A 136,807-nucleotide genomic window follows, 5' to 3' on the forward strand; every position below is an offset into this window, starting at 1 on the left:
TAAATGAGGTGGACGTTTTCCTGGACTCCAACTTTGTCCCAAGTTTTTTTTTTTTTAAATTTTATTTATTTATTTAATGTATATGAGTACACTGTCGCTGTCTTCAGACACACCAGAAGAGGGCATTGGATCCCATTACAGATGGTTGTGAGCCACCACGTGGTTGCTGGGAATTGAACTCTGGACCTCTGGAAGAGCAGTCAGTGCTCTTAACCACTGAGCCATCTCTCCAGCCCCTGTCCCAAGTTCTTAAAGTTATTAAATAACATTGTTCTATAGTAGCATCATCTAATAGAATCTGTTCTTGTCTGTCAGAGTACCACCCTTCACCTAGCAATTGATTTCTTATTAATTTCCCTCACTTTATTTCACTGTTCAATACCATGTTAACTACTGCAACTGCAGACCAGCCTTTAGCACAGCTGTCACCAATTCCTTCCAGTTTGGGTGAATAATTCTATTTTAGTAGCCCAGTTATTTAGAATTTGTTTCACATAAAGCGAGTGCATTCCATATGAAATCATGACCTCTTTAAAATGTGTTACATCTACCATTCACCATTGTTCTAACCTTGTTTCACACTATTAGGCATATGCTGCATCACTACTGAGAAAGCTCATGGTGGTGATCTCATAACCCCAGGCCACTGCTCCTCCCACTCTGGTTATGTGGTTGGATTGGTTCAAGATCAACCCTTTTTCTCAAAGGCTGTTTCACCAGATTGTCCTCACCCTTTTCTGCTTTTCTCTGACCCAACCACCCTCCAGTGCAGTTTCTTTCCCCATTTCCTCCCGCATGTAACTCCCACTCTGGCTCAGTCACCAGAATGAGCCTTTTTCTTCTCTCTTCTCTGGTGCTCCTTGCTTCCTCCTCCACCCACAATGTTTTCAGTTGCACAGCCAACGCTGCAACCCTTACAGAAATGAGAAAGCAGAGTGACCCCTTTTCCTATTTCAGCCTTTTGTGTTTCTCAAGCCCTTCTATTTTCACCTGCAATATTCCCAATTGCTCAGCCAGTCTTTCATCCATTTTTAAAGCAGAATATAAGAAGAAAAAGGAAAAAAAATCCCCTCTGGAAACAAAGCAGAAGATATCCAAGTGGTAGCAGTCAAAATAAAAATTTTGCTTGAGTCAAAAAAAAAATCCATCTCCTTGTCTCTTGATATTTTCTCTACGGCGTTTGAAATAAAATTTCCCATTCTGCCTAGCCCCATGTTGGGTACCACTTGTCATTTGTCTTTTGCTACTTTGTGGGTTCTTTTTTCTTCCACCCTTCTCTACCCATTTTCTTCTACCCTTTCAATACCTTAATACTAGATAGAAAAAAAGGATAGAGAGGAAAGAAAAGAGAACCTTAAATAAAGTCAGGGGTAGGAAAGGGGTGACATTGTTGTTAGACTACTTCGTGCTGATTAAGAGGCAGTGAGTTCCTTGGGGCAAGTTTGATCGTTGGTCAGGTCTCCTCCTCCTCCTCCTCCTCTTCCTCCTCCTCTTCTTCCTCCTCCTCCTCTTCCTCCTCTTCCTCCTCCTCCTCCTCCTCTGCTCCTCCTTCTTCATGTATGACTACTTAACTGACCAACAACAATCACCAAAAACCCTCCACCCACTCCAGCCCTAGCATTTATATACCCTCTAGAAAAATCCCCCGAATTCCAAATGTCACACAATTGCAGAAACTTATCTGCAGCTGGCAAAACCACACCTCTGCTAAGGCAGGAGGCAAATCAGAGTTAGTTGCTGTGCACAATCTGCCACAATCTGAAGCAGCCCCATACCCCACACCTGGGACTAGAACAAAAACTTATTCTTATATTTCTGTGTTTTTAAAAGAAACCAAAATTCTAGAATTATTACTATAGGTCTCAATTCCCCTTGCTACTTAGACTTGATCAACCAACCATCATGGCAAACACCTCCAGAGAATCCACAAGAGGAATGAATGCAGAGAGGAGCCATTGCAAGTCCTGGGAGGATGCAGATAGCTGGGCCCACAGAACATATGCAGCCTTTGGGTGGGTAACAGTTTTCATGCTACTATAGCTCTGTAGGCCCAGGCTTAGGTAGCTTCAGAGCTTAATAGCAGTGACCTGTACTGGTAAGCATAAATCCCAGGCCCCAAGCTTCCTGGGAGTGCCCCAGATCAACAGGTTGAGGAACAAATATTTCTCTGGTTCTAGCCATATTCTAACTCCACAGCATGCAAGTCAATGTAAGCAGAATGGGTCCAGACTCTCTAGGCAGGTCTTTGCCTATAACTGGAAGTTGTCTGGTGTGATGACCCAAAGAATCCTGCCACAGTGTTATGCTACCCAAATGCCCCCAGATCACTGCTAAAGTAGCCATTGCTTCCAGCCCTGTGTTTTCCTGGGCCCAGTCAAAGATGATTCCCCATATGCTAAATGCCTCTTCCTTTCTGAATCAAAGCATACTCAAACCAAAAACCACAGTTTACTGCCCATCAGCTGGAGCCTCCTCCCTTAAACCTCAACTCCAGCTGGGCCAATTCTAGGACAGCCAAGTCTACACAGAGAAACCCTGTCTCAAAAAACCAAACCAACCAACCAAAACCAACCAACCAACCAAAACAACCAAAACAACAACAAACCCCTGACCTCCAGCCCTGAACTCAACTGTGGAGAGCCTCAACATTTCACAGCTCCAGGGCATGATGGTCCATACTTCTAATCCTAGAACTTGGGAGGCAGAGGAAATCAGATCTCTGTAAGTTTGAGGCAGCCTAGTCTATATGGTGGGTTCCAGGCCATCCCATGCTACAAAGTGAGACTCCTCCCATCCCCACCCTCCCCCCAAAAATACCCTAAACCAAACCCTCAGTGTCCAGAATTATCTCTGACTGCCTCTACTCATCTGGTGTGCAAAACTATGCTGTTCTGCAGATGTCCTACCTACAATGCTCTTGTTGCAGGACTTCTGGAGCACCCAACGTATGAAACACCTCATGGCCTAGACTCAGGTTCAGCCACTTTTGTCTACTGCTTTGTGACTCCAGGTGACAGAGCATAGACACTTTGCATCTGTGTCAGGGTCCTCTAACCCAAGACCTGGACTGTTCCAAGCTCTAGGCTTCCTGTCTATCTAGGCAAGGACATGCCACCCTGAAACTTAGATCAGGAAAGGGTGGCACCTCACAGGCTGACAAACCTGAGACTGACTTTGATTGGACAGTCATAGAAACATTAAAGGAAGCTGGGCTTTTTAGCCCATCTGAGTATCACAGTGACTTCTGGGTGAGTGTGAGGGGGGGCACTTCAGGTCCCTAAGCAGCATCCACACTCACTGCCAGCTGGGCTCTGAGTCCATCTGCCTACCTCTATGTTCACTGTCCGTAGCTTACCTGGTCCAAGGCACACATCACCCTAGCCTGCAACTGGTCCAAGATGGACCCAGACATTTAGAGGTACAAAGGCTTACTATCTCTGAGCATCAAGTCATAACCCTGGGTGTACTCCCTGGGCATTTACACCCAGGCTGAGCTTTGGTCTTGCCTTGCTCAGGACTGAAGCCCCAGGCATATGCAGTTGTGCCGAGGTTTGTTCCCACGAGGACTTAGTGCTTGTGTACTTTGGCCTCAGGGGCAGTTTTCTCCTAGCTGTTTAGAAAAGTACCCACTTCTTAAACCCATAGTATCCTAGTTAGAAAATAAGCCTAAGAACTCTTCTTAACCTGTAACCTTGTCTTAACAGGTCCTTCTATCTCCAAAATGGACACCCAAGTCTGAGACTTCCCAATAGCACATCTCAGGTAGATGAAGACATCTAGTTGGGGCCTTGAAATTTATTTCTCCTGCTCTAGGCTATTCTCTGGGCCCCACTGACCTTCAGGAAGACAGAAGAAACTACCTTTTCCTAGGAGCTTGTTACCTATTGTGGTGGAGCAACATGGCCCATCCCATCCTAGAGCTTTATCACCACACTTAATATATACGTCTCTAGTATGTACTTCTGTTGTGAGGATGCACGTGCTACATGTGTAGGGAGTGTTGGTATGTACATGTGTGTGGGGGGAAGGGGGTTGATTTGTTTTCAGAGAACCAATCATCCTGGTTAGATTTGGGTGGAACCTTCCTGGGAAGGACCTGGTTCCTACCCAGCTTTTCACAGCTTTTCCTAAATTCCTCATCTGGGTAAACCTGGCTGGGAGGAAAAGTCTTTCTTCAGTTTCCAGCATAAAGTGCAAGGATGAGTGAGTCACTGGACAGAGACTGGAGACGTGGGAGAGGGTCCGCTTAGTAGGTCAGAGAGAAGGCCCTCCTGACCTCTGCTTTGGTCTCCCTCTAGTGCACGGCTGCTCCTTGGACAAACAACTCAACTTCCACCATTGTGGGCTGACTTCCACCCAACAACTCCTTGGCCCCATCTCCTGACAAGTTGTTCTATGCCAAGCAGGAAAAAGGCCCACGGTAGGCTTGAATGGGGCTTAGGGCAACCTGTTTTAGGTTCCGGGGCTGCCTGATGCACGGCCCAGAGACCCATAGCTCATATCCAGTGGCTGTCCGTGCGCACGTCTGTCATCTCCTTGGGACAGAATCATCATGGCTGGGAGCAGCTGCCTGGCAGAAGCAGCAAGGCAGGGATGGACATGAAACTTTGGTTCTGAAAACCTGGGGCTCTGGCCATCTTGGAGCTGGTCTTCCCCCACTACTCAGTCCTTGCCATAGGTGTCTGTACACCAGCTTCTGTCCCTTGGTAGTACAAATGTGGTTGGGAGGAAGTGGTCCCAGAGGCCGCCTCCTGGCACACTCAGAGCCCTACGTGTCCTTGCCTCTGGGTCCAGGCTGGGTGAGCTGTGTGGTTCTTGGGCTGCGTGTTTCATCTGGAGGCCCCACTTCTTCCCTTATCTCCATCAAGCAATAAGTGAATCAGCTTTGACTGTAAGGAAAGTAGAGGGCAAGGCTGAGAATGCCTGGTCCTGCTGGACCTTTTACCTCTTTCTCAATACGTTGGGGAGCCTGCCTCAGCAGAGCCCACCCAGGGTTTATTCTGCCACACATCATTTTCTGAAGCTTTATTTATTTTATAAAATGTGTAAACTGAATATTATTGGTAACATTTTAAAATTCAAATAAGTTAATGTGTTGTGTCTGTGACTCCAGACAGAAGGCTGGGTAGAAGTAAGAGTAGCTGGGACAGGGAACTAACCCACAGAGGTAACCTCATCATCATCACTGCCGTCAGGGACTGCATCTGTCCCAAAGTATCGATCACCAAAGTTCCCTGCAAAAAGAAATGTCATTGTGCGACTGGGCTCCTCTGGGTCATCAGCCATGCTCCCTGAGCTACAACAGACTCACCAATGCCTGGGATGATACGGAAAAGGTCATTGACACGCTTGTCCACGGCTGTGGTGATGATTCTCACACGTGGGAATGCATAGGCCACAGAATGTACGCCCATCTCTGCCATGAGCAGGGATAGCAAAAAGATCTTGTCCTCAGGCACATCATGGTCCTGTACAACATGGGGCAAGGGTAAGTCCAACACCAAGGGAAGCTGCCGGCATCCCATCCAGGTCTACTTACCAGGAGTACACGTACAGCCATCATGGCTGCAGCACCCGTAGATACTGTGCAGTCCATCAGGATCACATGGTCATCACTAATATCCTTGGGAAGTCTCAGGTAATGGAGCTATAGTTGATAGTAAGGTCAGAGCGGGGCCCCCCATCAGTTTTCTGGTCTCCCCCACCTCCCTATGTGGGTCATTGCTGTGAACCCCCAGCCCTCCCTGGCTGGATACCTCAGGCTCCCCTGTGAGCTGGTTGGTCTGGATGAGGATGGTGCCGATACGCACGTCCTTGCACACAGCACGCAGCGCAGGCTCCATGGTCTCTCCCGCACGCAGAATGGACACGCCGGTGATCTAGTGAGGAAGGCAGGCTGAGTAGGCTGCAAGCTGGATGCCTCTAACCCCATAGCCTCTTAGCTATCTCACCCCTAGCCGTGTGCACCTGCTTTCCAGCGTAGCACTTTCCCACGTAGTCCTGCCCCTGTGGGGTCTGTACAGTGCAGTCCTGTATAGTGAGTTGGGGCATCTGTGAACGGCCTGAGCCTAGCCTCCCTCCGCCATCATTAGCCCACACCCGGAAGAGTGGGACACCCTCTCCCCCTTTCCCCACAAACCCACACCTGAAAGGGCAGGAAAGACAGCGCGTGTTCAATAAGCAGCCGCATCAGTCTTTTGGAGTAGAAAATGAATTCGTCCCGGCTGGTCTCCTTGTCCCTGACAGTAAAGCAAGCAGGCTTAGAAAAGGATGGGACAGAACCTGGGGATGGAGTGGAGCAGGGCTGGGAGTAGCACTCCACGGGTGGGCCCTTACCTGATGATGGTGTGCATGCCTCGTACCTGTGGTGTGCTCTTGAGGACACTCAGTGTCTGGGGAAGGGGGTGGCACTGGTGAGCAGAGGCCAACGCGGCCCTAGGGACACAAAGGTATTGGCATATCTTACCCAAAAGTCCCTTTATGCCCCAGAGAACATCTGATTATCACTGTGGGGGCTGGGGCATGTGCAGGGTGGGAGCTGTCTGCTGGCTACGGCTGACCCATGGAAGATGCCTTGCCACCTGAAATATGACTAAAAAGTGAGAATGTCCCATTCTTAACACTGAACACAGATGTTAGGGGTGGGGAGTCAGGCAGGAGGTGTCTCCTCTTAGGCTCAGATAAAAAGAGGCCAGACACAGGGAAGGGAGCTTACTGTGGGAACAAGTCTCAGCCTCCAAACGGACATCTTGTCCCCAACTCCTGGGAGCAACAAGTAAGCTGCAGGGTCAAGCTCCACTCGGGCCCATCCCCCAGCTGGTGTGCAGTCCCTCTCAGGAGGGAGGGGAAAGCAGGGAGGGCTCAGTGCCAAAGGCTGCCCCACCAAAGACCTAAGCCAGGAGGGGGAAGGGGCAAGGCGGGAGGAGGGAGGGCTGATTAGGGGGTTAAGGTAGGAACAGTGATGGTGGCAGGGAGGGGTCATGGAAGCACCAGGTGCAGGAGCAGTGCAGGGTGCAGGGCAGCACACAGTGCAGCACAACCAGAGCTTGCTCTGCTCACATATCCCAACGCAGCTTCCTCTGCTCGCCAGGTGAAGAGCGTGTTCAGGGAGGGAACAAGGCAGGAAACAGGTTTACAAAGTGGAAAAGAACAGAGAGAAAAACACTTAGTGGGAAGAGCAGCCAAGTCCCTACAGAAGGTGCCCTGTGGCTACCAACTGGCTGAAGACTCCAGGCGGGAGGCTGGCAGCAGTCTTGGCACTGACGGCCTTGGCACCTGAGGGTGGAACACCACCCACACCCAGCCGCTTTTCCCTCCTGCTCACCAGTAGCTTCCTAGAGTTGAAGGAGACCAAGTGGGCCACTAGCCACCACTTCCTTGGCTGGCCAGAAGATGCAAAGTGGAGCTGGCACTTTTCTCAGAATCGAGGCTTTAAAAGAGCCCTGGCACAGGTCTGTGGTACCCTGATCTTGGTGAGGCCGAGTGGAGACTCATGCAGGGGCAGGAAGCAGGGCTATGAAGATGGCCCTGGAGGCATTTTCAACACTGGCTCAGAACTCCTGGGGTACCCAGTAGGATCATGAGGGCTCCCACAGTGGCTCAACTAGATCTTCCCAACTCCGAGGAAAGGTCCCTGGTGCTGCCTATGGCTCCCGCCTAGGCTTTGATCGGGAGGATGATAATGGTGCAGCTCAGTCTATCCCTTCCTCCTGCTGCGGTGCCAACATTACCTCTGCCTGAGGTACGCTGCAGGTTGAACACTAAGCTAGGAGAGGGCTGGGCCTGTGTAGGCAGGGTGGAGAAGGCAGAGCCAAGCCCTCACTCCCCACCTCTCAGAGAGTCAGCTGAGCCTATGGCCCATGGGATGGTCCAGCTTACAAGATCCAGCAGCCTAGATGCAGACTTGGGCCTTATGATTGCAGGAACATATCAATGTGGTCCCTGCCTCGGGTCATGCCTGGCAGTGCCGGCCCAGGACAACTGCTGTGCTCTCTGTGGCTGGAGCCCAAGATAGGCTGTATGGGGAAGGAGCCTCCATGATCATCTGGCCAGCACAGGTAATACATAACCCTGGGAAAACTCTTTAATTTCTTTGTACCTTAGTGTTCTTATCTGCCACCAAGGGGAGCAGCAGCAGGCCTGTGCCGCTCTACCCCTGGTGTTGGTAAGGACTGCCTGCCTGCTTGGCTAGGTGACAGCTGACCCGGAGCTCTATGTAGATGTTGGAAATGCCTCCATCTGTGCAGGCTGTTATGGAGTCTTACCTGACGCTGAGTTCACGCTGTGGCAGCAACACAGGGAGACACAAGGGAATGGGTGATGCATCAGTGACCAGGCCAAGCAGTCAGACTACCCCCACCCCCAGTGACGGACACTCCACAGCCCCGTGTGGAGATGGCTCAGGGTCTGCAGACTGCAAGACGAGGCAAGCTTCTAGGGATCTCTAACGTGGGGATCAGCTGGCCTGGGACCTGTGCGTCTGGGCCTGTGGTAGTGATGACCCCAGAACCCAGCCAAAAACCACGTAATGTGGGGCCTAGAGTGTGAAGACATCACTTGTACAGTGACCCAGTCCGAGAGAGAAGACATAGGACTCAGTGCTGAAATCCACAATCCCAGACTAGTGGATAGTGGGTCACCCTTGTTACTCCCACAGGGTTGGGAGGGATAGGAGTGCAGCCTTCCAAGCATGGCCAAGTCCCATGACCTATCATGAGGGCTGGGCCAGATAATAAGCTTAAGGAGCAGGCTCAGGACACTTGAATGCCAATTCCTGCAGCGGACAGAGAACGTGTGGGGGTGGGGTAAGCAAGCTTCTGTTGGGAGCACAGAGTGCTCTCTGGCTAACTAACCTCTTCCAGCTGGCTGTGAACATGCTGCACAATCAGGTCAATGGCTACTGTGTTCCCACTCCCTGGAGGGGAAAAAAGAACTCAGAAGAAGCTTGAAGGCCCTTCTGCCCCACCGGCAGGAAAACAAGAGCTGGCCGACTCACCTCTGGGCACCACGATATCTGCCAGGCGCATGGTGGGCTGGATGTACTGATCGAAAGCAGGTTTGACAAACTTGTTGTACTGCTTGATGACACCCTCAATGTCCCGGCCTCGCTCACTGATGTCCCTGCGCAGCCGCCGTACCAGTCGGATGTCAGAGTCTGTGTCCACAAAGATCTTCATGTCCAGAAGCTGGGTGGGGGACAAGAAGTCAGTGCACAGGGCTGAGGCAGGCACCAGTGGCACTGTCAGAGACGAGGATCTATAGAGCCGGAGCCTGATGGGATCAGCTGGTGGTCTATGGGCTGTAATCATTGGGGCCAGATCCCCCCAGGACACCCAATGGCTTAACTGTCAGTGCGTGTAGGATGCATTCATTGGAAGTGTGCGTGAGGATGCATGTGTAAGCATGGAATAATACTAGTTAGGGGCACAGAACGGAGACAACTAACAAGTCAGGCAGGAATAGCACTTGGCAGTGTGATGAACACTGGGGCCGTGGGGCTTTGTGAGCTCTGAGTTTGTGAGCTCCTCCAGTCAGCATGTGATAGGTGGTCCCTGAGAATCCATCTGGAGTCTGGAGATGCCACATGGAGATGGTAAGAGTCCCCTCCGCCTGGATCAGAGTCACATTCAGGTATATCCTGGACAACTTGCAGAAAAGTCCCTTGAACTCACTGGCTTTAAGTCCTTGTTTGTTCTTTAGCAAGGAAAAAATATCGAGAGCAGGGGAAATAGAAGTACAGCTCTCGGCAGGTAGGAGAGGAAACCACTTTCCCTGGAAGCCACATCCCACAGTAGTAGTCAGCTCGCTACTGGAACAGTTGTAAATGCCCAGGATGCACCAGATGGGGCTCATCTAGAAGTGCCCGATAGGGAGAAATCTGCTCAAATCATGGAAGCTGTGGGGATGGGGCAGCTCATTACTAAAGGAATTATGTTTAAGGGAATGTCTGTCGAGTGGGTGCTCCCAGCGAGCTCTCACCTCTAGCAGTGTCTTGTCAGCAAAGGCCATGATACCCTCAAAGATGATGACATTTGCACCGTACAGTGTTTTCTGGAAAGGAACCCAGGGAATTTTAATGTCCAGCTCAGGCCCCTGCAGCCTCTTCCACAGGTAGGCCCCAACGCCATGGGCCTACCCAGTCCTTTTTCCGGCTATGGGTGGTGAAATCATAGATGGGTATTTGGACACTCCTGCCCTGCTTTAGTTTCTTGAGGGTGGAAATGATGAGATCGAAGTCGAAGGCATCAGGGTGGTCAAAGTTGAAATTGTTGCAGGCGGCCTGTTCCTGCTGCTGCTGTGTCAGAACCTGGGGGGTGCAGGGACATGATGAAGCCCGCTCACCACGGGCCTACAATCGTAGAGGCAAAGCAGTCACAGGGAGGAGGTGCTCTGGGGTAGATGAGCAGGGCCTCACCTTATAGAAGGAGTCCATGGACAGCAGGACCACCCAGGGTACATCTAGGGCCTCAATGATCATCCTGGCCACAGTGGTCTTCCCAGACGCACTGCCGCCTCCTAAGCCTGTGGAGTGGAAGGGTTACCTTGTAATTTGAGGCAGCTGGGCTGGCCAGGCAGACCAATCCCCAAGATGCCTTCCCACACAGCTCTCACCAATGGCAAAGGCCTCCTTGGACTGGGTACCATGTTCGTTGTACCATGGTGGCCGCCCAGCTGTGTAGATGGTTCGTTTGCTTGTACGAAGCAGGGGTGGCTCTGACTTGCACTGGCTGGTGGTGCGCTTCCGGGGTGAGCGCCCAGTACCCACTGGTGGGAGAAGTCTGTCCAAGGACCCTGCATTGCTGCTGTGGAGAGGAATGTGCTCAGCTTCAGTCAGCAGTTTTCAACCTCTCTGGCCATGCCAAAGTGGGACAGGCACAGTATGGGCTCAACTGGGGAGGGTCTGCCCAAGAAACCTGCCTTTTGCTGCTTCATAGGGTTAATTGGGGCACAAGATCTCAGACTGTTCACACAGCAAGAACAAGGGACAGCAATTAATGGTAAGACGGCAGGAGGATGCAGGCGGATATGCGCAATCTCGGAGCTACAATCCTACCCACCCGTGTGGACTGTAGTAGGTAGGGCCTCGTTACTCAAAGAGGAGGATCAATTAAGGAGTGTGCTCCTCTCCCCAACACAGCACACTCTCTAGGTAGGCCAGCCACCATAGGACAGTTGCCGCAGGAGGTGAAAGTGCAGTACACTGGCCTTATGCCAAGGAAAGATGTTTTGGGGGACTCCCTGGCCTGACACCCTGTCAAGAAATGTAAGATAAAAAGCAAGAAGGGAGGCTGGAAGGCCTATGAGCTCACTTCTCCTCATATGACCCCTCCAGCAGACTGTCAATGCCAACTGTCTCGGCAGTGTGTGTATGTACACACGTGCATGTGCACGTGGTGGTGGTCTGACGTCATGGCCAACCGAGGGTGCAAGAGGGGAATGCAACCTAAGAAGGTCAAGTCAGATCTGTACCTGTGCACACTCAGAACCCGCTGACATTTCAGTGGGTCCGCCATTTCCGCCCAAAGGGTGCCATTTCCGGCCATGGCCTTGAGCAACTTCTATGGAAGTTCAATGTTCTGCATCACCTTCCTCTTACCTGCTGTTTGTGTGAGGTACAGCCTGATGCAAAAGTGCTTAAGAGAATGAGACATGCTTAAGAGAATGAGACACGCTTAACAGAGGCCATTCCTGGCTACTGCCTGAAAAGAAGCCCAGACAGGCCACAATCCTTGTCTTAGCTTTCAAACTACTAAAGAGGCTCTCAGGTCAGTGCCCTGGCGAGCTCTGGCTCACCTGTGTAGGGCTAAACTGAACTGTAGCCACTGACTCTGCAGGGCAATGTTTAGTGGGTAGGAGGGGTGCCTGTAAAAATGGCAGATGGACATGTCAATCTAGCTTTGTGTGGGATGTCCTCCTACAGTGGCTGCTATAGTCTACAGTACTACAAGAAAAAGAATACTCAAGGCAAGCCTGAGGTGAATGAGGTAGACGGGTAGGCCCAGATGGCAACACGTACCCCCAGGGCACTCTGGGGTGAGAAAAGTACAGCATAATGAAATATGGTTCAGTTTACATCAAAGCCAGTAGATGACGGATGCTCAGTAAGGGACTGAGGACATAGCTTAGAGAACAAATCTAGGGCCTGATCCTGAGTTAACACCAAAAGATGCTCGCCCAAACGCACATGCATGCCAGTATCTGTGAGAAAGAAGTGTGTATTCAGAAAACCTGAAAGCATATATGCAGGTATAATAATCAGGATTTCCCTGGAGACCACAATTTGGGGCAGGAACTTCTGTCGCATTTGGATACTTTACAAGTACAGGCTCTCTTATCAAAACAGAAGCTGGGCTTATCTGGGAAGCTCTATTTCTTGCCATATTCTTGCTGCTGCCTCATAGCTCTCAGTGTGGTAGTTTCCAGGGCTGATGTATCAGGCGCAAGACAAACTTTCGGGCCCAGTTTGGGAACAATGACGGTCTCAGCTGAACAATCCTTCCTCGAAGCAGAAAGACTGTGGATGTGTGCACGTGAGTCGGACAGGCAGTGGAAAGAACGCTTATCATGTAACTGGCAACTCCGAAGAACAACACAGACACAAGTGGGTATCAAGGAAAGAACCCATCTGCATCCAACCAAGAAAACACACTGAATTCATCCTTGGGGACAAAGACAATAAGCCTGCTTGTTTCTACACCATCCATCTTAACCAGAGTTCAGAGTGTGAGCATAGGGAATAATTAACCAGTCTATTAAGTTCAGCCTTGCTGCCACTGCTCTGGAGACAAGTGCAGGAGCTGAGACTGGAGCTAAGCATAAATAAGCTGAGTACTGAGACCGAGTCTGCCAGTCAAGGGGTCTTAGGGATAGATAGCATGTGAGGGATGCAGGTCACGAAATGATAGGCTACCTGAGGGATGTTACTTGCAGCTCAACTCAAGACTGCCTGAATGGCTCAGTTAAAAAGGGAGACATCAACTGGAAACACAAACAGTGAGGTCCCCAGATCCCTAGCCAGAGGGTAGGTGGCTGCTCACCTGGGTATACTAATCCATCTGCAGTAAACAAATGGATCTGTGAAGCTTATCCACTGGGTTGCCCTTTCTGTCAGGCAAAAGCTAGACCGCACCCCCAACCCCCACATCCCCTGTTAGAGAGAGAACCAGAGACTCCCCTAGGGTACGGAACAGGATCTTGCCTTGATTCCTAGAGGCAGCATAAGCACAATACACAGGGTAGCTCTAGGAGGTCTCAGTAAACAAACAACAACAACAACAAACAAATTCAGGACTTAGCCTCTCCCCACTTAGCCTCTTCTTCCTTCCCTAGGGAGTGCTTTTGGGACGAAACTACTCCAGTGCAGAACATCTGACTTGGAAGGGGGCAGAACAACCTGACAAAGCTCCCAGCCACCAGTGGTAAAAACAAATACACACAAAGCCAAGACACACTCAGACAGAAACTGGACAAAGGACCCAACAGGCTGGGGTTGTTTTCCTGATCCCCCTGATTCTCACAGTAGCAGCTTCCCTGGGAGAATTTTAGTTCCCCATCAGTGACTCTTCCACCTCGGTGAAGATTCCTTCCAAAGCTTGTGCTGCTGATGGGAAGAGTGCCCAGTTGCTAGCAGATCAGGGAGGACTTTGCCAGAAATCTGCCTCACTCCCCCAACTGGGATATCAGGCTGTGTCTGTACCAAGCCTGGCTCCCCTGCCCTCCCCAAAGTTAACAGCTGTCTCCCACAGCCAGAGATAAGGCAGCACCCATTTCTCACAAAAGGTGCCCCTTGATGGGAAAGCTGCACAAAATATCTCATTTTTTATCCACAGACAAAGAGGCTTCTGGCCACGGTGACAAAAGTTCATCTGTACAAACAGTATTACAACTGAGCCACAGTGAATGCAAGATGCTATCATAGCTCACAGCCCCAAGCCAGCCACATATGCAGCCCAAGCACTATTCAGCTCCCAGGAGCACCTGCCAGCTTGTTTGTTTTCAGATATCCATGGACACACATCACACATAAGTCAGACGTGGTCAGTATCATTGGGGAAGTGGGGTTCTCATCAGCAGGGACTCTGCGGCAACTCACCTGCTTTCTGCTCCAAGAGCCCAGCACCCTGAGATCCTGATGCCAGGGTAAGCTGGGGGGCTGCTCATAGCCAAGGACGCAGGTAAGCACAGAGGGCTCAGAGGTGGATGTCCCTGGACAGTGGGATGACCCAGGTATGTGTAGTATAGGTTCTAGCAGTTAGAGTATCACTACCTCTTAGAATTATAGTTGTCCCCAAGGACAGCTTGAGAGTTCTAGCCACCTGAACTGGTCTTCCATGGGTGGAATCACTCCTATAGGCAGCACAGCTGAAGAGCTAGGTGGGGTTGGACCCCTACTTGCAGAAGTAGGTTGCTATATACAGGAGTGGGGCACAGCGGCTAGGAGGCCCCAGGAACCCTACTGCACTAAGGGAACACACTCAATGCTAGTCCCAGAGGCTAAGGCCACACACACACATAAGAGGATCACCCAGTTAGGGCTCATGCCCAGATATTAATAGTACTGACTCTGGCCTGCACAATCCCCAGGCCAGTTGCTGTGAAGTATACTTCAGTGTTAGCTGCTATGCACATTGGCTTGGACTTGCTGGGAACCGCTAGTACCTCTCCCCAAATTTTCTGGAAGAAACATAGTTCTGCCTCCCAATGCATACACAGCAAAGAGAAGGAAATTTGAGGCCCCTCCGGGCCAGGTGACCTGAATGTTAGTGCTGAGCTGGGTGCCCCTCCCCTGGCCCCAAGGTGCCTCCTACAAGGATAAACAAATCTGAAATTCTACCCTAGCACATCCAAGAATAACTGTTCCACCCCACCTCACACAGGCTCCAGCAAGTCCGATGGCCACCAGGCCTCATCAGTCAGCAGGGAACACAGCCACCTCCCTGCCCACAGTATAGAAAGGGAAGATTTGGTCCCAGCCTCAGCTGAAATCCCTTTACTGACTTAAGATCTAGTCAGAGGGGTTTTCCTGGTTTTGGGGTTCTCTTCAAGGGGTGGGTTGGCCTTATTGCAACCTCATCCTACCTGGCTGGCTTACAGCACTAAGTCTGGCAGGGCTCAGAGAAGGAAGCTTCCAAGTGGACTTCATGCATCTGAAAAGGAGCCACTCTGGGAGCTGCCCTGGAGGCAGCTCTTCGCACTACCTAGGTAACTTGTGGGTATGTCTACATCCCCAGACACCAGGAGCAGGAAGAACCTATCTGTTTGCATGTGCGTGTGTTTATAGAGTTTGTCTGTCCCTCTGACTCTACTCTTAGGTGGTTGGCTGGATATGGCCTAGAATTGCTCTGGGAGGCTAATATTATTCTGGACAGGGGTGCAGAGTAAAGGAGTCCGAGGGAATCAGTTCACTAAGTTTGGCTGGCTGAAACAACAGAAGATCCTGACATGTTCCTTGGGAACCCCGGTGGGTCAGGATCAGTGGGTAGCAAAAAGGGCCACAGGTCTGTAGGAAGCTAACACCGTGCTGGTCTCAGAAAGGGAAGGCTTAATTCCAGATTTGTTACTAACAGAATAGACCCGTCCCACCTATTGATTCACTAATCTTGGGCCCAAAATACCACATAACCCTGACCCCTGGATTTCATCTTTACCTAGGATACACCAGACTACCTGGCTGCCACACTCCTTAACTTCTATCTTTGAAGTTTTCTTTTTCCAGGGCTCCATTTTAGGCCTCAGGGCTGTCTGAGGTAGGTGGTGTTGCTCAGTTTTCATTCCCTCCTGGCTATCGACTAGGTAATAGCTGCGGCTGTCATCTGCAGCTCAAACACCAATCATTAGGGAGTTGAAGCGGACCTGCATGTATCCTTATCAGAGAAGCAGAGGTGACTGAGGACCTAAGCAGGTGCCTTATTGGTAAGGAAACTAAGACAGTATCTTGGAAGTTAGAGCTGCCCTGAAATTTGCACCCCCTATATCAGAGAAACCAAAATCGAATGTCTACAAAAGAGACTGAAGAGAGGAAGGCTCATCCCTTGGACCACCAAAGGACTAAGAAAGTTCTCAAGGTCCCCTTGCTGTGGTTAAATCTATAGTCAAGCAACCCATCCTGGTGCTTCGGTGGAATTCCTGCAAGAGGCGGGAAGTGGTTCAGAGATAGTCAGCAAGGCCACTTTCACAAGGTAGACATAGGACTGGGGGATTAGAGGCTTTAACTTGCCAGTCTGCACCCCAAGGCTCTCGGTGAGCATCATTAGTTTCTCTCCACTCTCTATAATCCCAAACCAACCTCCATTTTGCATATTGACATGAAAGCCAATGGCTGTGCCAGCTAAGGCTAGCAGATTCCAAGGAAAAAGCCTCAAGGGCAGGCAGATATGGAGACAGGTGCTGGGAAAAGCAATAGGGGAAACCTCACACTGGACATTAAGTCTACCAGTGACTCCCTCCCCTATTGCTGCCAGTGCCTGAGGCACCAGGGCAGTTTGTATTTCTCAAGGTGTTTCCTCAGGAACCCTGGGAAGTATTTCATCATGGCCTCTTTGCTTCTGGTTAAATCGAGACATTCTGAACTAGAAAGCATCACAGTCAGGTTCCTAGTCAGAATGCTTGGAGTGCGTGAACTAGCTGGGATTCACCTCATCCACTGCCAGCACCTGCGGTCCTAAAGGCATCCGGGTATACAGTTTCTCAGGCGGTGAACTCAGGCCGGCAAAGCAAAGCCGGAAGACATTTGGCTTCAACTGGCACAATCAGACCGGAAGAGGTGCCACATAGTTTCCAAGCATGGCCATCGCCCCCTGGCGGCCGTGACCTAGAGTTGCTACTAGTGATGTTCAAGCCGAGTGAAGACAAGTACCCTTATCTCCTACAGTACTAACCCTTCCATTCTCCTGAAAGCCTCGAAAGTCTCAAAGGCCCCCAAACTCTCGGACAGGTGGAGATCACCACCCCATCTTACATTCGCCAAGTACCATTGGCCGCCATATGCAACTTTGAGCTCAATTTCGACGAACTCGGAAGGTCGAACACGCCTACCGCCCAGCTGTGAGCCCAGAGCCAAGTGCGCACCCACTAGAGACAGAAACCCAGGCTAAAGAGGTCAAACAGGTTTCCACTCTCGGCGCCTCTAAGAGCTGGGGCTTGGGTCAGTTCCGCCTTCCGTTTGCTGGGGCCCTCCAGGTCGCCTGCCACCTCCCTCTCCCTGGCAGGGGGTTGCCGACACATGGCTCAGGAAGCCCCTAGACGCTGGAGAGCTGCTGAAACCTGTCCAGGATCCACGAGGCTGTGGAGATCAATCTGCCCATCTACGAAGATGCCCGGAGCCGCCCGGGCTTTAGGAAGGGATGCAAGCCGTGCACCGACCCCTCCCAAGAGACAAGCGCGGCCCCTGCCTTATTCAGGCCCGCGCCTACCGGTCCTCGCACGATGTTTCATTCTGCTCGGCCGGGCGGCCAGGCACGTCTGGGGTCACAGTGGATTGCAGGGGCGAAGGGGCAGCACCCGCGGAGCCCGGCGGCGCAGCCATGGCGTCCCGAACCTGGCGGAGGCCGGGGAGGCGCGCCCGGAGGCAGGCGCGCTGCGGACTACAATCCCCACAAGGCCATGCGGCAAGCCCCGAGAATGTCCCTTGCCTCAACACAAACTCAGCCGCACAAAATCCCTGGAAAAAAAGAAATCAATAAACATTTATTTGATACAGTGACTTTAATACATAGTTGATGGCCCACCACCGCACCACTCCGGGCCAGGGGATGAGGATGGGGACAGATGATCACAAGGCGGGCAGGACCAAAGCTCACCTCAAAACATCTTGCAAATAAAACACTTTGTAGATAGAATATATATGCATGTATATCTATGGTTACAAGTGATAGCCAGAAATGCACTTGTGTAATGAGAACTGCATTAAAACCAAACCAAGGAACCCAAAGTTTAGGAGGCGCTGCAGTCAGGTATGAGGAGTGACCTGGGAAACCAGGCCTCCAGGGCAAGGGACCTGGGTTTCACCCAACAGGGGAACAGCTCTCCCTTCAGAAACACCATAGGGACAGGAAGGTCCCAAAGCCTCCAGGAGGCACCATTATCTGCCTGTGCAGGAACATAAAGTGCACCCTGGTTCTGCATGAAATGTCTGCCCTTGGCACTTCTGTTTTTTAGGGCAGGGCAAGCGCTGAGCCAGAGGTAGATCTGTAGAGACCCTGACTTTTGCATTTTGCCAAGGACCCAGGGTTGGTTTGGCCCTCTAAGTCTATGCCCACCACCTTCTGGAGCTCTGCCATGATGGTCCCTCCTACTGAGGATCTGTGTAGGCTGGTGGTTACCTTTAGGCCAGGGTAGGGAGGTGGGCAGACTGATGAGCCCTGCCACCTTGGAAGAGCTTTGCAGTCTAGCTTGCCACTAACCAGTCATTCATTATTGGCTGGTACCTATCCAACTGCAGCTTTTGACAGCTGCCCCAAAACTGACCTCAAAGACTGATTTAAAGTGCTAACATCAAGTTACCAGAACCACCAAGTCCCATACCAAGGCCTGTATATGGGCATAATGGTATGTCCTGGAAACTCAACCCCCAGCAAACCCAGGTCCTACTTCTCCCTACAAGTGCCAAGTACCTGAGAGGCTGGGGTGGATGGTCACACCCCACAGAGGTGTTGTGAAAGTGCACTTTGGCCCCCTTCCCTTCCACAGTTGCACACCACACCCCAAAGCCCCAGCCTACCCTTTGACACTGGATCATACGCACTCTGTAGCCACCCTCTGACCACATCAAAGTGTGTAGGAATTGGAGAGTCCGTTTCAACACCTACAGCACACCAGGCCATGGCTGCCTTGCCCAGAGTCAGAGCCTTTCTAAATATGAGTGTACAAGGACTTCAGCTCAAATCTCTCTGGAGCTGGCCTTCTTGGAAACCCTCCCTGCTGAGGCTTGGGGGCAGGTACCAGTCAGTACCACAGCAATACCTTCGGCACCAGGAAACCCTTAGCACCATGACATTAAGATTGTTGAGTTTTGTATAAAAAAAAAAAAAAGAATCTTTTAAAAAAAGGTTGCTACTTGTCACAGCAACAAGACTGGCATCAACATCCAGGAGACACACAGAGGCAAATATCAAAATTCACATCATCCAGGATCAGAAGCAGAGGCCTCAGTCCACCCCTATCCACACTATAAAAAGCCCATTCCAACCCCTTCCAGCCTTCTCCTCCTGGTGTGGCTCAGAGCAGGGTTGGGAGATGGAGCAGGTAGGGTTAGAAGGCAGAATCAGGAAGGTCAGATCTCTCTTCCTGGCCTTGTCTAACCTGCGGACCCTGTTATCCTCAGGGCCCCTAAGGAAAGGGGTGAGGCCCAGCCTAGAGTTGCTACACTGGCTGAGACCCTACCTCCTACTGTCCTTCAGTTTCTTTATCAAATGACTGCCACTAGATCCCAAGAGCAGACAAAATAAAGGGGAAAAGAGGCCTTCCACAGAACTTGGCTTATGGGCCCACCTAGCATAGCAGACATATACAATCTCTCACAGTTGCTACTCCTAAGCTAGGCTCCTTCTGGCCAGCCTCTGTTTCACACAGCTGTGGCTCCAGGGAGGCACCTTTAAGGGTGCTAACCACAAGACTAGAAACTAAAGGCTGGAGGTGAAGCATCCTAGTTCTTTTCTCTCAGGTCAGTAGCTATGGGTCTGGACCTCCCTGAAGGTAGAACACAGAGTTCTTTCCTTGCCTGGAAGGCTAGCTACTCCACCATGACCACACCAGTCAAGTGGGGTGAGGCCTGAAGCACAGCAGGGATGACAGAGAAGGGTAGAAGGCCCAGAGAGGTAGAAAACAGAAGCAAGGGGGTCAGAGGTGGATGCAAAAGGACAGATGAGTGGGTGGCTGTCAGGGCAGCATGGCAGTAGACAGGGTCTGTCCTGGGAGGTAGCTGGGAGTACTGGAGTTCCAGTGTTGGGTGGAGGCGAGGCCAAGTTATGGCAGCCAGACTGCTCAGGTGCCTCATCAGCCCACAACTATGGGTCACCAGGAATGTCTGAGCCTTGAAACAGTCAGATTGGGGACCCTAGTGGGCCAGAGGGAGGTGGAAACTGGGGCCATTTGACAGTTCAAGCACACTTCATGCCCCATGATGCCAAGGCTCTAGATCCTGCCAGGTCCATGAATGTCCTTGTAGAACGGCTGGGTCCTCCAGCCTATTGCACTTTTGCTGCTGCCCTGGCACTCCTGGGGAGCCCCATCTAGCCATGTTGAGGCAGCCTAAACAGGGGAAGGACCACTTTCAGGGAGAGCAGAGTGGTTTTCCAACCCTCTGAACAGATGGGGGTGTGTGTGGAGGTGGAGGACCGGTCTAGAACTGGCTCCCCTAATCTGGACAATGCAGGGCATGATGGGTAGGCCCTGCCCACTAGGCTCACTTTTCAGGTGCCTTCCCAGCTCCAGCCTTCTTCCCAGTGGAGCTCCGAGCCCCCCTGTCTCTGCCTCCTGGGGGCCAGTCATCCCTGTTAGGGGGGAGCTTAGATGCTGGCTCCTCGGAGGACCGTTCCTTGGGTTTGCGGCCCCGCTTCTTTCCTCCTGACAGACTTTTCTTCTTCTCTTTCCTAGGCATCAAGGAGTCCTGGCTCTTGTGTTTGGAAGGCGGGTCAGCTGAAGTCCGGAACCAATTCTAGGGCGAGAAAACTTGCAGTAAAAACTGAGAATCTTGGTCTAAAGCTACAGACCTAACTTTTTCTTCAAAAACAAACAAACAAACAAAAACAAAAACAAAAGGAATCTTTATTGTTTTCTTGGCATGTGTGACTGTATGTAGATATGTGTATGTGTATGCAGGTAGCTGTGGAAGTTAGGGAGCCTCCTGACATTGGTGCTGGGAACCAAACTGTGGAAGAGTTAGAGGTACTCTTAACCATTGAACCATTTTTCCAATCCATCTAAACCTTTTTTTTGGGGGGAGGGGCATACAGCTGCTAGGAAGTGGCTGAAAACAGGGTTTTCCCTGCCAAGGGAGGCTGCACTCAGTGGTTGGGTATCAAACTGGGGCACCCCAGACTAGCCTTTTTTTTTTTTTTTAAAGATTTATCACCCCCACACTCTTGACACTTCAGGGGAAGCGGACCCTATTTAGAGAAGAAAACACCAGATATTTCAGTGTACACCATCTCAGCCACTTGTTCTCTACTAACTACCCCTAAGGCCAGTCTCCAGGCCTACAGGTCCAGAAGGTAACTCTCATACCTCTCCGTGGGTCTTAAGGATGTGGTACTTGACACCACTCTCAGAGCTGAACTCTTTGGGACATAGCAGGCAGCGGTACTTCCCCACCAGGTGGTCCCCCTGCAAAGCACAGTGGTCCAGTACCCACCTTCAGAGGTCAAATACCCACATCTGGTCCAAGCCCTTATCCTACTGCTAAAAGCTTAGGATTGGGGTCAGCCAGAGAGAAGACAGCCGCACTGTCTTCTCGGATGTATGTCAATGGTGGGTTTAGGGACTGAAACTACCCTTCAGTAGGATTATTAAGCCACCCCAGCTATAGGAGTAGGAAACGAGAGGAGGAAATGAGGGATGAACCAGGTGCTCAATGCTTGGTCACAGTCCTTTGGTGAATGCCCTCATCCCAAGCCAGATGTGCCCTCTGCTCAGGTCAGGATGAACACTTACATCACATTAGTCAAGGAGACTCCAGGGCAAAACTTAGAACCAAACAACTAGGGTAGGGCACAGTGAGGGGTTCTGGGCCACCTGTTGGCTACCTACTAGTCTCTGGGATACGCACTGGTCAGGGTAGGTGATCTTATACTGACGCAGGTTAACCCTTGGCAAGAGAAGACTGGGAGTGCCCAGTGCCCTCCACCCCAGGAAGCAATGGGAACAGTTCTAGAACTGACCTTGCTGCAGCTGGCAAAATGGGCCTTGAGGCCGGACACACTGGAGTAGATGGCTTCACAGCACTGCAGGCAGGAGACAGCTGTGGAGAAAGCCCTCCCACAACTCTACACAAGGGGCATCCCACCTCAACCCCAGAGCACTCTGGGGCTTCTCTGAGGGCAGGTCCCTAAAGTCCTGGATTTTGGGCAGGGTAGGTAATATGGGTCCCCAGGTTGAAGTCCTCTTTGTTGAAGTGCTATATATGTGAAGACCCTATAGAACCCCAGGGTCAAAGATAGGCTAATCATACTGAAGACAGTTACTTCCTAACAGGACATTCACTGTTTTAACCTCTACTGTTGCCTGAAGGCCCAAACCTAAGCCCTCTGTCCTGGAGCCCCAATGTCCCACTCCCACTACCTGCTAGTCCCAGCTTACATCATTGGGACAGTTCACATGGCCCTTCTCCTTGACTTCATTCTTCCATGCCTCCAGCAGCTGAGGGTTAAGTGTGGGGAGGCCTGGCCGAGTGTAGTTGAGCTGCAAAGCCAGGCACAGCACCAGGTAAGCTTCAGGCTGAGGCACATGCTGCTCTGATACAATGCATGTGCTTCTGCAGCAGGCTCATTGCCCCTTCACAGATGGGGTTAATATTAGTAGATGGCCAAGGTCACAAAAACAGGGCTGCCACAGGGGAATCAAATCAAGCCTGTCCTGGTCAGAGACCGAGAGGTTGGGGGAGCAATTAGGGAATACCCAAAGGTCAAGATCCTGCCCATCTCTTAGGTGGGCCACTCACCCGTGCAGTCTCAGGCACAAGGTCATCCTTCATGCGACGTTTGGTCCAGTCCCGGGCCAGCTCATCCTCTGCAATCTCCTGTAGATGGAACACGGCAACCTGGGCCGATGTACGACGGATGCGACCACTTGGGGTCCGTTCTACCCCAAGCAGGTCCTCAGCCTCGGGGATCTTGTCTGTGGGCTCCTCAGGGGGCTAGGTGGCAAGGATACACAGAAGCCAGTATAAGCCAGTATAAGAGAAGGAAGATATCCAGTGACCAGGAGTTAGAGTTGGCATGAATAGTAGGTCTTATGTGGTCTTTGCAGGTGTGGGAACTCAGAATGCAGTTGTAGACAACACAACCAAAACAGAACACAGGGCACCAGGCTCGCAGCCTTCCTTCCAAGACTTAGGATCACTAAAGGCACAGATTGTACATATCAGGGAACACATGGACGTGAGAACACATGTGGGACACAATGTAGTCTCTTAAAACAAGGACAAGGTAGATTGTAGGCCACTCACCGGGGCTGTGTGCTCTGAACGCACATGATAGTCGTGGCCAGCCTTGGATCGGTAAGTCTTGCCACAGTGGGTACAGGGGAAGGAGGGACTGTCTACCTCACAGGGTGGCTTCCCACAGCGCCGCTGGTGGTACTGATAACCCATGAGGCTGGAGAAGGCAGCCCCGCAACCCTGGGGATCCAGGTCAGAAACCAGGTAAGAAATCAGCCAGGTTCCCAAGTTCTGAACAGCCCCACAAGGCCCAACACTGACCTCGTGGGGGCAGCGCAGCCGTCCCATCTGCTTCAGCACCTTTCGTAGCCTCTCCCGCTCCTCCTGTTCTCCCCCTTCAGAGGCCTCAGCATCCGTGGGCTGGAGACAGAGCAAGCCTCAGACCTGATGCCAGCCAGGAGTTAGGGCCATAGATCCAAAATCAGGCATAGAGGAGCAGCAGTAGAGGCCAGCAGTCAGAGCTGGACAGGGACCTGGTGGTCAGGCAGCATACCTTGGCACTGTGTTCAGCCATGGTGTGGTAGTTGAGGCCAGCCTTGGACTTGAACTGTTTTCGGCAGTGCTGGCATTTGAGTGCTTCCTGCAACTGCAGACATAGCCTAACTATGAGAAACCCATCTAGGCTAGGGATCCTCCCTCCCCAGTGCCCTAGGGAATTAGGGGGACAGGAGGCTTACCTTGTGACATACTTCCATGTGCTTTTTGAGCCCCACGAGGGTCTTCCGGGTAACCACGCTGCAGGTGGGGCAGACGGCCTCCCCCCGTTCATGGATGGCTCGTAGCCACTGCTCCTCAGGGCCACCTGTGAGGCAGGGCCAGGCCTCAGGCTTGTGGGGCTCCTGAATGCCCTGGACTCCAGGGGCATCCCCCATGCCTTTGCTACAGGATCCAGCCCACCATGGAGACCTGTCCTGGGTCCTGCCAGGCAGCCCCCACCTGGGGCTGGGTGGGCCACAGGAGTTGGTGCCTCCTTGCTGACAGTAACAGGGGTGGCCAGCACCTTCTTCCGCACTTCCTCAGAGCCTGATCCCTCTTGCTTCTTGGAGCGATGAACTCGAGCCTTGTCTTCAGCTTTGGCCAGGCCTGTGTGCACATAGAGGATGGATAAGATACATGGGCCAACTACTGACATCCTCAGTTCCAGGAGTGTTCAGTTAGCTGGGGTCTTACCTTTGAGCCCAAAGGTCCCTGAGATAGATGGCTGCTCCCCTGTGAATTTCTTCGGTGTTTTCTGCTTCCTTCCTGACTCAGGGGAGAGAAAATGAGTGCCAAGACCCTGGTCACATAGTCATTGAAAGGCCAGAGCCCATCATGGCCAGTCTCCCCAGGGCTCTTGTCTTACTGTGCTTTGTGCGCTCAGGGTCCTCCTCTGGCTGGGACACTGGACCTATAGGCCGCAATGCCTCTTTGCCCATCAGGGGCCTGCTGCCTGGCAGCAGGGAGCTGTTGCTAGGATCTGTACTCAGTTGGAAGGTCACACTCTGGTCCACAGTGGATGGGCCATACTCTCCATTCTCCTGCCTGGCCTGCTTGGGCAGGATGGGGCAGGTGTCCAAACTGTCTGCAGCCCTGCAAGTGGCAGGCAAGATGAGGTCCAGGCAAACCCAGTAGCCCTCTCACCCCCTCAAGGCACACATGACAACTCACCACCTCAAATGACTTCCTGTACCTTTTCTTATTGCTGTTCTTGCCTGTAGCACGAAGTGTTTTGTTCTCAGATTTGGACAGCAACACCATTTTGCAGGGTGGTGTGTGTCTGCTGATGGCGATGGGCCTGCTGACCGGCACAGGCTTGCTGACCACAATGGGCCTGCTGACTGGTACTGGCTTGGTGAGTGGCACAGGTTTTGAAACTGTTACAAGCTTGGTAACTGGCATATGTTTGGTGAGTGGCACAGGTTTGGTGATTGGGATGGGCTTGGTGACTGGCACAGGCCTAGAGACTTGCATGGGCCTACTGACTGTGACAGGCTTGGTGACTGGTATAGGCCTACTAACTGTGACTGGCTTACTGATGCCAATGGGCTTGCTGACTCCCACTGGTTTGCCAACAGTAACAGGTTTGCTCACTCCGATGGGCTTGCTGACCCCAACAGGCCGATTGATGGTGACTGGCCGGCTGACTGGGCCAGGCTTGGGGGCAGGTAGGGGATGGTCCATGTGATTCCAAATCCGGTGCTTCTCCAGCTGGGTCTTGGAGGTGAATGCGGCCTCGCAGAAGGGGCAAGGGAAGGCCAGCCTATCTGAGATAGCGCCCTGGGCAGGGAGGGCAGGTGTGGGATGGGGCCCCGGGGGCCTCTGCCCAGATGCACCCCCAGGCCTCCTCTTCCCTGACCCACAGCCCCTTACCCCTTGGCACCGCTGATAGTGGTACTTGAGCCCATAGATGCTGGGGAACTCTAGCCAGCACCCTGAGTTTGGACACTTCACCCTTGAGTGTGCCTTGAATTCATCTTTCCACTGGTTCATCAGAGAGAGCTGGGCAGAGGAAAAGGCCAAGCTGCTGACCTGTAGCTACCCAGACTCACAGCTCCCCCAAGCCAAATAAGCCCTTCAACCTCAAGAGCAGACCAAGAATTCAAGCCATGCTGCAGACCTATGCTGGTGACTACTAACAGCCCACTGGGACTTGGTAACAGACGCAAGGGCCCTAGGGTACATGCTGAGACAAACTGGCACAGGATGTATGGAGGGCTGGTAAGGACATGGAAGTGGCCTTCACAGACTCAATAGAATGATCCCCACTCTAACCCTCAGGGAGCTCACAGGAATATCTCGGAGAGCTTGGTTCTCGGCTTTCGGCCTCCCTTTTTTCTTCCCTTCTGTCTTGTCACTGGCTGAGTTTCCGGGGTCAAAGCAGAGTGGGGCCTGGCTAGGCACTGTATGTCCACTGTGGACCACTGGCATCCCTATAGTACAGGAGACAGCAAGGCTCAGTGGCTGCACAATATCTCCAACCCCCAAGGGGCAGGAAGCCCAGACTGAGTCTTGGCTCACCCATATCAAGGCCCAGGGACTAGGTCAAGAGCCTGGCTACAACAGGCTAACAATCTCCAGCCCACACAGGTCCTCAGGCTGCCCAAGGAGGTAACTCTACCACTGACTGCCTATACCCTCTACAACTGATTTCTGCCTTAGCTCCTCACCCAGCTTTGGTGGGTCCTGCAACAAGGGAAGCTGGACCTCCTTCCGGCTGCCTCCCTTTCCAGGTCCACTTTTGCTGGATCCTTGAAGCCGACGGCCTCCTCCAACACAGAAAGATTCCGTCATCTCTGCAGAGTAAGTACACAGACCTATGAGATGAATAGGCTCAACCCAGGCCTCCACTGGGGTTATCCTAGAGGCCCCCAATATGACTGTTTAGGCCTGACCTCCTGTATCTTTCGCATCAAAACACAAGTGACTTAAGCTTCTAACTTAGAGAGGGGTTGCAGAGACAAGGTCTTTCTAAATAACCCAGAAGGCTTGAGCAGCATACAAGAGCAGAGACCCTACTCCATTTGACACACTCACCTACACCCTCATCTAGACACATGAGACCAAAGGGTGCTGAGGATCAGGTGGGGCCTGTGTTCACAAGGGGCCCATGCAATTGAGCGAGACTGATAATATTCCTCATAGGGGACAATTAACACTAGTAATGGTTGCTGGCTCACAGGCAGCCACATCATCCACCTCAGGGATGGCTGAGCACCCAGATAAGCACCCTTGAAGACCTCTCCACAGGCACAGGAGCCACTTCCCCACCACATGTTCCTGCCTCTCTGGTTGGTAAAGTGAAATATATTCACTAGAAATATATTTTGGTCCCCATGCTTGCTGAGCCATCCTACCTGCCTGCCTTCTCAACCTTCTGTGCAGCCAGGGCCCCTCCCCCACAGATGAAGGCACCAGGTCAGCCCCTGAGCCACCACAGCCTAGCAGCCACCATTTCTTGCTATTTTCAATAGCTTCTAGGTTCCTGGCCTAGGAAGCAACTTCGGCTAAACAAGTTATAGCCAGTACTGGCAAGCAGAGGCTATAGAATATGCATGCTGCTGCCCTGGGGTTGGGCCTCCAGGGACTGTTCTGCTCGAAGCATCACATACCCTGAAAACTAAGGAAGGCTCTGAGCACAGCATATTGAGGCCTCTCAGAGGCACCCAAAGCCACAGAAGGGGGCGGTACCAAAGAGCAAGGTTCAAGCAGGTGAGCCCTCTCCTAACAGTTTTTGATCAACTCAAATCAGTGCGGTTGGGTAGGGGCTGCTATATCCAGAAGTGCTAAGGTCAGAGGTCAGGACAATCACTGTCCATTGCCAAGGGCAACATCCTGGGCCTAGGGGAGGGGAGGAGGGTCTTAGGTCAACCAAAGTTCTCGGGATATCCTCGTTTTGCAGCTTCAGAAGGAAATGAGTTATCCAGAACCCCGACTACATTTGAGGCCCGGGGTATACGGCCTGCTGCAACATTCCAGTCTTTCAGAGATCAGAATTAGGGGTAAGGCCTGGTCGCCAGAGTAGGAGGAAACCCCTCCTCCACCTGGGGTCCCTGAGATCTCCCTTGTATCCTCCAGGGAAGAAGACGCTACCACCGACTCAGGCCACTCCGCCTGGCTTGGCGAGCGCAGCCAAGAGGCGCACCTGGAGGCCCGTGGCCACCCACCTGTCACCTGAGGCCGGACACGGGCTGCAGCCTGGCCCGGAAGCGCCGACCGCGGGGGGGCGAAGGCAGTGAACCAAAATGGCGACTTTTTCTGGAGGAGGAGGCGGGAGGACGGCGCCGACGCGGGGAGTGGGGCGCGGCGCGGGTCCGGGCGCGGCGGGGAGGCGGGCGGGGCACAGGGCTGGTGCGGGGCGCGGGTGGCGCCGGGACCGCGGTAGAGCAGCAGGCAGTGCCGGCGCTTACCTGCAGCGCCCAAGGGGTGCGGCCGGGCAAGGCCGGAGCCAGAGCCGGGCCGGGGCGCGGGGCGCGGGGCGCGGGGTCCGGGCGGCGCACACTGCGCGCCGTGCTGCGCACATGCGCGCTCCCGCCCCTCCTACCTTTGACAGTTTTACTGCGCGGGGGGGTGGGGGGAGGGGGCGAACTCTCGCGGTATTCACGCGGCCGGCGCTGCGGGGAAGGGGCCAGTGGGGCCCGTCGGCCGCTCCACGGAGAGATCCGTAGACTAGGTGGTACTCGCCTCCAGGGCCAAGAGATCTGTCACTCGCGCCTAGGGCAGGAGTCGCTTTGTAGACAGTCCAGTAAACTGAGGCACGTCAGGAACTCTGGACACTACCCCAGATCATGTCTCACAGACTAAGCAAGCTGTGTAGTTGCGCTAGCTGAAGTAGATCCTATGAAGAGTTACAGGACATCCATAGGCTGTCAGGGCGTACCTCAGCCTCTATCTGTCCCTGAGGCCACCTTAGTCAATCTAGACACTGTTAAGACCAATAGGCTTTATTGGCGTTACTAGCTTTTGAATCAACTTCTCCCTTTGTGAACAATGGTCCTAGACCAACAGCCAGTACCGAGTTTCTCTGGCCCAGAGCTAGGGTAGGATCTGGACTGGACGGTGGTGGTGAATGGCATCCCAGCCCACAGGACTTGGGAATAAATGAAGCAGAGAAATAAACACACCTTTGACAGACTAGGGGGGGAGCAGGCTGGCTGATAAGGGAGTAGAGTGCCAAGTCTGGGGCTCCACAGGAGCACTCGATAGGGAAGAGAAAAATTCAGCTTTCATTTGGAAGTCATAACATTGTCATCTGCCCCTCCAGCCCCGCCCCCACTGTTTTTTCAAACGGGTTTCACTGTGTAGCCTTTTGTAGACCAGGCCAGCATCAAACTCAGAGATCTGCCTGTCTCTGCCTCCCATATGCAGGGATTAAAGGCATGTGTCACCTTCTGTGATTCTCCCAGGATGTGGAACATCAGAATGTTGGTGGAGATCAGTGTGCATACCTTGAGGTGCTGCGTTCAAGGTTGTCAGCATTCCCTGTGTAAATCTGAGTTTTCACAAATGTGATCTACCAACGCCCATATATTGTTATGTGTCTAAGTGGCCATGTGTTATCAGGTGGTGGTCATGCGTGGGCATCATAATGTAGACGAGGGCATTAGATCCCCTGAAGCTGGAGTTACCGGCAGTTGTGAACTGCCTGAGGAGGGTGCTGGAAACTCAATTCTGCAAGAGCAGCAACTGTATTCTCTCTCCAGCCCCACCTCCCTGTAATTGTGTGTGTGTGTGTGTGTGTGTGTGTGTGTGTGTGTGTGTGTGTAGCTGTGCATATTTAAGTGTCAAGAAGTCTTACAATGTAGTGCACTCATAAGCACCATGTGGTATGGCACTTCTAGTGTTAGTGGGTGATTATGCACTAGCGTTTGTGCACTTGGGTAATTATATCTGTGCAGATGGGGATGTTATAAAACTTTATACATACCCTTGTCTGGCCAAACCTGCAAGTGTGTTTGTACATATTCAAGCATGTCTGGGTGTTGTTTCACTGTTTCTGGCTTATACCTCTAGGTTCCTATTTGTATGTCTGTGTTCAGGGTGTGTGCTTCATGTGCTGTGTATGTCAGGCTGAAGAGTGAGCCCCAACGAATAACCATGTTAAGCTGCAGTGATAGTGACTGAAGTTTCTGAGATCTATCTGGATTGCCTAAGTGAACCCTAAATTTAAAGGGAGACATTTGAGAGGCAGACAAGAATGATCACAGAAATAGATTTGTGATAGAGCCTTGAGCCTAGGTATACCAGACGGCCACTATAAAGTTGAATAGATAAGGAAGGATTCTTCTCTACTTTTAGAAGACCTCTGTTTCTGTTTCTGTGCTTGGGAATCAAACCTGGGCCTGGGCCACCAAACCACGTCCAATATCACTGAGCTACACCACCAGACCATGAACCAGCAGGAACCCAATCCAGAGAGCCTCATTCCATGTGTACAAGCTGTTATTCTGAGTGTGTCAGGGCTGCTGTGTCCCAAACTGGGGTGATATATCCACAGGGCCACTACTTGAGACATCTTGCTTGTTCTGGTGTCCTGGAGTTACCAGGTAGCTTTCCCAGGATGCAACACCACTGCCCTCTAGTGGTTCTATCTGCAGGCACTGTCCTAGACACCCCGTTGCTCCCCAGAGATCCAACACTGATGGGCATTTGAGAACCAGATTTATTTCTGATTTTTTTTTCTCTTTTCTTTTTTTGGTCAGAGTATAAAAAAGTGACCAAAACCAAGGAAGACAGGACAGGAGCATTGGGAAGAAAAGACAGGAGAGAGAAAGAGATCAGAGAAGGCCCTCTGATTGCACGCACCAGGACTGGGGGATTCTAGAGGCAGGCAAACACAATAAGGGAGCCCCTGCATGGATGCAGGGTATACAGGATGGAAGATGGCAGGCCAGTGGCCCAAATTAACCGTAATGAGCAACCTTGAATCGAGGCCAGCTCTTGGCACACAGAGGGGACTGGAGGCCGAGCCTCAACTGTCCCTGAGATTTTAGAGTCCCTGGTAAAGTTGGTAGAGGGCAGAGTCAGAGTGAGCTGCCAGGGTCATCCTTTGCCCTCCTTTCTGGCAGCAACAAGCCCCCAAATACCCAAGGAGGGGTTGTCCAGGTGTCTGGTGACACATGAAAGAACTGCCCTACATCATTTTCTCGGTTGAAAACAGGTTGGTTTTCTTGGGAAAGCCACAGAGGTGCACATGAACACACACAGAGACAGACAGACAGACAGACAGACAGACAGACAGACAGACACACACACACACACACTTCTTCAACATAGTCTCTAAGAGCCAGGGAATAGGGAAGCTGTTTAAAAGCATGACTTCTTCAAAAGTAAGATTGAGAACACTGCTGAACTGGTGAGCTGTGCACAAAGTCACCTGCACAGCACTGGGATCTGAACTGGTGAGCTGTGCACAGAGTCACCTACACAGCACTGGGATCTGAACTGGTGAGCTGTGCACAGTCACCTGCACACCACTGGGATCTGTGCCGCACACTGGCTTTGCAGCGTGAGCATCTTGGACCCCTCTCAAATTCACGTCTACAGTGTGGATAGGGTCTGCTGACGTTTCACAATCACTGAGTGAAGCATGGCGTGATGTCATGAATTGATGACTATTAGTATGGACAGCAGGTTGGGCCTGCTGTACTCTGGGACAGATACACTTCAAAGAGCCAAGACAGCTTGTCCCACTGTGTGGCTGATCTGGAGGTGCCTGGGAAAGACACAGAACTAAGACTTAAGGGTAAGACTCATGACTCAGATGGGGGATGGTCACATGTTGGAGGGAACATAAATAAACAGACTCCCTGGGAGTCTGGGGACATTCAAACCCCACTCTAGTTCCAGGCAGCTACCCTGTTTGCTGCCAGCAGCACCAGGGGATGGACCTGGGCTTGGATCTCAGAAGAAGGGTCTATAAGCAGGCAGCAACCACCCACCCAGCCACAGGGCAGAACCTGTAGTGCCTCTCCAGAGGCACCCGGAGATGGAGGTCTTGCTCCTCCCTGATCACTGGGCTAGGTTTAGCCGCTAGGGTATCCTGCAGGATCCAAAGGGGCTGTAGGGCCAGTTCTGACTCATTCTTGGCTGTGGGCTCTGGTCACAGTGTTGGGGTCTGGGGTCCAAGTATAGGCAGCAGCTAGGACATGTTTCCGAAGGAAGCTGTAGGATGGATAAGGTGGAAAAGTTGATTTTAGGTGCACCCAAGGATGGTACTTACTGGATGTCCCAGCCACCTTCTGGGGCGGAGAACAGTTATCCTACACCCTCAGCCCAGTCCCTCCCCCTAACCCTGGTACCCTAGGTCCCTGATACAAACCTTGGCTGAGCAGCTGCAGGCTCCGCCCCTCCTCACGCACCTGCAGGTGGAGCACCTGCTGCAGCACCTCCTGCCTCTGAGCCTCTTGGGTCAACCCCATTCTCTGCAGCTTGTCTGCGTTCAGTCGAAGCAGAGCTCGGCCTAGGGGGAGAGAAAGAAGGCGGTGAGGCAGACAGAGGCAGAGCGTAAGACTTTCTCCATCAGGATAAAACGAACAGAAAACAAACCCACCAAAGACCAAGAAAGTGGAGCAGAGATTCAGAGATTCTTAAAGGAAGAGAGGTAGGAAGAAAGACAAGATTGATTAAAAGATAGAGGCCAGGGTTGGGGATTTAGCTCAGTGGTAGAGTGCTTGCCTAGCAAGCGCAAGGCCCTGGGTTCGGTCCCCAGCTCCGAAAAAAAAAAATAAATAAATAAAAGATAGAAGCCAATCAGAGAAGCATCAAAAAACAGAGCAGAGAGACTAAGAGGCAGACACACACACACACACACACACACACACACACACACACACACACACACAGAGAGAGAGAGAGAGAGAGAGAGAGAGAGAGAGAGAGAGAGAGAGAGAACTAGAACTCAGGAGGATACAGATAAAGACAAGGCTAAGGCTTGAACATTCTGGTCCTCCCTAACCCGTGACCCACTATACCCGTGATGGCATGCTGGGAGAAGGCCTCGACATAGACGAGGTAGTTGTGAGGACAATGTTTCTTGAGCCACTTGCAAACGTCCTGCTGGCTCCACAAGACCACTGGCCTTGTCAGGCCACCCAGCGAAGGGCTCGTGTGGTATAAACCATAGTGATCAGAGTACAGCCGGGCCTGCAGGTGGAGAGGTAAGGTCAGTAGAATGAAGGTAATTAAAACTGAGGGCAAGGGCTAAGATTTAGGTGTAAGAGGTAGGCACCTGGGGGGTCTCTGAGCCCGGCTGTTGAAGGAGCTTGATTGGCCTGCTGCTGGATGCCCTCTGGCTGCGGGAGTCATGCCATGTGAGGCTGGTGCCTGGTGTCCGAGGCAGGTGGCAGGGTATGTTCTCAGCTGACACTGTATGCTCTAGGAGGGTCTGGCAGAAGCTGAAATGGGCAGAGGCTGTATGCAGGGATGTGCATACAGAATGGTCAGGGGCAAGCTCCTCCCCTGTGACTCAGCTCCCTGACAATTAAATCTTCTTTCTACCAATGAGGGGAGTAATAATTTCTCCTGTAGGGGGAATCTTGAGCCCCCAAGACCAAAACTTTTTTTTTTTTTTTTTTTTTTTTTTTTTTGTTGCAAGAGTTGTCTTGAGAACTTCTTTCAGAAGATAAACTGGACATGCCTTTCCCTTTATCAGCTGAGAGTCCACACTCTGGCCCCAAGGGTGATTAGATTGGAGGATGACACTCACCCTAGCAGGGCCAGGAGAGCAGCTATCTCCAGGGCTGCCCTGACTTGCTTTGCCCTTGCTGACAGGCAAGCCTCCTACATGCCATACAGGACCAGGGTGTGCACAGATCTTTGTCTTTAACAGTTTCTAACTGTGACTCACTGACAAAAAGTTTGAACTCTGGGAAGGCTGACAAGAAGAACTTGCCTGACACATGCTGGATTTCCTTTCTGTGTGGCTTCTGCAGGACCTACCCCAGGACGACTAGTGTGAATAGGGTGCCAGCTAGGCACGGGGAAAGTTAGCACTGTCCTTCTCCCACTGATTCATTGCACTTGTGAAGTTAGTTTTAGGGTCATTTATTGGAATGGCTACTGACATGAAGTCTGGAGATGACCAATGTCTTGATGTATCCATCCATAAGTACTGTATATGAACAAATGTCTATGTGGTACCTCCGAGACAACAGAAGAAAGAAGGTGGGCTTAAGACGTGTGTGGCCGCTATTCTGAGGTAGCCTGTAGTGCAATAAGATTTATTCTAAGCGAGCGAGGTCCAGGGATTAAGCACTGTAGTGCTTTGCAGGGCCTTCCCTGAGCCAGGGCTAGAAAGCTCCTCAGAAGGGGAAACCAGTCCAACGTCCTAGCTCTAACCGCACCTGTCAAGGCCGCCCAGGCCCCGCCTATTTACTCCCTGCGCTGGGCCAGAGTCTGTTGTTCCCAACCTCAATCTCAGAATTATACCCCTTTGCCTCCTCTCGACCCCAACGTTAGGGCTTCGGGAGGGTTTTCTCTATGCAAAGTAAGGGTGATCAGAGTGCGGTGTCAGCTCAGTGAAGAAGCCCCTGCCAGTCATCCCCACTCCAAGTCAAGGCCTGAGACTAACCGCCCTCCCGCCCCATAATGCTGGACAAAGGCCCTTGGACTCTAGTAAAAAGACTTCCTCCCCGCAGTGGCCGCCCCCGGAAACCCTTTGAGTCTAGCCCGGGTGCTCTCCTTGGGCCCCGGTACCATTCCCGCCCTCAGCCCGCTGCTCACGATATTCCTGCGCCTGGGTTCATCCCAGCTCACCGTCCACATCCGGGCGCTCCCCGAAGCCTGTACGCACAGCCCCGGCGCGAGCTCGCGGGGGGCTCAGCTTTGACCGCAGCTCGGTGAACATGGAGCCTGCGGATGCGCGGCTCGGGCACACGCCCCTCGCGGAGCACCAGGCAGCCAGAGTGGCCCGTGGGCAACGCGCACCGCGTCCCCACCCGCCGGAGCCGGCCGAGCCCAAGCCGGTCCCCGCGGCCGGGGAGTCTGCGCGGCAAAGCACCTGCCGCCCAGCCCTGGGCGCAAGGCGCGCTCCGGGAGCTCGGAGGTGTATCGGCGGCGCGCCGGGCTGCGTATGCTGAGGATGTCCGCCAGAGCAAAAGGCGTCCTTGCGCACCTGGGTAGAACTCCGTGGACCAGCCTCTCTTGCAACCCGCTGGAGGGCCTTTGCAGTTGGCAAGCGAGGTCCCCTCGGTCTGGTGGTGGTGGGGATAATCACACCTGTGGGCTTTTACCTGCTCAGTCTGACCAAGATCTGGATCATTCTCTCCCAAGTACCTGTGTATCCTAATTTGCTCATTCCTTTTTTAAATTTTATTAATGTTTTGCCCTAGTGTTTATCTGCGCACTACACACACGCACCTGGTGTTCAGAAGGGGACATTGGATCTCCTGGCACTGAGGTTATGGACAGCTGTGAGCTGCCAGATGGGTGAACCCGTGTCCTTTTGCAAGAACGAGAAATTCTCTTAACCATCGAGCTATATTTCCAGCCCCACTAGCTCGTTCTTTATATACATATATATGAGATTATTTTTTTTCTTTTTTTCGGAGCTGGGGACCGAACCCGGGGCCTTGCACTTGCTAGGCAAGCGCTCTACCACTGAGCTAAATCCCCAACCCCATGAGATTATTTTTTAATTAATTAATTTTTTTACTTACTTTACATCCTGCTCACTGCCCCCTCCTGGTCACCCCTCATCCTTTCCCCTCCCTTCTCTGGGACACCCCCCCCCACCCCCCCCACACAGACACTTCAAGTCTCTGCGAGGCTAGGAGCTTCCTCTCCCACTACAGCCAGACAAGGCAGCCCAGCTAGTAGAACAACATATCCCACGTACAGAAAATAGCCCCCGCTCCAGTTGTTCAGAACCCACATGAAGGTCAAACGGCACATCTGCTACATATGAGTTGGGAGGCCTAAGTCCAGCCGGTGTGTGTTCCTTGGTGATTTAGACTCTTGGGAGCCCCAAGGGTCCAGGTTAGCTGACTCTGTTCGTTGTCCTGTGGAGTTCTTATTCCCTTCAGGACCCACAATCCGTCCTCCTATTCTTCCGTAAGAATCTCCAAGCTCCATCTACTGTTTGGCTGTGGGTGTCTGTATCTGAGTCAGCTACTAGCTCATTCTTTATTGGAGCATTTGCTGACCCTCACTTACAGGCCACTTTGCTTTGAACTTCAGGCAGTACTACTCATCTCTGTCAAGACCCTTGATTAGGCTCAGTTCCCTGCGGTTCAGTCTTCACAGACTCAATCCTGTTCCTCCCTAAAAACCTTGTGGGGAGCCAGGTCTGTTTTAGCACCTCACTGAAAGGCACTGGAGGCAGAAACCTGGTTGTCTGGTCCAGCACAGAGTCCAGGCTTCACAATTGTAGTTTTTCCTGCCTGCCTTAGAACTTGGTGTTCTCCCCAGGAGCAGGAGGTTTAAGAAAAGTGAGACTTAGAGGCAGACTCTGTCTCAACGGGCTAAGGCTGCTTTATTGAAACACTGAGGGCCCCAACCTAGAAGGGCAGGGACACACACACACACAAAGTAGCTACCAGGAAGTTACAGATATTTTTGAGGTTTAACTGGAAGCAGAGTTGTTTTCCATTCCCCTAGCATACTGTTTCCACAGGCAGAATAAACCATCCCTGAGGCCAAGCAGCTTTTTATAGCTTGGGGTTAATGCCCTGTACAGCCTAATTCATGACCTGAGGATGTTATTACACAACGGGTGGGACTGGCATTATGTTTCAGGAAGAGCTGCACACAGGCAGAAAGTATCTGTGCAAAGTAGAGTGGTGTGAGTCTACCCAAGCCACTGGGCACACAGTCACTCCCAAGCCTGTGACGCTGACCCACACACCGTTGAGTGCACTATACACTTGTTCTCCAAAGGCGCGAGGGAGATAGGGTGTGTGTGTCCTGGATCTGATCGCTGAGCGCCCAGTCTGTACCATCGGTGGCCGCACTCGGCTCAGTATAGTACGGCAAGTCGGAAGTGGTTATGATGGCTGAACTAAGCAGCTTCGCAGCCTTGCCTGCACCGAAACGCTCCTGAACAGGACTACTGGGCTTAGGCGGCGCGTCACGGCTGGCATGACAATCTTACCCACAACCCAGTGGCGCTATACCTAATAGCTTCACGCGCACGCGCGTTTTCCCGCAGCAAACACGTCACGCTGCCTTGGCCGGAAACACTTTGCAAAGCCACAGCTTTGATTTCCGCCCGAGGCTCTAAGTGGGCGGGGCTTTCCGCGACCCCGATCTCTACTTCCGGTGCGCCAGTGACGTACTGGCTGCATCTCTTCCAGCTGCGACACCGGGAAGACTTTGAGCTTTCTGCCGCGTACTTGCTCCCCTGCTTTTCTTTTTCTCTGTTTCGGCCAACAGCACCGCCATGAACAAGAAGAAGAAGCCGTTCCTGGGCATGCCCGCGCCGCTGGGCTACGTACCGGGGCTGGGCCGAGGGTAAGGCAGTGGGCGGAGCTTGCTCCGGGTAGGGTGGCTAGTGCCCTGGAACACAGCTCGCGCTGGGCCTATTTGAGAACGGTCTGGACTAGGATTACATAGAGAGACCGCGTCTCAAAACAAAACAAAAAAACCAAGGGGCTGGGGTTAGTGGCGCACGTCTCTAATCCCAGCATTTTTGCGGGGCGTGGGATGAGTTGGGGCGGGGACAGAGGCCTTCGTTTTTAATTTAGAGCCCATATTCGCCTACATAGCGAATTCCAAGACAGCCAGAGCTACATAGCGAGTTCCAGAACAGCTAGAATTACTTAAATCTGTCTAAAAAAAAAAAAAAGATTAACGTTCACCGCCACAACTAGGTAATTTGGCATGATGCCTTCCCGACAAAGTGGATATGTATGTATGTATGTATGTGTCAAAATAAGTAGGTTCATGAGGTCTGACTGCCACCCTAAGATATGACTGAGGGATTAACTACACAGTGGTCTGAACCTCAGTGTTTTGGTGTCTGAAGTAATATCCGTAAGCAAGTCGGTTGTAAGCAGTTGAGTCTCTGTATACAGTAAGAGTATGCTATATCTTTCTTTCCTTAAGCATCCTTTTCCTCTAGGATGTGTGGCTATAGGCCACCTGCTCAGATTCTCAGCCCTCTGGACAGAGATGGCTATGCCGCTAATCATAAGGATGTGTCCTACTTCTTTATGGGTTTGATTAGGGAAACATAAATCTTCCTTGGTAATGATAGTAGAAGGAAGGCATTCACAGCCATTTTCAGAAGACCTGTAGTTCACCAGACAAGGTTGGTGTTTGTATAAACAAACAGAAAAAGGAGAACAGAAGTCAAGAGATATTCAGCAGTGTGGCATTTTAGTCAGGTTTACAAAGAGGATTTTGAAATGTCAGTAGGGGTAGCTGAGTAGTACCATGTCACAAAACCCTGGGTTTGATTCCAGCGTTTTGCCCAGCCTCTTAAAAAAAAAAAAAAAAAAAAATACAGGGCTGGAGAGATGGCTCAGCGGTTAAGAGCACTGACTGCTCTTCCAGAGGTCCTGAGTTCAATTCCCAGCAACCACATGGTGGCTCACAACCATCTATAACAGATTCTGGTGTATCTGTAGACAGCTACAATGTACTCAAATATACTAAATAAATAAAATATTAAAAAATAAAATATTAAAAAAAAATACGGGCTGGAGAGATTTCTCAGTGGTTAAGAGCACTGTCTGCTCTTCCAGAGGTCCTGAGTTCAATTCCCAGCAACCACATGGTGGCTCACAACCATCTATAATCAGGTCTGGTGCCCTCTTTGGCCTGCAAGTGCATACATGCAGACAGAAAGCTGTATGATGTGTACATAATAAATAAATGTTAAAAAAAAATACAAAAGGGGTTAGAGAGATGCCTTAGCAGTTAAGAGCACTTACTACTTTTGTAAAGGACATATCAGGAGACTCACAACTTGCTTGTAACTCCAGTTTCAGGGGCTCCGATACCCTCCACAGGCAACTGCATGTATGTGGTGTTTATAAATACACACCTTCACACACATACACATAAATAAAAATAAATACAAAAGAACAAGGTCAGCCCAGTGAGGGTAGGAAAAAAGTCTTCTTGCAATAGTGGGAATTGCAAGAATGGAACTGAAGAAGGTCACAGGGACTTTAACATTAGGCTAGAGTTCCCTGTTTTTTTTTTTTTTTAAAATAATATCTCAATTGTTTGATTTTTATCAATGAAGAATCAGGAGCCAGATGCTGGGGTGAAAGCCTGCTAGCTCAGAGAGCCAGAAAAAGCACTCAGCTGACCTTCCTCCTCAGCCAGTATCTGAGAAGGAATCCCTCCTCTTTTGCCTTCTCAAAAAAACCTTTCAAACTGAATGTCCCTCCCTTATACTTCCTCTATCTGTCCTCTTGGCTCCCTCTTTCTCCCTATGGGTTTTTTCTTTTTTTTTTTTTTTTCTTTTTTTTTTTCGGAGCTGGGGACGGAACCCAGGGCCTTGTGCTTGCTAGGCAAGAGCTCTACCACTGAGCTAAATCCCCAACCCCCTGGGTTTTTCTTAATAACCCTATATTCACTTCCTGTCAGTTGGTTGTTTGCTCTGCTTCTTGACCAGTGGTTGACTTTATTTAATCCTCTTTACACTATTAAAGGAGAAAGCTCTTGGATTAAATGTGTGTCTAGGCTGTGCCACACCACAACGAGAAACCAGTTTTTCCAGTAAATAACACAATTGAGTTCACGGTGTGACAAATATCCTGCATCATTTTCCCCTTTTTGTCTAGGTAAAAAGAAGGCTTTAACTGTAATACAGCCAAACTATTTACAATAATGAAGCCATTTCTGCTAAGCTTTCCACAATGTCCAGCTTGATTGTATTTGGCAGTTTTACTTAGGATTAAGTATTTTGAATTCAAAGTTCTGTAAAATGTTTGTTTCAGTCTCATATGAACTCAGCAATTTGAATGTCCTGAGCAGTTTGTAGTCCAAAGCTGATATTTGGGGGGACAGGGTTGAGGGGGTGCTGTTTGTCAGCCTAGTGGCAATCCTGGCTAGGTAGAGCACTGCAGGGAACCCAAAGTGTCTACTGTTTGTACAGACCCTGGTGGTAGAAGAGGCATAGGCACTTTTTCTCAGTGGTTAGCATCACCACAATCCAGGTGGATTCATTGTCGCAGGGCCCCATCTTCTTGGAGACCTCAAACGTTATTGTTAGGAATGGTCACAGTTTATTGTAGCAAACTTAAACATTTAAAATGCCATAGTCAGCAGATCTTTGAAAGGTTTGAGGTCCACAACTATCAGGTACACAAACTTTGTTCCTGATTATCTGCTTCAGACTCAAACCTGAAAACACATACAGAAAGCTAGATGAAGCTTATTTCTAGAATTAGTACTTTGTGTGACTACTAGTATCTCACCATTTCCCAGAATTCTTTCTCTCCCTACTGAATGTCCCACCTCTTATTTTCCGTCTCAGCTCATTGGCCATAAGCTTTTTTATTGACAGATTATGCTTTTTTTTTTTTTTTTTTTTTTTTTAAAGATTTGTTTATATGAGTACACTGTCACTGTCTTCACACACACCAGAAGAGAGCCCCAGATCCCATTACAGATGGTTGTGAGCCACCATGTGGTTGCTGGGAATTGAACTCAGGACCTCTGGAAGAGCAGTCAGTGCTCTTAACCACTGAGCCATTTCTCTAGCCCAGATTTATTTATTTTATGCATGTGAGTACACTGTCACTGTCTTCACACACACCAGAAGAGGGCATCAGATCCCATTACAGATGGTTGTGAGCCACCGTGTGGTTACTGGGAGTTGAACTCAGGACCTCTGGAAGAGCAGTAGTCTCTCCAACCGCCAGGTCTTTTAATTATTAAAACATCTTTAAGTGCCATATTTGTAGATCTCAGGTTTTTGAAGACTATATATAGATTGTTTGTTTCTAGCTATTTACTATACTTTCAATTTTGAAAACATTTTTGTAGTAAACTAGACTGCTGTCTAGCATGACCATGAGTTTGATTGTGTGACTACTAACTCGCATTTAATTATCCTTAGCAGTTTATAATAGTATGTTTCAAAAGTACTAGAACTTAATATTGAGGTTTTAAGAATCCCATAGGTACAATACCTTAAACAGAGTTGAAACATTTTATGTTGTAACCAAATATATTTTCCTATATGTAAAAAATAAATCTGTTCTCCCTCTTTTCTGCCCCTGCTCCCAGAACGATGACTCTGAGACTGTTTATTATTAAATGCCTAGGCCATGGCTTTGGCTCATTCCCCGACTAACTCATAACTCTTTAACCGGTTCAACCTATTCTGTGTCTTCCACATGGTTAGTTACCTGTCCTCAGCTTCTCGTGTCCTAGTCCAGGGTGGATCTCCTCTTTATTCTCTCTTGAGTTCAGCTACCTGCTGGTTTACATCTGATCTCCTGTCAGCTCAGATCTCCCCTTGATTCTAACCTGATGAATTCATCAACCTGCTGTTTAGTTACTTCTCCTTCAGTCCTGGACTGCTTCTTCCTCAGCCTCTCTCTATTTCCCAGAATCCTCTTTCTTCCTGCTGGTGTCCCGCCCTGTGTCCTGCCTCCGCTCATTAGCTATAGGTTTTTTTATTGATGCCTATATGAGAGTCTCTCTAGAATTATATCCCCCTTTTTTCTTTTCATCCCTTTTCTCTCTCCCCTCCAACACTAGAGAGGAGAGAAAGGATAGAGGAAAGAAAGAAAAAGAAATCCCTGAATGTAACCTCCCTTGCTTTGTTTCCTCCCTGACCAAAACCATTAACAATTTTTAACCACCTGCCCTGCCTTTTGATGACAAACACCTATCACCCATCAAATGACTAAAACCACCCACTCCACTTTTTGGGAATGAGATATCATTCTCTCAAAATTGCTTCCTGCTCTTCAGGGGTGTCATTTTCTTATGAGGCCCAAAGAAAATTGGTAAAATGGTCAAGTTTTACTTTAAGAAAGCTGGTGTAACATTTGTCCAGTGTCTTCATGCTGAGAAAGGTCAGGACTCAGGAAATCCTGATTGGAACAGTCTGATGCTGGATGATCTAGCTAGCCATTTTGTTCTGGAAGCAAGTTTTTTAACCTATAATAATAATAGATTAATAACAATAGATTAAATAGTACATAATAATATATACTTCACTAAATAATCATCTCTAGTAATAAATTAAATAATAGATTATTATCTCTGGGAGGTTTTCTTGGCCACTTTATCAAACATCTCTGTTACATCTTTGGTCTCTCTTGAGCTCTTTGTTTTATCTATCGAAGCTGCTCTGGTTTTGATATCTGGGTTTTTGATGTTTATATCCAGAGCAGTGCTGTTCAACTGTGTGGATGAGTTTCTCCACTGCCGACCTGAGATGGCCAACTTGGATTTGATACTGGGCTCTCTTGGGGCATTTCTTGGCAAAGGATTACCTTGTCTCTTGTTGATCTATATTGATGAGTCCAGTGCTGACCTTTGCCACACCTTCTGCATATTCCAGAAGGCTGGGCCTTCTTTTTGAATTATCTGTAGAAAAAACACTTTCTAGGAACACCTTGCCTACAATCCCTTTTTAAATGACCTTGCTTGCCACAATTAAAATCTTCGACAGTTTGGCTTTTCTTTGGAGATTATTTTTCATATTATAGCTGCATCCTTATAATTTTTTTTTTTTTTTTTTTTTCCGGAGCTGGGGACCGAACCCAGGGCCCCTTAGCTTGCTAGGCAAGCGCTCTACCACTGAGCTAAATCCCAACCCCGCATCCTTATAATTTTTTAAAATCTTTCTTTTCTATGGGATGCCATCTACATTCTTCCTGAGGTGGCCATTGTCTGTTGGTATTTGTTGTACACTAACAGGATAAGCCGAGATTGGTTTTCTAACAACCTTTGTCTGACTTTTCTGATTTTTGTTATATGGTGGTGCTTTACCATTATTTCTTCTTTTTCTATCTTAGTGTATTTCTCAATTTCATTTATAATTTTTTTTAGTTTTTCTTCTAAGACCTATTTTTTCGTACTTCTCCTTTTCTTGTTCTAATTTTTCTAACCCTTATCTACTCTTCATCTTTTCTTATATTTCTAAAGCCGACTTTAAGAATGTATAAAAGACTTAATAGATTAGTAACAAAAACTTAATTTTATTAATTTTAATTTCATTTTACCTGTCTACAGTTTTTCTTTTTTTTTTTTTTTTTTTGTTTCTTTTTTTCGGAGCTGGGGACCGAACCCAGGGCCTTGCGTTTCCTAGGTAAGCGCTCTACCACTGTGCTAAATCCCCAGCCCCCTGTCTACAGTTTTTCACATCTAGTTTTCTTTTTTTATCCTTAACTTTAGCCATTTTTTTAACCTTGTCAGAAGTTATATTGTTTTGGATTTCCTCTTGTCTCCCAGTCTGTGTTTTGCTTCTGCTCACCCCACTGTCATTCGCCCGCCTCTGTCTCTTTGTTCACCAGGAGGGTATGGGCGAGCTCTTGGAAGCTGTTTTGCACTCAGCACCTGTCTGGCCAGCAGCAGCTCCTTCAGCTTGGGCCTCTCCCCATCTCTCTTAACCTCCTCCAGTCTGATTTGGAAATTGCTCTGAGAGGTGTTTGTGGGAAAAATCTTTTCTTTTTCTTTTTTTATTTATGTGAGTACACTGTCACCATCTTCAGACACACCAGGAGAGGGCATCAGATCGCATTACAGATGGTTGTGAGCCACCATGTGGTTGCTGGGATTTGAACTCAGGACCATCTCTCCAGCCCAGATCTTGTTTTTCTACTCAGTAGGAGCTTCTTCAGAGAGTCACCGCTTTTAACCACTGACCCATCTCTCCAGCCCCCACCCCCTGCCCCACTCCCCATCCCCAAACCTTTGCAGAGGCTGCATCTGGCCTCCTGAGAAACTGCCGTTGCTAAGCAACCTTTTAAAAGACCAAAACTAGGAACTGCTCTGAAACCTGGAAGCAGGCCTTTGCTCTTTTTTTTTTTAAGTTTGAATTCCTGTAAGTTCTTGCCTGATGTTCAGTGCCCTTTGGTGGACACAGTCTGAAACCTTAGGTTTTCTACTGTTCTCATAAGTTCCCTGTAACAACGACTCTGTCTAAGAGCTGAATATGAAGTTAAAAGGTCTGGATTACATGTCTTCCATGTTGAGCACCATCTGTAAAGCGGTTTTTATGCGTGACCGCTTAATTCCCAAAAATAAGAATTCCGAGACTAATTATTTATTAATGAATATGCTTCGGCTTGTTCTCCAATTAGCTCTTAATTTATTACGTTTATTCTTACTTGAGTTCAGCTATGTGCTGGTTTATTTCTGACTCCTCAGCCTTCGGGGTGAACCTCCGCACTTCTCATTATTTCCCAGAATTCTCTTTCTCTTTCTCTGCGCTGGTTGTCCCACCTCCTGTTTTCTGCCTCATCTCATTGTCCATAGCTTTTTTATTGACAGGTGACAACGTTTATAAGAGATTCTCTCTATGCCCTGTAGAGGGCAGCAGAGACTAGCATTGGTAACCACCATGGGTTGGCCAACTGCATGGCAGGAAGAAATGAAGGGAGAGCCTGCCTGGGCTGTCCAGTTCCTGACCCGCATTGGGTGATTGTTATCTGGCAGGAAGGGGCAGTGGCTGGGTCAAGATAGTGGCATGGATGCCAGCGTTAGACTGGGGGCTCCAAGCCAGGATTTTAGGCCAGTCAACTGAAGGTAGGCAATATCACTTGGCTAATTTATTACACTCTCCTTGGAACATTTTCTCTTGATGATCCATCCTTTTTCTTCAGGTATTTCACTTGCCTGGTCGTCCCCGGTTTCCTTAGTTGGATGCTTTTATTCTCCTGAAAAGATATAAGCAAAATCCTGCCCCAGCCCTAGCTCTGGTGGTTCCTTTTTTGGCCGGTTATGTCCTTCTTAGGGCAAAGCGTATTTTGGCAACAGAAAAAATATGATTTTTCAATTGAAGTTAAATAAATTATTTGGAAAATTCGAAATTAAAGATACCTTAGTATGCGTGGATAAATATACATAGTGCCCTTTCCCTTTATATAAGTGCAGTGTTTAAGCTTATTTAACACTTTTTTTTTTTTTTTTTTTTGGTTTTTTTTTTTCGGAGCTGGGGACCGAACCCAGGGCCTTGCGCTTCCTAGGCAAGCGCTTTACCACTGAGCTAAATCCCCAACCCCTTAACACTTTTTATTAAAGGGAAAAAACCACAATGAGTTCATACCCAGGTGCACAAAGTGCTGCCGGGCGATCAGCTCTGAATCAAGATATTTTAGACATAGCAATTCACATTGACCTTTGATTTGATGGGTCCTATGTAAAGCTTTGGAAATTTCTTAGGATTAGCAAACCTCATACAGAACATGGTCATCATGTCCTTGTTCTGAGCCAAGTCACTTCTCTGTGTCAATGATTGGTAACAATATGAAATAGCTGGCAGGCATGGAACAAAATGGCTACAGCTATTCTGGGGGCGGGGGTGGGGTTAGACCATAACAATGCCCAATATGTTGTAATAATGTAGGTGGACTCCTTTTTGTTTTATGAAGAGTTCCAATTCACCAGTAAATACGGTCTTCATAATTAGGGTATCGTCTAGTTCAATATTGGTCGGTCGATGAGCTCATTGGCAGTCGCAAAAGCTGTTCTTTGTTCCTGTCCCCATTGGGAGCAGCTGCCTTCCTAGTAACTGTATGGAGGGTTTTTATAATAATAATCTGTAAATGTGGTGTGTGGCTTCTCTAGTGTGCAAACATACCAGTTAGGAGCTGCGTCTGTAGTTTTGTCCCTGAGTGGTGGGATTAAAGCCATGTGCTACCACCACCTTGTTCACCCTAACTCTTGAATTTAGGAAACAATTAGTTTATAGAGATCTGCTGGGATTAAAGGCATGGGCTGTACTGCTCTGCTCAAATATTTTATCTTAGCTCCAAATCACTCCAAGTCTTAGAAATTTAGAAAACAAGTTTGAACTGTAGTCACCCTCCGAATTTACTTAAAATGCTTTAAATGTCTTAACTGTGTTTTTAATACCAAACAACAAAAATATTATTCTTATTTAAGGAAAAAACTCAAACGCTAATGTCCAGGATGGCGTGGGCCATGTGGCAATCTATAGTCTAACGTTCTAACACGAAATTAAGAACATGATTTAAGAAAACCCACTTTTCATTTCATGCCAGTAAGGCAGGTGTGCCTTTGTTAAATTATCATTTGAAAATATCCATGAGTTAGCTTGGACTGATTGACCAAGCTATCAGATGAACTATTATTGCCTCTCCTTATTCAGGAAGCCTCGCTTATTCAAGTCTAATCTTTGTCTTTCTTTTTTTTTTTTGGTTCTTTTTTTCGGAGCTGGGGACCGAACCCAGGGCCTTGCGCTTCCTAGGCAAGGGCTCTACCACTGAGCTAAATCCCCAACCCCAATCTTTGTCTTTCTTGACCTGTGGTCGACTTTATTTAATCCTGTTAACAATATTCAAGCAGAAAGCTCTTGATTAAAGGTGTGTGCTAAGGCTGAGCCACACCACAGCTAGAAATGTAAATAACGAAATCTTGGGTTCACAGTTTGATTAAATCCTGCATCAGCTCCCATGATTTTCTGAGCTACATTTTGAGAAGGATCACCTGGCAGATGAGTTGAAGTAGGAGTAGGCTGGAGGTAGGAATAGTAAATGGGACTTCCAGCCATGCCAGTGGTGACTTGTCAGCAGACAGGATGGAGAGAGCTCAAATGGGAGACAGATGACAAGAGAGTGCTTGATATGGAGTGTCTGTTAATGGCTGATCATTGGAACAGCTGCTGAGTGCATAAAGGAGGAAACTCAGTTTGCGCTTGGTGAAAGTGGAGAGTTCATGCTCAACAGCCAGTTGGAACTGTGAGGTGAGAACTGGAGAGACTGACTTCTGAAGGCCTGTACAGTGATGTGAAGGAGAAATGGAGACACCTTGGGATGAAGAGAAACTGTCTCTGACCTTATAGGTTAAACGTTTAGCAACAAAGGCCAGGAATGTGTAGGAGTCCAATTGGTATGAGAATCTCTGGATGTTGGCAGAGGTGTGAGAAGAGACATGATGTTACGAACTGATGGTCAGAAGAGAGCGTAGGATCAGGGTCACTTAAATAATGATGTCTCTGGGCTTCCTCTAGTGCCACAGGCTTCACCACCCGATCAGACATTGGGCCTGCTCGGGATGCAAACGACCCTGTGGACGACCGCCATGCCCCACCAGGGAAGAGAACTGTGGGGGACCAGATGAAGAAAAACCAGGCTGCTGATGACGATGATGAGGATCTGAACGATACCAACTATGATGAGGTGATCTAAAAAAATAGCTGTTAAGATTGATTTTTATTATTTTTAAGTTATGTGTATGAGGTATGAGTATGTGTCTGTGTACATGAACGCATGGACTGAGATGGCCAGAGCCCTTGGACCTCTCCAGGGAATGGGGTTAGAGGTGTTTGTGAGTCTCCCAATGTGGGTGCTGGGAACTGAACTAGGGTCCTTTGAAAGAGCAGAATGTATTCTTAACTGCTGCACTATCTCTAACCTCTTTTCTTTTCTTTTCTTTTTTTTTTTTTTTTTTTGGAGCTGGGGACCGAACCCAGGGGCCTTACGCTTGCTAGGCAAGCGCTCTACCACTGAGCTAAATCCCAACCCCGCTCTCTAACCTCTAAGAACTGACGTTTTTTAGAATGTTTTATGTATTTGACACCTTCTCCTGTGTATACAATGTGCTTTGATCATGTCTACTCCTGATCCACCCACCCTAGCACTTCCCAACAGGTCTCTTCCTCATCTTCATGATCTCTTCTTTTTTGGTTCACTGAGTCCAGTTAGTGCAACCTATTGGAATGTTGACTGATGTCGTTAGCCTTGCCTTGTGCAGGTACCAGTAAGTGTGCAGTGAGTTCCCCAGTGCAGGAGCTGTGTCATACCCAGAAGATAGCATTTCACAGCACCCTCCCCCATCCCCCCCGTGTCATGCGTCCCCCCCCCTTTGTAACCTTTCCTCAGTGGTTATCTCTAGTTTTGAAGGGGATGGGATGATATAGATATTTTAGGAATGAGCACTTACTGTAATTTATTCTTAGTACTTTGACAATTTCTTAATTTTTTTTTTTCATTGACTGTTATTCACTGCAGAAGGCTCTTTTGGTAAAGACTAGAGTATCCTGGGTCTATGGATATAAACATAAGTAGAAAGCAATTTGACAGTTCCATTTAGCAAAGCAATAGAAGTAGGTTTCTCCCTACGACCTGTGATCTCCCAAGCCATAGGCTTTTGTGCAGGTTTTATAGACCCATGCATGAATTATTCCAATGGAGTGGGCCTCAAGTACTTGATTAACCCCCTACATTTTTTTTTAAAGATTTATTTATTTGTTTTATATATAAGTACACTGCAGCTGTCTTCAGACACACCAGAAGAGGGCATCGGATCTCATTACAGATGGTTGTAAGCCACCATGTGGTTGCTGGGATTTGAACTCAGTACCTCTGGAAGAGCAGTCAGTGCTTTTAACCACTAAGCCATCTCTCCAGCTCAACCCCCTACATTTCATGCCCCTATTGCACCCATGGGTACATTTTGCTTGGAAGACCTGCATTGTAGCATTCAACAATAATAATATGTTAAAATTATGGTATAATGCCATTAATGACATTTCTTCCTAAATGACCTGCATGACACCTTTCAGCTTTACAAAAGTCAGCCAGCAGCAAGAAAGTTTCAGGTCAATTCCAGTTTTTCTGGAATTTTCTGTGTCCAGCAACCAAAGTGTGTTGTGTCTTCAACAAGAGGGTCTTGCCTTTTGCTGTGGAGGGCAACCAAGAACAATGGCAACAGTTAGTGTTGTTTTAAAGGTAGCCTTTGGGGCTTCCTTGACCAATAATTCGTTGGGAGGCATCCTGTGTTCTGGAACCATGTATCCAAGAAAGAGACATTGCAGGCTGAATTTAGGCTTCTCAGCAGCAGGGGATCAGCCTCTGTAGGACTGAACTCTGGAACTCCATTTGCAGATCCTCTTTGTTGTTACACAAAAGGCACCTTTAGCAAGTTAATTTCAAAATACCAAAACCTATTATCTGAGCTAGAGATTGTTAGAAGGAGTCTTCATCCTTAGGAGACTTCTTGGTGTCTCTGGTGTGTCACAGGACTAAGTTATGCAAAAGCTTTGTGAATCCTCCATAAAGCTCAGGTAGCAATCACTATTTACAAAAGGCTACATCAAAGTCTAGGTGCTATCACTCCAGAATTCTTGCTAGACAAAATGGCTCTACTAAATTCATGCTAGACATAATGGCTCTACTAAAATTCATGCTAGACATAATGGCTCTACTAAATTCATGCTAGACACAATGGCTCTACTAAAGTCTAGGTGCTATCACTCCAGAATTCATGCTAGACATAATGGCTCTACTAAGATTCTTGCTAGACAAAATGGCTCTACTAAATTCATGCTAGACACAATGGCTCTACTAAATTCATGCTAGACACAATGGTTCTACTAAAGTCTAGGTGCTATCACTCCAGAATTCATGCTAGACACAATGGCTCTACTAAAATTCTGCTACCACTCCCACATCTGGTACTGAGATTTTCAGTTAATGACCCATGTCTCTTAGTTAGGGTTTCTGTTGCTATGAAGAGACACCATGACTACAGCAACTTTTATAAAGGAAAGCATTTAATTGGGGCTGGCTTACAGTTTCAGAGGTTTAGTTCATTGATGTGGCTAGAAGCATGATGGCATGCAGACAGACATGGTACTGGAGAGGTCTACATCTGGCTGGATCCACAGGCAATAGGAAGAGACCCAGATACATTTCCTCTAACAAGACCACACCTCCTAATAGTGCCACCCCCTGTGGACCTATGGGGACTATTTTTATTCAAACCACTACATCTATCCCTATAGAGTACTTGTGTTCAAATTCCTTTAAAAATTATGGTTTTTAATTAGCTTCAAAGTAGTGGTTTTCCATACATCTTTAGTTTTGGTTAGCCACCCCTACCGATTCCTCTCTCATTTCTTCTCACCCACGTTCCCAGTTAAAAATTTTTTTAAGATTTATTTTATTTATGTGAGTACACTGTGGCTGTCTTCAGACACACCAGAAGAGGGCATCAGATTCCATTACAGATGGTTGTGAGCCACCATGTGGTTGTTGGGAATTAAACTCAGGACCTCTGGAAAAGCAGTCAGTGCTCTTAACCATTGAACCATCTCTCTCCAGCCCCCCAGTTAAAATTTTAACTCCTAGTATTCCCTGTGTTCCACTTTCATATCATATTTAAATACTTTACACATTAAATACAACTTTAAAAGTCTCACAATCTGGAGCTGGAGAGATGGCTCAGTGGTTAAGAGCACACTCTCTGTGTGTGTGTGTGTGTGTGTGTGTGTGTGTGTGTGTGTGTGTGTGTGTGTGGAGAGAGAGAGAGAGAGAGAGAGAGAGAGAGAGAGAGAGAGAGAGAGAGAGAGAGAGAGATTTTTTTTGCTGGATGTTGAAGTGGTAAATAATTAATCTGCTTTAAACTCCCAGGCGGGTGTTTGGGATTCAGGAATGAAAGATACGCACATGCCTGCTTTTTTAAAATATGCCTTAATTAGTTCAAGTCTGGGCACTTCCAAACCTACCAGAGGCTAACACATATCTCTCATATATTACTGAGTTAATTCTTTCTAAATCTATATTTTATCTTTGCTGCTCTAGTTCCTTCTGGGCAACCCTCCCATGGGGCCACTTTCCTCTTGTACCTACAGTTCAGTCCTTTTACCCTCTTGCTCCTTCATGGCGTGGTCCGGTCCATCCTACACCCCCCTCATGGTGGGCTCCCTTTCTTCTGTCTTCTGGGAATTCTAAAAGTCCCTCTGTCTTCCTGCCCTGCCTTGGCCGCTGGCAACTGTATTTAAACCAATCAAGACCAATTGGGGGCAGAGACCTGCAGATGTGTGAATTCCCATGTTATTTGGGCATCCATTAAATCAAATCCCCAACAGGTTGGTGATGGTATAAGCACTTGAGAGGCAGAAATAGTTGGATCTCTGAGTTCAATACTAGCTTGGTCTGCAGAGTGAGTTCCAGAATAGCCAGGGTTACACAGAGAAACCCTGTCTCGAAAAACTAAAAACAAAGAGTTATTTTTATCTGCGTGTGTGTGTCTGTCTATGCATATTTGTTTACAATTTGTGTATAAGTGCCCAAGGAGGCCAGAAGAGGGTGTCTGATCCTCTGTGTCTCGAGTTACAGGCAGTTGTGAGCTACTGAACGTGCGTACTAAGAACAGAACTCAGGTCCTCCTCTCTGCAAGAGCAGCAAGTGCTCTTTAACTGCTGAGTCATCCGTTCAGCTCCTGTAGAGGAGCTTTTAAGGTTTTTCTGAAAAAGTTTTTTTGTGAAAAATGTCAATGAAATTTTGAAAAATTATTTATTCTAACTTTTATTGGTGTGCATGAGCATACATGTGAATGCCCACTAAAGGCAGAAGAGGGTGTCAGATCCCCATATCTGGAGTTATAGGTGGGTGTGATCAACTGATGTAGGTGCTGAGAATTGAACTTGGGTCCTTTGGAAGAGCAATAAGAGCTGTTACCTGCTGAGCCATCTCTTCAACTCGATTACTGGAATTTTGATCAGGGTTGCATTGAATGCTTAGATTGCTTTTTGATCAGATAGCCATTTTTACAAGGCTCTCTGGAATCTTTTCATCTTCTAGTGCTTTCCTCAGTTTCTTTCTTTAGTGTTTTAAAGTTTTATATAGTTTAGAGAGCTTTCTCACCCTTGGTTAGAAAAGGGGTGGGGGGGATGTGTGTGTGTATGTGTGCATGTGTACACACATGTACATGTGTGTGTGTGTGTGTGTGTGTACATGTGTACACATGTACTTGTGACTGGATTGTCTCCTTACTGCTTCACTGTTATGTAGGAAGGCAACTGATTTTTGTATGTTAATTTTCGTCTTGTCTAGTTCTAAGAGTTTTCTGATGGATTTCTTAGAGTTCTTATGTAAGAAGCAGACATCTGCAAATGGAATTGCTGTGATTTCTTCCTTTCCTATTTGTATTCCCTTTATTTATTTTCTTATCTAACTGCTATGGTTAAGACTTCCTGTAACATATAGAATGTGAGAGTTTTGTTCCTGATTTCAATGGAAATGCTTTGTTTTCCCTGACTTAATATTATGATTATAGGTCTATTGTATGTAACTTTTGTTGGTTTGTGATACATTCCTTTTATTCTGACTTTTATCAGCTTTTAATATGAAGGGATGTTAGATTTTCTCAAAAAGCCTTTTCTGCATTTGTCAAGATAACCATGGAGCTTCTGTCTATGAATCTATTTAAGAATTGTTTATTTTATTTATCTTAAATTCTGTGTATGTGTGTCAGGGTGTGGGTGTGCATAGATTCCTTGGAACTGGAGGTATAGGCAGTTGTGAACTGCCTGATTTGGATACTCAGAATCAACCCAGGTCATCTGCAAGTGTACTACATTCTCTTAACCTCTGAGCCATCTCTCCGGTCCTGATTTTATTGAAATTGTGTGTGAGCATATGTGCAAGTACCTTATAGAGGCCAGAAACTTATTAAAGCCCCTTGGAGTAAGAGGCAATTGTAAGCTGCCTGTGAGTGCTGATTAGGAAATTGAGGCCATTAATATTCAGAGTTCTTATAGAGTGGTGTATATTGATTCTTGTTATTTTGTTGATTTTGTAGTGTTTTCTCTTCTTTTCTTGCTTAAGTATAATCCTAACAAGATTTATTCTTTTCCTGTGGTCTCATGGGAAAATAACTGGATAATGTACAAACAAAAACAAAACCATCATGAGACATATGTGTAAGAATGCAAATTAAATGACAGAATATAAGAAATAAAAAAGAATACTTACAGAATGCATTATTGGCACAGTTGTGCTCTGAATGAAGAGATAAAGTTCTTGATGAAGTAACTTCTGTTGGGCTTTTGTGGCAGCTCTCACCAGCCACGAGGAGGGCTGAGGAGCTCCTACAGGAGGTGGCTTAGACTCATTCTCTGTCTTTAGCAGTCTGAGAGAGAGCAGTAAAGAACTGCACTGCTTTGGTCTCTTTCGTAAGGAGATGCACGTGTAGGTTCAGAGTACCTCACTCTTGAGGTGTTTTTGCTGGATACTCTTTGGGGACGGTGCTAATGCTGCTTTGACTTCATTGTTGAACTTCTTAGTTGCTTGGTATATGAAACTGACGTCTTTCATGAGGCTTTTTAACATGTCTAACGAACATCTTTGAGGAAAAAAACTATTGGTAGAATGTTCATTTTGAGATAATTTTAAACTTGAAGGAACTTGGGAAAATAATTTCCTAAAAAAAATTAGAAAGGGCCAGAGAGATAGTTCAGTGGTTAAGAGTACTTGCTGTTTTTCCAAAGCACTTTAGTTCAGTTCCCAGCACCAACAGTAAACTGCTCACATTACTTCTAACTCCATTTCCAGAGGAATCCAGTGTTTCTGGTCATCTGCACATTTGCAGGCACATGCATTCCTACAAATTTGCATGTCACACACACACACACACACACACACACACACACACACACACACACACACACACACACCCTAAATAAAAAACAAGGCAGCTGTGATGGCGCATGCCTTTAATTTCAGTAGTCAGGAGGCAGAGGCAGGTGGATCTCTGTGAGTTTGAGGCTAGATTGGTCTACACAGAGTCTTCCAGGCCAGTCAAGAATGCATAGTAAGACTGTGTCTCAGAATATATAAAATACTAAAAGTAAATAAAGTATTGGTCTTAGTGGCCTGTGCCTTTAATTCTGGCACTCAGAAGGCAGAAGCAGGTGAGTTCGAGGTCAGCATGTTCTACATAGCAAGTTCCAGGCCAGCCAGAGCTACATAGTGAAACCTGTCTCAAAAAAGAAAGTTCTTATACGCTCTTTCAAATTTTATCTCATCTTACAAATTTTAATAAATTATGGAAACCTAGAATTAATATTGACACTGTATTAGTAACTAACCTACAGATTTTATTTTAACTATCAGTTTGACATAATCTAGAGTCACCTGGGAAGAAAGTTTCAATAAAGAAATTATCAGGATCACACTGTCCTGTGGACCTGTCTATTGGAGTTTGTCTTGATGATTGATTGGGGTAGGAGAACCCACCCTGAATGAAGTGGCACTATTTCATGGGCCCTGAGAGTGTGCAAGACGAGTGAGCAGATGTTTATTTTCTGCCTTTGAGTATGGATGTGCTATGATCAGCTCTCTCAAGCCTTTCCCTCCATGATTTTCCTGGAATTGTAAATCAAAAAAGTCATATAAACCCTGTCTTCCCTAAGTTGTTGTTGTTTTTTTAAGCAGGATATTTTATGACGGCAACAGAAATGAACTAGTATGCTTAGTTTCCTCCAACTGGAATAGCCCCTCTGACTTTTTTTTTTTTTTTTTCCCCCGGAGCTGGGGACCGAACCCGGGCCTTGCGCTTCCTAGGCAAGTGCTCTACCACTGAGCTAAATCCCCAACCCCCCCCCCTTTTTTTTTTTTTTTTTTTAAGCTTTAGTTATTTTGTGTATGTGAGTGTTTTGTGTGCTTTCTGTGTTGGTGGGAAGCTGATCCTTTAAATATGTTGTTTGGTTCTTAGTTTAATGGCTATGCCGGAAGCCTCTTCTCAAGTGGGCCCTATGAAAAAGATGATGAGGAAGCAGATGCTATTTACGCAGCTCTGGATAAGAGGATGGATGAGAGAAGAAAAGAGAGAAGGTATGCTATTTCATACTGAATTTATCCACCTTTCAGACAAAATAGTTTTTTGTTGTTCTGTTTTATTTTGCTTTGGGAGGAAAGTTGCAATAATAGTCTGGATGTTGACTTTGGCGGCTACGTGGACCTTAGTTTGTAACAGCTGTACCTGCATAAGTGCTGTGTTTTTGCAGAACAGCCTCAAAGCTTAGAAGCTGCCACAGGAGTAGCAGAATGTGGGGTGTTCCTTTGACTGTGATCAGGGTTACTTTTTGTTAGTGCAGATTTATAAATGTTGCCATTTTCTCCTAACTCAGCTAGCTCCCAAATAATTTAGACTGATTGTTTTATTTATTTAAAACTTTAAGGCACCGCCAAGCAGTCTTAATCTTTTTAATCATGTAAACTAATCTGGCCGCCTCCCAGCCAGTGTCCCTGCGATACTTGCAGATACTTGCATTTCGTGGTTTTCTCTGCTCCAGCTGTTTTCTCATGGTGTCTCCTGGACCCCTGGCTGGATCCCCACTTCCTCTCTTTCCCTCCTCTTCCCCTGGCTGGAAGTCTACCCCCATTTTCTCCCCTGCTCAGTCACTGACTGATTGTTACTTACCAGATGAGGAATAATTGGGGAGCAGTGTTTACACAACTTTGAGACAGAATGAGGATTATTCTCAGAATATTTCTCAGAATAGGGATCGCAACCAGTTATGGGGGCACACACATCAGCATTTGATTAATACAAGGGTAATCTTTACACAGGCCACAATAACATTGTGCCTACACTTTTCTTTTCCTTCTTGCTTTTGAGACCGGGTCTCGCTGTGTAGCTTGGCTGGCCTGGAACTGACAGAGATCTGTCTTCCTCTGCCTCTTTAGTGTGTACACCACCATGTCCAGCAGTGCTACCTTTTTTGAGGGAGTATCCAGAGGCTGAAATCTGGGAACCATGCCCCCCTCCCCAGCCAGGGTCTCAGAATGTAATTCTGACTGCCCTGGAACTCACTGTTTGAACCATACTGATCAGAGCTACACCTGCTTCTGCCTCCCAGGTGCCTGGAGTAAAGGTGTGCGCCTGGGTGCCCAGCTGTTGGGTTATTTTGTTTTGTCTTTTGGAAACCTGGGATCTTACCTTGTGTGTGCTAGGCAGATGCTTTACCAGTGAATTAACTGTATGCCTCCCTTTTTTTTTTGCTTGTTTTCTTTTGTGATACCAGGGAATTAACCCCTCAGCTATATATCCTCAGCTAACTTTTTATTTTTCCTTTTTCTTTTTTTGACTTTTTAAGATGGTTTCTTTGCGCAGTCCTGGTTTCCTATAGACCATGCTGACCTTAAACTAAGAGATTTGTTTGCCTCTGCCTCCTAAGTGTTGGGATTAAGAGCATGTGCCACCACTGCCTGGCTTTTTTTTTTTTTTTTTCCTTTTATTTTCTCTTTATTTCTTTTTTAAATAATTATTTTAAACTTTTAGAATCTTTCTAAAACTTGTATTACTTTTATGTATATGAGTGTTTTGACTCTATGTATAGCTGGTGATGTTATTTTTCCACTGGTGAAATAAGCCATTTCAAGCCAGATTAAAATATATATAAACACAGGTTTATTGGGAGACTGCAGGCAAGTTCACTGGCCCCAAGGAAGGAGGTCAAGGAAATCACCATAGGGAGGGAGATGGAGGGAAGGAGGAAGAGAGAGAGAGAGAAAGAGCTTATGGCAGAGAGGGGGCGAGAAAAAAGGAGAAAGTGGGGAGAGACCAAAATGTGTGGATTATGTAGGGAAGAGCCCCTAGGTGAAGGCTATCTCAGCCCCTAGGCTGGAAAGTTCAGGGTTGAGGGCGGGCCAGGTATGCCAGGTAGGGACTAAGGGATGCTGGGAGAAGAGGCTAGATCTGCTTTGTTATATAAAATGTGTACTTCACCTATATATTTGGGGGTCTGAAACCAAACACTAGGTGGCTTTGAAGGCGAAAAGAAGGCATTGGATTCCCCCGGGACTGGAGTTACAGATGGTTGTAAGTTGTCATGTGGGGTGCTGAGAATGGAATCCACATCCTTTGAAGAGCAGACAGTGAATTTAAATACCCTGTTTCTCCAGCCTACCAGAGGTGGGAGTGGGGTGGGGTAGGAGGTGAGGGGCAGGGATGGGTTGGGGGCCTTCCCCTAGGGGAGAGCCTTGCTGACCCTGCAGCCTGCCGAGGAGATGAAGACTTGGTAGGGAAGGGACGAGTGAGTCGGGGATGGTGTTCAGGGGAGTCTCAGACTGACCAGCTGCCAGGTGCTACTTTATCTATAAAAGTTTCACAGAACAAAGACAGACCAATGATTTTCCAAGAAGTACAGATTGTGTGTTTGATTTTTCATTACATGTTCAGAGTTGTAAGTTCAGTCACAATTAGAAAATACAGACAGAACAGATATATTATTAGTCCTGTAACTCCAATTTAAAGAATTTAAAGGGGTTGGGGATTTGGCTCAGTGGTAGAGCGCTTGCCTAGCAACCGCAAGGCCCTGGGTTCGGTCCCCAGCTCCGAAAAAAAGAAAAAAAAAAAAAGAATTTAAAGAATATCTCCTTCAAAGCAAACATGTTTGTTATATGACAGCCTGCTTTTAGGCTGACAGTGTTTGCAGTTTGAAAGCACTCCAGAGAAAGAGAAAGTATCTGCACTGGTCTTGCTATGAGCAGCAAATACTAATGCCTAAATTCTTTTACCATATGCCTCATCATCTACACTCTGAAGTAGGAAATGCTTATTTTAGTCAGTCTAACTTAATTACTGAGTTCTGTTCCTCCAGGGGTATACCCTCTATCTTTAAACTACATTTTCAGAGATCTCTTAAGCTATAATAGTAAAAAGAAGCCTTGAATCTGTAACCTTTATTCTTGGCCAGTTAGAGTCTGTCAGTTGTCTGTTTATCCTGCAGATACCCCAAGAGGTTTCCTGGGGTGATTGCCTCATCCAGCTCTGTGCTAATCTGTGCTACTGATCTCCAGGGCATAAGGGAGACTTCCAAACAGTGGCCAGATAAAGTTAAGTTTAGGATTTTTCTAAAAAAGACTCGGGCATAATTTTTCTCAGGAAAAGACATAAAATGAATCATAGTGCAGAAAGTCTCCAGGAATGCAGCACATAGAGACCAAACCCCAAAAGTTAGAGAGCGGACAGCAATTGTAGCATTCAGCTCAGCTTTGCTGGGACTGTCATGAAGCCGTGGTGGCTTCATGACTCTCAACATTTCCAGTAGATATGGCTGTGCCACCAGCCCTATTTTATTTTGGTTTTTGAGACAGAGTTTCTTTACATAGCCCTGACTACCCTGGAAGTCACTATGTAGACCAGAATAGCTTTAAACTCACAGATACTTGCCTGCCCCTTCATCCTGAGTCCTAGGATTAAAGGTTTTAAACTATGTATATGTGTGTATGTATCTATGCATATTGGCGGCCAGAAAACAGACACGAGTTACAGGAAGTTGTGAGCTATTCTTATGTGTCCTGTGAACTGAACTCAGGTCTTCTTCAGAGCAGTATGAGCTCTGAACCATTGAGAAATATTCAGTTCTTTTTCTTTTCTATTTTGGTTCTTGAGGTGATGTTTCGTTATGTAGCCCAGATGGCCTTGAATTAATGGTAATGCTCTTGTCTCAGCTTTCTGCATGCTCAGATTTATAGGCCCGTGCCCTCATGTTCATCTTAGGGATGCCATCTTGAATATTTATTGGTTTATTTTTATATGAATTTTACTTGCATGGATGTATTTGCACCATGTGTGTTCCTGGTGACCATGGAGGCCAGAAGAGCATGTTGGAGCTGAAACTAGAGTTACATATGGTTGTAAGTTGCCGTATGGATACTGGGAACTGACCCTAATCCTCCGTAGGACCAGCAAGTGCCCTTATCCTTAGCCATCTCTTTAACCCGAGGTGAAGTGGAAACATAAGAGTTTTTGGAAAGTCAGTTGTGTTGGATGGTGTTTTGCCAGTAACTTTAATTTTTTTAAAACCTTATTTTTAATGATGTTTTAAACCCATTTTAACCTCCCTTTTAGCCCACCACCCACCAGAGGTAATGAGAAAGAAAGGATATGGGGGAAGTGGACTTGTTTAGAAAGGTTCTTTGGAGCAACTCCTGTCTGTGTTGTCTGGAAATTGGCAGTTTAGTCATAGGCTATCGTCAGCAGCTTGATCCACTCACAAACACCTCATAGAAATATCTGGTCAGTAGTAGTGAGTGGTGGTAGGATGTAGCAGGAACATCGGCTTGAGTAAGCAGGAGGGGACCAGGAGGAACACCAGGAGAAGTTTTTGACTGCGCCTCTCTCAGGGAAGCAAAAATCAGCAAAGACTCGAGACCCAGAAACATTGCACAGCTCGCTCTAAGCAAGCCTAGCTCAGCCCTGGTCACTGTCCACTGAGTCCTGTTCATATTCTCCAAACACCACATGTCCTGTACAGGTCTTACCTCAGCACATGCACCCGTCTCAGCTGACATCACTCTGCCAATCAGCCTGAGTCTGAGGGAGCGGCAGGAGACTATAGCACACCACCACAAGTCTTTTGTTGCGTTTCTGTCTATGGAGCCCTGACAAATGCAGCTCAGCTATGTAATGTAAGGTGAACCAATACATGCGTGTTAGTAAAGAATCCTTCATCGCGTGCTCTTTCACGCGTTTGCTTTAGCAGAACATCCTCTCTCCTGAGTCAGTGAAGGTGTTCCTTCACGAGTCGGCCTTAGCCTTTCACACCTGTGTCCACTTTAACAAACTGTTCCTTCATGTGTTTGCCCCAGCAAAACACCATCCAACGCAACTGTCTTTCCAGAGAACCCTTAAGTTTCCACTTCACCTAGGGTTATCATCTTGAAATGGTCAGATAAGAGTGATGTTGGTCTCTGTGTTAAATAATTTAAAGTGACTGGTTAATAAATGGAGTCAAGGTGGCAAGTGAAAATCTAGATTGTTTTGGTTGGAGTTACTGCTTTGGAAGTTCATGCCACATGTTTCCACTGTGATACGGGCTGGGTCAGACGAGGCTGGTGGGTGAAGCAGACAGTAGGGGACCTCACCAAGCTGAGGTGGTCACTGTGGTGGACACTGGTACTGTGTTGGACAGGCTGGGAACTTGGTGCCCTGTTTGAGATGCAAGGCTCTTTATTTGTTCTGAAGGGTTAGGTTAGCGTCTTACACTGAGCTCTAATGTGTCAGATCCGTTGTGGCTAGCCTGCCCGTTACACATGGCACAGAAGCCTGGTATTTTATTTGACAAGCTGTGAGCCAAGATTGGGCAGGTCCTGAGCTATATTCTAAGTTACATCCAATCCGTAGGCCCTGTGTTAACTTGATGTTTAAGTCTTACCAGGTCATATCTGCTCTGTCAGCCTGTCCTCAGGGTCTACTTCTCCTGGCTACGTGCTCATGATTCATCTGGCCTCACAGTGGCCTCCTCCTGTCTTCTCTGTGTGGTCTCTCCTGAGGACACATACACACACACACACACACACACACACACCCGCACTCCCCAATGATTCTTAGGTGATGCCTTTTTCTCTTTACTGCCCAACCGTAGGCTCTAGCCTTTTATTAACCAGTCACTTTAAATTGAGGAACAAGGTTTACACAACAAAGGCCAGTGTATATGAGAATTCACTCATCTGGGGGCAACCAGATCTTGGGGTTCAGAATTTAGCACTTGAACACATAGCAGCACCAGCTTGGCCCCTATAGTTGTGTTTATGTTCTCAGTATATTACTTAATATGGCAAGTTCTGAACTCTGTGCCCTAATTTTGGGAAAGTTTATAGGAAGTGAACAAGTGATACCATGAAGCATAATTATGCTGCTATATAAGTTTTGTTTGCTTTTATTTTTGAAACAGGGTATTACTCTAGTGCAAGCTTCCTGGAATTTACTGAAATATAGCCTAGGCCTGCCTGAACTCAGAGATTTTCCTGCTTCTGCTTCCCAAGGGATGGGAGTAAAGACAAGTTTAATATGCTCAGAAGAAACCGTACTTTGAGGTGGGCATGATGCACACCTTAGATCCCAGCATTTTGGAGGCAGAGGCTGTTCCATAACTTCTGGTCAGTCATGCAGTCAACAAGAGGAAACAACTGTTAACCCCACCTAAGGAGAGTAAAGCCCATTACCCAAAATCTTTGGTCAGATTAACCAAGCTTTATTTTCTGTCATACAGTGCTGTCATCCTAAAGTGGGGTTTGAAAGTATAGCATTGAACACAGGAATATAGGGTTTATATAGTACAAAAAACAGCAAGACTGGGGGTTTTGAGGGTTGGGAGATTTCCAGAGGAATTTTGATTATGTAGGGACTTGCTAAACATTTTTAAATTATTACACAGAACACTTGTCTGGGTATATTCAAGGTGTAACTCAAACTCTATAGGATGGGGAGCATGTCAAGTTCCAGAAACAGGTTAAAGCATGGTCAACTTGAATTTTGCAGCAAATGGAAATGAACTTCTGACCTTATAACAAATGATGGTCTCCATCCTTAAGATGGAGTCAGGCCGGTGCATTACAGCTGACACTGCAGAGCACAGGGGTTGAAGTGTGGTCAGGTGAGCAGTTAGGGGGTAAATATGTTTTCCTTATAGTTTTTTCGTTTGTTGCTTTTTCTTTTTTAAAGACAGGGTCTCTTTACCCAGTCCCGACTGTCCCAGAGCTCCCTACATAGGTAACATAGACCAGGCTGGCCTTGGCTTGACAGAGATTTGCCTACCTCTGCCTCCCAGCATTCAGATTACAGGTGTGTGCAGCCGTGCCTAACTACAGTGGATTTATTTTGATGTAACCATACTATTATTTTAATCTCTCTGAAGGAAAGATACCTGGTTTATTTAGTTTCTGCCTGTTTTCCTTTGGTAAAAAGTTGAACAACTAGATTTGTGACTATATCTGTAGTTGCCTATAATACATTCTAGTAAACTGTTAAATGTGTGGAATCTTTTTTGATTGTTTAATTAAGATATACAACAAACAAACTTTGTTTTACAATAGATAATTTTCTTTTTTAATGGATTTTTAAAAAGATTTATTTTATTTTATTTTATATATATGACTTTTTTTTTTTTTTTTTTTTTTTCCGAGTTGGGGACCAACCCAGGGCCATGCCCAGGCAAGTGCTAACCACTGAGCCAAATCCCAACCCCTATATATGACTTTTTTTGCCTACATGTGTGTATATGTTCTAAGTGCATTCCTAGTGCCTATAGATGTCAAAAACAGGCATTCATTGGACCCCTTAGAGAGCTGTGAGCTACCATGTGAGTCCTGGGAAAAATAACCCTGGGTTCTCTATGGGAGCAGCAAGTGCCCTGAGCTTACACATAATATGTCTAATGCAGGCACATTTTTATTTCCTAGAGAGCAAAGGGAAAAAGAAGAGATTGAGAAATACCGAATGGAACGTCCCAAAATCCAGCAGCAGTTTTCAGACCTTAAGGTGAGCAGATGGGCTAGCATCCTGGCTTCAGGGCCTTCACCTAAGCAGCAGCAGGTGGAACTGCTCCGTGTAATACTGGTTTTGAGTCTTTACTAACGATGCTTAGTTCAGAGGATTAATTGCTTAGGGGAAGTTTGTGCTTCCCTATGTTCGATCATCTGTCATATACATTAAAAAATAAAGCAAATCCCCCTCCCCATTTTCTACTGTTAAAGGCAGGAAAACAGTCTTTTCTTTCCATTTAGGCAAATGCTTTCCAAACTGCCTGTTAGACTTTGATCTGATAAATTTACCTTTTAGTAAAAGAGTACCAATCCAATGAATTGATTTCTCTAAATAAAGTGGAAAACCAGGGCTCTCAGGATGGCTCAGCAGGTAAAAGCCCTTGCCATGTATCCTTGTATGTGCGTTTGCACACATGCATATACATACATATAATAAATCATAAAGAATTGCATTATTTTTTAATGGAAAACCATTTCTGCATCAGTCTTTTCTAAAGCACAATAGGCCCGAGGCTCGGGGAGAGCAAATGTGAACTCTCACAGCGACTAACATTTGGGATCTACATATTTCCAGAGGAAGTTGGCGGAGGTCACAGAAGAAGAATGGCTTAGCATCCCAGAAGTTGGCGATGCCAGAAACAAACGTCAACGGAACCCACGTTATGAGAAGCTGACCCCTGTTCCTGATAGTTTCTTTGCCAAACATTTACAGACTGGAGAGAACCATACTTCCGTGGATCCCCGACAAACTGTGAGTATATGAACAAATGAGCTTATGAGGAAATGGAGCTTCTTTAGTCTGGATAAGGATGTGGTGAGAAGGGTGAGTGTTGATTGCTCTTGTAGCCGTGCCCCGTTAGGACATGGGGACTAGGTAGGCATTGTTTGGAGAAGGTGGGGATCTTCAGTATGACAGTTGAAGCCAGTGTTTTATCTTCCTCCTAGCAATTTGGAGGTCTGAATACTCCCTACCCAGGAGGCCTGAACACTCCATACCCAGGTGGAATGACACCAGGATTGATGACACCTGGAACAGGGGAGCTGGACATGAGGAAGATTGGCCAGGCCAGGAATACCCTGATGGACATGAGGCTTAGCCAGGTGAGAATTTGTCATGGATCTTTCTTTTCTTATAGATGGTACTGAAATGGGGAAAAAGCAGAATATTTGGGGGATGTTGCTCAGTTGTTAGGTCCCTTGCCTAACATATGCAAAGCCCTTGGTTTGATCTTTAATACAAACAAAGCAAAGCACTCGATAATTAAAAACAGAAATGTGTGAAGTTTATCTTTGTGTCCTGTCGTAGAGTAAGTAGGTGAGACTCTTTTCTATAGGTGAGTATTTGTGTGTTTCTCTACAGGGCATGCCAACATCCCCAGCACAACAAATAAAGGGCCAGCCCTGTGTGACCTGCTAGTCTGTTCTTTGGAGGTAGAAGGCCATTGTAGGGGATGAGTGTGTTTCCAACAAAGTCCATATGCTCTGTTGATAAAACTTAACTCTTTACGCACTGGGAATGAATTCAGGGCTCTATCCTTGCTAGGCAAGTGTTCTACCACAGAACTAAATTTCTAACTTTTTGTTGCTGTGTTTTTGAAAATTTATAACAGCAAGTATTTTATAATAAAAAACTCAATAGCTTATTGATTGCACTTTTTCTGTTAGCATGTGTTTGTCTGTTTTACCTTGTAAAATATGCAGTGTGATTTAATGGTTTTTGTGTGTGCTGTTGGAGAGATGGACTTTTTTATATTCTAGGCGAGCACGCTATAACTGAGCTGCATCTCCGTCCCTGGCCCGAGGTTTTTGCTGTGTAGCTCAGACTGACCTGTAACTTTCTGTGTAATCTAGGCTGGCTTTGAATTCACAGAGATCTTGCCTCTTCCTCCCAGGTTTATTCTCAAACTTTTGCTCCTCCTGTTTCAGCCTCTTGTGTGCTAGGATCATACTTGAGTGATGCCATACAATTCTGGGTAGTTTTTACTTTTATTTTTATATTTTTTAACTCATTATGTATTGAGTTCATAGACATTTAAGTAGCACATTTAAGACAGCATTTTTGTAATGTCTTTTTTTTAAAGATTTATTTATTTCTTATATGTAAGTACACTGTAGCTGTCTTCAGACACACCAAAGGAGGGTATCAGCTCTCATTACAGATGGTTGTGAGCCACCATGTGGTTGCTGGGATTTGAACTCAGGATCTCATGGAAGAGCAGTCAGTGCTCTTAGCCACTGAGCCATCTCTCCAGCCCTGTAATGTCTTTGAAGTGAAATTTTACTGCGAATATTACCTTCCTTGTTCTACACTCCTATCCTGGACCTGCTGATGACACCTCTGGCACCTGGCACTGCCGGGTCCTCTCTGTTTCCTCTGCCTGTCTAAAGTACACTGTCCATCTCTGAACTCAGCGACTTCCAGTGTGTCAATTCTTTTCTAAAGATTTGTTTATTTTTATTTTATGTGTATGTGTGTTTTGCCTGCATTGTATGTCTTGTATACTGTGTGTGTGTGTGCAGTGTCTACAGCTGCCAGAAGAGGGCATTGGATTCCCTGGGATCAGATGAGCTGTCATGTGGATTCTGTGAATCAAAAATCTGGGTTCTAGAAGAGCAGCCAGTGCTCTTCACCTTTGTGTCCTCTTTCCAGCCCCATTAGTCTCTGAGGGTCTGAAAAGCATCTTTATTGTGGCAATCCATTTCCCTCTTAGTTTTGCATTTAATATGTGTCACTTTGTTGCCTTTGGTTTATTGTTTTTCTCCCCGAGCTGTTATAAAATTAATACTTTCTTGTAAGAGCATTGAGAAGCAATGTTATTCTATTTCTTTTCCTCTTTTCTTGTGGTGCTCAGGATGGAACCCAGGGCTTTGATTATAATAGGCAGGTGTTCTATTCCAGCGCTATATCTCCAGTGAAGAGTATTAAAAAACAAAGCAAAAACAAACAGAGCCAGGTGGTGGAAAAGGTAGCAGCACCTTTAATCCCAGTTCTCTGAGTTCGAGGCCAGCCTAATCTTATGAGTTCCAGGACAACCAGGGCCACATAGAGAAACCAAAAAACCCAAAATAGAAAAAAATCTGTAACATGGTAAGTGTTCATGTTAAAAGTAACAGAGAGAGAGAGAGTGAGCGTGTGTGTGTGTGTGTGAGTGTGTGTGTGTGTGTGTGTGTGTGTCAGGCTTTACATCTTCTTTTTCTTCTTTCTCTTTTTAAATGTGTTTATTTTTTCTCACTATCTCGCCCTGACCTGGTGCACACTGTATAACCAGGTTGGGCTCTAATTCACAGGTCCACCACCTCCGACTCAGGAGTACTGGGACTAAAGGCGTACGCCCCTATGCCTGACAGGCTTTATCTTCTTTATGTCCCTCTCTACCCTTGTTAAAAATAATTGTTAGGGTAGAACCCAGAGCTTCACACATGCTTGATAAGCAATATACAACTGAGCTATACCCCAGCACCATAATTTACCTTTTTTTTTTTTTTAAAAGAGATTTTATTTGGGCTTGGGGATTTAGCTCAGTGGAAGAGTGCTTGCCTAGCAAGCACAAGGCCCTGGGTTCAGTCCCCAGCTCCAAAAAAAGAAAAAGAGAGAGAGAGATTTTATTTTATTTAATGTGAGTACACTGTTGCTCCCTTCAGACCCATTCGAAGGGAGGTGGGGGGTATTGCAGCCCATTACAGATGGCTGTGAGCCACCATGTGGTTGCTGAGAATCGAACTCAGGACCTGTGGAAGAGCAGTCGGTGCTCTTAACCACTGAGCCATCTCTCCAGCCCTCATCTTTACCATTTAAACCATTCTGTATGTGTTTATGTCTAAAACAGGGTCTTACTATGACTGTGTGGTTAGGCTGGCCTCGTACATTGTTTAAGTGAGCCTCCTGCCTTGGTGGGGCTACAGATATAATATACATGTATTATATGCAGATATAATGTTCATGACGCCTGTATATTTTAACCATTTTGTGTGTGTGTTTATCAGTGTAAGTACTTGCCCTCTGTTATCCAGCTCCAAAACTGTTTGCCATCCCAGACCGAAACTATTGTTTTTTAAGATTTATTTATGTTATTTATATGGGTACACTGTAGCTGTCTTCAGCCACACCAGAAGAGGGCATCAGATTCCATTACAGATGGCTGTGAGCCACCATATCAATGCTGGGAATTGAACTCAGGACCTCTGGAAGAGCAGTCAGTGCTCTTAACCGCTGAGCCATCTCCTCAGGCCCCCTAAAACCATTTCTGTCAAACACTTTACAGTCTAACTCTACTCTAATCCTTGGCAACCTCCACTCTACTTTCTATAACTTTGATGGCCCCTTGGTAGCTACTTAATATCTTTATTATTCTATTTAGTTATCTATTTGGGTTTTCAAGACAGGGTTACTCTAGGTAGCTCTGGCTGTCCTGGAACTCACTTTGTAGACCAGGTTGGCCTCTGAGTTCTGGGATTAAAGGCATGTGCCACCATGGCCTATCTGTCTGTCTGTCTGCCTTGCTGCTGCTGCTCCTCTTCCTTTTCCTCCTCTTCTTCTTTCTTCCTTGTCTTTAATATAGCAGAGTAACTCTTTCTAATGTTTTATATTCTTATTTTTATTTCATGTATGTTGGCATTTTGCTTGCAGATGTGTCTGTGTAAGAGTGTTGGGCCCTCTAGAACCAGAGTTACAGACAGTTGTGAGCTTCCTTAATGGGTGTTGGGAATTGAACTCAAATCCTGCAAGAGCAGTCAGTGTTCTTAACCACTGAGCCATCTCTCCAGCCCCCATATATTTTCATTTACCTTGTTTTTGGCTCTTTGTCTTCTTGGGTTATGTTTAGCATGTATTAGAAATCTTTTTTCCTTTTTAAGGCTGAATAATGTTTAATTGTGTATATGAATGTATCATTCATCAACCTCTCAATGGACACATGCTTTGTTTCTGACTTTTAGTTCTTGAGAGTAATGCTGCTCTTAAACATGATCATACGAATACTTGTTTCAGTCTATATAGATATATCCTCAGAAGTTTAATTACTGGCATAATAGCTTTGTTTAAAATTTTTAGGCACAGTAAGAATGGCATCCGTAGTAGTTGTCTTATTTTACAGCTCAGACTGTACCAGGGTTCTAGAGTCTCCTCAGTTTTCCCAACTTTTATTTTGTGTTTATTTTTTTTTCGTGTGTCTGTGTTTGTGCCTCTGTGTATATGCTCTGTGTCCAGGTGCCCATAGATGCCAGAAGCATCGATCCTCCCAGTCCTGGAATTAACAGGCTGTTAGGATTCTCCTGACCTGGGTTCTGGGAACTGAACTCAGGTCCTCTGGAGAAGCAGAAAGCACTTTTAACTGCTGAGCCTTCTCTCTAACTCAATATTCTCTGTGTATATGTGTGTGTATACATAGGCATTTGTGTGTGTGTGTGTGTGTGTGTGTGTGTGTGTGTGTGTGTGAGTGTGTGTGTGTGTATGTAAGCCAGACATCAGCTTTGGGTGTCTTTTATTCTCTTACCTTATTTGTTTTTTGTTTTTTTTTTGTTTGTTTTGTTTTGTTTTGTTTTAAGTTGGCAAATAAAACAGAATGCCCCTACACATGTTCTTCTTGGTATTTTTGTTATTTTATTTGAGACATGATTTGGCATGTTATTGGCTGTCCTGATCTATGTAGACCAGGCTAGTCTTGAACTTGTAATCATTTCCTTGCCTCTGACTGCCAAGTGCTGGTATAAGCTACTGTACCTAGCTTTCTGGAGGAAAGGAAGATAGTCTCGTGTAGCCTAGCTGGCTTCACACAAACTGTGTAGCCAAGGATGGCCTGATCCTTCCACCACGATCTTCAAAGTGCTTGGATGCTGGGCGTGCACTTCCATGCCAGTCACTAGAAAAACAACGCTTTTTCTCCCGTTCCCCTTTTTCTGTGCTTTGTGTTTGTTAGCCTGTCTTTTCTTAAAGAGTGTTGGATAGTGTGCTGGTACACCCGTAATTTCAGTACTTAGGAAGCTGAGGCAGGAGGATCACCTTGAGCCTGAATCCAGCTTGGGTTATAATATGAGATTTTGTCTTTTAAAAACATTTTTAAAACCTTCAGCCGGTGGTTTGGGGAGACATACCTTCCACCTTAGACCATGGCCAGGTTCATCCATAACTTCGCAGAGAAGGCACCATTGATGGTGGCCGCTGCCATGACTTACTCGAAGCCTTGATTGGCCACACTTTGGCACTACGTCAAGGTTGAGCTAGTTCCCCCCAACCCCTGGTGAAATCCCTACAGCTATTCAGAGCGTGAAAAAAAAAAATTCAAAGTGCTAAAACTGTTAGCTTCAACCACCTTACAGTTAAGGAAGCTGTGCGAAATGGTTTGGTGGCCACTGAGGTGGTTTTATATTGGAGAGATCATAGGCAAACGTGGCATTGTTGGCTATGATGTTTGAAGACCAATCTTTAACTTCCAATTTGAGTTCTTATTTGAATGTTCTTGCACCATGTGTAATGAGACTGCTATCTGAATAAAATACCAGCTGTGGGGGAAACACACAGCACATAGCACCTTTCCTGCCGCAACTAAACCAGACTTTTTTTTTTTTTTTTTAGATTTATTTTCCTTTTATGCATATTTATGTATAATTTGCCTGCATGTATATCTATGCACCACATACATGTGTTGCCCATGGAGGCTAGAAGGCATAAGATCTTTTTTTTTTTTTTTTTTCTTTTTTCTTTTTTTCGGAGTGGGGACCGAACCCAGGGCCTTGGCGCTCGATAGGCAGCGCTCTACCGCTGAGCTAAATCCCCAACCCCAAGGGCATAAGATCTTAATTACAGCTCGTACTTGTGAGCCGCCTTGTGGGTGCTGGGAACTGAATCTATCCTCTGCAAGGGCAGTGAGTTCTCGTACATGCTGAGCCATTTTCCACCTCACCCCAGTTCTTTTTTGACACAGGGTCTCTCACTGAAGCTAGAGCTAGCCAATTCCACTCGATTGGCCTGCAAGTCCCAGATCTTCCTGTTGCCATCCACCTAGCCCTTTAGTTATAAGCAGGTACTGCCATGCCCAGCTTTCATAGGCACCTGCTCAGGTCCTTATGCTTTGGTGGCAAATACTTTACCAATCAAACCATATTTCCTGGTTCCCGAAATAGCCATTCTAGTGGGTGTGATGTTATTTTGTTTGCATGTTCTAAGCTATGTCTTAGAGAAGCAGATATTGCCTTTGTTTAGTTTTTAATATTTCATTTTATGTGTATGAGTGGCTTTGTATGTGCAACACTATGTGCTTTGTGCTAAGAGGGCATTGGCTCCCCGGAACTGGAGTTGCAGATGTTTGTTAGCAACTCTGTGGGTGCTGGGAACCAAACCCTGGTCCTCTGCAAGGCAACAAGTGCTCTTAACCACCGAGCCTCTCTCCAACTTTTTCTTTTTCTTTTTTCTTTTCTTTTTTTGGTTATTGTTGCTCTTTTGAATAGGGTTTTATGTGGTACAGGGTAAATTTGAATTCAATGTATAGTTCAATATGACCCTGAACTTTGGGTCTTCCTGTCTTCATCTCCCTAGTGCTGAGATTATAACTTGCTTTATATGATACTAGAAATCAAGCCCAGGGGTGTTTTGTGATAGGCAAGCACTCCACTGTTTGATCCCTCTTTGCCCTTGCATCCCTATTGAGCTTTTTAAGCTAGGTCTCGGGGGTATGTGTTGGTTTGAACAGGGATGGCACTGTTAGGTGGTGTGGCCTTGTTGGAGTAGGTGTGACCTTACTGAAGGAAGTGTGTCATTGTGGGGGCAGGCTTTGAGGCCTGTGAAGCTCAAGTCTGGCTAGTGTGATGCAGTCTCTTTCTGCTGCCTTTGGATTAAGATGTAAAACTCTCAACTCATTCTCTAGCCCATGTCTGCCTGCATGCTGCCATGCTCCCTGCTACGAAGATAATGGACTAAACCTCTGAAACCATAAGCCAGCCCCAAATGAATGTTTTCCTTTATAAGAGTTTCTGTGGTCATGATGTCTCTTCACAGCAGTAAAACCCAAACTAGGACAGTGGGGGAAGGGGGGTGCTCAGGAAAGGGCCACCTATGTCTTATACCTGTGGAGCTAGAGTGGAAAAACATGACCAGAGGAAGGCTGTTGGGTGTCCTGCTCTGTCACCTAAGGCCTGAGAGCTCTCTGTTTTGGCTGGACTGGCTGGCCAGTGAACTCTCAAGCTTGTTCCCAGTGCTGCAGTTGCATGTACACGTGACCATTCAGTAACACATTTGGGTCTTTATGCCTGCTGTGAGCCACCTCTCCAGTCTCCAGGTCTTTTTTTACCTTTTTTTTAGTCAGTGTCACTACTTGTCCAACATTACTTGATGTATAGACCAGAGCTCTGCCTGCCTCTGCCTCTTGATTGCTGTATTAAAAGTGTGCACCCAAGCTGGCTGTTTTTAGAGGGTTGTTGTTGTTGTTGTTGTTGTTGTTGTTGTTGTTGTTGTTGCTTATTTTTGTTTCTCTGTGGAACAGCCCTGGCTGTTCTGGAATTCTGTAGACCTGGCTGGCCTTGAATTGACAGAGATCCACTTGCTCCTCCCTCAGGGCTAGGATGAAAGCCGTGCATCACCTTGCCCGGCTTCTTTTTATGTTTTAATTTTGGAACTGATACTCAGTAAATTGTCTAGGCCAGTCTTGAACTCATTCTGTAGCCAGGTAAGCCTTGAACTTTGGTCATTCCTGCCTTAGCCTTCCAAGTAGCTGGGATTACTGGCCCGTGCTATCAGACATGGCTTATTATGGCAATTTAAAAATTTATGATTAAAATAGTAGAATGAGCTTTTAATTCCAGCACTTGGGGAGGCAGAGGTAGGTGGATCTCTTGAGTTTGAGGTTAGCCTGGGCTACAGAATGAGTTCCAGGACAGCCAGGGCTACACAAGAAATCATGTCTCAAAAAAAAAAAAAAAAAAAAAAAATTAGTACAGTGAACTTCCATATTGAAATTAAAAAAAAAAAAAAAAAGTTGAAATTACCAGCCTTTTACTTAAGACTTTCTGGACTTAGGTCAGTCTTTTTTTTTTTTCGGAGCTGAGGACTGAACCCAGGGCCTTGCACTTGCTAGGCAAGCGCTCTACCACTGAGCTAAATCCCCAACCCCGACTTAGGTCAGTCTTAAAAAGACATTTTTTTAAAATATGTTTTCTTGAAATTTCTTTTCATGGAACTTTTAGGATCAGTATCTCTATGTGTCTTGGTTACTTTTATTTTCTCTTCTCATTTCTTAGAAGAGAGACACTCTAGCGTGGCCAAGTTTTTTGAAATCTCAGAGCCCACCTCCAGTGGCACATCCTCTCCAACAGGGCTACACTCCCTAAGCCTTTCCAAATTGTATATGAGTCTATGGGAGCCATACTTAAGTGTTCTGAACTGCTGAGCTGTCTCTCCTGCTTCAGCCTCTAGGTTTTCTATTGATTTATCACTTTCAGTGATGCCAAAATTAATCCCGCAACATTAATCCTTGTAGAAGATTTCTACACTTTTCATGTAGAAGACATTTTCTCATCACTAACTGTTGTTTGAGTCACAGTAAGGTTGTTTTTTCCTGACTACTTTTCATGAGATTTGTTGGGTGGGCCTTCAGGGTTGTTGGTAATTCGTTGTTTTAAACATTGCTGGTCATGTCTAGCTCATTCTCCCCTTTACCTATCTCACAGGTATCTGACTCAGTGAGTGGGCAGACTGTTGTGGACCCCAAAGGCTATCTGACGGATCTAAACTCTATGATCCCAACCCATGGTGGCGATATAAAGTGAGTATGCTGCAGAATTGATGGGTTGAAATGGGAACTTTAATTGCTTACTATGTTGTGGAGTTTTTTTTTTTAAAAAGAATATACAGTCAAAATATGACATGGATGTTCTGAGAAATTAGAAGTGTATTTGTGGGCTGGAGAGATGGCTCAGCAGTTAAGAGCACCCGACTGCTCTTCCAGAGGTCATGAGTTCAATCCCCAGCAACCACATGGTGGCTAACAACCATCTGTAAAGAGATCCGATGCCCTCTTCTGGTGAATCTGAAGACAGCTACAGTGTACTTATATATAATAAATGAATAAATCTTTAAAAAAAAAAAAAAAAAAAAAAAAAAAGTGTATTTGTGTTCTTTTACTATGTATATTAAATATTTTACAAATAATAAGGTCAATGCCTGTGGTGAGCTAGAAAGCAGCTTGTAGATTGTCTGGTGTTTCCTGTCTGGATATTCAGGCTTCAGTTTGTTTACTCAGTGCCCCCGTAGAGTAGCTCTTTTGGATTTGATGTCCTCAGCATGTTTCCCTTAGCAATTTATCCTGTGTCTTAAGGGGGTGCCTTCTCCCAGGCTCTTGCCACACCCTCTAATAGTGTGGCCTGATTTTTTGTGCCTTCTGATCTTTACAGTGACATCAAGAAAGCACGACTACTTCTTAAATCTGTTCGAGAAACAAACCCTCATCATCCACCAGCCTGGATTGCGTCAGCTCGCCTGGAAGAAGTCACTGGAAAGTTACAAGTGGCTCGAAACCTTATTATGAAAGGGACAGAGATGTGCCCCAAGGTAAAGCCCTAGCAGCATATTCTCTCGACAGCTGCATGGTGCCCGTGCTAGAGAAGAAGAGTCAGAGCACGGCTATGAACAGAAGGAAAGGAAAGTCTAGACGCCTTTTGTGTGGAGCAGAGGCTGGCCTACCATAATGGCAGGGTCAGCATCACTGGAAGTGATGAACCTGGCCAGGCCACACAATATAGAAAACCTAGAGTGACTCAGAACAGAGGGCTCGGCAGTTGAGAGCATGGGCTCGTCTTCTAGAGGACCTAGACTTGATTTCCAGATGCCATAGGGCAGCTCACAGCTGCCTGTCATCCAGTTCCAGGGGATCTGATGCCCTCTTCTGGATATGCATCCAAGCAAAACACCTGTATGCATCAAATAAGAATAAGTAAATCGGAAAAAACCAAAAAATAAAACAACAGCGAAACACAGATTAGTGCTCTTTCAGAATATTCTAGCACTTGTGTTTTGGAAGGTGGGATGATTAGGACGAATTTAGAAAGTGTTATTAAAACCAACAATGTCATGTACTCTTCTGTGTAAACTAGGTATATCTGATAATGAAAGAAACCCTCTGGGAAATTCTTTGAACTTTAGGTAAAAATTAGAGCTTCCCAGGCAGTCATACCTGCCCATGTTCTTATTGTTCTCTTTTTTTTTCCCCTAGAGTGAAGATGTCTGGCTAGAAGCAGCTAGGTTACAGCCTGGGGACACAGCCAAGGCTGTGGTGGCACAAGCTGTCCGTCATCTCCCACAGTCTGTTAGGATTTACATTAGAGCAGCAGAACTAGAAACAGACATTCGAGCAAAGAAGCGTGTTCTTCGGAAAGGTAAGCCTCTCTGGGAGGTACCCCTCAAACTGTGCCTTGGAGGTGTTCTTGCTTTATGATGTTTTGTTCTCTTGGAGAGCAGTTCACTCTTCCTTTGCTCAGACGTTTTGTGAGGGTAGTTAAGAAGCTGGTAATGTTGCCAGTCCTTTTCTCTGGGCTAGTTGCCTTTGCCCTTGGAGTTCTATAGAGAATGGACTCCAGTAGAGATGTTCCCACACTGACTGGAGGGCACCGTTTTTACCTTTCTATAGTGTGTGAGCTCAACAATCACTGTCATCCAAGTGTTCCTTATTCATAACACAGGGGCAGGTTTGTGACTCTGTGAGTATATAGTCCCTCCAGGATAGCTTGTGTTCTGGAAATGGGATTTTGAAGTGCACAAAGGTAGAGAAGTAGTACAGAAACACCACTATCACCATGTGCACACACCAAGCAGATGCTAAGTATGTGCCATACCGGAGTTAGGATTTTCTTTTCCCTCTTGTGTAGGTATCAAGGGTTAGCTCTTTACCTGCATTAGTGACCAAGTGACCTAGACCTGTTCAGGTCTGGATCATCAGTTGGTGCTTTTGCTTTTTATTATAGGCACTCGCTCTCTCTCTCTCTCTCTCTCTCTCTCTCTCTCTCTCTCTCTCTATACCTATCTCTCCCTCCCTCTCTCCCTCTGTGTGTGTGTGTGTGTGTGTGTGTGTGTGTGTGTGTCTCTATTTCTATCTTTCTGTCTCTCAGATAGAGTCTTACATGTAGCCCAGGCTAGCCTCAAATGCATAATCTTTTTGGTTTTGCTGTGTGGGTTCTGTATACAGGTACTCAGTATTGTGCCATATTCTTCTCCTAACTTTATACTTGCAAATAGAAACACTAAATAAGACTGAAGACCCTCTGACCTGTATAATGGTCTCCTCAGAGAATGGAGGCAACTTGATTACCCCCTGGGAGTCAGTGCTGGTCTCACAGCTTGACTGAATTCTTCTAGGTTTGGAGAAGTAAAAGTAGGGCATGAAGCCTATGGGAGCTTCTCCAACAGCACTGCACATTCAGAGACCTATGTGCTCTGTTGTATAGGTTGACGGATGCACGTGGTATTACTTCATGTTAGGTTGAGGCCTCGACTTATAAGGCATTTTTGTCTTCTGGTGCTCTTAAGAGCTTTGGGAAACATCCAGCTAGTCTTCCAGGCCACCATGCTGACTAACATGATAGAGGAACAGATAGAAGGCCCATCCTGCAGGAATCTGTGTCTTAGTTAGGGTTCTATTGCTGGAGAGAGACACCATGACCATGGGAACTCCCCCTGCCTCCTGCCTCCTGCCTCCTGAAACAGGGTTTCTCTGTGTAACAGAGCCCCGCCTGTCCTGGACTCACTTTTTGTAGACCAGGCATTTGCCTCTGCCTTCTGAGTGCTGGGATTGAAGGGATGGCCCTGCCTCACCATAGCAACTCTTATAAAGGAAACATCTGATTGAGGCTGGCTTACAGCTCAGAGGTTTAGCCCATTATCCTCCTGGACAGAAGCATGATGGCACTCGGGCAGACATGGCGTTGGAGAAGCAGCTGAGAGTTCTACATCTGGATCCACAGGCAGTGGGAAGAGACTGTGAGCTTCTGAGACCTCAAAACCCCCAATGAAACCCTAACTCCGAAAGGCTGCACAGGCTACGCTCCAATAATGCTACTCCCTATGAGTCTGTGGGGGTGGGGAGGGCATTTTCATTCAGACCATCACACTGTGTGTCTTTTTTTTTTTTAAGACCATCTCTCAGTCGCCTCAGTGGATTTAACCCTAGGTCGGGGCTTTTTCCTTCTCAGTCCTGCGGTCCTTAGGCTTTTCTAGAGCCATGAATCTGCTCGTAGGGTAACAGACAAGTTAGCTTCTAGTTGTGGGAAGTGTCTGCCTGTGACTCAGGCATCCTACTGGAATCCATGCTGTACTTGCTTTTGCTCCACCCATCTTTTCTGCTCTATTTCCAACCTGACAAAGCTGCACGTCTGCCTTGCTCATGGTCAGGTGTATTCGAGGTTTAAGCCATTCCTAGTTCCCTGCTGGGATCATCTTCCTCATAGGTGAACAGATGTGCAGGAGAGTTCAACTCTCTTCTTTGTCGAGGATCAGCACAGTTGGTGCTGGTGGTGTTGGGTCTGTGGAGTGAGAAGAACCCAGACTCACTGTTGTTGTCTGTCCCTTTAGGACTCACCACATGGCAAAACCCAGAGTACTTAGCAGTAGGCAGGAGGGTGCCCCTGTAGAGTTCAGGCTCTGAGATTAGGTGTCATTGCAGTAGGAGTACTGGGTTTCATCATAGAAGGGAAGTCCCAATGTGCCTCAGACCTTGGGACCCTGCAAAATTCCCCCAAGGGTAGGTAGGCCCTTTGGCTTTGTATAGAATGCCTCCCATTTTTCTGGTGTACACATCACAAGTCAGCATAGTGATGTACACCTAAGGCTTAGTCTGTGTGCAGTGGCACAGCCGGTCTGCTCTGGCTCTATGAGAAGGAAAGGAACATTGCAGAGACTGCCTGCCCTACTAGATGGCACAGAGGCCTAGAGGAACGAAGCCCTCACACATAGCAGGAGAGTTCTGCCACTGTTGAGTAGGCTAAGCTACTCAGCAGGCCACACTGGTTTTGTGTGGTTCCCTCAGATAGTATACCTTGTACCAGTTTTGTTGGTATCAGGAACCGGCTTTACGGTTGGTTACAGATCGCCTTCAAACTCAGCAATGACAATGACATCACCCAGAGGTGACAGGGACCCATGCATGTTGCCATGGCAATTGCCAGACATTCATTCATAGCATCCATTTGGTTTACCTCTCACCTTTACCTGAGATCGGTTACATCACAGCTTAAATAAAAGGCAGACCCTCTTGACCTTTGCACACTCTCTTTTCTCTCTTTAACCCCCTTCGTCTTCGTTGCCCCCTTTTGTCCCCTTCCTCCACAATAAACCTCTCTTGTGTGGAACTACACTGGCCTGGTGTGGTCTGCCATGATTCTATCACATTGGTGCCGAACTTAGTGCGGACACCCGATTGGCATCGTGCATTACAACCCAGAAGTCCTGGACTCAAGTGATCCTCCTGTCTCAGCCAACCAACTGGCTGGGACTACAGGCATGTGCCACACAGCCCCGGAGCAGTGGCTGCGATTCCCGGGTTTCGTCACCAATGTTGTGATAGAATCATGGCTCACTTCCAGACAGACCACACCTTGGGTCTATTTTCAGCATCGTTGGCCTATGTGCTTACAGGAAATCGGATCTTTAGGGTGCTGTTTGGGAAACGCTATGGCGTCTCAAGCCTAGAGTTATATTTCATTTGTTAGTTCCAAGTAGTCATCACCAGCCCTACAGGAAGCTGGTTAAAGGCTTTGACCTAAGTGCCAGTGTCTTAGGCCTCCCTTACCCTCTTACTACAGATCTCTGGGTCATCTGCCCTGCTTTTAGCTTCTTAGTGAATAGGATCTGAAGAAGAGATCCTGATGCTTAAAACAAAAGTGTGCCGGCACCTGGCTACACATTACAGCACTCTTGAGTTGTCTCCTTTTCCTGACATCAGTCCAAGTTCTTTTGAAAATGAGCCAAAGTATGGCAAAGCCTTGCAGTGCCCTTTGTTAGCGTTCACCCTGCCAGTTGCACAGAACCAATTGCACAGAGCCTCCTGGGATCATTGCTGCTTTCCTTTCCATGATTTCTTTTTACTCATCACGGCCTGCTCAGTGGACCCTTCCCTAGGGTAATCACGTGTATGCAACTTGAGTTTGGTTTTTAAATTTGTTGTTGTCTCTGTTGTTCTGTTTTTGTTTGTTTTTTGTCTTGTTTTGTTTTACTGGAACTAGCACATGTAGACCAGGCTGGCCTTGAACTCACAGAGATCCTCCTGTCTTTGCTTCCCAGGTGCTGGGATTAAAGGCATGTACTATCCAGCTTTTTAATTTTTTTTTTTGTGTGTGTGTGTGTGTGTGTGTGTGTGTGTGTGTGTGTGTGTGTGTGTGTGTGTGTGTGTGCAGTGATGGCATGCATTTGGAGATCAGGGGACAACTTGCAGGAGTCAGTTCTTTCTACCATGTGAGTCTCTGAAATTTAACTCGGGTGTTGAGGATTGGTGTGGGTGGTGTACTTACTGAGCTATCTAGCTCCTGCAGCTCGTTTACTGACGCTAATTTCCAGTGCAGCGGTGCACTCCTGTAACCCGAAAAGCACTTACCAACAAGACAGATTGTTCAGGAAAGACAGATTGTGTATATTCTTCACAACCTCTGCTCCAACAGGCATAGCTACTTTCAGCCCCCACTTTCAACCCTAGGCTCCCAGTGCTATTGTTAACGCATTTTCCTATACAGACAGTTTTTTTCTTTTCTTTTTTGTGGCTTTAGAAAATATGTGTGTGTGTGTGTGTGTGTGTGTGTGTGTGTGTGTGTGTGTGTGTGTGTGTGTGTGTACACCATAGTGTATAGATGGAATTTAGAGGACAACTTACTTGTAGGACTAGATTCTCTCCTGATTGTGCCCATTTGGGGAATTCAGCTCAGATCTTCAGGCTTGGTGGCAAGTGCTTTTTACCTGCTGAGCCATCTCTGCGGCCTTCTTTGTGGCCTTTTGAGGCAGGGTCTCACTGTATATCCCTCACTGGCCTGGAACTTACCCTGTAGCTCAGGATGGCCCTGAGCTTAAGGTGTTTCTCCTGACTCTGCCCTCTGAGTACTCAGGTTACAGGAGTGCACCGCTGCACTGGCTTTTGGACACTGGTGGCTTATTTTGTCTTTGTTTTTTTCATGCCACTCTAATAAAAGAGTGACTATGTCACGGTGGTGTCCTCATTCTCTCAGTTGTTGTGTCAGTGAACAGCATGCAGACATGCCTGGTCAGTGTGTACTGGGGTTAAACTGAGTCTGGATGTTGCCATTTCGTTATTTTATCATTAAGATTCTAGAAGAAGGGTGGTTAATCCTGTAGGTTCCATGTAGTGCAGCCATGAAGGTTTGGTTTGTTGTTTTTTTGTTTTGTTTTGTTTTTGTTTTGTTTTGTTTTTGTGAATTGGAAGGTAGAGCTGGAGGCTCTATAGAATCAAGTAGGACTTTTGTTTTTAAAATTTAAAAAAAAATTCTGTGTATGAGTATTTTGCCTACATGTACATCTCTGTACCTCATGCATACCTTGTGCCCACAGAGGCCTGAAAAGGACAATCCCCTGGGGCTGGAGTTACTGAAGGTTGTCATCTGCCATGTGGGTGCTAGAAATCAAACTGTGGTCCTCTGAAAGAACAGCCAGTGCCCTTAATTGCAGAGCCATCTCTCTAGCCCCAAAGACTAGTTTATTTATTCATTTATTTTACTTTATTGCATATATGTCTGTGTGCCACGTGCATGCTTTACCTTCAGAGGCCAGAAGAGCATCAGATTTCCCCAGGACTGGAGCTACAGTTGTAAGTAAGCCACAGTGTGGGCGCTAGGGACAGAATCTGTTCCTCTGCACCAGCAGCAAGTGCTCAAAGTCACTGAGCCGTTTGCTAGCCCTTGCCAGTCTCGTCATTTATCCCAGGTTGGCCTTGAACTCAGAGATTCCCTCTGCCTCTCAAGTACTAGGATTAAAGTTATGCACTACCACGACCAGGTTTTTTGTTTGTTTGTTTTTCAATTTTGTATGTGTGTGAGAGAAAATGAGTGTCAGGAAGGAGAGCTCTCTGTCCTCCATTGTGAGGTGAGATTAAGCAGTAGCTGAGGAACGTATGAAATTCTTTATAGATTTCAGTTGCCATCTGGAGCAGAGATAGGTGCCATTTGTCTGTCTGTCTTTCTGTTTTTGTCATTGGGAGTGATGTTGGTAGCATTGTAATTCTGTTATTCTTCCTGCTGTTCTGACCAGAATTATTCTAAGGTGAACTTTCTTATATCAAAGTTTAGCTATTCCGATTTTTAGTAAATGCTTGACTCAGGTTTATTTGCTGCTTCCAGAATATCAACTGTCCTCCAGCATTTCTTAGTGGGAACTAATAAGATTTGTTTACTTAAGATTTAAGACTGAATTTTTTCTAACGCTAGGTATTAAACCCAGGATCTTGTGTGTAGCAGTCAAGCACTTTACTACTGAGCTACAGCATCCCTGATTTTTAACATTTTAAATCTTTTAAGAAGCATTGTCTCTTTTAGCCAGGTTAACCCTGGTCCTGTTGCTCTGTCTAATTTAGACACCTCCTATCTCAGCTTCCCAAGCAGCTAGGTCTGTGGCTGTTCTCGATGAACCTGACGCATGTTCTTTCTTTAGCTTTGGTCATGAGCACCTAGGTTTTAATGTATTCCATAGGTTTGAACACCTTGTGGCATAGGTAGGAGGTGGTGATGGTATTGAATCCAAGTTTCATACATGCAGCACAAGTGCTTTATCAGTGACCCTCATTGCAGTTTTTACAGTGACCTCTTTCACTCACAGTTTCCCTTGAGTTTAAGTCACCTACATTCAACCACAACATGAAAACTAATAGAAAAATGTAGAAATAGTCAGGGTATGGGGACTTATCCCAGCCTGTGAAAGGTAGAGGTGGATCAGGAATTTAGTACATAGAGACATCCTTGATGGTATAGCAAGTTTAAGGGTATATGAAATCCTGTATGTGTGTAAAGGGAGTGTAAGCTCACACATCCTAAAGCTTGCAGAAATCAGTTCTTCAGAAGTTTAAGTCACATGGTGTTCTAGGAAGTATGGTGAAACTTCTGCCACCCTGACAAGAACTGGACTGCCTCTGTGGAGTGTCCATGCTACTGGCCAATCAGTGAGTCACTTTCCCAGTTACCTAAGGATAACACAGGTATCACATACACATACATATTCTGGTATGCTACAGAATATCCCATCACTGTTCTGTAGGAGTTTTTTAGGGATTGCTTATGACTTTTTCTTCTTTTTTAAAATTTTAGGTATTAAATCCCCTGCTCCCCCTTTGAGACATGATTTCTCTGTGTAGCTTTGGCTATCCTGGAACTTGCTCTGTAGACCAGGCTGGCCTCTAACTTACAGAGATCTGTCTGCCTCTGTCTCCAGAATGCTGAGATTAAAGGCATGAGCCACCACCACCCAGCATAAAGTTTTATGTATTTTTAAGGGAAAATATAATCATGAAGGTTTTTTGACACTGGCCATTTGTAATGTATTTTTAGTAAATGATATGTGTATTTAAGGTATATAGCTTGAGGTCTTGTTTTGTTATTTCCACACATGGTTTCTCTGTATAGTCTTGACTGTCCTGAAACTCACTTTGTATTGTTTTACAATTCCTACTGATACAACTTCAATGATATTGACTGTTCCTTTCTTTTTCCTACATCAAGATGCTTCCTGTCTGGCTTTATGTATACCCCATTATCAAAGGACCCACAAAATGTGTGGGGTGGGGGTAGAAAGGGGAGGGCATTTCTTATTCAATTGCAGTAACCTTCCTGGCACTCTTGTTATTTGACCTTTTCTAGCCCTTGAGCATGTTCCAAACTCCGTTCGATTGTGGAAAGCAGCTGTTGAGCTTGAAGAGCCTGAAGATGCTAGAATCATGCTGAGCCGAGCGGTAGAGTGCTGTCCCACCAGTGTAGAGGTGCGTGTACAATAGCTGCCAAGTAAGGTAACAAGTGGCTTCAGTTGTCGTGGTACAGGTGGAATGAATGGAGCACAGTGCATGTGGTAGGTGGACAAAACTGAGTCTTCTTTGTTCATCCTTGATAGCTATAGAAAACTGTTTCGAACTGTACTCTGGCACACACGCACATTCACACTCACACTAAAATAAAGTCAGTGCACACTTTGAGGTGGAATGCTATAGTCAGTAGCTTTGAGGCACGAGAACTCCAGGGGGTTAAGTTTCATCATACAACTGTCTGTGAACCCACCGTGCTCACCTTGGCCTAGCACCTGCTGTCAAGTCTGGCACACTGCACATTTAAAGAATGTGTTAACCAGTGTCAGAAGTATACCTACACATTTGATGTAGTGAAAAGGGCTCCTATGAATGATATAGGTTCTGTTTAAGTTTTCAGAAAGCACTTTGCAGAAGTGCTTTGGGCCACTGAGACTGGCTTGCCATCCAGCCTAGAAGACGCTATTGGTGCCACCAGCATTCAACACCTCTCTCTCTCTCTCTCTCTCTCTCTCTCTCTCTCCTCTCTCTCTCTCTCTGGCTTTTTTTTGTAGCTCTGGCTTGCTTTGGCAAGGCTAGAAACTTATGAAAATGCTCGAAAGGTCTTAAATAAAGCACGTGAGAACATTCCTACAGATCGGCACATCTGGATCACCGCTGCCAAGCTTGAAGAGGCCAATGGGAACACTCAGATGGTGGAGAAGATCATTGACCGAGCCATCACGTCTCTTCGGGCCAATGGTGTAGAGATCAATCGCGAACAGTGGATCCAGGTAAGCTTTACTCAGGGTCCTGTTCTAAATGGAGTTAGTTGTGCTTGGTATTAGATACATGTGCCAGCACTCAGGAAGCACAGGCAGGAGGATTGCAAGTTTAAGGCCAGGCAGGGCTCTGTTTTGAATGAGTGAGTAAGTAAATACAGTTTTTAAGGATTTTATTTTATTTTTATAGGTGCTTGACTGCTTGCGTATTTGTGCTCCAGAAGATGTACTAGAGTTACAGATAGATAAGCTGCCATGTGTGTTGGGAGTTGAACCAGATCCTCTAAAAGAGTAACCAGTGCTTCTAATTACTGAGTCATTTCTCCCTCTTCTACGGATGCTTTTTGAGTATGAGGTCTCACACAGGGTAGCACTGGAGAGTTCCCACACTGGCAAAAGAAAAGGGCTCATTGTGAGTTTGCTCCGTATGCTGCCGCTTTCGACAGACCCAATACTTTGAGTTGTTTTGTGTTAAATGAAGACTTGGGTGACTAGCATTTTTTTACTAGTTGTTTTAGAGTTAATATTGCTGTGATTAAATACCATGGCCAAAAGCAACTTGGCTTATACTTCCATATCACTGTTCATCATCAAAAGAAGTCAGGACAGGGAACTCAAACAGGGCAGAAGCTTGGAGGCAGGGGATGATGCAGAGGTCTTTGAGGGGTACTTACTGGCTGGCTCCTCATGGCTTTCGTAAGTTTCTACCCTTGCTAAAGCAAGCCAGAGCTACACAAAAAGGCACCAAGAAAAAAAATTAAAGGAAAAGTGTGTTGAATGCTGGTGGCACCAAGTACACCAGGCTAGCCTCAAATTTAGTGAACTGTCTGCCTCTGCGTTTGGAGTGCTGAGATTAAAGATTGAAGGCTTGTGCTATCATGCCCGGCCATGCCTGGCTTTTTATGTGGGTACTTGGAGAGAATCTGAACTCATATCCTCATAGGTTAAATTATAAACTCTTTTTCCTGCTGGCCACTTAGTTCCCAAGAGCAATGACTCTGGCACTAATTACTTATTAAATGTGTTGGCCATAAGCTTTGGCTCATTCCCAGACTGTCTCTTAACTAATTTAAACTATGCTGTCTACCACTTGGTTAGATACCTCGCTTTGGTCTTGACCTGCATACATACACACAAACTTTCACGTCTTGATTCTAAACAGAATCAAGGAGATTTGAAGTCTTGATTGTCAAAGCTCCTTCCCTGTATAGTCCTAACCTCCTCTCACTTGCAGTGCAGTATAATAAAAGGATCAGATACCATGCTGACCTGAAAATGTCCCTGAAAATGGTTTAACATCTTTTTTTTTTTTTTTTTTCGGAGCTGGGGACCGAACCCAGGGCCTTGCGCTTGCTAGGCAAGCACTCTACCACTGAGCTAAATCCCCAACCCCATGGTTTAACATCTTACAGAAGAAAATACCTTATAGTTTCTATAGAAGACAGCTGTAGTGTACTCATATAAATAAAATAAATCTTTAAAAAAAATACACTTTTTTAAAAAAGATTTATTTATTTTATGTATGTGAGTGCACTGTAGCTGTCTTCAGACACGCCACAACAGGGCATCAGATCCCATTACAGATGGTTGTGAGCCACCATGTGGTTGCTGGGAATTGAACTCAGGACCTCTGGAAGAGCAGTCAGTGCTCTTAACCGATGAATTCTCTCTCCAGCCCAAGATACTTTATTATACCCAACTTTTAGTAATACATTCCTGTTTAATTATTTAGAACTTTTTTTTTTTTTTTTGGATAAAAATTGGGTATAGATATTGTGATGGTTTGTATTTGCTTGGCCCAGGGAATGGGCACTGTTAGAAAGTGTGGCCCTGTTGGAGTAGGTGTGCACTGTGGGTGTGGGCTTTAAGACCCTCATCCTAGCTTTCAGGAAGTCAGTATTCCACTAGAAGCCTTCAGATGAAGTTGTAGAACTCTCAGCTCCTCCTGCACCATGCCTGGATTCTACCATGTTCCCACCTTGATGATGATGAACTGAACCTCTGACCCTGTAAACCAGCCCCAATTAAATGTTGTCCTCTAAGAGCTGCTGTGGTTATGGCATCTTTTCACAGCAGTAAAACCCTAAGACAGGTGTATCTTCTCTCTGCGTCCCAAATCTGCTTCCCTAAAATTAGAAGTCCTTGCTGCATGCTGGCCTGTGCAGTAGACTATTTCTGTGGCCAGTCATCTGCTCTAACCCAGGCTTTCATCTAATCTCCCTTGCAGCTAGAGTTCCCACCAACAGTTCTTCTTAAATGCGTCAAAGTTACCTCCCCCCACCCCTTTTAAGTTGTGAGTTCTAGTCCAAAGGGTGTAAGTATTTTTTAGCTTGCCTTTTACTCCCAGTCCTTTCAAAGTTTCTTTAGCTCAAAGTATGCGCCACTATGCAGCCTTGTTTTAATGTGTTTGGGGGCACGTTCTATATAGTGTACATGTAGAAATCAGAAGGCAACTTATTGGAGTTGGATCTCTCCTACGGATTAAATACAAGTTACCAGGATTTTATAGCAAATGCCTTTACTTTCTTACCAGCCTCCCTATCCCCATCTCCTCACATCTTTAAAATAATTTTTTCCACAGTTTTAGGAATTGAACCCAGAGCCTTGAATAAATACTCTAGGCAAGTGGGTGTCACTGGAGCATTATATAACTTCCTGCCCTTTCTCATTAATTTTGAGACAAGGTCTTATTCAGTATTGCAAGGTAGCTTTGGACTATGGTCATTATGCTTCTACCTTACAAATAGCTGGAATTACAGGTGTCTACCACCACACTTGGCCTTTTATTTTAAAATAAAAATAATTTCAGATATCTCGGAATGTTGCAAAACTGGGGTTTCTAGATATTTTTTATTTAGTGTAAGAGCTTAATAATATAGCTTCTGTGTGCAGCAGGATCTTGCTTAAAATGTACTGTATGTATAAATATGGTTTCATTCAGCCATGCATATTTATTAAGCACTTAAATGAAGGGTAATTAGGGCATACGCATCAAGGAAGAGACAATATGGCAGATATGCTATTCAGGTTTGCCAGAATACATGCCCAAGACAGTGAGTAGGTGCGTTATTAGTCGCCATTCAGGACTAGCACTCACTTAACTAAAAAATCGAAACAAAATTTATGTTTCTCCTTCAGGATGCTGAGGAGTGCGACAGGGCAGGGAGTGTGGCCACGTGCCAGGCCGTCATGCGTGCTGTGATCGGTATCGGGATAGAGGAGGAAGATCGCAAACACACCTGGATGGAAGACGCTGACAGTGTAAGCTTGCTTGCTTTCCAGTCCGTAGCCTTGTTAGGAATGTGGCCCCATTAATGCACAGGTTGCTTTCCATATCTTCTCCCCCTCCTTCTCTTCTGTCTCCTTAAAATTCTTTCTGGTGCACTTGATTTTATTTGTATTTTTTGTCTGCTGGTGGTCCTTGGGCTGGAGAGCTTCCTTCTTTACCTTCCTCATTGCTGGGACCCCAGGAGCATGCGTTACACACAGTCGTAAGGTAGCAGAGGTGTATGAACAGGAGTTTAAGTCTGAGTGTCACTAAATGGAGGAGCAGCTATTACAGAGGTGTGGCTACATCACAGCGTGCTCAACTGAGAACCCCACAGCCCCAGGGCTCCTCCCGCTTCTGCTTCCTCTACAGACTGCATTTCAGGAAACATTTCAAATAGAGTTGCTGCCTCTTTGAGATTATGTCTTCAAAAGAGTCTCCCAGAGGGAAAACCAGAGGGCTGCATTGACAAACACGTTTAGGATATTAATACTGGAGGAATGGTGATTTGTGCAAGCCTTTATCCCAGCACACAGGAGGCAAGCAAATCTGAGTTAGTGGCCAACCTGCTCTACAAAGTGAGTTCCAGGATAGCCAGGGCTACACAGAGAAACACTGTCTCAGACAACCAAAATATCAACAAAAAACAGAACAGATAAACAAAAACAGGGCACACACCTTTAATCCTAGCACTCAGGAGACAGAAGGTGGATCATGTGAGTTTGAGGCCAGTCTGGCTACCTAGCATGTTCCATGCTAGCCAGGATTGCATGGAGACCGTATCTCAAAACAAAACAAAACAAACAAAAAGTTGCTAAAAACAGATAAGACAGTCTATTCATTTATTTATTTAGTAGTAATTTTGGAAGAAAATAGATTTATTGAGTCTATTACAAGGAAGCAGCAGGCTAAGCAGTAGTTAGAGTATAGTTTGAGCCTGTTATTATTTATTGTTTGTTTGTTTTTGAAACAAGGTCTCGCAGGTGGCTCTGGCTGGCCTGGGACTCTCTGTGTAGACAAGGCTGGCTTCAAATCAGAAAAATCTGCTTGCCTCCACCTCTTAAGTGATTGGATTAAAGGTATGCAGTGCCACCTAGCTTTTTTTTTTTTTCTCATTAATTTTGAGACAAGGTATTGCAGTATTGCGGGCTAGCTTTTGGACTATTATGCTTGGTCATTATGCTTCTACCTTACACATATCTATATCCAGTACCACCGCACTTGACTTTTTATTTTAAAATAAAAATAGTTTCAATTGGGAGACAGAGGCAGGTGGATCTCTATGAGTTTGAGGCCAGCCTGATCTAGAAACCATGTACCAGGACAGCCTGGGATACATAGAGAAACCCTGTCTCAAAAGTTAATAAACGAATAAATAAATAAATAAATAAATAAATAAATAAATAAATAAATAAATAAATAGAAAATGTTTTCAGATACCCAGGAATATTGCAGAATTACAGTTTGCACATGTCCTTTATCCTCATTCCTTATACTTACCTACTTTACCTGTGCCTCGTCACTTTGACACACTTGCATCATTTCCCTACTCTACACATTGCTGTGCGTTCCTTAGCACATAGTGTCAGGATCAGAATGTGAGGCTGGGATATGCCGTTCGTAGTCTTTAGATCTTCCTCAAATCTCACCAACTTCCAGGTGTCCTCCTTTAAAAAATTTTCATATATATATCACCCTTTTGATCCCAACACTCAGAGGCACAGGCAGGTTATCTCTGCGAGTTCAAGGTCAGCCTGTTCTACTGATCGAGTTCCCAGACAGCCAGGGCCACACAGCCTCAGGTCAGCCTTAACCTGAGAAAGACCTTTAAAGGGCTTCAGTCTGTCTTTGTTTCATGAATCTCCTTTTTATTATTTATTTGGTTGGTTCGTTATCTGATGCTAAGGTGGAACCAGGGACCTGAGCTCTACCAATAAGCTACACCTCCTACCCAAATCAAGATTTTTGAGTACTAGGAGCCAGTGGTTTTACGGAAGACATTTTGACCTGGCTGTTTTGCTGTTTGCTTGTGGCTTGATCGAGGGTTGTCTTTAGCAGTACAGTGTCAGGTCTTCCTTCACACAAAATGCAGATGTACAGACAGCGTGTTCACTCTGACCAGCTGCCCCAGGCAGCAGTTGTTAGGACTTTGTTGTAATCTTACTGTCGTTTCCTTTGTAAGCATTTTTCGAGGAAGCATTTTGAAATTATGTTGGTATCCTCCAAGCATTAACTTACTGGTTTGAGGATCTGTTAATAATGGTTGTTTTGTTATTTTTCTTTTTTTTTCTTTATTTCTTTGTTTTAGACAGTCTTACTGTATAGCACAGGCTGACCTCAAACTGACAGCAGTCCTTCTTTAGTCTCCCAATGCAAAGTTTATAGGCAAAAGCCTCTAAGCCAAAGTAATGAAAATTTTTTCACTGAAATGGTTGTTTCTATGGCATATGCCAAGCGATGATTTTCTGTGTTTTGTTTTTTGGCTCTTTAAAACTGTATGTATGTTGTGTGTATGTATGTTGTGTGTTTGTGTGTTGTGTGTATGTTGGATGGATGGGTGAATGGATGGGTGGATGGAATGTAAATGAGTAGTCACAGAGGCCAGAAGACAGCATCAAATCCCCTGGAACTAGAGCTACAGATGGTTGCGCTGAGTCCTCTGGAAAGGCAGCCAGTGCTCTTAACCGCTGAGCCATTTCTTCAGCTCCCACTTTTATTTTTTGGAGGTAACATCTCGTGTGGACAAGTCTGGCCTTACACTTTGTGTGTAACTGAAGAGGACTTCTGATCCTCATCCTTTACCTCCCAAGTAGTGGAGTTGTATGTGCGAATCAGAGTGTCTGGTTTATGTAGTGTTAGAGATTGAACCCTAGACCCTGTAAACGGCCAGCAGTGAAGCATTCTACCAATGGCTTTACATCTCCAGTCTTTATGAGAAAACTTTTGAGAAAAGATCTTGCTGTGTAGCCTAGGCCGGATTCAAACTTAGGATTTTCTTGCCTGAGCCTCCAGTTCAGTTCAGTTTATTTATTATTTTTGATACTGAGGTTTAGACCCAGGACCTAGTACATGTTAGGTGAGTGCTGTACCACTAACCTATAGCCTAAGTCTGTAAGCCCTTTAAAAAACCCTCTGTGGGTTGAAACTTCGTAGTCATCTGAGTAGACCAGTGATTCATCGTTAGCTGTGGTGCCTCTGTGTGGATCTCTCAGTCAGTCTCTGTCTGTCTGTCTGTCTGTCTGTCTGTCTGTCTCTCTCTCTCTCTCTCTCTCTCTCTCTCTCTCTCTCTCTCTCTCTCTCTCTCTGTTTTTGGAGATAGGGTTTGTCTTAAGTCCTTGCTGTCCTGGAACTCACTGTGTGACCAGGTTTTCTGGAACTCAGAGATCTGCCTGCCTCTGCCTCCCAAGTGCTGGGAGTAGAGGTCTGCACCACCACCCCTGGCTCATCCTCTCTTTTCTCTACTTTCTTGATGTACCCTAGGCCGGCCTGGACTCACGAAACTCTTCTCTCTGCCTCTGGAGTGCTGGGATCTCAGGCACGTCCTCAGTTCTTGTCACTTAACTACACTTACTAACCACAGCTGTTTTCTTCTTCGTGCAGGAATGAGAAGTAATGTTTCTAGTGTGCTTAGAAATATGGGGTGCTCCTTGTGCTCCTTCCTGTGTGGGTTGGCCTACCACCCTGGGCCCTGGACACTGTTCCTTGGTGCTGTAGGCAGTTAAGGCAATAGAGGTTCTAAAATTTTTTGCAGCTGACCTCATTGCTTTGGCCAGCAGCCACACAGAAGCGTGTAGACCAGGTCTGCTCTGTCTAGAGTCTAACCCTTCTAGATACATATTCCTGGTCAGGATACAATATCCAAGGAAAGGTCCTTCTTGACTTCTCTGGTGGTTGGATCAGAGTCAGGTTGTATGATTGATGTGGGGGGATTGGGTCCAATGAAAATCTGGGTATACCTCCCTTCCACCCTGTTTCTACACATATTGTGGGGTTTTGGACACTAACGGGCTCATTCATTGGCATCTCTCCTTTATGAAGATACCCGACCAAGAGTTTTGCATAAGCAAATAACTTCCCTATGGTATGTACAGGCTGTGAGTGCAGCCCCACCTGGGCTTTTTTTTTTTTTTTTTTAAACTTGAGTTATAGATGGTTATTGCAGGTGCTGGCAATTGAATTCTCCAGTCTTCTGGAAGAGCAGCCAGTGTTCTTAACTGCCAACCCATCTCTCCAGCCCCTACCTATCACTTGATGTATATGAATGTTGGGTGTGTTTTGTTTTGCTTTTTAAGACTTATTTTTATTTTCGTGCATGTATATATATGTCTTAGAGTTTATATTGGTAAAAAGAGACACCATAACCACAGCAACTCTTATAAGGGAAAACATTTTAATTGGGGCTGGTGTACAGTTTCAGAGGTTTAATCCATTATTGTCATGGTGGGTGGGAAGTGTGGCACTGAGTAGGCAGACAGGAAGAGCTGAGAGTTGTACATCTGGATTTGCAGGCAGCAGAAAATAACAGTGACACCTTGGCCAGGCTTGAGCTTCTGAGACCTCAAAGCCCACCCCTTGTGGCACATCTCCTGTAACAAAGCCACACCCACTCCAACAACGCCACAGTTCCTAATAGTGCCGCTCCCTGTGGGCCTATGGGAGTCACTTTTATTTAAAGCACCACAATACATGTAGGTATGCATGTGCTGGGTGTCTGCAGATACCTGCAGCGGCCAGAAGAGGGCGCCATATCCCCTGGAGCTGGAGTTACTGGTAAACTACCTGATTTGAGTATTGGCAGCCAAATTTGTATCCTCTGTAAGAATACCAACCACTGAATCATTTGTCTCTCCAGCCCCTAAAGTCACTTGAACATAGAAAAAATATTTGAGGATCTAGGCCTAAGGGTGCAGCCCTCGTTACACAGCTCTTTAGAAACCTAAGATAAGCCTGCAATTTCAAGGCCAGCCTGGTAACTGACAGAGACTGTTTCAAAATAACAACTAGAAAAGAGTGAAGAGTGTAGCTGGAAGGTAGAGTGCTTATCCAAGGCCCTGGCATTGGGTTTAATCCCTGGTGTTGGAGGAGAGGTTGGGGGTAGGAAAACTAAAGGAAGCAGAGCCTAATGGTATCTTCTGTGATTCTGCTAGATTGGTGGGCTTCTTTTCCTCTTTGTATTGATTTGTCTTGCACAGGTTTTGAATAGCCTAACCTTTTTAATGGAAAATAATAGTACTCCTAGTTAAAAAAATCAGTGTGTGTGTGTGTGTGTGTGTGTGTGTGTGTGTGTGTGTGTTATAGCCCAGTGTATGTGCATACATACACACTTGCCTTAGCCATAGCCTTACACATGTGCATGCTTGTGTGCATGTGTCTCCTGCAGGTAAAAGCTGGTATTCCTCTTACCAGCTCTTCTTGCATGCCAGGTGCCAGAGGCTGCCTTCTGGACCTTTTTCAGGATTTGTGTCCCCATCCTCAGGTGTCCTTGTCTTAGATTGTAGTTTAATTAGATCAGTGCCATAGCATATTTGCTACCAGATATCATTACTGAGGATTACAAGAGGCTTCAAAAAGTATAATTATCTGCTCAATGGCAATCCTGAATTACCTTCCTCATAGTGTCTCTCTCCTCTAGTGTGTGGCCCACAATGCCCTGGAGTGTGCACGAGCCATATATGCCTATGCCCTACAAGTCTTCCCCAGCAAGAAAAGTGTGTGGTTACGAGCTGCATACTTTGAGAAGAACCATGGTACCAGGTATGTAGTCTGTTCCCACTTCTGTCTGCATGGTGCTGGGTTCAAACCTCACTTCCCTCAAGATCTGTACAACAGCATTTTGGGTCTCTCTCTCTGATCGTGAGCAGGTTATACTTTTGTGGCCCTTGGGACTTTGAAACTGCCTCCTTCCTTATAGCCCTTCAGTGATTGGATTATCACTATTTTATAGTTGAGAAACCAAGGCATCTTGGAAGCCTGTTCTTTACTAGTGCCCCATGGGTCTAAGAGTTTCCAATGCAGGCTGTTAGTGCTGGGGCACTGCCTTTAGCAGTGGGCGGTACAGTGTCAGGGTCCGTGCAGTCTGTTTCTCATTTACGTTGCTCTAGCTTTCTGGGGTTTGGCTGGTTTTTGTACACAGAAGGAGGTCCTTGACAATTTCCTTTAATTGTACCCTTTAATTGGAAAAACCTTTGGGTCTGCCTTATTGGCTGTAAATGCTGATTAAATTAGGCATTGTAATTTCTTGTTTTAAATATGTAACTCTCTAGGGTTTGGGGCTCATGTCCCTGGGTACCCTGTATCGTCCTCTGTGGGTCCTCAGCTCTTCCCTATGTTGGGTGGACACAGACCTTGCTGGTTTCATCAAGGTTGTAGCTGTGACTTTGAGCCCTCATTTCTTCTCTGATGTTATTTGATGTTAATTCTCACAGGCTTTTCCTTACCCTGCCAGCTGCCTTGGTATTTCAGAGTTAACTCCTTAGGGACTTGAGGACTTTGTAAAACGATCCTTATGACTCACTTTGGTCATGTCAGGTGTGGGTTGAGACTTGATGACCATGGCCTTAGTGTATGCTGCTGTCCACTCACAAGTTTCAATGGCTAGTTCCCTCCTACAACCTATTTTCTCCTTTGCTGCTAGTTCACAGACTGAAGAGGAAAGTCGTCAATACTTGGACCCAGGGCTCTGGGGAACATGGTGTTGTTTCTGTAGTCACTTTCCATATGACATGGTTTTGCATATTCTTTGATTTGCCCCTGAGCATGAGGGCTCCTAGGGTTCATCAGTGAAGGTGGTGTGAGCACGAGGTGGTAGTGAACCAGGGATAACCCAGAGACTTCATACCCAGATCCAAGGCTGACAAATATTCTTGCTCAGTAATGTCCTAAAATTACTCTCAGTGAGCCCTTTTGGGGGAAGGGAGCAGGATTAGGGACCTTAATCTTTATTAGTGAATCCAGGGTATCCTCTGTGCTCAAGATAAAAAGGCCCTCGCTGTCAGCAGACTGCCATGTTATCGGTGCCCCAGGACACATGGCTGTAAAAGGCTCTGCTGTTTAAACAATGCTTTGCTTTATAGAGCACTCTTCAGTAGTTGATTTTAGATTCTTTATTGAAGGAAAGATTTCCCCACACTCTCCCCATCATAAAATCTTGTAAATCATTAATAGGGCCGAACTTTGGAGTGGTAGCTGTCTTTTCAACATCTTGGTAGCTATGTGCTCTGATTTATGGCTTTGGCCCTAGTGACCATGTCCTCTCTCTTGCAGGGAGTCTTTGGAAGCGCTCTTGCAGAGGGCTGTGGCCCACTGCCCCAAGGCAGAGGTGCTGTGGCTCATGGGTGCCAAGTCGAAGTGGCTGGCAGGGGATGTCCCTGCAGCAAGAAGCATCCTGGCCCTGGCCTTTCAGGTGGGTGAAGGACACCTGCCCTGGAAGGGCCAGGAACACGAGCTCAGCTTTGGTGTTGCTGTAGCCTCAGAATTTATCCTATACACATTCTTTAGGGTACGCCATGATCTAGTCTAGAGAGAATAACTTACGTGCATGGTTTAATCTGTGGGGCCAAAGCATGAAGAACATCCGGACCAGGAACATTGACCTCTTAGTGTCTTCTACCTAGTATGGTTATAGGCCGGGTATTCCAGAGTACAAGACCAGAGCGAAGCCACCTGGGGACCTCTGTGAGAGGGGCCCATTAAAACAGTCACACTTCCTGGACTGACTAGGTCTGGCTGCTACAACATGTATAGTGTATATGTAGCGGGCATGGTGACTTTGTGTGTGTGTGTGTGTGTGTGTGTGTGTGTGTGTGTGTGTGTCTGTTTACCCCCCTTTTTTTTTTTTAAGGACAGGATCTTTTACTGAACCTGGAGCTTAGAGCTTTCGATTTTGGTTTGTCTGGACATCAGTTGGTCTTTAGAATCCATCTCTCCCCACCCTCCAGTATTGGGGTTACAGATGTGCATTGCCATGCCTGACTTTTATGTGGTTGCCAGTAAGCACTTTACCCACTGAGGTATCTCCCCAGTCAACATTTGAAAAATATTTCTATCAAAAAAATCCTAATATTTTATCATAACATAGGTGTTAGATTCTTTTTAATAAGTTATACAGTGCTATTTAAATATCAGTAATCAAATCATAAGAGTATGAGATAACAGAAACACCAGAAAACTAGGGTCAATCTTTTGCTCCAGCTGTCACCTGGAGAGGACACAGGGGCGGGTGATAGTGCTGTGCAGAGTAATTGATGTTCTTCCACATATGGTTTTCTCCTCTAGTTGCATGCCAGAATTCTAAGATGGTTGGTTCTCCTTTCCCATATCTGTAGGCACATGGCTATGTAGCAGAATTCCCAGAGCGGGGTGGATACAAGTTTTGCGTGCACCACTTTTATATCTCCTGGACAGTGTATCTGTGTAGCTTGGCCCATGCCTTTGGGAGCCCTTTACACTTCGTTATCTGCACCTTGAACATCTTTCTACCCTGACCACATGGTGTGGCATGCCGGGGGAAGGGATTAAACTAGATATAGCAACTCCCGACACAAAGGCATGCATTTTAAAGGTTGTGTAGAATTTAGACAGATCCTAGAGAGGGCGCTATAGAACACTAACATTGTTGCCTCATCTCTGTACAAGAGTGAAAACAAATGCAGAGTTTTGTTTTTGTTTTGATCCTACAAGCTTGGGTCCTGGCTGAGGTCTTCCCTGTCACCCCCTAGCTTGTAGTTTGTGCAGGAGTGTACTGATACTAACTCATACTAGTCCTGCATCAGGGAGAGGGCCAGCTCAGGTTTCAGAATGCCTGTTTTTGATTAAGAGTGATCTAGCCTTGGTCACTTTTGTGCCTGAGCCTTTCTGATGCAGCTGCATTTGTTCTCCAGGCCAACCCCAACAGCGAAGAGATCTGGCTGGCGGCTGTGAAGCTGGAGTCAGAGAACAATGAGTACGAGCGAGCCCGGAGGCTGCTGGCCAAGGCCCGGAGCAGCGCACCCACCGCCCGTGTGAGTGGTGACTGGTGGGTTGGGGAAGTTGGCTGGGTTCCTCTTGGCTCCTACATGGCATTTGGAAGGAGTGAGATGGGTGGCACAGCTCGACCCCAGCCCAGTCTTGGTCCTGGACTTTAGCATGCATCCCTTATTTATCTGTACCTTTTGTATTCACAAGAGAGCTAATAAAAACTTACGTGGCCCAGGACAGATGTGTGAAAGATGTGTGACTTTAGGCATGTGGTGTGGAGATAGCATCCAGATAAGTGGTGGATACGCCCTCCCTCATGTGGCAGTGCCTCTCGGCTTTGCAGGTGTTCATGAAGTCTGTGAAGCTGGAGTGGGTGCTGGGGAACATCACTGCTGCACAGGAGCTGTGCGAGGAGGCTCTGAGGCACTATGAAGATTTCCCCAAGCTGTGGATGATGAAGGGGCAGATTGAGGAGCAAGGAGAACTGATGGAGAGGGCCCGGGAGGCCTACAACCAGGGGGTGAGTCTGTCAGGATATCTTAGAGAACGCAGCATCAGGGCATTAGTCATTTTCACACACCTCTGAAAAAGGTGGAGGGGCAGTGGTCAGTGATAGAACTTTGTGCTTGGGCCTGAGCCTTTGCTCTTCCTGTGGCTGTGGATACTGTGGTTTTTTCCTACAAAGTTGCACACCCTGTGCTTGGGATATGTAGGGTTCGTTCGGTAGGTACATCAAAAGCAGCATAATGAACACACTGTGCATGAAGTGCACACCCTGTATACACATGTGCGTGACACATATACAAAGTCCTACGGCATCCTTTATTGTACATGTACACAACACCATTACACACAGTAAACCAATGCATTCCTGTTTGCATGTGCACACCACAGAGCCAGTCGAGTATGGAGTACATACCTAACAGCCCTGAAGTGCTCCTGGAAACTGACCACAATTCTCAGTCTTTGTAGATGCTCTCTGAGCTCTTATTTTGTACTTTTTTTTTTTTTTTTTTTGGTCACAGTTGAAGAAATGTCCTCACTCCACGCCACTGTGGCTCTTGCTTTCCCGGCTAGAGGAAAAGATTGGGCAGCTGACTCGTGCTCGGGCCATTTTAGAGAAATCTCGTCTGAAAAACCCAAAGAACCCTGGGCTGTGGTGAGTCGTTGATAATCAGCTCAGTTCCCCCTTTAGAGACTGTCCTCAGCTCCTTCTTCATTTTAGCCCAGGCTCCTATGGGCTCAGTAACAGGTGACAGCTTCTGTGAGGGTCATAGTCCTGTTTGGGAGAGCTGGGTCTAGATGGTAAGTGTGCTTTTGGTGAAGTGTTCTAAGATGTCAGGGAGTGGAGCTGAAGAAGTGGACTATAAAAGAAGCAACAGGAAGACCTTGAGTAACATGAAGAAACTTGGCAGAAGGAGCCAAGTGGTACTAGTATTCCCTGGTACCTGGGAGATCAGTGCAGAAGGCTAGGGAGTTAGACCAGGCTGGGCCACATGAATAATGGATGCAGAGTCCAGCTAGAGGTTAGGCTGGGATGTGAGAGGACACTGCTGAGGGGGTTGTTCTTAGGTGCCTGCCTGTATGGTCTGTGCTTGTTCCCTTATCTTCACTTGTGTCTGCTTCCTATGGAGTCTGGGATCTCAGATGGGGCTGCTGCCTGCTGACAGGCTGTGGACACCAGTGCTGCCATCTGTAGAGAGTGGGATTCTACCCCCTTCTAGGAGACAAGAGCCTCCTTTACTGGAGTGGGGAAAGAGTGCTTGCTGAGCAAATTTGACAATCTGAGTTTGAAGACGTTTCCAGAAGTGGTCCTCTGACTTCCACATATAACATGACAGTAATAATAAAGTAAATATGTAAAAGCCTTTAAAAGGGTCTCTGGCAGAAGGCCAGCTAGAGTAGTTGGTTACGCTATGATAATGGGGATGTCCCATCTCCGGACCTCTTTTCCTAGGTTGGAGTCAGTGCGGCTGGAGTACCGGGCAGGGCTGAAGAACATTGCTAATACCCTCATGGCCAAGGCGCTGCAGGAGTGCCCTAACTCTGGTAAGGACTCCTGGCCATGTAGTATGGCACCGAGGAAATCTTCTGTGGGATAGGATCAGTTGATTTCCAGGAACTCCTTTAAGATACAACCTGTGTGTCCCATTTCAGTCTAGCCTCGCTGATGTGGTTACAAAGACTTCAGAATAAACCCTCAGTCTTAGTATGGGAGAGTTTGATTTCATGTTCTGAGGCACTGTCATTTTCTAAGCTGTTAATGGGGTGTGGTGTGTGTGTGTGTGTGTGTGTGTGTGTGTGTGTGTGTGTGTGTGTGTGTGTACTCTATCTGCATGTGCACCTGCAGGGGTGTGTGTGTGTGTGTGTATGTGTGTGTGTGTGTGTGTGTGTGTACTCTATCTGCATGTACACCTGCAGGCCAGAAGAGGGCATCAGATCCATTACAGATGGTTGTGAGCCACCGTGTGGTTGCTGGGAATTGAACTCAGGACCTCTGGAAGAGCAGCCAGTGCTCTTAACCACTGAGTCATCTCTCCAGCCCCTTAAGCCAAGTTTTAACTTTTATTATTTTTCTTACATGTGGTATATAAGAAATGTAGTCAGGCAGTGGTGTCACATACCTTTTAATCCTAGCACTCAAGAGGCAGAGACAGGGGGTTGGGGATTTAGCTCAGTGGTAGAGCGCTTGCCTAGCAAGCACAAGACCCTGGGTTCGGTCTCCAGCTCCAAAAAAAAGAAAAAAAAAAAAAAAAAAAAAGAGGCAGAGACAGATCTCTGAGTACAAGGCTGGCCTAGTCTACAAAATGTGTTCCAGAACAGCCAGAGCCATTACACAGAAAAACCCTGTCTTGAAACATAAAGAAGACATGCATATGTCACTTGAAGAAATTTGAGTTTTAAAAGAGGATAATAGAGATTGCTCTAACCTACTACTCAGGAATCTCTGCTCTTTGTGTTTGTATTATTTCTGTGTTACTGTACAGAGGTAAGGTTACACTAGGCATTTAGAATAGTACTTTGTGTTTGTTTGGTTTAGCCCATAATGGCCTCAGACACAGTATGTAAAGGCTGGGATCCTCCACTCTCTGATTCCACTTCCCGAGTGCTAAAATTACAGCTGACGACCTCTGCGTGGCTGAGGTTGTTGTTGTTGTTGTTGTTGTGCTAGTAGTGGTAGTTGTTTTGCTTTTTCCTTTTCTTTTTTCTTTTTTTAGATAAGTTTTCTCTGTGTAACAGTCCTGAGTATTGTCCTAGAGCTTGCTTTATAGACCAGACTGGCCTCCAGCTCACCAAGATCTTTCTGCCTCTGCATAGAGGCGTAGAGGAAATGCTGGGGTCAAAGCTGTGCGCCCAGCCCCTGGCTGCCATCTTTATGTTTAGCAGCGGGCGTGACAGTGCTTTCATTGCCCACTGCCTGTTTGCAGCTCTCATCCAACACTGTCCAATTCCATTCTGGCAAGGCTGGTGTAATTCAGGTGACTGGGTAGGTGGATATCGAGACCCTTGTGGTTGCCCTCAGTGTACCCTTTTGGGGTAGCCTAAAGAAGAGGGTGCATTTCTGAAGCCAGAGTGGGGCTGAGGGTAGATTCTTGCTTGTGAATTCCAGGTATCCTGTGGTCTGAAGCTGTCTTCCTTGAGGCAAGGCCCCAGAGAAAGACCAAGAGTGTGGATGCCCTGAAGAAGTGTGAACATGACCCCCATGTGCTTTTAGCTGTGGCTAAGTGAGTAATAGTTCTTTTGGGATTACTTGGGATTCTGGCATAGTTTTGCCAGCATCTTTGCCTGGCTATGCTGACTTTGTTTATAGAGGATGAGCTACATGGGCCTCAGCTGCCAGAACTCCTGCTTCAGTCCTCTGGGCAGCACTCTCTGCTAGAGGCCTTAAGGTGCTGTCTAGACATCTGTCTGGTCACTCCCTCTTCATAGGCCTCCTGGGTTCTTTGGCTCATCCTCAGCCCCAGGCTTCTGATGGGGCTGTTTCCTTTGTTTCATTACCACATGGAGCCTGAATTACATGCAAGACAGATTTGTTGATATTCGTCCACACAGAATTTAAGTATTAAGCCAAGCCCATTTGACTAAAGGGCTTTATCCTAGAGTTTTTTTTGTTTGGTTGGTTATGTTTGTTTGTTTGTTTGTTTGTTTGAGACAGTTTCTCTAGGTATCCTGACTGTTCTAGAACTCATTTTGTAGACCAGGCTGGCCTCAAACTCAGAGATCTGCCTGCGTCTACCTCCTAAGGGCTGGGACTAACGATGTCACCATCACTGCCCAGAGAGCCCAGAGGCTTGCACTCATTGTGTTAGCAGAACTCAGACCCTTTGAGCTTAGTGACCGTGGGAATGTCCTGCTGCAATCCATTGTCTTGGAGTATAGAAATGATTAACCATGGCTCATCTGCAATGCCATCTGTCCAGTGATCTCCTAGCATAGGGTTATGCCACTGGTGGTGATGGAAACAGATCCTTAGAACCAACTTGGTTCTGTTTGAGTGGCATTGAGTGTTCAGGGTCTGGTGCAGCTGCCTTCACATTGCTGCCTGCCACCTCTGTAGTGTCTGTAGCCCTGACAGATGAGAGAGGTTTTAGGTCCCACTGTTGCTAGCCTGGGCTTCCTTTTCCCAGAGTAACTTCTTTCTATATACCGTCAGCCAGAGCAGCCATAAACCTTACAAAAGGCTTTATTAAAGTAAATAAGTCACTCCTTGCTGTTCCCAAGCCAGTGTTCCATGTGCCTACTATCTTAAGTTTATGCTCTTTAAATCACAGTTTATCTAACACCAAGCAATTAAGAGTACTATACGGCTTAAAAAACAATCAAGTTATCAGCATGAAATTACTCTGTTTGGGACCTGAAAGCAGCCCAAACATCTGCCCGAAGTGGAAAGGTTAGCTGTGCCCCAGCTGCCTCACTAAGGCTGGGTGAATGCAGCCCCACATCCAGAGTGTTCCCCATAGCATGCCATGCATCTCCCATTGTCCTCCCTGCTATACACTACAGCAACTACCAGGTGGGGAGGAGGGTGCCTAATTGGGTTTCTTTTTTGTTGTCTCTTTGTTTTTTCGAGACAGGGTTTCTCTATGTAGCCATCTTGTGACTCTGTAGACCAGCAGGCCTTGAACTCAGAAATCCACCTGCCTTTGCTTCCTGGGTGCTAGGATTAAAGGCCTGTGCCACCATGCCCCACTTCTAAGTTAGTTTTTAACAGTCCAGTTTCTTGGCTTCCTGCAAGACTCTTCTTCAGGTTGCTGTTCAAGTGTCTATGAGTATCAGGTACAACAGTCGTGTGCTATGGTCTGAGTGCCATGGAACTGCAACTCCAGTGGGCTGAGGTCCCCAGAACTGACCTGTGGAAGCCGATTTTTGTGTTTGCTTAGTTTGCTACAAGACGACAAAGCAGGTTAATAGGGGTTGGTATCTTATTAAGGAGCAGTCTGAAATTATAGTTTTTTTTTTTAAATCTGCCTTAATTAGTGTTTGTTAAGGTTAGTTTCAAATTGTATTCAGCCCAGATAGTTTTAAAAAGTTAAAGATCTAGCTGGATCGTGATGGTGGTGCATGCCTTTAACCCCAGCCCTCAAGAGGCAGAGGCAGGCAGATTTCTGTGACTTCCAGACCAGCCTGGTCTACAGAGTGAATCCCAGGACAGCCAGGACAGTTACACAGAGAAACCCTATCTTGATGATGATGATGATGATGATGATGATGATGATGATAATTATAAATAAATAAATAAATAAAAGAAGATGTTAAGATTCCACTGTGTTCTTAAAAAGCAGCGTGGATCATTGAAGCATCTGGAATGACCTCCAGGTAGCCCTGAACCATGACCCAGACCTTCTATAACATATGCCCAGGCTTGCTGGTCTGACCAGGAGCAGGGTCACCTACATAGAAGAATGACTCCCAAACAGGGCAGACACTATTCTATGCCCCTTGCTCTAAGTACTTCTCCCATAACAGGCTGTTCTGGAGTGAAAGAAAGATCACCAAGGCTCGGGAGTGGTTCCATCGCACCGTGAAGATTGATTCAGATCTGGGGGATGCCTGGGCCTTCTTCTACAAATTTGAACTACAGCATGGCACTGAGGTGAGGCTACAGTAGCACACCATGTGCATTAATAATCTTCCTGTTTCCTTAGCCACTCCTGAAACAGTAGAAAGCTCCATCTAATCCCTGGGAAAAGGAGGCAAGGAGTGGCCAAGACTAGCAGCCCCTCCCCTGTTGAGCTGTGTTGGAACCATGCTCATAAGTCAGGGGCCCCGGGTGTCCTGGGTTCCTTGTTGGGAGTAGTAGCCAGACTACACTGAATCCAGGAAATACCTGGTTCAGAGATAGTGCACCTGGCCATTTGTGGGAATCAAAAGATAGGGGGTCTAACACAAGTTAACACAGAGACACACTGTCTTTGAGGGCATGTTCTACAAGAGAAAGAGATGGCTTGAAATCTGCTGGGGCCAGATCTGCAATGGGACAGGCAAGACCTGTACCTCACAAGATGTAAACCTCACAAGGAATCCGCCTAAAGTACCCTTTGGTCTTCCCAGGAGCAACAGGAAGAGGTGAGGAAACGCTGTGAGAATGCAGAGCCCCGACATGGAGAGCTGTGGTGTGCTGTGTCCAAGGATATCACCAACTGGCAGAGAAAGATTGGGGAAATCCTAGTGCTGGTGGCCGCCCGTATCAAAAACACCTTCTGATAGCAGGGGTGGAGGACAAGGCACTTTGCGGCAGCACATGGACAATGAGCACAAAACCTACACTGTATCTTTTATTCATTAAAGATTTTTATAGAGTTGTGTTGGGGCTGGGGCCTCATTTGTTTTTCCGTTTTGTCTTTGGCGTCTGTTCCCATGAATGATGGTCATGTCAAGTTGGTTTGGATGTGGCCGCCTGCAAGTGCCTATGTGCTCCCATAGAAGCATAATTGGGCATGCCAAGATTTTTATGAAGATGTTAAGAGTACAGGCTATATGGAGAACATGGGCTCTGTCACAGATCTGTGATACAAGAGGCTGAAGGTCACATGGGGACCATACTATAAAAGATTGAAAGGCTTGTAGAAGCCTTTCTGTTCCGTAGTCATCTGAGGTAGAATGAAACTCAGCAGCATCTTTACTTAACTTGGAAGGTGTGCGCTCACTCTTCCTGTGGTTCTAGGAACGTTGACAGTCAGTACTTCTTGCCTCTGTCCCAAGGAATGTCTAAGAGAGCTGCTTGGGTATTTCTTTGGAGAAATCCACGGGGATCCCTATGACGAGAGACTGTAACGAGTAGTTCCTTCACAGATAAAGGGCAAAGAACTTGTGACTATAGCACCAAGCTGGTGGTGGTTTCTTCTTTCGCTGTTTTCAGCTCTCGAACTGAATGCAAGTGGAGCAGTTACAGAAGAGGATACTTGGGTAAAGTTTCCTGTGGGGCTATGGGAAAGTCTAGATAGTCTGTAGTGCCCAGGTTACCTTTCCTGTCTTTGGAATGGAAGGTTTTTTTTTTAATTTTTTTTTTGCTGAGGTGGTCAGGAACTCCTTCTGTATCACATTTATTTATTTATTTATTTTCCTTTTCTTTTTTTCGGAGCTGGGGACCGAACCCAGGGCCTTGCGCTTGCTAGGCAAGCGCTCTACCACTGAGCTAAATCCCCAACCCCTGTATCACATTTATTTATTGGGTTCATGTATACCACAATTTGCTTGTGGAGGTCAGAGGATAAATACATGAGTCTTCCTTCCTATTATGTTGGCCCCTGGGATCAAACTCAGGTTGTCAAGGCTTGGCAGCAAGGGCCTTAACCTGCAGGGCTCTCTCCTCAGCTCACACCATTGCTTTTCTTCTGCTGGAAGAAGTTGAGCTTTGCTCAGCAAAAGATTAGTTGTGGCGGCTGTTATGCTAAAGGAAAGCAGCGACCCTGCGACTGGGCCTCTTACTCCTGGATGACCCCACGGTTTGGAGGGATGAAGTGGGGCCAGTGATGGAAGTCTGGGAAGTCCCAAGTTCCAGACTTGCTGGGACAAGTGTCTCTGGATATGGATTGGGGACTGGTGGCTAGCCTGCCTATCAGGAGAGACTTGCTCTCTGCCCATTGAGACAGAGCAGGGGTCTCCATGGGGCTGGAAACTCAATCCAAGACCCAGAGAAGCCCTGGATCTGCTGCAACAAGCAGCCGCCCGCCGTGCTCCAGGGTTAATCACGACTGGGGAGAGGTTGGGGAGGGGTTAGGGGCCGGGCTGGGTTACTGGACTTTTCCTTCCCTCTCTTGTCACTCCCTCCCTTTGCTGGAGGAGCCAACTTCAAAAGCCTCTCCACCTGCCCCTCAGCTCTATTCAAGGAGGACCCATCAGCCAGCAGAAGACCTGGTGTGGCCTGCTTCATTGGCCACCCAAAGACCCAGAGGACCCCAGGATCATGTGTGTGGCCTGCTAGAGGGAGTAAGGGAGGGCCAGACCCTGAGAGGCCTATGGTAAGCAGCTGGGGCCTCAGGCCAAGGGACTGGGCACGGGCATAACCGGGTGCCGGGGCGGGGAGGCTTTTTCCCTGTGCCTCCTGGAAACCCCCAGATGTTTAGGATGGTACCCAATAGAATGGCCATTGCAGGTCCTGGCTGCAATGCTTATGTCCTGGCTTCCCTGGAACCCTTTTCATATTTGGTTAATAAGCCTGGGTTGTGGGGACTTCTAAGCAGCCAACCTATCCCATGTTGGTGCTAGATAGAGTAGCAGTCTCACTGGCTGGCCTAATTGGCTCTTGTTCTTAATGTGGTCTGATGGACTGTTCTCAATATCCCTCCATTGGCCATGGTACTCAGTAACTTGCAGGAGAGTTCTTCAGTTTGCTGGTTTCCCAGGCAGAAGTCCCAATCCCCCGCCCATCTCTATGTGGGAGTTTGTGGTATGCTCAGTTCAGCTCTCCTGCCAGGGCTGGGAAGCTGAGTCCTGTCGTTTCACTGGGTTCACAAGATTAATTTTCCAGCCCAAGTAGACTGCCTAACTCCAGCTGGGGGCCTAGAGGCAGATTTGGGAACTAGTCCATTTGGAGGAGTGGGGTCCTGGGGATCTTCAGCTGTCTTCTTAATATGTGAGCTTTCCCTAGCACCAGGCCTTTCCATTCTGGGGTGGGGAGAAAACGGGTTGGCAGGCTTTGTTTCTCCTCTTGCTGTCTCTGAGCCTTCTTCCCAGCCTTCCCCCCACTTCCCTTTCCATGGGTAGTGTATCTTGGAGTTCTGAGCCATTGTTTTTGCCATAGTTTGGGGTTTTCTGTCACTGGAGAAAGCTATCAAGGGAGATTGGAGTTCTGCATAAGAGCAAAGTGGTTCTATTCCTAGATCCCTTGTTCACCCAAAGGGCTTGAGATGTATGTGAGAAAGAACAACCAAGAGAATAACAATCAGGGGATGGGAGAGGGCTATGCCTAGTAGGTATGGGTCCGAGCGTGGTCAGGGGTGAAGCTGTATGAGGGATCACTTCTTGCTGTACCCCCCCTTCCATCCCACTCCCTGTACAAAGTAAGGGAGCTCTTACACATCCATGGTACTCACTTTTTTGCCTCTCCAACTATAGTGCCACCTCTTGTCTCTGGACCTGTTGTCTGTCACCTTCCTAGTCCTTCAGGGCTCAATGAAAATACTTCCCGATGCCCCACTACACACTCCACAAATGTTCGCAGAACATGTCTAGTGTACCATGGATGAGTTTGGTTTGTCTCTTCCCTTCTCTAGGATTGCCCAGGTTTATCCTAAGCCATGTCCAGAGCCTCTGGTGAGATTTTCTATCTCCTAGCATCTCAAGGATGAGGGAGCAAGCACACTTTGTGGTGACTCCAAGTACCTATGGGGCCACTTCTTGTACTGAGAGGCCTACACTCTCAGCCCTAACCTGGTGTCTTCTCCAGGTACCCCTAAAGCCTGCTTTCTACCTACTACTACTGCTGCTGGCATTTCTTGGATCTGCCCTGGGCTGGCCTGGGTCCCAGTCCTGCAGTGTCCAGGAGGTACTCCGCCACTACCAAGCTGTCATCTTCCAGGACTTGCAGGCTGCGATGCAATGGGCTGGGATGGGAGTTCAACGAACAGAGCCTGGATCCCGACACCACCGCTTCATTCAGAAAAACCTGACTGGAGCTGGTGGAGGTCAGGGACAGCCAGGAACCTCCTGTGGTGCCCAAAAGGTATGGGGGAGGTACCCCCAAACAACTACTTATTCCCTCCTCAGGCCCTACCCCCACTCCCCCTGCTCTGGCTTTCCTCCTCTTCCAACTCAGGAGAGTAGCATTCTACTGTCTATTGAGTCCTTGGGTCAGACCCTTCTTGGGAGTGTGGCTGGAGTACCCCACAATGCATTTGAGAAAGCGGCATGGACAGTGGCAGTGCGCACGGAGGCAGTGATGCGCAGACACTGCCGAATATCCTACAGGGTATGTGTCCTCAATCTCCCCTCCCCTAAGGGCTATAGTACCAATGGCCTGAGGCTTTGGACTCAATTAGGGCCAACTGATCTGATGACAGCCCACTTCCCCCGTGGCTATACATGAGCTGTGAGATGAAGGCAAGGGTGTAGGATCTGCATGTACTGATTCACAGCTGGTCTTTACTAGCAGATCCAGCAGCCAAAGAAGCAGGCGGTACAGCCGCGCAGCAGTCGGAGGCGGCTCCTGCTACGGGCCCTATACGCCGTCGCCACCTGCTGGGAAAAGCTCTTTGCGCTAAGTGCCTTGGCCACAGGCGAATTCTAGCACTGTCCCTGTTCTCACTTCCTCTTCTCATAGAAGATTGGAAACAAACTGATTCGTGTTTTGATAGCACCCTCTCCCTCAGCTCAGATTGTCTGCACTCAGAGGTCCAGGATGTGTATACACCCACTGAGGCCCCAATAAATGGAGCTAATGATGTGACCTGATTCTTCTTGTCTTTGCCTGACTGGTTGTGGGCCCTGGTCTATCCAGGGATCTGCGCCTCAGGAAGGGTGGGGCTAGGGATCTGTACTTCACCCTGGCAATAGTTGTGTCTCCCTCATACAGCAGGGGGCGTGGGTGGGACGTTGGACCAGTCCTCGAGTAGTGTGGAAGGCAACGAACCTCCCTACCCCCACCCTACAACCTGGTTAGGGATTTGAAAACGTCATGCATCCGTCCTGCCCAACTCTGGACCGGAGGAGAGGGTGAAAATGGAGAGGAGGGGAAGGCTGAGCTTCGTGGATTCAGAGCAAAACAACCGGATAAAGGAAACAGGACCTAGAGGAAGCCAGCCTTGCTGCCCTGGCCACAAACTAGACCAAGCCATTTCCTGCTGCCCCTGGGGGATGGGCAGGGCGGGATAGGGGTGGGATGACTCCACAGACTGCCCTAGAGTTGTCGAACTAGCAGGAGTGACCCCAGTACCTACATAAATCTGGGTGTCTGCTTGTTCGTGATTCTAGCCCTAAGCAGAAAGAGGCAATGTTGTCACCACCACCACCACCACCACCACCACCACCACCACCACCACCACCACCACCACCACCACCACCACCACCACCACCCCGGTTTCCTTGCCTCATAATAGGATTGTGGAGCCCAAAAGCTTCAAGGAATAGGTTTCTCTGTACCCTTCAGACAGGCAAACAAGGGACCTCTCCCCCCGCCCCCCAAAAAAGCTCTCTATTTCCTCTGTTTCTTGGTACAAGTGTGCTCTGCCCAATGGGAGCTTTTGTTTCTTTTCAGTTGAGAAAGCTGAGAAATGGGGGCTGGAGAAATGGCTCAGCAGTTAAGAACATTGACTGCTCTTCCAGAGGTCCTGAGTTCAATTCCCAGCAACTACATGATGGCTCACGACCATCTGTAACAGGATGTGATGCCCTCTTCTGGTGTGTCTGAAGACAGCAATAGTGTACTCACATCACATATGTAAAATAAATAAATAATTCTTAAAAAGAGAGAGAGAGAAAGCTGAAAGATGGAGGGACCATAGGGCCTTCCTTGATTACACAACAATCATGTACCAGAAGAGCTGGGATGAGGTTTAGACCCAGAGTACAGTGTGTTGAAGGGAAATGGAGCTTTGTTAACATCAATATGCATCCTAATAATCTTTGATTCAGATTTCTAATGGTCTCGCAAGTCACCACAGAGCACAAATATAGGACATTTTGATTCTTCTTTATGGGATAGGAGGCAGTGTACAAATAAAAGGTAGGGTGTACCAGAGAGGGCCTAAGTACAAAGACCTTCATCAAAGTCAGGTCTAAAATGATTCTCCCTCATGTGTGCATAGTGAACAGATGTGTGTGTTAGCTGGTGTGGGATGTTGAGGGGAAGCCTGGGCCATTGCAGGATCCTGGCCCTAGGGCCTGAGTGGGTAGTCATCTTATACTGGGAAATGCCAGTGGAAGAAAGGTGGGTGGCTATGGACTTGGGCTTATATTGATGAGGTCTACTGAGAATGCTGGGGTATGGCCAATGTCCAATGTAGAGAAAAGGGTCTGATTTTGTTGAAATATAAGCCATAAGGCAGCAGAACTTTAACTAAAGAGTAAGATCTGAGGAAGGTTGGTAACAGTCTGGACACTGAGCTGAAGAATGGCAGTATGGACAGCCCTCCATGAAATTCCCATGAACCCATTTTTCAAGGCAATCTGTACTTATCCTTGCCCTGACTTTAGATCTTACAGGAAAATTACTTCAGTTCTAGTAAGGATCCCACAGTTACTCCTCACCTACAGCTACTCCCCCCCCCACAGTTACTCCCCTTCCACAGCTCTCACCCACAGCTACTTCCCTTCCACAGCTACTCCTCATCTTGTCCTATCCTACTGTTTAGAGAAATCAGGTTTGGGGCAGGTGGCAGGGGAGGTAGCCAACAGGGTGTCCTGATTCCCACCTTCTACTCCTCAGCTGAGGGAAGATCAAACAAACTATAGCCTCCTGGGACTGGAGGTGAAGCAGAGCCCTCAAGAGTTTCAGGGAATAAATGTTGATGCTTAAACCCTGTACCAGACTACACATGAGAGGCTATTTGAATCCTGCACCCATGACTCTCCTCAGGAGTCCTGAAAGCATCAGCCTGGGGTCCAACCCACTAGAATGACTGTCCTCTTGCAGGACAAGGACCGGTACTCGGAGCTGAAGGGCAAGTTGAGTGCTACTGAGATCCTAGGTTCTGGGTCTTCTAGGCTTAGCCCAGGGGCCTAAATGGAGGCTTCCTGGGCTGCTTTGTAGTTGAGGACAGAGCATATCCTTGTGTTCATGTAGCATAGCCCGGCACAGACGCTGTCCCACAGTTGTTTGCTAGCTGCTGACCAGCTAGAACAGACCTTGGAGGTGCTGAGGCTCGTGGGGCTGGAGACCGCTGCTATTATCCTATCCCACACAAGCCTTTTCAATGCTTGGCTTTCCAGGGAGGTGGAGCTATGGCCCAGAAGGAAGGGCTGTGTGAGGATTACAGATGGGACCCCCAAGGCACTGGCCAGGCCTGTGCAATTTCCTGCAGCCCAGGAGCCAGGCCTCCATATGTAATCCTGGAAGAAGGGGCCTGGCAGGCTTTGAAGGGAGACTGGATACCACGGCCTCCCACGACTAGGAGTCTTTGAAAGAACATCTGGAACTTGGGCAACAGCTACGAATGACAAGCTAGTTCTTGGGTTTGCAAATCCCTAAGTTAATCTTGAGTTTGCCACTTGTGTGTTAACAACCCTGCCCCACCTCCCATGATGCAGCTGGGAGTGAGGCTTGCAGCCTCTTCTGTGTTAGGACGCTATGTCCCTATCCTGCTACCCCACCGACCATAATAGCCTGGAAGTGTGGCAGAGCTGAGTAGCGGGAGTAGAAGGGTAGACATGTCTTCTGTGTCTGTGTGTCCTGTGAGCATAGAGCCACAGCTAAGGAGGCAGATAGAGCTTTAAACTCAGCTACATTCCCTAAAGCTGGGCTCACTTTGGCCGTCCATATACCAACAATAAACCGATACAGAGAAGATTAGCATGGCCACTGTGCAAGGAAGACACACAGATTTACAAGGTATTCCATATATTTCCTAGTTAACAGTGCTGTGTCACACACAGTTCTTTAATGGGAGACAAGGAGTAGGCCCAGGCCTGGTTCAAGTTATCATTCTTAGGCCATTCCACTGGTAGATATCACACCGACCCTGTTAAATCCTGTGGTGGATGTAAAGGGAGGTTTAGCTTTGTAACTGCTTGAAATTAAATGACTGCCCTTTCTACTGGAGGAGTTGTTGGGAGAAAAAAAAAAAAAAAAAAAAAAAAAAAAAAAGAGCTGAGCTCTTAGAAGGCTTGGGCAGCCCAGGGTTATGAAGGAGGAGGAAACATCTGCTCTCAGAACAGACCTGGAGAGTGCCTGGCCTTGTGGGCTTCTGGACACTTGCGTGTGGTGTCCTAAGACCTGCAGATGTTCAAGAAGGCCGCCTGCTTCAGCTGCAGCTAGGTGGAAATAAACAAGCTCTCTACTGCAGGAAGCACATATTACTGGGGCGAAGTGGGGGGGGGGTAAGGCAGGTGTTGAGGCCCCATTGTCCCTGCCAGGGCCTTCAAGACCTGGGGGTGGGGCTGGGGTGAAGAGACATCCCTGCCCCCTCCTCAGGAAGACTCAGCTTTGTAAACTCAGAAACACACATGGGCGCACTCGCGTGCACGCACACACATACACACACACACACACACACACACACACACACACACACACACACACACACACCCTGCTTAGTTAGACTCTGGAATAAGCAGCAAAGAGGTAACACCTGCTATGGGAAGTGAGTTCTTGTTTGGGTGGAAATGGGAAGGTCAGGCCCTTGGCAGCTGTGCAGTGCCTGTTGTGGGGGAAGTGGGACATCCTGAGGCCCTAGCACCTGGGTCACCTCCATGCTGTGTAGATGGATTTCTGCTGCTGTCTTGTAGAGGACACATCACTGTGAGGTACTCTGGGAAGCTTAATGGTACACTGTCTAGGCCTTGTTGCATACCAGTCCAATTGTGACAGTGTGTATCTCAAGAGAAAGGCAGCCAGGCCTCACCAGGTGAGCAAGCTCTATCCTTGGACTGCCCCTGGCGCCCCCTGCCCGGCACAAGGCCAGGGGTCAGGGCTGCAGAGTAAGATAAGCCCAGCTTCCTGCACTTACTCCCAGAGCTGTGACTCCCAACACTTCCTGTTTTCTAGAGGGCAGACAGGGGTGTGGGAGAATGGACAAGGTGGTGGGGGCTGGGGTCATGGAACAGAGGGTGGAGTTTCAGGGGAGGGGGCTATAGGAGATGAGATGAAGTCATGGAAGACAGGGCATTGATAGAGAGTGAGGTAGAGGAGGAGTGGAAACAGATTCCTGGGAGATTGGGTAAACTTGGAGGGTCCAGCGTTATGTGTAGCATGTCCCCAGAGGCAACAGTGGAAGCTGGGATTGTGGTACAAAAGTAGAGTTGTAGGTGGCCAAACCCAGGAGAAGGAATGAAGCCATGCGCTGGGGTTGTGGAAAACTGTGAGGTTTTGGAGAAAAGACCCCTGGGAACAGGAGTCAGGGGACCTGAAAAGCTCCCAGGTCCTCAGAAACAACCAACCTCCATGTAAGCTTTTTCCTCCCTAGCGAGTTCCCTTCCTATCCTAGAGCAGAAGTTTTACAGTCTGTCTAGTGGCTGACCAAGCCCCACAGAATCTTAGTTTGGAACCAGGCTCTTAATCCCAGCGCTTGGGAAGGAAAAGCAGGCAGAATTCTGTGTGAGGCTAGCTTGGTCTACACAGGAAATTCCAAAACAGCCAGGTGACAGAGAGACCCTGTCGGAAAAAAAGATAAAGAAAGAAGAATAAAGGAAAGAAAACAAACAGAAAGGAATCAGGAGCAGCTACCATATAACATATGGGTGTGTAGTTCTTTTTTTTTTTTCTTTTCTTTTCTTTCTTTCGGAGCTGGGGACCGAACCCAGGGCCTTGCGCTTGCTAGTCAAGCACTCTACCACTGAGCTAAATCCCCAACCCCAGGTGTGTAGTTCTTAACCTATTGTTCAGAAGTATAAAAAGGTACTTGTTTTTTGTTCTTCGAGGAGACAGGGTTTCTCTGTGTAGCCCTGGAACCTGCTTTGTTAAGAGATACCAGATACCATGTTACAAACTTCTATTAGAGCATTTTCATTAAAATGTCTTAAATTGGGCTGGAGAGATGGCTCAGTGGTTAAGAGCACCGACTGCTCTTCCAGAGGTCCTGAGTTCAAATCCCAGCAACCACATGGTGGCTCACAACCATCCGTAATGGGATCTGATGTCCCCTTCTGGTGTGTCTGAAGACAGCTACAGTGTACTCATATACAAAATAAATAAATAAATCTTTTTTAAAAATGTCTTAAATTTATACTTCTAGCTGGTGGAGGTGGCACAAGCCTTTAATCCCAGGATTCAGGGTGCAGAAGCAGGTGGATCTCTGAGTTCAAGGCCAACTTGGTCAACCAACCAAGTTCTAGGATAACCAGGGCTACACAGAGAAACCCTGTCTCAAAAAACAAACAAGCCCCCAAATAAAAACAAAAAAGTGAGTCCTGGGGCTGGAGAGATGGCTCAGTGGTTAAGAATACACAAGAGTAGCTGACAACTGCCTGTAAGGTCAGCTCCAGAGGATCCGATGCCTCTGGTCTCTGCAAATACCTGTATTCATATGCCCATGTCCCCCTCACTTGTACACAAATTAAAAATAAATAAAATATTTTTTATTTATTAAACGAGACATTAAACATTAGATTTTTATTTTTATCTGCTTTACGCATCTTCCCATTGGGTCTGGCCTTCACATGCTGGATAGCTGCTGCCTTAAGAGTGGGAAAATTCTGTTTAAAATAGTTATTTTTTTGCTGAAGGATTGGCTTGGTGATTAAGAGAACATCCAGAGGACCTGGGTTCAGTTCCCAGTACCATGCATGTTGAATAGCTTACAACTGCCTGTAACTCTAGTTCCAAGGGGATCTGATGCCTCTGGCTTCCATAGGTACCTGCCCACAGACAAGCACACCACACACACACACACACACACACACACACACACACACACACACACACACACATCACAACACACTAATAAATCTTTAAAGGAAGCACCCACATAGCAGCTTACAACCATCTGTATGGCAATTCCAGGAGATCCAATACCCTCTCTGGCCTCCAAAGGTACCAAGTATGTATATGGTGCACAGTCAAACATGTAAGCAAACACCCAAACACATAAATGTAAATAATTTTAAAGAGTGACTCTTTAGATAAGGGAAACTAGTGCATATGAAATTTATGACAGCCTAGAGTTTGAGCCCCAGGATCCACATAGCAGAAGGAGAGAACTGACTGATTCTGGTTTTCCTCTGACCTCCACACATATGGCATAGCATGTGCATGCCTGCACACTTACACACTTGCACACACAGTAAATAAATACAATATAATTTTGAAAAGAATAGGAGCTGGTGGGATGGCTCAATAGTTAAGAGTTCTTGTTCTCAGGGTTGGGGATTTAGCGGAAGAGCGCTTGCCTACCGAGCGCAAGGCCCTGGGTTCGGTCCCCAGCTCCGAAAAAAAAGAAAAAAGAAAAAGAAAAAGAAAAAGAAAAAAAAAAAGAGTTCTTGTTCTCGCAGGGGACTCAGGTACAGTTCCTGGTGCCCACATGATGATGCTGTCTTTAATTCCAGTTTCATGGAACCTGATGCCCTCTTCTGGCCTCCAGAGACACTGTATGCCTGTGGGACACATACATACATGTAGGCAAAACACTTATACACGTAAGATAAAAATTAAACAAATCTTAGAAGAAATTAAACATTTTTAAATAGGTAAATTCCTAAGACAGAGAGCTGTTTATTGTTTCTAGGGGCAGGGAAGTAACGGATACCTATGAAGGTAATGGAAAGGTTCTGAAATCACATAGTAATGGTTCCCAAATCTGTGAATATTCTCAAATCACTGAACTTTGCAATGAAGGCTTTGTGTAGGATAGAGCAGAATGTTTCTTAGGTGCCCCCTCCAGGTGTGAGAGCAGAAAGCAAGTCCTCCTCTCCCCCTCCCCCCTCCCTCCCACCCCCATTCTCCCTGCCCTTCTACCCCCACCCTCCTCACCTCCCCCCTCCACCTCCCTAACCACCCTCCCACCCCTACCCCCCACCTCCCCTAACACCCCCCTCCCCCCCCCCCACCCCCATTTTACCAAATTCAAGTTGGAGGAACTCCTGGGCAGACAAGAATCGAGTGGATGCTGGGTGGTTGGGCTTTCTAGAGTGCAGCTAAGTTGGGAGCTGGGGAGGCTTAGACCTCAAGTGGACATGCTTAACCCTCTGCCTGCCGCATCTTGACCTTGTTGGGGCAGGAGTCTTTATGTGGCATATGACAGTTTCCTCAAAAATATTCAAAGTAATGATTGTATTTGATGGGGAGACCCTTACCTGTTCTCAGCCCTGTTTCTCTACTGGGGAATATTTAGCATGTTACCCCGGGTACTCCAGGGACAGACTAAACTGTTCAGGGAAGGAAAGGGGTGGGGCATAGAAGCTCAGACCTTTTGGGAAAGAGGTAAATAGGATGAAGAGTTAGGAGTGTGGCCTTAGTCTATGGTTCTACCTGAAATGGGGGAGGGTTCATCCTTGAGGGATGGTGAGGAAAGCCTTACTGGGGCAAGATAATGGGAACTCCCACCACACACACACGCACGCACGCACGCACGCACGCACGCACGCACACAGAGCCTATTATCAATCCACTGCTACCTTTGGTGATATGATCCTACTCAAGTCTCTTTCCGACTCTGCTCTGGGGTACTCCCTGCCCTTTGGAACTTGTAAATTTGAACTTGCTCCAGACTGGACCCTTTTTTTTTTTTCTTTTTTCTTTTTTTCGGAGCTGGGGACCGAACCCAGGGCCTTGCGCTTGCTAGGCAAATGCTCTACCGCTGAGCTAAATCCCCAACCCCCAGACTGGACCCTTAATAGCCTGTTTCCATGATGACAATTGGGAAAAGGGACTTTTAGAGAGCACACTGCTCTATCTTCTCTTCACAGAGACAGTGAAACCACACTCACACTCTTTGAGGTTCCACTCTATTAACCAAGGGGAGAAGGTCCTCTATGGGAATAAAATATAGAATTGTATAGACCCTAGAACTGAGGAAGTGCCCTGGACCTGGGAATGTTCCTTCAGTTGTTTCTGGGCTATCTGGCCTATACTTCTTGGTATGTCCATAGGTTAATGGAAAAATACAGCAGTCTAAATAGATAAACACTTGGGGACTGCTCCCATGAATTCAAGTAGCAGACCTGGTCAGACCCATCTTCTCCCTCTCTTTGTCATTCATATTGGTCAGTGTAGAGTTGATATCTGCTTGCTTCAGGGGCTGAGGACTCCTAAGAAAGCCTCACTCTTTGTGTACCTCTCCCTAAATATATTGGGAAGCTGGCTTCCTGTGCATGGACCCACATGATTATCTAGCCCTAGGGTTTTTTGTTTGTTTGTTTGTTTTTTGTTTTTTGGGTTTTTTTTTTTTCAGGAAAGTCACACATGGCCACCTTCATGGAAAGCCATATGTCTACAGCTTCAAAGCTAGGCTAGGTGTTTCACATTCCATGTGGGTGAATCTTGGAATCAGCCACCATCAAAGAGCATATGGGAATCCAGGGTAGGATAGGCCTCTCCTTCAGAAGTGGGTGTTCCTGATCAAGGGGACTTTTTTTTTTTTTCCTTTTCTTTTGTTTTGGAGCTGGGGACCAAACCCAGGGCCTTGTGCTTGCTAGGCAAGCGCTCTACCACTGAGCTAAATCCCCAACCCTCAAGGGGACTTTTTAGATATGAAGTGTTTATATGTGTGTGCAGGGGCCATTTCCAGGGTGATTTTGCCATCCCTCTCTAGATGCATGTTTGTCTAGTAAGGGACTCTGAGAAATAGATGGTCTAGAAAGAGGGCCCAGTACTCCTGGAAGGAGCCCAAGCATGACCTCTGTAATAAAGCTCTAGCTAGAGGACTTAAAGGAACATCTATGTATCTCTGCCTCTATACTTATAGAGGATAGGGCCCCGAGTGCAGCTCTCCTCACACCAGTATTTGAGGTATGTAATTCTTAAGGCTTGAGCACTGCCTTGGTCACTAACCCTATGCCTAAGCCAGGTCTACTGGAGAAGCAGAGTAGGTGTGTCACGGTGCTGTCCCCCTTAGGAACTATCTGCTGGGTTCTGTAATGTATCTACACAGGTGTCAGCCCTGCAGTCCTCCCCAAGTGAAGAATACTGTCCTGGGCAGTGCTTAGGTTTGCAGAAGAAAAACTGCCATGCAGGTTGGAGGATGGTGATATCTGGGAGCCCAGTTGGAAGGAGGGAGGGCAGTGGTGTGGCTAAGGCAAAAACAAAGTAATCTCTGTGTCTGTGTTTATAGGAAACATTGTTGTTCCTTATGCAGGGACGCGGAAACCCTTGTAAAGAAAAAAGTTTAATTAAAAATTAAATATATTGTATTATATATGTATATATATATATAAAGGCAAAGTAAAAAATACAGTCTCGTTCTAGAAAATACATAGCAGGAAAGAATTAGATGATTCAAAAACAACCCTGACAGAGGCTGCTAGCAAGTCCAGGGCCTGAGGTTCCTAGGGAAGGCCCAACTCACAGGAGCCCCCAGAAGGAGGTGTGTGAATGAGGAGGCGACAGAAGTGGCACGCTTAGGCCACCAGCTCTAAAGGCTGCTGCATACTCTAACATACATATGCGAAAGGAAGGAAACAGGCAAGGCCCTGCCACTTGGCCACATGCAGAAGCAGTGGAGGGCAAGGAGGACAGTGTCTAGCCTGAGATGCAAGCGCTGTAATAGACCGCGCTGCTGGCGTCAGACAGTGCAGAAATGAGGCTGCTTTCCTCTGGACAGGACATGGCACGCGGACCTAGTTTGGCCAGTGCCACATGGTAGGGGAGTGCAGTGGCATCCGGTCGAGTCCGGCTGCAATTGAGATACTGATCGAATTCGGTGAGGTCCACATCGGCCCAAAGGTCGGCGGTAGGCTCCAATTGCTCTGTGCCCTCAAGAGACGGGGCCTCAGGTGGTGGTGACAGAGGATTGGGAAACGGGCCCGGAGTGCCCAGGGTGCCATAGTAGAGGCCCGCGAGCGGCGCGGCAGGCGGCGCTGTCCTGAGCGCCTCAGCCAGGGATGACCCATAGCAGAAGCTCGGGTCCCGTGCCAGCTCGGGGGCATAGGGCGCCCGGAAAGCCCGCAGAGCGCAGTCCTCGGGCGCCAAAGGCGGTGGGAAGAAGGAGGCCTCGCCAGACTCCAGGCCGTCCAGAGGCGAGCGCTCGGGCGTGGGTAGCCCCAAGCCATCGAACTCCGCACCCAGAGTGGGTAGCTCGCGGAAGGAGCGAGCTGAGCCTGATGCTGCAGCGAAGGGTTCGGGCGGCGCAGACGGCTGCACGAGACCCGGGAGCAAGAGGCCAGGCTCCAGCCTCCGGACCTTGCGCGCCTGTTTTTTGCGGCGAGGCCGGTACTTGTAGTTGGGATGGTCGCGCAAGTGCTGCACACGCAGCCGTTCGGCCTCTTCCACGAAGGGCCTCTTCTCCGCCGTGTTCAGCTCCTTCCACGCTTTGCCTATAGGCGAAGGAAGCCTGTTAGTGGACCAACGTCGGGCGCACGACTAGCCAACCCGGCGTGCACCTTGGGCGCGCGGCGGGAAACATGGCACAGACCCCTGTGACTGGCCCTGAAACCCCGAATCCCGACCTCCTTCTAAGTCCCCTCCCTTGCCGCCCCTCTATGCGTTCGAGGCTCTCACCCAGCATCTTGCTCAGCACTGCGTTGTGGAGATCCGGATTTTGTTGCGCCAGTCGCTTGCGCTCGTCCTTCGCCCACACCATAAAGGCGTTCATGGGCCGCCGGATGCGCAACTCGTCGGCCGTTTGGCGCTCTCCGCGGCCAAAGCCATAGCGCCCTGATTCGGGGCTGCGCGGTGGGCTCCGCGGAAGGCTGGACGGCGAGGCAGGCGAGGTGGGCGAGACGTTGGTGATGGGGAGGCCGCGCGGCTCAGCAGCGGCCCCGAGTCCGGGGGTCCATGCACAGTCGCGGCGGGAGGGCGGGTCGTCCTGTGCGCCGTAGCCGGGCGGCGATCTCTGCATTCCAGCTGGGCAAGGCCTGGGCAGAACGCAGCGCGGGAGCGCAGGAGACAGTGGCGGGCACTGCGAAGCCAAGTACGGAGGTCTGACGGACGTCGGGTGGAGACAATGGGGACGTGGTAGCTTGGTGCCAGGAAGGCATCCCAGATATAGTGACACCGAACCAATCCGCAGCAGAGCTAGCGGACCGGGGCGGGGCTGCCCCCCTCTGCGGTGGCTCCCTTTCTTCTTCCCGGCAGGATCCAGCTGAGGCCTCCCCAGCGCAGAGCCCCCCGTTCGCGCCCAGTGTCTCAAAAGAAGAGACCCCCGTGTGGGAGAGGACTGCTGGTGTGGGCTAGGGCTCAGAAGGGGTCCTCCAGGGTTTTCAGGTTTCAGAGGCTCTCTGGCACCCCACCCACAGAAACAGACCCGTGGGCAGTAATGACGGGAGGGGGCAGAGGCTTTAGATAGGATGAAGGGAGATTTATTTTAGCACCAAGTTCTAGGGAAGTACTTTCATCCTGCGCCTTGGGAAAAAGAATGGGATTTGGCGATGTTCGTGCCCCTTCTCGTGGGTTGACCCTCCCAGATGCTGAAGAAATGATGAATCTTCTCTCTCTCTCTCTCTCTCTCTCTCTCTCTCTCTCTCTCTCTCTCTCTCTCTCTCTCTCTCTCTCTCTCCCATACCCAAACTCTGGGACAAGGCAGAAGAACTGGTCCTGGCCCACAAGGAAAAGGTAAACTGGTGGGCACAGGGCATAACCAGTCCCTGCTCCTCAGAATCGGTATGTGGGCTGCTATAGCAGGTTTCCCTTCCCTGGGCAAGACAGCGGTTCCAGGAAAAGACAAGGGCCTAAGCAGGTGAGGCAGAGGAAAACTGGGAGTTTTCCAAAGGAGCCCTCATTCATTTTTCCCTTTTTATCTGTCCAACCTCTCCACTAGGAAAGGATCTGGGCCCTAGAAACTGATGGCTTTCTCCTGAGAGCTGCCTCCTTTCCATTGCCAAGTGTAACTTCATAGGGGAAAATCCAACGCCCTTGGCAGCTGTCTGTGACAAGTCAGAAACTCCATCTACCCGTACCCTGGGCACTCTGCAACCTTCCCTATCGTGTGAGGACATCCCACGTGGAGCATTGAAAGAGAGAGCCTGTGTGTCTTCTGGGACCTTGTGCTTCTCCTGAATAATCCCCTGCTTTTTGAACACCTTTGCCTTGGAGAGATCCCAGCGTTCCCCAGAGTTTCTCAGGATGGTGATTATCACTACCTATTTTTTTTTCATGTCGATATGGTAATAAAGGGCACATTAGAGGCTCTGCACCTGCTTCAGTAGCATGAATTCTGAGCAGTGTGGAAGCATTGGAGCAGCTCAATAATTTCTCAGAAGGCAGGCAGTGGTGTGGACACCAAGGTAAAAATGCCTTCAGGACCCCGCCAGTGGTCAGCTCCCTTTTGCCAGGTCTAGGTAGGTGGGTAGTCTGAACGGCTGGTACAGGAGGGCGGTGAGTGAGGACATGAAGAGCTATGTGAAGATTTTCATTTTGAGAATGAACAAAAAAAGAACTAGAGGTAGCGGCCGGAGCATGGGTCAGTGGTAGAGTGCTTGTCTGACATGCAAAAGGTCCTATTTTCCATGACATAGCCTCACTTCCATCACTTTTTGTCAAAAACTACCTTTACTCCATGGCTATGGGCACAGGCTGGGGTCCTAGAGCTTGACTTAACCAGGGAAGTAACTATTTTGAGATGATGTTCACTGGGGCTCTAGAAAAGGTTCTTCAGAGTCTTTTGCCACAGCCTCCCATAGTGGGGTGGGCTTGGAGTTCTGTGATAGCTCAGAATCAGCCTCATGCTCTGAACAGAGCATCCAGCATTAGCTCATTGTTCCCCTCCATGACCCTCCTGCAGTCACTGCTCCTGGCACCAGACAATGACCCTCCTCTTAGTCAAGCTGTGGCTCAGATGTCAGGCTGTTATATCCTGTGAGCTGGGCAGGAGCCTGCTGGGTGCTCCCTTTTCTCTGTAGGGTCAGGCTAACCCTCACTGCCCACTGCTTGGCAACAGTGGTGCTGGCAGTTCCCCCCTTCCAGATGGGACAACAATGGGGGAGGTGACTTCAGTCTGCCAGCAGGGTGGCCCTGACCCTGGAGCCCCAGGGCTGGAGAGACTCCCCAAGGCTGTACAGGGCTGCTGTGGGTGTGGCCAGCTGTGTTAGGAGAGTGACATTCCATGTGAATGTCTGCGTCTGTGTGTGGTCTACATGTGTGTCTGTGTCTGTCAGGTTCCCAGGGTGTGGGGTGAGGTAGTCCCTAATGCTAGAGACTGGCTGGGTCCTTGGGAGTCCAGACACGATGGATTCTCTTATAAGGGGATAGGAACTCGGGTTGAGGACTGAAAGTCCTACTCAGGAAAAAAAAAATGCCCTCAGTATTCAAGGAAGGGATCCCTAAGGCTTCTTTTTTAGATGAGCAGCCCTAGCTTTAGCCAAAGGGAGAAAGGAAATTCTGCTGCTGGAACTCCACTTCAGTGCTCTACTTGGCTCAGATAGACACTTACCCATGACAGGAGCTCGTCTATAGCCCCAGCCCCTAGAACGTTGGAATGGTAGGGCAAACCTTTCCTGCCAGGATGGGGCTAGCTTAGGTGTCAAGAGAACCCTATGCTCCTATCTTCCCTGCCTACACCCACTCCCCTTCCTCAGCCTCCCCAGGCCACTATGAAGTCTACAAAGGATTCTGGGTAGTTCCCCTTAGTGGCTATGGTGGGGGATTGGCTTGGCTCTGCTCCGCCTGGGGGTGGTGAGACCTCCCAAGCATTGCCTGGGCACAGACCTCCCAGGCACCCACCAGACAGCTCTGGCTGCTGTACAACAGTGAGGCTGGGACCAATTACAAAGTCCTGCAGGGCTTGGACCCTCCCACTCCCAAAGGGTGGGGTGGGGTCCCTGTCTGAGGGCAGTGGAGCTCCAGGTGGATGACTCTTCTTTGCTAGCAGCCTTCTGGTTCAGACCCTCCTTTCAGCACACCATTCTTGACTCCAAATCTTGCTGACCTCCCAGTCTCTGGTGGCTGGATTTGGGGGAATATGAAGCGAGGGTCAACCTTTACTTCTTTCCTGGGGTCACAGCCTTTGGCAGAGTCTGATGCCTTAGAATATCAGGCACATGTGACTCTCAGGCATGAACAGGTCTGGTTTAGATGAGTTAGGCCCTAGCCTAACAGATCCTTAGGCTAGGTTTGCACTGTGCTAGGTTTCTGAAAACTTTCTTTTGGGAAAGGGCATATTTAGGAGACAGGGGCTGCCTTGGTTTTATGGGTATATGCAGCAAGCAATATGGATAGGTGTATGAATGTGTAGAAATAGTTTCAAACGTTGGGTTCTTGGTAAAGTTCACAGATCCAGACCCCAGTCATGAAGCCAAACAGTCCCACTCAGAGCATGGTGGGAATGGGGATGTTGGGAAGAATGGGTGTCAGGTTGGTGGAGGGGTGGCTTGTACAGTTCAAGTGGTAGCTGCTGTAGGTTGAAGAATGATGCTCACTCATGCAGTTGTGAAGAGATGGCTTGGCTCTCATTCATTCTGTGCCCTTTGGCCAGGAGAACTAGGTGGGAACAACAGGAATAGGAGAAGCAAATGCAACCTAGTACTGCAGGGTCACCATGGTTGGAGGCAGACCAGGGTGCTATGGAGATTTGGGAGCAACCAATATGCAACGGAGGGGCTTCTGTGGGTGGGCCAGGGGTCATATATGTTTTGAAGGATGTTTCAGAATTTCAGAGTTATATTGTGGTGGGCATGTGGGTTCACAGGGTGTCATCACAGGCATCGTGCATTTTCAGGGTCACTGGATGAGACATGGTGGGCTGTCAGGTGGGCTGTCAGAGAGCGGGATGGGGCTGCTGTTCCACATTTTGAAGTGTTCTAGTCCAGGATGGCTGCGTAGTCAACTCATGTCCTTCAAAGTAGTCTCCTACTGTGTGCGGGCCTCTGCAGCAACACAGAGCTCCTTCTCTGCAGGGGCTCCATGGGAACCTGGCTGAGCTGCTGGGCTACTCATGGGTTTCCGTGGCGACAACAGGGCGGGGCCAGGAAACAGCCGCTCAGGAAGGAAGGCTGGCCTTCGGGCCAGAGAGAACCTACTGGGCGGAGGAGGCGCCAGACATTCTGTCCAGTTTCCCCAACCCCTGCTGGCCGGTGCTCTCGCCCATTCCGTTGGCCTCACCCACGGCCCCGCCCCCACACCTCAGGACTGCCGGTCTTTACATAAATAGTTACTTTTATTCTCCCCTAGGTGCCTGGCTTGGGTTTGTGGACGTCGCTGTCTTTGTTCTCATGAGTGCATCGGTTCCCTTGGTGGTCCTTTGTCTATAAGGGACTAACTGCAGACAATCGCGGGTCTCTTAGGCTTCTGGAGTGCAGTACTAATCCCGAATGCCCTGCCATGTTGGGCTGGCCCCTCCCTGCTTTGACAGATTGGTAAATGAAGATAAAAGGAGACTAAGGCAGAGAGAACATCTATCTCCTCTTCCTCCCTATTCTTCTCCCTCTCTCCTTTTTCTTCCTCTTTTTTTCTCTTCCACCTCCTCTTTGGTTTTTCTTTCTTTTTTTTTTCCGGAGCTGAGAACCGAACCCAGGGCCTTGCGCTTGCTAAGCAAGCGCTCTACCACTGAGCTAAATCCCCAACCCCAGTTTGGTTTTTCAAAACAGGGTTTCTCTGCATATCCCTGGCTGTCCTGGAACTAGCTCTGTAGATCAGGCTGTCCTGGAACTCATAGAGATCCACCTGTTGGAATTAAAGGCATACACTACCACTGCCGGGGCATTTTCCTTCTTTTTAAAAAATGTTGCTAACTGGAGTAGGCATGGTTGCCTGCCTGGTCTATGAACTGAGTTACAGGACAGCCAGGGCTATGTAGAGACACCTTGTTTTAAAAACAAAAAACAAAGAAACAAAGCAAAACAAACTAAGATGGCTTTGGAACTCTCTGTGTAACTCAGGCTGGCTTCTGCCTTCTGAGTTGTGGGATTGTAGGTGTAGTGTCACACCCAGCTTTGCATGTTTTGTTTTTGTTTTGTTTTGTTTTTCTCCTTTTTCTTTTCCTGACTGTTGACAAGTAGCTTTGGTGGGGAACCAGCTGGCTATGTTTAGGGACTTCCACTCTCCTTTGCTCAGAGACAGGATTTATTCTTTTGGTACTGAGCCCCCTGCTGGCACCAGATTGTCCTCTGAGATGGGAAATTGGAAAAGAACAAAAAACCTCAGTTCTTGCTGTAAGATGTTTCCGTTCTGGGAGTAGAAAGGCTAAAAATCAATAAATCCACAAATAAGCCAGTATCAAGAGTACTAGCTGTGAAAGGGGCTCTATCAGTATCTACAGCCTTTTTTTCATGAGTGGCTTTTGAGCCCAAACCTGAAAGAAACAAGAGGAAACCATACAAGTAGCATGTTACCTACACAGATGGGGAGCTGTTTAAAGCCACTGAATTTAAAAAGGGGTCAGGCGTATGGAAGGGCAGGGGTAAAGCATGAGGGTCAAGAGGCCCAATGGAACCTGGAAGGATCTTGCTTCTTCCTCTGAGAACTGGGAAGACTTTTCAGTAACTTAGCATCCTATAGGCTCAGCATAGCTTTGCTCCTGCAGCAGCTTAGCTATGATTGACTTTGTCCAGGTTGATCTTCTCAGGACACCAGGACAATTCCACAGGTTTGTTGCCTCTGAGTCAGACCTCCATGTTTCATCCATTGCCTCTGACCCCGTGGCTGCCTGGGGCTCCTCAGGGTAGGAGGGTGGAGTGGCCGCCAGGCTGGCGGGCTGGCAGGGGAGGGGGGCAGCATTTCTGGGAATTGTGTCAGGGAAGCACATTGTTAGAGCAAGCCTGTAGCTAAGGCCTCACTGGCCTCTGGGGGATGCCTCCTGCCTCCCTAGCACTGCCTCTTGAGGGAGGAAGCTGGGTCCTGGCCAGGCTGTGGGCTGGTGGGGGACTTTCCAAACAGACATTTCCATAAGCCTAGGGCTCTTCCCATTCTGTAGACTAGGAGACTGAGGCTCAGAGAGCTCGCAGCTACACAGACAAAACCAATATCCACATGCCTACCTTCTTCCACTTCCTACTTCATATGCCTAGAGACCCTTTTATCTGTCACTGGTCACTGCCTTGTCTGACAACAGAAGCCAGTGTCCAAGGAGGGTCTACAGTGGGACTGGCTGTGGTTGTAGATCCACAGGGCCCTATGGTGGAGACCTGAAATCCCCCCCAAATGGGCAGAGGACCTCAGAACTGCATGCAGGGGAGGGATTATCATATGGTGACAGGGTTAGGACCTCCTGGAGCTTAGGATGCCTCCCAGTCTGTGATGATTGGAAAAGAAACAAGGGGCTCCGTGTGAGCTTGGCAGTGTGAGTCTTCCCACCCACCACCGCCCTGCCTTGGCCAGAGGGGAAGCATTCAGGCCGCCACTGGGGTCACGGCCAGCTCTGGGCAGACATGGATGGGGGGCAGGGATCACAAATAGGAAAATAAATGGCTTGGGCTTCCGCCATTTCCTGAACTGAGGAAGGGGGGGAGGGCAGGCTTTGGGTCAAAGGTGCAGTTGGTCTGGTGGGGCAGACCGTGGGGATGTCCCATGATCCTACCTCATTAGAACATTGCCTGGCGTTTTCAGACCTTCAGGCTGGGATATCTCCATTCCAAGGTCCCTAGGATAGGGTTGTATTGCTCACCGAGGACTCCTGGAGTTGGAGATCCACTTCAGGGGCAGACTCTTAAGAAATATTGGGAGTATATATGTGTGCCCCAGGAAGGTTGGGTGCAAAAGCCATTGGTGAACTGTCAAGATGCCTTATCTAGTATTTCTGGGAACTTGGGGAAGCCCCCAGTAATAGATGGGACAAGATAGATAGGCAAGGCTGTCTCCCAGAAGCCTTCTTTCCTGCCTGGGAAACTTCCTATCTCCAATCCAGACAGGTGTGTCCTCCACCACCTTCAGAGGGCTGGGGTACAGGACAATACCACACTGGAGTGAACACCTGGGTGAATCTATGGTCTAGATATTTGGTTGGGAGGTTCCACTGAAGATAAAGCTCCGAGAATCAGCAAGGTGTGTGGGGGTGGGGCAGGCGGGGAAGAGTCTGGGGTGGGAGGTGACTTCTCTGGTCAAGGGCCAGGAGGTTGGATTTGGATTTGGGTCTGGGATCAGGACTTTCTGTTTGTTTCTGAAACAAGTGTCTCATATACATATCTGAAGATAACCTTGAACTTCTGATCCACCTGTCTCTACCACGCAAGTGCTGGGAGTACAGGAGGGTACCTGTGACGCCTGGTTTGTATACAGTATGGTGGATGGAACCCAGGGCCTCCTACATGCTAAACAGACACTACCAACTGAGCCATTCCCCAGCTCAGTTTTCTAAGGCTAGAATGTGGACACATCTGGCTGCTAAGTACCAACCCCACAAGTGAGGACTGCTCAGGACTGAACACATCTTTGATCTGGCTTCTTTGTGACCATAGCTCCCCTGCTGGTGATCTACTGGATTTTCCTCAGGAAAGATCCTGTGCTTGAGAGGGTACGTGGGTGACTCCTGCCACCTATAGGCTGCTGTTGCTCATCACTGGGACCAGTCAGAGCTGGGACTACTCAGTAGGCAGTCCTTTCATGGGGTCAGTCATCAGCCAAACACAGCATGGCTGAAGGCCCTGTTCTCTTACTGCCTGTGCTGTGGCAGGGTCCTGCAAGCATTAGTTCAGTACTCAAACACAGGGTTCCCTCTCTCAGAATTCGTTTGGTTGGGTTTAGCTTAGAGCAAGGGCCCAGCGCCCAGGAAAGGGCAGAATAGGAGTTGGTATGAAACTAGAGAGCTGTGTACACCTATGGAAAAGCTTTGTTACCTACAGGAAATTCCATGCCTTTTCCTTATGGTAAAGATGTCATAACTGATTGAAATGGTCAGCCCAAGCCATTTGTATATGCCATTTGCACTCTGCCCTCCTGGCTACTGTGGGTACAAAAACTCAGACACTGACTTTTGGTACCAGCACACCTGCCACCATCTATAGCACAGAAGAGGAGCAGAGTCTCTTCCTCCCTTTCCTGGGCATGGTTATGGTCTTCCTGAGGCACTGCCTTGGTACCTGATTGCCTCAGTACCCTCCCCTGTTCTCAGTGTATAATGTGAATTGGATGACCCTGACTGAAGCCTGTCATTGTCACTTCACAGGTTAGGAGACTGAGACATAGAGCAACGTGCAGAACTTGGGGTTTGTATTGTTAGGCTGACTTCAGAACCTGAATAGGTTTTTGTTCTTGTTTCGTTTTTCTTTAGAGACAGGGTTCCCCTGTGCAGCTCTGGCTGTCTTGGAACTAGCTCTGTAGACCAGGCTGGCCTTGAACTCACAGGGATCCGCCTGACTTTCTGCCTAGAGTGCAGGGATTTAAAAGACATGAGCCTCTATTGCCTGGCTAAAGCCTGAATTCTTGCGGAGAAACCGTTTCAGAGTTCCGGGCCTTCTGCGCAGAGGCAAGAACGCCCCAAACTCGGCTTGGTACCAAGTGAGGTGAGTGAGTCGTCCCACTCCCCACGCGCGTCTCTGAAGTGGAGTAGATCAGTGGAGGCGACCGGAGTGGATCAGTGAAGGCGGATGGGCCGCCAGGGCGAGCGGCTCCGATGGGTTGAGGTAAAGACAGGAGCGCAGCAGGGTTGTTCTCCCGGCTCCTCTAGTTCCACCCTCTCCCTGGCATTCGGTTGGCACGTGGGGCCGGGTTCCCGCGGAGGAAGCTACGGAACTACCTTTTCCAGGGGCCCGCAGGCCGCGGGCCGCGCAGTCGTCTGGGAGTTGTGGTCCCGGGGGCGGAGACTATTTTTTTTTTTTTTTTAATTGTGTTGCACGCGGCCGCCAGGCGGAGGTTTGGACCGCGGATCTAGGCGGCGGCGGCCGAGGTCGGGCCGGGCGGCGCAACCGGCGCAACCCGCCGCCACCGAGGTAGTGATGGGCAAGGAGGAGGAGATTGCTCGTATCGCCCGGAGGCTGGACAAAATGGTGACCAGGAAGAACGCGGTGAGGGGCGCGGGCCGCCAGGACCCTGGGGCCCCGCTCCGCGGACACCGTCTGAATGAAACCTAGCCCAGGCAGTCGAGACCCCTTGCCCAGGCCCGCCCTCCACCCTGCCGCTTCGCTATGGACGCCACGCTGACCGAGAGCCGCCCTCTGTTCGTCGCCCGGCGGTGGCCGCGGGCGTTCTTGGCCCAGCCGTTGTCTCCCCTGTCTGCCCCCACCCTTCAGAACCAGGTTTCTCTAATAAATTTTTCCCCTGCTTAGTCAGGCCTCAGGCAACAGCAAGTCGGTTTGGGCAGACAGTAGAGATTCCGAGTCGAGCCTGTGGCGTTGAGACCTGAGGAGATGACGGCCCCTCGCCTGGTCCCTAGCCAGTGTGGGCTCGGCAGTCCAACCACCGACCCGCGTAGTTTCGGGAGCATCCTTAGGGGATGATGGCACCTGCATCTTGCCTTCCTTGGGTGGGAAGGGACGAGGAGGTGGCCTTAAAACCGAGTATGACTCCAGAGCATCCGCGGCACCGCTCCTAGTGGCTGAGTCATGAGTCTTTCCCTCAGGACTGCTTGAAGTAGAGGGCTGCAGGACAGCTTTTGGGGATGAGCAGGTTTGCTCTGAGGGTTGCAGGGTTGGGGTCTAAAGCAGGAAGCAGGTTAAGTTCCCATATATGCCTTTACACTGGAAACAGAAGCCACCTGGTACTGCTGGTGCTTCTTTCCGGTAAGGGCGTTAAAACACAAATTACAAACTTGGAACCGAGGGTGGCAGAGATGGGGTTGGGGATCCATAGGGAGACACAGTAAGGATGGAAGGCCACAGATAGGACTCAACAGTTGAGAAAGGAACCTGCAGAGGTTCCAGTAACCTGAGAGGCTCCTTGGAACAGCTGGTGGTTTGTTTGGGCTTTCCTTGTGGGAATGCAGGGCTGTTGTGGATCAGTGCCCCTGGCTCTAAAGATCAGATCTTCTTAGGAAAGTCAGCCACTTCAGGGCTGATTGCTGTTCAGCCCGCCTTAGGGCCAAGATACATGGCTGCAGGCTGAGCAGGTAATTCTCACAGATTGAAGGGTTAGCCCAGCCCCTACCACTGCCTCTAGTAAGGATGGTTTGAATGGCTGGGTAGGCTCTCCTTGCCTGTTTGTGGCTTGTAAGACAAATGAGCTCATAGTGGCAACTTGGAGGACAGCAAACACAATAGTGTTGGGTGTTAGAAGAGTCTGTCTCAGTTGTAGGAGTAAAACCTTGAAGTGGTAGAAGAGCAGCTTTAAACAGAGTTGGAGGGTTTAAGGTAGGACAAGAAGAGCCTGCCTACCCTTGAGGTTTGAAGAACGGAGCTTGGGCAGAGGAAGAAAATCAGGGTTGTCTGTTACAAACCTAGGAGGAAGATGGTGGTTAGTTTGAGAAAGAGATAAGAAGTGGGACTATGGGGTTGGGGATTTGGCTCAGTGGTAGGGGGCTTGCCCAAGCAAGGCAAGGTCCTGGGTTCGGTCCCCAACCCCGAAAAAAAAAAAAAAAAAAAAAAAAAGAAGTGGGACTATGGGATTTGTAGGTGTTAGCTTTTAAAAGAAAACTAGCATCCTTCCCTTTGTATATTTTAATTTAATTAATTTTACATTTGTTAGCGTGGTGTGTGTGTAAATATGAGGACGACCCCTGGAAGCTGGTTATCTCCTTCCACTATTTGGGACCTGGAGATTGAACTTAGGTTGTACAACTTGTTGGCAAGCGCCTTTATCTGCTGAGCCATCTCACCTGCCCTCTTTTTTGATACTGGGTATTGAACCCAGGGCCTTAACTTGCCGAGTAAGTGCTTTACCACAGCTGTGTCTAGATGGCCCTCTCTTTCCTTTGTTTTAAGACAAGGTCTCATTAGGATTCCCATGATAATCTTGAGTTCACTCTGAGACTCAGATAAGCTTTGAACTTTTGATCCTCCTGCCCCAGCCTCCTAAGTATCTAAGATGATAAGGCCTGTGTCACCAGGTTTGGTAGTTTTCAATTAGCATTAATTGTGCCTCTGATAAACCTCATTGGCTATGGTGCTGTAACTTTGCAAATCTGTGGCTAGAGTAGAGATTCCTGAGAGTTTCGGTAGAGGGTTTTAAGGTAGGAACAGGAAGAGCTTGCCCACTCTGGAGGTGCAGCCTGTCTGCAGATGCTGAAGAAAAGCCAGGGAAGAGGTTTGTCTGTTACAGTGCCCGGGAATAGTGCTACACTGATGGGTAGGCACTGCTCTGCCACCATGGCATAGGTGGACTAAGGTTAAGGAACCTGAGTGTCCTTCCATGTCGAGCAGGAACTGGGGCTTTTCTTTTTCTCTAGTAGCTTGTTCAGTGTCCTCCTGTGGTTACCATGATGTCTGGAGATCAGCATAGATGCAGGGTGAGAAACCACCTGATGTTTGAGGACAGCACGGTCGGGCTGTTTGTCTCTATCCTTGCCCTATGGCAAGATCAGTAAAAAGCCCCTGCTGTGATGTTGGAACAAGTATGCAATGCTCTGGGAATCTCAGTTGTCCCACATGTGATCAGGACGAGGTGGGGTTGTCCACTAAGCCTCCCAACTAGTGTTCTCTGTGTAGTCCTGACCATCCTGGAACTCACTCTGTAGGCTAGGCTGGCCTTGAACTCAGATTCACCAGCCTCTGCGTCCTGAATGCTGGGATTAAAGACATGCACCACCATTACCCAGCATCCACTAAGGTTTAAAGTCCTTTATGGATGTCCTTTTTCCTTCTAGGAGGGAGCCATGGATTTGCTGCGGGAGCTGAAGAATATGCCTATTACATTGCACTTGCTCCAGGTAAGCGCTTCTGTCCTGATTTAGGATGGTTCTGGAGACAGCAATTCCAGGGGCATCCAGCAGGGCTCCCTATGGCTTAAGTACCACCTGGTGTAACTGCCACAAGCAACTCTTCTAAGGAGAGGATTTCTGATTCTCTCTGGTGATCAGGGAGGTGGGAGGTTCCAAAAAGCCATTGGGAGAGATGTTTTCTGTCCCTGCCCATTCCCCAGCTGTTGACTGTGGGAGCCAAGAGTCTTTGATGAGGATTTGCCTCTGGAACAGGCCCCTACCACCTCTGACTCAGGCCACTTACCTTGCAGTCCACCCGTGTTGGGATGTCTGTCAACGCTCTGCGGAAGCAGAGTTCAGACGAGGAGCTCATTGCACTTGCCAAGTCCCTCATCAAGTCGTGGAAGAAGCTCTTGGGTGAGTCTCAGAATGTAAAGGGCAGCTCTTGCTGGTCAGCACAGCATAGAGTGCTGGCTCTGCTGTCCTGATTGAAGCTATATGTAGTGGGATAGGACAGACATAGATCAGAAAGTACCCATCCCTGGCCTGGAAGTGGATGGAGATGATGGAAGGCGGATGTCATCTGTTGTGATGGGGAGGTGACGGCCTTCGAGGCAGGATCATTGAGACAAGGGAACATGCTGCAGAGGAGGTTTTCAAGCTGCAGGAGGCCAAAAGAAAAGGAGGTCCAGGTCAGGATGCTCTAGCTGAAGGAAGAGGAGGTGGGACTTTATGAGAGGTGAACTAGGCAGACAACTGATTCTGGGGACAGCGGACAGCTAGGCTGCAGAGATTGTCCTTTTGATTAGGAGGGTAGCCTTCCTTGGTTCTGTCTACTTCTGTGAGACAACCCAGGGCCTGCCCCTCTTTACAGTCACATGCCCTGGTCCCTAGTTTAAGCTTTGGGCAAGGTCCTGCCTATGTTTTCACAAGGAACCTTGTGTGAGGCATATGCTTGTTTTTTTGGCTGGGCTGAGCCTTGATGAGTTGCACAACAGCTTGCTTGGGGAGGCTGGGTCCTAAAGGGGCTGGTGGACTGGCTGGGGACCAGTAGGAAGGTCTGGTAGCCTCCTGGCATCTTGCCTGTCAAATAGCTTTAAGCAGAAAGGATAATGGCGAGGCTGAGGCTGGCCCCTCACCTGGCTGCCTGACCAGTCTACACCATCTGTTTTCTGATAATGGCAGATGTTTCTGATGGCAAATCCAGGGATCAAGGGAGGGGCACACCTTTGCCTACATCGTCCTCAAAGGATGCCTCAGGGACTACGGATCTCAGGTAGCATATCTGAAGGCAGGTACATACATTTATGCCTCTTGACTCAGTTTCCTCAGTGGGAAAGGAGGCTGGTGTCCATTTGCCTGGTTACTGCCCTGAGGGAAGTTTCCTCTCCAGGGTGAGATTTACAAGGTTTGTTAGCCTCATGCTGGATACTGTTGCACTGCTCAGTTCCCTTCCTGCCCATCTGAGATGTCTGGCTGTGTCTGCCTGTCACTGGTATCATGGAGAGCTTCATCAAGGAGCTCCTATCCAACAGAGCTGGCCCAACTCCAGGCCCCTTGCCTACTCCTCAAAACTTACCTTTTTGCTGCTCATCAGGACTGGTGTTATGGGTCCCTTCATGCAAATGCTATCCGGAGCTAGAGGCGAGCCGGCTCCCCCGCCAACCCCCTGGAGCTGAGGACTGAACCCAGGGCCAAGCGCTCTACCACTGAGCTAAATCCCCAACCCCTAGCTCAGCTCTTATCTCCACATTCATGTGGCAACACCATTGCTTTAAAGGTGGTTCGGGCAGCCCTGTTACCATGGAGACTAGGAGCACTAGTAGTAACAGACTATAGATGAGAGGCTACTTTGACCAGAGGCTGGGCAGAGGCCATGACAGGCTAAGCTCTGGACTCCAGTGTAGCATTCCTGATATGATGTTAATCCTGAGCTCAGTAGTACAGTTGATTTTGCTTCAGAAAACCACCTGAAACTGCTGCTTTCCAGAGGTAGTGTGAGGAAAGGGCCTGGTGGGCCCAGCAGACCTGAGGAAATCCTTGCCCAATTTCATTTGTGTTGGGTGGGGTCACCTGTGACATTAAGACTCGACTTTGGGTGACCTCCCACCTCATCTTTACTCCAGGCAACTAGAAGTATCTGCCTGGTTCTGCCATTAGCAGAGAGGTATTCACAGCATGGCCCATGTCTTGGGCCTCTTGGGAAGCACTCTGGAGGTAGCAAAAATATCTCATCCCATTTTGACCATGGAGTGTTGCTCAGACATTGACTGTGAGGAGTTGGCATCCACTTAGGGAGTGACCGTGGGCCTTCTGGCCAATATTGATCTGATGAGGAGGACATAGCACGCAGGAACTCTAGGCTGAACTAAAGAGATTAAGTAATTGGAGGTCTGTCAGGATAGCGCAAATGGACTTTGGAGATCAGCATGGCATCCATGTTTGCTTTCCTGGGGATCACCTGTGGCCTAGGGAAGGTCAGGGGACCACCCAGAGTTATCATCAGCTACTGGAGATGTGCAACTGAGCTCAACTGGTTCAGACTGAGCCCAGCAGGCTTTGTCTCTCTAGCTGCAAGAAACCAGACCCACCTAGGACCTCATCCACTCCAAGGATCACCACATTTCCCCAAGTGCCCATCACCTGTGATGCTGTGCGAAACAAATGTCGTGAGATGCTGACTTTGGCCCTGCAAACTGACCGTGAGTACTACAAGGTCTGGATTTCGACCCTCTAGGTGGCTGGGCCTCCTCTGCTTCAGAGCTTGCTGCTGGAGAGACAACTCTTCTCTTTAGCTCGCTGTGACCTAGCAGAGAGGCTAAGGTTTTTGGGGTCACCATAACACCTGTATGGTGGGAAATGTCTCCCTGGAATGCAAGTGTCCTGTTTAGCTTCTAGGGCTCTGTGCAAGCAGAGGGGTGGCAGCTGGAAAAAGATAGTGGGGGAAACAAGCGAGGGCTCCCTCTTACAGACGACCACGTGGCTGTTGGTGTGAACTGTGAGCATCTGTCATCTCAGATCGAGGAGTATATCCTTTGTGTAGGGTAAATGGCAAGGGCTTCTGAGAGAGTCTACCGTCCCCTGAGTTGTGCTTCTCTGGTAGCTACTGGACACAACTGGTAGGCTACCCAGTGCCCTTTCTGGGTGGTCCCTTGACCTTTTCTGGGCCATAAATGGGTAAGGGGCTATGACTACTTAGTAGATTTATCTGGGTCTCAAATCGGAGTGGGCCTAGAGAAGGCAGAACACTACAGACCCTTGGGTCCCCCACAGGTCTTGAGTGGGTAGACTCCTCTCCATGAGCCTGGGAAGAACATTTCCCATATGACTACCAGGAGGGGGAGGAGCTCAGAAACCTCAGATGGGTCCTTAAATACCTGCACGCATCTTCCTGGATGTGGGAAACACTGACATGAAGTACAAGAACCGTGTTCGGAGCCGAATCTCTAACCTGAAAGATGCCAAGAACCCTGGCCTACGCCGGAATGTGTTGTGTGGTGCCATTACACCCCAGCAGATAGCTGTGATGACATCAGAGGTAAGCTCTCCTGGAAGGGCTGGGGCCGGCTGTCTCTACAGAGCTGTAGGCTGCATACGTCACCCTTTTTATCAGGAGATGGCCAGTGACGAGCTGAAGGAGATCCGCAAGGCTATGACCAAGGAGGCCATCCGCGAGCACCAGATGGCCCGTACAGGTGGCACACAGACCGACCTGTTCACCTGCAACAAGTGCAGGAAGAAGAACTGCACCTACACGCAGGTTGGGGCCTACGCCATCCTCCATCCTCCTGTCTAGGGGCCGCAGGGTGCACTCCTCCTCCTCTTGGGTATCACCTGTGTCCCTGCTTTTGGCCTGAGGCTCTATGCCAGGGCTCGGTGGCTTGCCCATGCCTATCACGGAGGTATAGGAGTAGAACATGCTGTTTGTCAGCAGCTGTGGGACCTTGAGGTCCTGCTATGGAGGTGGAAGCTGAGGTACTCTAGGAAGGCTATGTGGTCTCCATGGGACATTGGGAGCTTGGGAAGAGGGGACTAAATTAAGATGGTTTCTCTGGTAGAAGCTCTAGGGCTTATGGGAACTGCCATCATCTGCAATAGGCTGCAGAGGGCTGGACCTGAGGGGCAGAGCAGCTCAGTCCCCACAGCTCAGGCCCTGTGGGATGTTTGCTGTTGAGTCCCCAAGGCATCTCTGATCCTTTTACTTTCTAGACCCTCCTGTTGGGAATCCTGCACTTAACCAATATTCTAGACTCAACTGAGCACAGTTGTTCAGAGCCACAAAGGCCTGTCATGACAACCCACCTCCTCCAGAGGTCTAGTTCTAGAAGGTTGGGGTAGTTCACTGGGAAGTTTCAAATCATCAATAGAGATCAGCGGGTATAAGACCAGTACTGCCCAGATCCGGGCAGCAAAACTAGGGATTCAGCCACCCACCCTACAGGTGCAGACCCGTAGCTCTGATGAGCCCATGACCACCTATGTTGTCTGCAATGAGTGTGGGAATCGATGGAAGGTAGGTGTTTGCCTCCAGTCCTGTCTCAATGCATATTGGGCCTGAAGTAGGAACTGCGGGGGTGGGGTGGGAGGTGGGATGGGGTGGGAGTGGGGGGTGGGGAGGAGGTGGGCACACTACCCAGCTAGCTGCCTGGGAGTCTGGGATGGAGCCTAACCCACTTCTACCCTGGGGGTCATGTGGGGCCTTGGCTAGACATTTTCCTGCCTTCCTGCAGTTCTGCTGAGTCCTTGTACTGATGTAGCCCTGGCCATGGCTAACACTGAACCTCCTGCAACGCTCTTGGTGGACACAGCTTCTCTGGAGATACCCTGAAGGTGGCATGCCCCGTTCCAGCCTGCCTGGTGTGCACCTGTCTGCCCTTTGCCCCTCATTATTAAATGTTTCTTTTTTGCCTTCCTCTGGCCTTGTTCCTAATGGGCTAAACACAGGCTTCAGCTGGGTCCTATCCGTCCACCGCTGTAGATCTTTCCTCTCTGGGCTCCGACAACACTTGAGCTAAGCTGTGGTAGGGCAACACTATAGACAAGAGCTTGTCTAATGTTGGAGACATTCCTTGTTTGTATGAATCTAGGATATTGCTAATGCTTGTATGTGCACCACCATGCTGGCTGTGTGGGCTGGTGCAGGAACTTGCCCAGTGCTCACCCGTTCTCACTAGGTATGGCAGCCTGAGGACCTGGTATCCTTTCAGGATGTTTTACTTTGTCCTTCACTCCCCTTACCCATGGCGGAGGATGGTCTCTGAGCTGAAGTTAATTCTAGCTTCAAACTGCTGAAACTTCCAGCAACTTGGAAGAACAAAGTAGCGAGTGTGTTGCTTTATTGGACCGGTAAGATTAAGATTATGCTGTGCCTAGCTTCTTTGGAAAGACCATACCATCCGCTTTGTCCCCACCAGCCTCTGGAAAGGCATTTCATCAAGTACACAAGGGTTTTAGGTTTTACATCGTCTCCAGTTGCATCTCAAGCCTTTGTTGGGTGCTGACCCACTGTAGAGTTGAGGCCAGTTTCTAGAGCCAGACCCTGGACAGGGCCCACAATAGTCACCTACTAAGGCCAATGCTATGGGACAGCGCACAAGGTAGAGTCTGGATAGATAGTCCTTTTCTCCAACCTCCTCCTCCTCCAACTGTGGGATAAACAGAGGCTTCTGTTTTTAAAATATACAGAATACTATATCATGTTTTTGGCATGTAGAGGAATACACACAAATGTGAAAGGTCTCTTTTTTTCTTTTGATAAAACATACAGTATGGACATATTTCCAACTTTAAAGTTAATATATAAAATATAAATGGGCTCTTCATTTGAGTCTGACTCTGAGGTTCTACATCTGGTTCTGAGGAATTAACGTTCTCCTGCTACAAACTTGTTGCTATACAGGGTGTTCTCCATGAGAACATCTCCTGGGCACACGACTGGGGGGGTGGTGGTCTGAGGCACCATATAGGAGAACCCCCAGTAGGAGCAGGCTAGGACAGAGCAGAACATGGCATTGCAGTCTATTTCAGCCAAGTGGAGCAGGGCCACCCCTAGGCTGCCCATGGGAGTAGAACATCTGTGTGACAAATGACCTAGGCCTCAGAGGACTGTGGGGCCCCCTGGAGTAATAGAGAGCGGTAGGTGGGGGAGGTGAGGAAGCGAGGGTAGGAGTCCCGGTGCATGAGGGTGTAGATCTGCAGCTGTGCATCGTCGAATGTGTGTGGCGATGGTTCTTGCATCTTCCTATTGATGCCTTCTCGCACACGGGAGTCCAGGCTTACCTGTGTGGCAGGCACCAAGGTCAGGGGGAGGGGCAGTGCCTTCCCAGGTCACCCCCACTCATCCCTGCATCTGGCCCACCTCCTTGGGGGACAGGATGGACACGTAGTCCTCATAGATAAGTCGAGCCTTCTCATCCACCACGTGTCGGTCAGCCTCTGTTTTCAACTCCTCACAAGCCAGCCAGAAGAGCATGTTCTCCTCACTGTATTCTGTGCGCAGGAATGCCCGGAATACACTGCGGCCCGTGGGGCTATGCATCAACTTGTCAAAGGACTGTGCCCAGCTCTGTACTTCCTCAGGGCTTGGTGGAGTGCTGCAGACATTAGGGCCAGACCATGTCAGGCCTGAGACATGCACACAAGTACACATACATGCATGCCTACACAATGGTGGCTATACTCACCAGACTTCACAGCTGGGGAGGGGTTGCAGCTTGCTTTCCCGGGAAACCTGCCAAGCTCGTTGCCGTTCTTGGTTCCTAGTGGCAAAGTAAAGTGGCACTGCCCTGCAGTTGAGTCCTCTACACACCACTATGACTATGTATGCTTTGGTATGTGGGTACCTAAACAGTAAATCTGTTACCAGGAAGGAAGCTCCTACAGTGAGCCTTCTTCACATCCTCTTGTCCCACCCCCCCGCCCCCACTGAAGTGGCTCATGCAGATTGCCTTCTGGTTACCACTGTGCCCTCTACTGGTCAGCAGTTGGACTCTTAAGGTTCCTGGTACCCCTTCCTCTTTTTGGGTAGATAGAACCATACTTCTCAGCCTAGTTCCAGCTCATTCCTGAGGCCACTGAAAAATCCACACTGCGGACATAGTAATATGACTCATTGGCTGATGTAGGCTAAGAGCCTCTCTAGGGTGTCTATACCTGTCTGGTCCTGGATCCTGAACCCTGCTTCTAAGGGAAGCTTCTTCCTGTCAGTCTTTGTTCAGCAGGCACAATGTACATCTCATTCCCAAGTTATGGAGAGAATGCAGTTCCCACTAGGCCTGGCTTCTCAGCAACAACATGGCTCAAGCTTCCAATGAGCCCTGCCTATTCACATTTTATTCCTTGTATCTTGCCTATACACAGTTCTGGGTGGTTTGCTGTTCAACAGATCCCACTTTGAGTCCCTCAGTCTTTGTAGGGCCAGATTGCTGTTAAGGTAGAAAATTTCTACCATCTTCTATATTCCTGCCATCAGACATCCCCAAACCTCAAATACCTTTCTGCCTTGGGCCAGCTGTTTCTTATCTAAATGTGTCCCTACTGCACACAGTCTAGATCTGGGCAGCTCTCACTGGTATACACAGGTATATGGTGAGTGCATGGACACCATATGACTGCCACTTGCTTGCTCTTGCAATATATTACCACCCCCGTCCCCAGCACACTAGGTGTAAAAAGGGCTGGAGAGATTGCTCAGTATTTAAGAGCATTTGCTGATCTTCCATAGGTCCTTGGTTTGATTCTCAGGACTCACATATTAGCTCTCAACTGTTTGTAATTTCAGTTCCAACACCTCCTTTGGCTCTTCAGGCACCAGGTATATTTGCAGCACACAGACATATTCAGGCAAATACAACATTTAAGAGCCATAGAAAGACCCCTAGGATCTGGGTACTCCCACCAGCCAACAAGGTCTAGCAGTCTGTGGGCAGGGTGATATTGTGGCAGGGGCTCAATGGTTTCTTGGAAGCATCTGGTGGATCTAAGGACCAGGACCAGGAATAAGCCCTAAATGACAACCCCATCACAGCCTCACATGCTTCTGTCCTTCTATATGAGCTGCTCCCAGGACTACATACCCCTGTTCTGTGCTTCATGAACCATGTACTTCCAGGCCTACATACTCTGGTTTTGCTCCCCATGAGCCATGTACCCCTTCCCAAATGCCCTGAGGTCTTCCCAGGGCAAGCTGTACCTCCAAGGTCCACATACCAGGAACAGCTACAGCAGCAGCACCAGCACAAGCAGCAGGGATTTCGACTGGGAGGTCCTGAGGGGGCTGCATCATGGCTGGACATCGAGGGAGGCCTGTCTGCCTCTTCTGGCCCTGTGTGCTGAGGAAGAGGGGGCTGCCTCAACCTCCACTCTAGAATTCACCGGACCCTCTGTCTCTGCCCATCTGCCTATGTCCCCAAGGTTATATCTTGAACCCCAGGTGTCCAGGACCCCAATAAGAGGCGAGGAGTGCCTACCTGTTTCTCAGCCTCATGTGGGGTGGGCATGGGTGAGTGGAGGGGGTTGCCCAGATTCTGTGGTGCCAGCTCTGGACTCTCAGTGCAGCACAGGAGCCTGGCAGATCTGAGAAGAAGGTTGGAATTCTGACTGAGAGCCTGTGATGCTGGCCACCAACCTTGTAACCTGTGCACCCACCTCAGGGCTTGGTCAGAGTTCTGCCCCAGCCTTTTACCCTAAGCCTGATTACTTGTACCATGTGGAGATTCCTGAGTCAGTGACAGGCTACTGCAGCTGGGCTTTCCACAGACACCCCTATCTATCTGTTCAGTCCCTGAGAAGCCGGAAACTTGGGTTCCTCTTTCTTGATTTCCGGCTCCTAGCCCCTCCCAAGGGGACTGGAGCTACAAGTTGGTATGGAGGGTGTCAGATATTGACTACTCCCTTCCTCCACTCCCTTCCTCTAGGGAGATGGGTAGAGATGCTACCCAGATGACTGTAAGGTGGTAGGCCTGAAGCATTGACTGGGACTCAGAACAAGACTTCTGGAAGTGTGAGGAATGGGCTACGCACTGATGAGAGGTGTTTACTCAGGAACAAGGTTCTTTGGTTCTCAGCTGCCTCAGATAATCCCACTTTCACCCTGGTTTCCATCTATCTCCCTAGGATACAGAAGCTAGTGTGGCAATGTAGGAGGATAAACTGCTT

At 47.8% G+C, this 136,807-nt stretch overlaps 8 protein-coding genes, 1 long non-coding RNA gene and 1 other non-coding gene across 28 annotated transcripts; 5 read left to right on the plus strand and 5 right to left on the minus strand.

Annotated features, from left to right (window-relative positions):
* Positions 1-5,010: 5,010 nt before the first annotated feature.
* Positions 5,011-17,569, minus strand: Uckl1 (uridine-cytidine kinase 1 like 1). 6 transcript variants are annotated; one of them, XM_032905007.1, is made up of 15 exons: positions 17,412-17,569; positions 10,612-10,799; positions 10,415-10,521; positions 10,136-10,306; positions 9,979-10,050; positions 8,996-9,185; positions 8,853-8,914; positions 7,060-7,079; positions 6,337-6,435; positions 6,146-6,239; positions 5,968-6,030; positions 5,757-5,879; positions 5,540-5,647; positions 5,312-5,468; positions 5,011-5,234 (listed from the first exon to the last, which is right to left on the minus strand). In XM_032905007.1, exons 1-15 carry the CDS (start codon positions 17,522-17,524, stop codon positions 5,155-5,157), a joined length of 1,647 nt encoding a protein of 548 aa, XP_032760898.1. In that variant the 5' UTR covers positions 17,525-17,569; the 3' UTR covers positions 5,011-5,154. The 6 variants fall into 6 exon arrangements, with proteins under 6 accessions (XP_032760898.1, XP_032760899.1, XP_032760897.1 ...); XM_032905008.1 differs by lacking the exon at positions 7,060-7,079 and adding an exon at positions 8,265-8,281; XM_032905006.1 differs by having other exon boundaries at positions 10,612-10,802.
* Positions 17,570-17,664: 95 nt separating this feature from the next.
* On the minus strand, positions 17,665-28,110 carry Znf512b (zinc finger protein 512B). 6 transcript variants are annotated; one of them, XM_032905003.1, is made up of 17 exons: positions 27,796-28,110; positions 26,299-26,424; positions 25,919-26,061; positions 25,502-25,630; positions 24,822-25,408; positions 24,495-24,721; positions 24,323-24,394; positions 24,089-24,235; positions 23,830-23,954; positions 23,646-23,738; positions 23,414-23,512; positions 23,162-23,332; positions 22,655-22,849; positions 22,294-22,395; positions 21,876-21,938; positions 21,223-21,321; positions 17,665-20,653 (listed from the first exon to the last, which is right to left on the minus strand). In XM_032905003.1, the coding sequence occupies exons 2-17, from the start codon at positions 26,420-26,422 to the stop codon at positions 20,402-20,404; spliced, it is 2,628 nt and encodes an 875-aa protein (XP_032760894.1). In that variant the 5' UTR covers positions 26,423-26,424; positions 27,796-28,110; the 3' UTR covers positions 17,665-20,401. The 6 variants fall into 6 exon arrangements, with proteins under 6 accessions (XP_032760894.1, XP_032760893.1, XP_032760895.1 ...); XM_032905002.1 differs by having other exon boundaries at positions 24,059-24,235; positions 27,796-28,096; XM_032905004.1 differs by lacking the exon at positions 25,502-25,630 and having other exon boundaries at positions 24,059-24,235; positions 27,796-28,096.
* A 2,162-nt stretch (positions 28,111-30,272) lies between these two features.
* Samd10 (sterile alpha motif domain containing 10) lies at positions 30,273-34,626 on the minus strand. Of its 2 annotated transcripts, none has more exons than XM_032905011.1 (5): positions 34,385-34,626; positions 32,859-33,040; positions 32,602-32,773; positions 31,950-32,090; positions 30,273-31,792 (listed from the first exon to the last, which is right to left on the minus strand). In XM_032905011.1, exons 1-5 carry the CDS (start codon positions 34,473-34,475, stop codon positions 31,770-31,772), a joined length of 609 nt encoding a protein of 202 aa, XP_032760902.1. In that variant the 5' UTR covers positions 34,476-34,626; the 3' UTR covers positions 30,273-31,769. The 2 variants fall into 2 exon arrangements, with proteins under 2 accessions (XP_032760902.1, XP_032760903.1); XM_032905012.1 differs by having other exon boundaries at positions 32,859-33,024; positions 34,352-34,411.
* A 2,158-nt stretch (positions 34,627-36,784) lies between these two features.
* Positions 36,785-100,560, plus strand: Prpf6 (pre-mRNA processing factor 6). Its single transcript, XM_032905013.1, has 21 exons — positions 36,785-37,078; positions 46,737-46,905; positions 54,227-54,345; positions 61,702-61,780; positions 62,360-62,536; positions 62,731-62,886; positions 71,443-71,537; positions 72,166-72,322; positions 72,984-73,146; positions 80,608-80,726; positions 81,320-81,538; positions 84,665-84,787; positions 90,427-90,548; positions 92,058-92,196; positions 93,674-93,793; positions 94,093-94,269; positions 94,775-94,908; positions 95,707-95,798; positions 97,360-97,474; positions 99,717-99,843; positions 100,302-100,560. The coding sequence occupies exons 1-21, from the start codon at positions 37,008-37,010 to the stop codon at positions 100,452-100,454; spliced, it is 2,826 nt and encodes a 941-aa protein (XP_032760904.1). The 5' UTR covers positions 36,785-37,007; the 3' UTR covers positions 100,455-100,560.
* Positions 100,561-101,988: 1,428 nt separating this feature from the next.
* Positions 101,989-104,530, plus strand: C5H20orf204 (chromosome 5 C20orf204 homolog). Of its 5 annotated transcripts, XM_032902517.1 has the most exons (4): positions 101,989-102,211; positions 103,639-103,914; positions 104,008-104,160; positions 104,344-104,530. In XM_032902517.1, the coding sequence occupies exons 1-4, from the start codon at positions 102,209-102,211 to the stop codon at positions 104,476-104,478; spliced, it is 567 nt and encodes a 188-aa protein (XP_032758408.1). In that variant the 5' UTR covers positions 101,989-102,208; the 3' UTR covers positions 104,479-104,530. The 5 variants fall into 5 exon arrangements, with proteins under 5 accessions (XP_032758408.1, XP_032758406.1, XP_032758407.1 ...); XM_032902515.1 differs by lacking the exon at positions 101,989-102,211 and having other exon boundaries at positions 102,425-103,914; positions 104,341-104,530; XM_032902516.1 differs by lacking the exon at positions 101,989-102,211 and having other exon boundaries at positions 102,425-103,914.
* A 3,114-nt stretch (positions 104,531-107,644) lies between these two features.
* Positions 107,645-107,751, plus strand: LOC116902484. The gene has a single exon (XR_004388100.1). It is a non-coding gene; the product is annotated as a U6 spliceosomal RNA (small nuclear RNA).
* Positions 107,752-114,145: 6,394 nt separating this feature from the next.
* Sox18 (SRY-box transcription factor 18) lies at positions 114,146-116,386 on the minus strand. The gene is made up of 2 exons (XM_032902518.1): positions 115,495-116,386; positions 114,146-115,310 (listed from the first exon to the last, which is right to left on the minus strand). Exons 1-2 carry the CDS (start codon positions 115,832-115,834, stop codon positions 114,517-114,519), a joined length of 1,134 nt encoding a protein of 377 aa, XP_032758409.1. The 5' UTR covers positions 115,835-116,386; the 3' UTR covers positions 114,146-114,516.
* On the plus strand, positions 115,829-117,228 carry LOC116900803. Its single transcript, XR_004387954.1, has 3 exons — positions 115,829-115,906; positions 116,515-116,547; positions 116,753-117,228. It is a non-coding gene; the product is annotated as an uncharacterized LOC116900803 (long non-coding RNA).
* Positions 117,229-124,687: 7,459 nt separating this feature from the next.
* Positions 124,688-132,563, plus strand: Tcea2 (transcription elongation factor A2). 4 transcript variants are annotated; one of them, XM_032905016.1, is made up of 10 exons: positions 124,688-124,865; positions 127,598-127,660; positions 127,963-128,068; positions 128,837-128,927; positions 130,208-130,353; positions 130,623-130,679; positions 131,035-131,189; positions 131,265-131,411; positions 132,093-132,164; positions 132,382-132,563. In XM_032905016.1, the coding sequence occupies exons 1-10, from the start codon at positions 124,797-124,799 to the stop codon at positions 132,388-132,390; spliced, it is 915 nt and encodes a 304-aa protein (XP_032760907.1). In that variant the 5' UTR covers positions 124,688-124,796; the 3' UTR covers positions 132,391-132,563. The 4 variants fall into 4 exon arrangements, with proteins under 4 accessions (XP_032760907.1, XP_032760908.1, XP_032760905.1 ...); XM_032905017.1 differs by having other exon boundaries at positions 124,689-124,865; positions 130,223-130,353; XM_032905014.1 differs by having other exon boundaries at positions 124,700-125,096.
* A 404-nt stretch (positions 132,564-132,967) lies between these two features.
* Positions 132,968-136,332, minus strand: Rgs19 (regulator of G protein signaling 19). Its single transcript, XM_032905018.1, has 5 exons — positions 136,120-136,332; positions 135,860-135,981; positions 134,335-134,409; positions 134,010-134,244; positions 132,968-133,930 (listed from the first exon to the last, which is right to left on the minus strand). Exons 1-5 carry the CDS (start codon positions 136,147-136,149, stop codon positions 133,742-133,744), a joined length of 651 nt encoding a protein of 216 aa, XP_032760909.1. The 5' UTR covers positions 136,150-136,332; the 3' UTR covers positions 132,968-133,741.
* Between the last annotated feature and the right edge of the window lie 475 nt (positions 136,333-136,807).

Source organism: Rattus rattus, chromosome 5 (assembly GCF_011064425.1).
Source record: "Rattus rattus isolate New Zealand chromosome 5, Rrattus_CSIRO_v1, whole genome shotgun sequence".
NCBI lineage: Eukaryota > Metazoa > Chordata > Mammalia > Rodentia > Muridae > Rattus > Rattus rattus.

Bases quoted from the DNA above. Each gene is read 5' to 3' on its own strand.
- Uckl1 (XM_032905006.1), bottom strand. From the start codon at position 17,524: ATGGCTGCGCCGCCGGGCTCCGCGGGTGCTGCCCCTTCGCCCCTGCAA. The intron at 6,240-6,336 runs GTAAGGGCCCAC...CTTTACTGTCAG, and splicing joins GGCATGCACACCATCATCAG to GGACAAGGAGACCAGCCGGG. The intron at 6,031-6,145 runs GTGTGGGTTTGT...CTCACTATACAG, and splicing joins TGTCTTTCCTGCCCTTTCAG to GACTGCACTGTACAGACCCC.
- Znf512b (XM_032904999.1), bottom strand. From the start codon at position 26,422: ATGACGGAATCTTTCTGTGTTGGAGGAGGCCGTCGGCTTCAAGGATCC. The intron at 23,333-23,413 runs GTCAGTGTTGGG...CTGGATCCCCAG, and splicing joins GGCTGCGCTGCCCCCACGAG to GGTTGCGGGGCTGCCTTCTC. The intron at 22,396-22,654 runs GTGAGTGGCCCA...CTGGCTTTGCAG, and splicing joins TTGTGCCTGAGACTGCACGG to CTCAACTACACTCGGCCAGG.
- Samd10 (XM_032905011.1), bottom strand. From the start codon at position 34,475: ATGTTCACCGAGCTGCGGTCAAAGCTGAGCCCCCCGCGAGCTCGCGCC. The intron at 33,041-34,384 runs GTGAGCTGGGAT...CCCTGCATACAG, and splicing joins GGAGCGCCCGGATGTGGACG to CCTCTGCCCATTTCAGCTTC. The intron at 32,091-32,601 runs GTATAGTGGGTC...CTCTCCCCCTAG, and splicing joins CTCCCAGCATGCCATCACGG to GCCGAGCTCTGCTTCGACTG.
- Prpf6 (XM_032905013.1), top strand. From the start codon at position 37,008: ATGAACAAGAAGAAGAAGCCGTTCCTGGGCATGCCCGCGCCGCTGGGC. The intron at 94,909-95,706 runs GTGAGTCGTTGA...CTCTTTTCCTAG, and splicing joins CCAAAGAACCCTGGGCTGTG to GTTGGAGTCAGTGCGGCTGG. The intron at 97,475-99,716 runs GTGAGTAATAGT...CTCCCATAACAG, and splicing joins GTGCTTTTAGCTGTGGCTAA to GCTGTTCTGGAGTGAAAGAA.
- C5H20orf204 (XM_032902513.1), top strand. From the start codon at position 103,537: ATGAGGGAGCAAGCACACTTTGTGGTGACTCCAAGTACCTATGGGGCC. The intron at 104,161-104,340 runs GTATGTGTCCTC...GGTCTTTACTAG, and splicing joins ACTGCCGAATATCCTACAGG to CAGATCCAGCAGCCAAAGAA.
- Sox18 (XM_032902518.1), bottom strand. From the start codon at position 115,834: ATGCAGAGATCGCCGCCCGGCTACGGCGCACAGGACGACCCGCCCTCC. The intron at 115,311-115,494 runs GTGAGAGCCTCG...CTTCGCCTATAG, and splicing joins AGTGCTGAGCAAGATGCTGG to GCAAAGCGTGGAAGGAGCTG.
- Tcea2 (XM_032905014.1), top strand. From the start codon at position 124,986: ATGGACGCCACGCTGACCGAGAGCCGCCCTCTGTTCGTCGCCCGGCGG. The intron at 125,097-127,597 runs GTTTCTCTAATA...TTTTCCTTCTAG, and splicing joins CCCCCACCCTTCAGAACCAG to GAGGGAGCCATGGATTTGCT. The intron at 130,354-130,622 runs GTGAGTACTACA...TCCCTCTTACAG, and splicing joins TTTGGCCCTGCAAACTGACC to ACGACCACGTGGCTGTTGGT.
- Rgs19 (XM_032905018.1), bottom strand. From the start codon at position 136,149: ATGCCCACCCCACATGAGGCTGAGAAACAG. The intron at 135,982-136,119 runs GTAGGCACTCCT...CCTCTTCCTCAG, and splicing joins CACATGAGGCTGAGAAACAG to CACACAGGGCCAGAAGAGGC. The intron at 133,931-134,009 runs GTGGGCCAGATG...CCTGCCACACAG, and splicing joins CCATCCTGTCCCCCAAGGAG to GTAAGCCTGGACTCCCGTGT.